Raw genomic sequence first — 144,179 nt, 5'->3', positions numbered from 1 at the left:
ATTATTTTAGCTGGTGACTTTAATTGTATACTACATGAAAGTGATACTACCACTATAGGAAAGAGAAGAATTACATCTAATGCAAAACATTTAAAGGAGTTTGCTAATTCTTATCATTTGAATGATATTAATAATCAGATAGATTCAAAATCATTACCATACACCTTTTTTTCGAACAGATACAAAACTTATTCAAAAATAGATAGGGTCTTTATTTCTAACCAGATGGTAACAGATTTAATTAATTCCAAAATAATTTCATGTCCTATATCTGATCATAATTCAATTGTTTTGAATTCATGATAAAAATACTCATAATGTTCAGATCAAAAGGATACCAGCATACTTAACTCAACTAAAAGACTATAAAGAATATATACTTTCAGAAGTAAAACATTTTTTAGACATAAATAACGCTCCTGAAGTCTCCATTGTTTATGTTTGGGATGCCTTAAAATCATATCTATATGGACAAAGTATCAGATGGTATAATAATAAAAAGAAATCTTGGGATAAGGAATTGTTAGATATTCAAAGTAAATTAGACTCTTATAAACATAATAATAAAGAAAATATTATGGACAAGAAAGTTATTGAAGAAATAAACAAACTAAATGAGAAATACAAAGAAATTTTAACTCATAAAGTTAAAATAACTTTAGAGAAATACAAGTTTTTGTCTTATTCAATAAGCCCCAAATACTTACATAGACTTAAAAATAAAACAAAAGGTTGAATAAACAAAACCATATCAAAGAAATCTTTTCTCTAAGGAAAAGAAGAATGTTTCTAGTATACCAGAAATACTAGATGAATTTAGAAATCACTTTCACAAAATTAACCATAATAATATTAACATGGAACCTAAAGATAAAATAAAGGAGTTTATAACCACAAATATGAATAAAAAGCTTAATAAACAACAGATTAAACTATTGGACAAGAGTATTTCATATACAGAAGTTATTACACAAATAAATAAGCTTAAATCAAACAAAGCACCGGGTAATGATGGTATTATACCAGAGATATATAAAATCCTTTCTAAAAATACATATTCATTAATACATAAGGTTTTTATTTTGGCCCAAACTGAGTTAATAACCCCCCCATCTTGGCAATATACATTTATTTCGCCAATTTTAAAACCTAATAAAGATCCAACTAGATGTTCTTCATATCGGGCCATCTAATTACTTAATGTTGATTATAAAATGTTTATGAATATCTTTGCTGATAGATTGAAGACAATCATTCCCGGCATTATAGATATAGATAAGACAGGCTTCATTGTACATAGAAATACTTTTGATAATATAAGAAGAACTTTAACATTAATAGATTTTGCAAATAGGAAAAAGAAAGATTTAACACTTATTAGTCTTGATATAAGTTCAGCATTTGATTCAGTAAGTTGGGACTATCTGTTTACCTTAATGAAGTGCACAAACTTCTCAGATGCATTTGTAAATCTAATTGAACATTTATACAAAGGAACGTTGGCTTATATTAAGGTAGGAACATACGTTTCACAAAAAATACCCATTCTTAAAGGTACAAAACAAGGATGTCCACTTTCTCCACTATTATTCACTTTAGTAATGGAGCCTTGGGCTAATTTGATCAGAAACAGTACTGACATAGAGGGTTTTGAAATAGATGAAAATATAACATCCAAAATTCAACTTTATGCAGATGATGTTCTAATTACATCGGCAGGATCTAATTCTTCTATACAGACTCTATTTGATAACATGATGAATTTTAAAAGTATTTCTGGTTTAATATTCAATGAAGAAAAAACTAAAATACTACCTATATATACACGAAAAAATATTCTCATTAGTGATTTTACTAAATATGTACCCAATTCAGGTCAGAAAACTTATTTAGGTATAATACTATCTAAAGATATTAAATCTATTATATATAATAATTATAATACCTGTTTTCTTAATATACAAAATCTTTTTAATACCTGGAATAATATGTTTTTTACTATGGAGGAGAGACTTACAATTATTAAAATGATAATATTCCCCAAGATTTTATACTTAATACAATCAATAATACTTCCACCTACAAAATAATTATCAAGAAACTGAACACACTAATGTTAAATTTCTTATGGGCACCTAATAGACCTAGGATTGCATTAAAGAAGCATACTAATAGCTGGTCTCAAGGGGGTATTTCTTTTCCAGACTTTAATTTATATACTATCTCTTCTATTGTAAAAGTTATTACTTTATTAATAGATCAGTCATATGTCACAAAATGGAAAGATTATTGGGAGCTAATTAGTATACACTTCATGAAAATCTCCTTAACACATAAAAATATGATTGTAAATAACTCCATGTTATGGTTACTAAAGGAATTTTGTACTTCACCTATTACACCTAAACATATGGTTTGTTACCCATTAAATATTATTATTAGTTATCGTAACTTTATATTCATGCACCCTAAGTATAGGGAATGGAATTTTATTGTATTTCCTATAATGTATACTCAGGGTATGCTTTTGTCATCTACTTCTGAAGGAACTCATTTAGCTATAGATAATGATCTAAAGTACTGGTATCAGTTGATATCTGATAATAAAGTTAAAAATCTAGATTTCTTAAAACAAGAATTTGATCTAAGAGAAACTTGCTGGTTAGAGGTTCAGACCTTTAGACAACATCTCATTAATAAAATAGATTTAATGTCTATAACTGTTAAAGAATCTATTCCAACACTGATTGATTACTTGATATTAAATTTACAACAAAGTTTCTGATAAAGGTAAACTTTCATACATACATAAAGTTATCAGACAAGAAACTTTTTACAGTGTAGATTCATACTGGAATTATTTCACTTCTATTAATGGGGACCCACCAAATCAACAAGATAAACAATATATATTGGAATCTGCTTATAGAACTACATCTTCCATTGTCTGGAGACTTTATACATGGAAATTTTTACATAGATCTTTTTATACACCTTTGATGATGAATAAAATAAATAATAAAGATAATCTATGTAAGAGATGTAATGTAGAAATTAATGCTGACTGGGCTCATATGTTTTATGACTGTATAAAACTGAAAGAATACTGGAAGTCAATTAATGATTTTTTGCAGGCTCTTTTTACAGATAATTTCATTATTTCTAAATCTCTTATATTATTCAACACACCTGTACCTCAAAGTGTTAAAAGGTTAAGCTTCCCTTGTTATGGTCTATTCTAGCAGTGGCTAGGAAAATAATAACTAGAAATTGGATTTCAGATACACCTCCTTCGTTCAATGAATTTAAAAATGTTATGAATATAGTGTGCCATATGGAAATAAACACAATTAGGACTAGAACAAACAGAAAAACATCTTATTTTATTGTATGGGATAATTTACAAAATTTGTTAAAAAAATTTTAATTTCAATAGCATGGTATTTTAGTTTAATTAATTGATCTGATTGTAGTGGATGTCTTTGTAAATACTTTAGTTGTTTTGTTGAATATTATAATAATACCTATTTTTAATTACTTGTATAAAATTGTTATGATATTTCTCTTATATGTTAAAACAATAAACCTGTTTTGAAAAAAAGAAAAATACAGCATACTGCATCATCAAAGTAAAACACAAAAGAGGTCACGTCACCAGTATTTAATTTTTTTTCACAGAAAGAACACTGACGCAGATTGTATCTGTTTTTGCTGACTAGGTAATTGACATTAGAGCAATGCCCTATTTAAAGGGGACACGAGGTGGTATTCATAAAGTTAGAGGAAAAGTTGATAAGGATAAGGACTCTGTAGACATTCCCCTATTCTGCAAGATGACACACTACTGAGTTCCTTCTTGGAAATGTGGAAAATCAGGTGATGGTGGTAGTTGTCAGAGACACAGAGGTGTAGATGAAGGATGTAGGTGTTTTTTGCAGTTGTATAGCTTGGGGAGGAGAAGAGGGATGTGAATAGCATATTAATTCATCTGGTAAATGATCCTGAATTACAAGAAAGTTAAAGTGATAATTTTTCTCTGTACGGTCTTGTTCAGAGTAATCTGAAGCAAAGGCAATTCCTACTGAAGTGTAGGAAATGTGAATTGGTACATTAACACAACTGTTTAACTTGTTTGCTGCCCAGAAAGGAGAAGCTGCTATTGGAGAGCCATGGAGTTAAATCTTTTCTGGATGCTTTCTAAAGCAAAAGATAGAATAATACCTTGCTTGAAAGATGTAATTCGGCAGGAGTGTCCTTACTGGAATGGGGGAGTTCTATGAACAAGCATGACTAATGCAAAAAAAAAAGTTTTTAAGCCCTTTAGGCATTTTTGGTTAGGATGGAAGGGCTTTATTTCATTTAGGTGTGAAAATTCAATATGCTATTTATTTTGAAACACTAGACTGTTTTGACAGGCTATTAAAGGCTTTTGAGGTGTAAAAGAAAACTTTGCTTTGGCCAGAATACCTTGTTTATAATTTGATATCAAAAAGAGAAAGAAATTACATTAGTGTAAGTAAATGTACCATAACAGTAGATGTTCAAATGATCATTGCTGCAGTAACCTAAGCTATATGGATTATATCCTGCAGGGGTATAACAAATGGCCAGCTTCCAAACTTCAAGGCACCTACCATGCACACAAACCATTAGCTCAAGCTGAGCTCACTAAAAAGACAGGTTTGGGTGCCAAGCCCTTCAGAGTTTTCATGCAAACAGAAAGGGGGAGGCTGAGTCCTGAAAGGACAAAGCTAAGAACAACAAAAAATAAAAGTCCATACCCTGGCAAAAACAATACACCAAGAAACAAGAGCAACGGAGGGAGGGAGCAGCTACTGCAGCAGTGGTTGTTCAAACATCAACACAACTGTACTATGTACTATGTTCTTCATACTGACCACTGCTGCAGTAGCCTAAGCTATATGGGTAGATTATCATAGCTTTCAAATTTGGAGAGGAGTCCAAGAGCCCCTGGAGAATGGTACTTGCAAAGCCTGATCTAGACATAGAGAAGGAATCAAGTTTATAGTGCCTTGTACAAAGGACCAAGTTGCTGCTTTTAGAATACTTGTAGAATCCAACCCTTTACAAAAATCCATAGCATAGATGAAGCCAAGGCCCTGGTAGAGTGGGCCTTGACTCTGTTGGAATCACTTTGATATGTTGAAAATAACAAAAGTTAGTAGCCTTAGACAACTATTTGGAAATAGTCTGTTTTGACACAGGTTATCCCTTAAAGGTTCATAGGTAAGCACTAGGCTAGCTGCCCTGGCAGGCCATTTTAAGCCTAGTCAGTTTTCCTTTTGCACTTAAAATAACCTATCCCATTTGGTTATAGACTGGCATTACCCATCCAATGGTCAGTAATCATATATTTCCCTTAATGAGAATAACTGGGATCATACCATAGATAATTTGAGGGGACCCATGCATGATATAAAGCATTTAAGAGCTGCATCTTTCCATTAGTAATATAGGGGCAGTCTTGGGGTAAATGTTTTGTTTCCCATCCATAGATCTAAGTTGTACTTGAAAATGGACTGGGATGAACTTTATTTTATATGAATTTATGTGTCTGTTACACAGCAGCAGTATTCTCTGCGAAATATACCTGTCCATCCCAACCATTCTGTTAATGTTGCAGAAGAGGTTTAAATCCCTAGACTTAGTATTTCTGATACCATTTGATTTGCTTATGTATAGTAAATCCATCAGTAATGCATCAGAGGATACCTTGTATGCAGTCTGTAAGATACCGAGTATAGTGGCAGGGCTTTGATTCGGTCCATGTAGGACAAGTTTAGGCTTTCTTCTTACCTTCACAAAAATGAACAACTGATTCAAATATCTGAAAGATTTAGTTCTGCCCAGATAGTACCTGACCTGTCCATGGATATCCAAGGTATGCAGTATCATTTCTCCCTCTTTTTTTAGGTTTAGGAAAGAAAATGGGGAGATGGATAGTTTGGCTTAAAGTAAACTCAAATGCCACGTTAGGCATAAAAGGATAAGTTTTCAAAGAAGCCCTATCCCTTTGGAAAATGAGGTAGGGTTGACTCACCATAAGAGCTTGCAACTCAGACACCCTTCTTCCATAGGTCAGAACAATCAGAAAACTGTCTTCTGTATTAAGAGCATCAAGTCAGTCAGGTTAGCTGGTTCAAATAGAGCAAGTGTTAGCTTCTCTAACACAAAATTAAAATACAAAATATCCAGGGAATTGTTATGGCTAGGCTTGCATAGGCCCTAGGGCTGATAGCCTAGTACCAGCCTATGAACCTATGAACCTATGAACCAAAAGGAGCAGACACCTGTTTTCCTGGAGACTCCTTTTGCAAAACCCCTTTCACAAACATTTTAACATGAGATTGCATTGAAAAAGGAGGATTTATGGACAGGCATGACAAAATAGTCAATAAATGAACCTTGATGGAGTAATAAGAAAGGCCATAACCACTTGCACAAATATTGTAAAACCAGAGAACAGCTAGCCCTGAATGACTGCAGGCTATATTGTTGGCACTGGCTAGAAAACCTTCCCCATTTGCTAATATAGGATTTTCTAGTAGCAGGCTTTCTTGTCTCCATTAATACCTGCTGCATGTCCTCAGTAAACAGGTGCCTAAAGGGAAATAAGACCTCATCATCCAAGCAGATAACTGAAGTTGTCTGGGGTCAAGGTATCAAACAACCCTAATCTTGAGTGAGTAGATCCAGTCTGTGATGAATCTTGAGGTACTTACTCCTGGCCATTTCCAAAAGAAGGGAAAACCACTGCTGCCTGGGCCAGAAGGGAGTAACCACAATGACCTTAATGGAATCCTTCTGAATTTTTACAAGTACCCTGGATATTAGAGGAATGGGTGGAAAAGCATACAGGAAAATTTTTCTCCAAGGAAAAGAAAATTCATCTGTCTTCCAGGTCTTCTTGCATGGCGTCTTGGAGCAGTATCTTGCCATCTGATTGTTCAAAGAGGAGGCAAATAGGCCTACTTGAGGAACCCCCCACAGATGGATCAAATCTTGGAAGAGCCCCTGTCCTAGTTTCCATTCATGAAGATCTACCTTTGTCTTGCTGAGCTTGTCTGCCACACAGTTTTGGTCTGATAGAATATAGATTGCCTACAGAAGTGAAAATGTGCCATTAAGCAATATCCCAAGCTAACATGGTTGATCTGCAGAGGGGGCACAACCTGGTTCCCTCTTGCCTGTTGATGAACCACATGACTGTGATATTGTCTTGAACCACTTGAAGAGGTCCCAGAGACTAAAGATAATTCAGAGAGTTGAGTGTCTTGATCAGGGCTAGCGTCTCTTTTAAACTTATGTGTTTGCATCTGTCCTTGGTGTCCCACACACATTGCACTTTTATCCCTTGAAACTGCTCCCCAAGTAATGTCTGAGGCATCTGGGGTGACTGACTGGTTAGGAAAAGGGAAGGGAAGACCTAGACATAAGGATATTTGTTGTTGCAACCAAGTAATTTCTCTTCTAGCAAACCCCAGTACTGGGATTTGAAAGGACAGACAATGTTAGAGCATGGACCAAAGAGGCTTCAGATATCATTGTATCTTTCTCATGTGGAGTCTTGCCAGGGGTATCATAAGAATCACAGAAGGCATGAGACCCAAAATCCTGAGGTATTCCCTCACAGTGGCTGAAGCTTGAATGGAAGAAACCTTACAAAAAGATCTAAATATAGATATATTTGTTTTTCCTTTGGAAGAAAAGTTCTTTGAACTGATGTATCTAGCTGACACCCTAGAAATACAATCCCGTGTGAAGGAGTCAAAAATATATTTGAATGTTCTCTTGGAATTCCAGCTTGTGTAAGAGATCTTGCACCCAAGTGAGAAATTTCTGCCCCTTTGGAAAAGACTCAAGCAAGTCATCTAAATATGGAAAAAGGTGGATACACTGTAGCCTACAATGAGCTATAATTGGAGCTAGATAATTGTGAGCACTCTTGATGCAGTGGATAGCCCAGAGGGGAAAACAGAGAGCTGATAATGCGATCCGGACAGACAAAACCTTAAGAAATGCTTGAAGTCTGGATGAATAGGAATGTGATGATAAGCATCTTTTACATCTAGAGTTATTAGGAAACTTGAATGAGAAAGAAGAGGTATCAGGTTGTGAACAGACAGCATTTGGAACTTGGGAACAATCTCAAATAGGTTTAGGAACAAACAATCCAAAACTTGTCTCCAAGCATTTTCTTCCTTTGGCACTAAAAACATCCTTGAATAAAAACCTTTTCCCACCTGGGAAGGAAGAACTAGTTCAATCACTCCTTGGCATAGCATGTGATAAAGGACAGGTGGAAATTTAAAAAAGAGTCTGGTCTGGTGGATGAGGGATTACCTCAAGGAAATGAGGAATTTCCTTCCATTGCCATCTGTAACATTGATGAATGACCTTCAGAACCCATTTCATAGGAAGTTACTAAGCTATTGGCCCTCAGGCCCTTACAAGCCTAGCCAAGAATTTAGCCCATGTTCCAACAAGTCAGCACCCGATGCCCATGTCCAGCAAGGACATAGGTGGAATCCCAGGGGTGTATTTTTTGTTTCCCATCCAGTTATCCAGGTTGTGCTAAAAAAAGGGTTAATGAGGTATTCTGCTTGACGTGGAGAGGGAGTCTATTTCACAGAAGGGGGAGTCTCTGGGATGCAAATGTGTCCTGCCAACAAGTCCTATTGATGTCACAGGTTGAGGTTGAGAGTGTGGGTTACTCAAGTGGAACTTGACATGCGGATATGCAGCAGTCCCATCAAGTCGGGGTCTGAGATTGCCTTGTATGTTAGACAGAGGTCACCTCTGAGGAGTCTGTATGATAAAGAGTAGAAGGACAGAGCTTTTAGCTTATCTATGTAGGGTAGATGTTTGACGCCATGGATTCTCCTGGTGAGGAACCTCTGTGGTCTCTCCAGCTGCTGCATGTGCTTTGTGAGGTACATGCCAAAAGAGGAATTGTACTCAATAAAGGTCTTATAACAGAAGAATACAGGGATGCTATGACTTCCTTGTCCCTGGATGAGATACTCTTACTAATGAGGTGGGCCATGTAGAAAGCTTTCTGTACAATGGAGGCAATATGGTGGTCAAAATTCAATTTGCTATCAACCTAGGTGCCCAAGTCCTTCACAACTGACTGTGTGCTTAGGACCTTGTTATTAATATGATAATTTGTGGGGATATCACTCTCCCAAAAAGGGGATTATGATGCATTTTCTGGCATTCAGTTTGAGGCCATGTTTCTTTCACCAGTCATTTGTTTGGGTGAGACCCTATTGTAGGATGACTACATCACTAGGGGAATTGATGACAGCACCCAACTTGCAGTCATCTGCAAATCTGGTCAACCATAGTCCACTGGTTTTTGCCTACACCTCAGAGAAAAGTATATCCCAAACAAAAGACCCCAGGATCGACCCCTGGGGTACACCTCTTGTTATGAGTCTACTGCTTGAGGTGGCTTCCCCTCTGGGTTCTATTAGCAAGCCAGTTTGCTACCCATCTGATAACATGCAGATTGATGTCTACCTGAGAGAGTTTATCTATTATACTCGAGTGGAGAATAGTATTGAAGCTTTTGGCCAGGTCAAGGTAGGCAGTGTGTAGCATCTTCCCTTCTCCATGGCTCTGGTGACTATCTCAGAGAAATCGACCACATTTAACAGGCATGACTTCCCCTTGATGAAACCAAACTGTGTGGAATTGAGTGTTTGGAGGTTGCCAGTGTCCTTGTTAATGAGATCCATGATAATCTGTTCCATGGCCTTGAAGATCAGGCTAGTTAGGCTGATGGATCTATAATTTCCTGGATCAGTGAACGCTCCACCTTTGTGCAAAGGGATGACAGTGGCTGTCGTCCACTCTACTGGGATGAAGCCATTACTCAGACTTTGGTTGAATAGGGTGCCTAATGGTGCTGCATGTTCCTGCCTGTGTTCATGTAGGATACAGCCTGGGATGTTATCGGGTCCCATGGAGGCTGCATTTTTTGCCTTTGAGAGGGCAGTGATGACTTGCTCTCTAAAAATAAGGGGAGGGGGGCAGGTGCTGGGGATGTCCTGATTTACTAATGGGGGGACAGATGGGTGAAGTTTTCACTGAACCTGTCTGCCAGTAGGTTGGTTATAGCTATGGTGTTTATGTATGTGGTGTCCTTAACCACCAGTTCTGAGCAGATCTGAGTGCTTCCTTTGAGACTGTGGACATATGTGAAGACGGGCTTATGACTGTCTTTAGTAGATGTGGCCAGTTTGGACTCGAAGTTTGCTTTGGAGAATTTCACTAGTGCTCTTATTTGCTTGTTCATGCTAAGGAGAGATCGCTTCCAATTAGGCACCTGTTCCTTCTTGGTCCTGATCAGCAATTTTTTCCTTTTTTTATTATAAAGTTTATTTTTTGCAAATGTTCACCAGACAGCTTTACTCTTCCTTGGGGAGGATGATTTTGTCCTGTCAGGTAGTCCTGATTCTATGCAGCTATATAAATGCTCGCATACACTTTGGTGTAGGTTTGGACATATGTGCCAGTTCCTATGGAAGAGGAGGAGGCTGTGAAACTGTTTATACCTTCCCCCTGGAGGTTGTAATCAGCTTTGAAGAAGTTTTTTTGTTAGACCCTAGCTGGGGGGGGGGGGGGATGATGACTTTGAATGTGACCGGTTTGTGGTCGGATCTTACTAGGGAGGATGACACTGTAGGGATGCTGCAGTAGTTACTCAAGTTGTTTAATACCAAGTCCAAGATATTATCACCAGCTGGTCCAAGGCATTTGCATTGACAAAATCAAGGAATCTCTGGGCATTTGTGTTTTGGCATGAGTAGTTCTTCCAATCTATGTCTAAATTGTTAAAGTTGCCCAGGATCAAGGTAAAGGGATAAATCTTGATAGATTTGAAGAGGTTCAGATAGGTAGAGTGGGCATCTTGAGTCAAAGCTGGGGGCCTTTAGCTAGCTATGATTTGAATAGGGGTCTTGTCAATGGTTAACTGCACCTGGAGTGACTCATGTGCGTCATACTGTTTGACCAGCCTGGAAGTGTGTATGTCTTTAATATAGATTGCAACTCCAGCTTCCTTTTGCTTTGCTGTCCATGGTTTGGGGTCTGAGTGTATGATAGGACAAGTAATCTGGTATGGCTGGGGTACTCTCTGCAGCTTTGAACCAGGTTTCTGTGACTGCACAAATGCCAACATCATCCAAGGTTAAGAATGCTTGCAATGAGTGTAGATTCATGTTTAGAATCCTAGCATTTAGCAGCATGACCTTTAATTTGCGTTTTGATGAATGTTCATGTTGGTAGTTTTGATCTCATTGTATTGCCTAAAAAAGGCAGTATGGGGGAGGTAAGAGCCTTTGGCAGAAGCCTGAAGCCCAAGGGAGACAGATGCAGGCCATCTCTGGCAAAGCATTGTGGTCTGTCGATCATGTCTTCCAAGGCTGTCAGCTACTGGATCCCCTTGAATTGACACCAGAAACTAAGCCAATTGTTAAAGTCAATCATTTTCTGTTTGTATTGAGGCATCATTCTGGGTGACGGTAGAATGCTGCTTAAGGCTAGGAACATATCTTCCTGGGACACATATTCAGCGAGCTCGATTATGTCACTCTTCATATAGTCCAGAGAGGTACAACTCAAGTCATTCACACCAACATGGATTATGACAGAGTCATAACAGTACCTGTTGTTGAGAGACTTGAGTGCATGGGTGATATGGTGGATTCTGGTACCTGACAAACAACTAACGGTGACTTTCTCCTTATCCAGTCTGGTGAGGGGCACATTTGTGTGTCTCACAATGGAGTCTCCTATGACTAATATGTCAGGTTTATGTATGGGCCTTAGTGGCTGTGCGACGCAGGTGTACGAACTATGCATGGTGTGTGGTATGTGGTGTGTGGTGTGTGGTATGATGGACAGTGAAGTTTGCATGTGTTTTTGCCTCTAAGGTCTTTTGTTTGAGTATGTTTATTTGAGGACCTCTGCATATTTGGGGGTGTGTGTTGTGTAGGTGTGGGTGGTGTTTGAGGTGTAGTGTTTGTGTTGACAACCTTCCCAGTGCCAGATATACAGGCTTGTGAGGGAGGGAGCATAGACTCTAGGTTCTTAATGTAATTGCATTTCTCACAAATTGTGTTCCTAGGTGGTAGTAGTAGAGGGTTCTCCATGTACATGAGGCAGTTGCTACACTGTATCAGGATGCCCATATCAACCAGACTGGCAGGAGAAACCATAGGAAATTTGTCAGAACCTGAGGGAGAGAGACCAGAGAGAGCTAAGGGGGGTAAATGGTGGAAGGTCTAAGATGAGTACTACTAGATGATCACACAAGTGCTACTAAGGGAAATTTTGTGGCTGGAATACCTTGCAATGGGTTAAAAACAGTGCAGCTGTGGTGTGTGATGTTCAAACAAACCAAAACTAGCTCAAACGCGGGGTTTAAACACAACAAAAAATAGAAGACTCCAGTAACACAGAAATCCAGCCAATCCTTCCAGCCCCCACCTTCTTTACCAAACAGCTTATGTCAGCCAAGGTCCAGGCAGCCCTGCCACTCTCACCAGCAGAGAAGCTAGGGCCCTACCAACACAAGATGGCTGCTAGAAACACAGAAGGAAAAAGCAAGATGGCTGTCAGAAACACAGAAGGCAAAAACAAACAGCTCTGGATGCAGCAATCCTGTATCCAGACAATGCTACTCAATTTAAGGGTTAAGAACACAGTAAACCTCACAAAAAACACAGATTAACCACTTACAGACAAAAACAGAACTTGTGAAAAAATACAGTTAAACAGTAATGAAATGCAGTTAAAAAGTAATGAATTGCAGTAAATAGTAATGAAATACAGTTGAACAGTAATGAAATGCAGTTAATCAGTAAACTGCTTTAAAACAGTGCAAATGTGATATATTAGCTCACAATCACAGCAGTAAAAACAGCTCAATAAAGCAGCAATTCAGTAGAATACTGTCATCAGTTTAATCAGGATATTGTCAAGCATTAAGAAATGCGGCAAACTGAATGTAGTTAAACACCTAAGCACAAGCAGCAAAATTAAGTAGGAAGAGGCACAATATCTTTTTTAAGTAGAAAGTGAAGAGACAGAAGATAATTCAAGGTTAAGAAGCTAAAGGGGTGGGCTGTCACAACTGTTCACACTGTACTCTGTAGAATGAGCTGATGCAATGGGACTGAGAGGAATGTCTGATGTCAAGTTTATAGTAGAGGTGGGCAACTCAAAAGCCACCAACCTTTAAGGCCATAGCACCAATTGGGCATGTGGGGATATAAGATCAGAACAGAGGTAAGCATTCAATTCCCTTAGCCTAAAACACAGTTGCACAGTTTAAACAGATATGCAACAAATATTGTTTTAGTTAATCAGAAGTGCAGAAAACAATTGAAAATAAGCACGTATCTTTTGTAGTCTCACAGCAGATTTTTGGAAAACAGCAGAGCAAGGGCAGAAGGCCTAGCTCACTGCGGATTTCAGCAAACAAGCACAAACTGGTTTAAACACTAGCTATTTATGGCAGAGAAACAGGAAGCAGCCAAAGTTCAAATTATCCAGTCAAAACACACTAAACAGAGCCCTGCAGCAGTAACTCTAGCTAGATCAGACTAAATTGAACCCCCCTCCCACGAAGCAATAGGTAGGCCTCTGTAGACAAACGATTAACTGTATTACAAGCTCCAAAGGTCATAAACAGTACTATATTCAGCTCTATGCTAGTGTTTCTCAAGCGTAGCAACAAGTAAAATGAGCAGAACAAGCAGACAAACAAAAAGGAGACAAAGATCAGAATAGATGTAAGGATTCAATTCACTAAGCCTAAAATACATTTGCACAGTTTAAACAGATATCCACTGCCAAACAGAAAAGTTGAGAGTCAGAATTTCTGGAAGGGAAAAGGGCTGTCAGGGTGGGAGGGGGGGGGGGGGCAAGATCCCTAAAATAGTCATTCTGGACTGTCTTGGTTTTGTGAGATTCCTGAATGCTTTTTGGAACCCTTTGCAATTTCTTCATAAATGTTTGTTTACCTGCATTTTGTTGAGAATGTTTTTTTTTGGCAAAACTGAGAAAATTTGAAAAAGGAGGGCTGAATCGACTTACTCCTCTCATCGCACTTTTTGATCACCTCTGCAGCGAAGAAGCCAAAAACCTAAATCCCTATCCAAAGAAGAATTTAGAATGTCATTTAACATCATCTGTCAGGTTCTGATAATGCAGCCAGGCAAACATCCTCAACACAGTACAAGTGGACAAAGCCTTTGAAGAAGTATCAACTGAATTATACACACACTGCAAACAATGAGTAGTGACTTGTACAATAGAAGAAACTCAATAATTTAGTGCAGATTGTCACTCACAAGAAACAACTGCAAACAAAACATTCCTCATATCTTCACAATTCGTCCGAACAAACCTTAACATCTGAGCCTGACAGTTCAAAATTCTGAAAATCAAAGTTGCAGAATCATATACTTCTTCCCCCATACTTATCAATAATCTTCCATCCTATAGGAATTACGTAAATGTTTAGCAGCAATAGGATTAACTATAGCTATAGCTGCTGGGTCAGGTTTTGGAATAGTGTATAAAAACATAAAAGACTGAGGAACTTTATACATTCTGTCTTTTTAGGGGTAGCTGAATGACAATCAGGAAAATTGCAGGCAGTGACACACAAATCCTTCAGAGCTGACAGAACTGGAGGAATAGGTGAAGGTTTTGGAAATTCCTTCCGTAACAGTTCATAGTGTTTTCTCCGGGACTGAGAAACCTCAGTGTTCTCCCATTGAAAACAATGGTCCATTCTGGAAGTAGTATCTGAGAAAGATACCCCCCCCCCAAAGGGAGAATCAGAAACTGAACTCTCCTCAGAGTCTGAATCAAAAATCTAAGAAGAAAAACCTGTATCTGCCCCTTCATCTCCTGTCCAGATTCATAATCTGGAATCTCTTCAGGAAAAGAGGCATCCTTCTTTCTTTTACCAGAAACTATTTTATAAGAAGGATTAATAAATAGTCTGAATTAAACCCTGAGCCAGGCCCAGTAAATTACTCCTGTTCAAGGAAATTTGAGGCGTGGGTACATGTTTAGTTTTCTGTTTCTTTTTCTCAGAAAAATTCCTAAACTGATGTGGTGGCAAAGGCTGTTTGCTTATTTTTTCTTTTTCTTTTTGTGGCTAGAAGAAGGACTGACTATCGGACAAACATTTTTTTCCATGGTCAAGCCGAAAGTGGAGGCTCTTTCCTGGGGAAAAGAAACGGCAAAAGCCTGTAAAAATTTTAAGTCTTTAAAATAATTTTTTTTCACAGAAAAAAAAACAATAAAAAGCATTTTAAAACACTGTCAGCTCCCAAAAAAATAAAATAAACACTATTTGTCTACAGAAAAACTGTTTATTAAATACTTTAAACAACTTTTAAACTATCAGGAAAAAGACAGCTTCCATTCAAAAGTACAATACTGTCTCATGACAGTCTATTAAAATACAAACTCAATTTTAAAATAACTGTCCTGTACAGGAAGGTGTTATCAAACAAACAATTCTTTAAATAGGAAGTTTTTACCCAAAGGGAACTTAGCTGCTCAGTAAAGGAATAGTAAAATCTGACAGTCAAGCCTCAGAAGAGGGTACATTTCAACAGCAGGTTAGCTCTGAAGGGCTTAGCAACCAGTTTTTTTCAGTCAACTCATCTCAAGTTGGCTAAGGTTTTGGGTGCTTGGAAGGTGATTTAGAAGCTGTCCAGCTGTTAAATCATTGCAGGATATAACACATATAGCTTAGGCTACTGCAGCAGTGATCCATATGAAGAGAATAATTGTTTGCATCTACGTACAGATGCAGAGGCAATGCAGGATATACATGTTGAACTAAAAAAAAACGTACTACAGTTCTGATATCAGGAAATGCTGGATCAGTGAGTACATGGGCTGGAGATGAGGAGAGTTTACCAAAGACTGTGAATTATAAACTAGTGCATCATTTCAATAGCTGTTCATTCAATCCTTCATTAATTTGTGCATTCATTTATTCATTTGTTCATCCTCTGATACCTGATTTATCCTGTTTAGGCTTACAGGCGAGCTTGGACCTATTACAGAATTCAGTTCAGAAAAAATAATCCTGGATTGGACACTATTTTATTGCAGGAAGCACACTCATAGCATGCACACATACTGGCATGAAGGATAATCAATTCCCCTATGGAATGTCTTTGAAATGTTGAAAGAAGTCAGAACCCCTAGCAAGAGCCACAAGGATACAAGGTAGATATGCAGAGTCCTCATAAAAGGAACCCCATCCAGGAACTAGGGTGGAGAACCAAGTGCTGTGAGATAGCAATGCTAACCACAGCACCACTGTTCCAACCACAGAATAAGTTTATCATTAACTACATGGTATAGCCAAAAAAAAAAAAAAAAAAAATATATATATATATATATATATATATATATATATATATTTGGATTATAAGGCTTTACTGGAAAAGCTCACCCAGACTCTGACACACTTTACTGCGAGGGAAAGGTTAGTTTGTTTTTGCTCTCTTGTATTTTCTATTGCTTCATTGCCTTCTTCTGTTTTGTATATTGTGATTTATTTTCTTTACACTGTGTTTTACTTGTATTCTACTTTTAATTGCATATTTAAAATAGGACAGCGTGCGTAGGCGCACAATCTGAAACGAAGAAGAAACAAGATGGTGAAGCTAGCGCTTCATCTAACGCTGGAAAAAAGTCTCAACAACTTACTATAAATTTTTCACACAAGCGCTTTCACCTAGAGCAACCAGAATCTGTCATGGAGAGGTCTCCATTATTGAGAAGACCGTCTATGGGACAAATGACAACCTCGAGCAAACGGAAAAGTGAGAGCCCTTTAGGACTGAACAAAATCAGCCGCAAATAGTAAAGGGTATGTTAAATCTTTCTAATTTTGCTCTACAGGAAGCCCACTATTCTTTTTTAAGTAAGGGATTTAACTTTATACCTACTAGTACTGACAATTTGGTAAATGTGCTGACAGATTTAATGCAGTTTTCCAGAAACATTAATTTGAAACTTTTGTTTGGTGATACTGTTTCTATGGAAGGACATTGTAAACGGCGCAGTACATTTATTCCTGTCAGTGTACCTATTGTGAAAGCCTTCCATGATGTCTGCGAACTATAGATTAGGGCGTTGTATTCTACTAATTTGAAAAAAAGAACTTATAATTTGACATTTGATGAATATAAGGTGCTTAGAAGTCTGCAGTTGGATAATGATATCATTGTCAAACAAGCAGATAAAGGTGGTGTAGTTTTCTTAATGGACCGAAATAATTATATGTCAGCAGTCTCTATGTTACTTGATGACAGCAGTGCATTTAAAAGCATTACATATTTAGATGTAAAAAAATGCATAGGTTATGCAAACATGGTTATTTATGAGTTACAGTTGAATGGAGATATAAGTCTAGATTTATTTTATTACTTCACTGTATCGTGTCCAGTAATTCCACATCTATATGGTATTCCCAAAATCCATAAATCTATTGTAAATCCACTGATGAGACCCATTGTTTCAGGTGCCGGTTGGATTACTGAACCAATTTCTTTGTATTTACAAAGACAATTGCAACCATATTTATCTAAATGTAATACTATTTTATGAGATACTTCGGATTTTCTATGTAAATTATGTTTGTGGCACAATAGTGTAAAAGGTATGCTAGAGCAGGGCAAATATTATTTTGTTACATTGGATATTGCCTCTTTATTTACTGTTATCCTTAATGATATTGGGGTTGAATTGTTAAGAGAATTTCTATTCTCGCAACCAACACCTAATAGTAAATATATTGAAAATATTTGTTGCCTTATGGACGTGGTTTTGAAAAATAATATGTTTTTATTCAATGAATCCTTGTTTCTTCAGCTCACTGGAGTAGTTATGGGTACCTCGGTGGCAAATACATATGCTAACCTGGTTTTATATCAATGGGAGAAAAACAAAATCTATAATGATAGAAACCAGTTTCTTGGCAAGATATGCTTTTACCAACGTTTTGTGGATGATTGTTTTATGATTTGGGATGGTAGCATGAATGACTTGAATGAATTTTTGAATTATTTGAACACAACTACAGATTTTCTGAAATTTAAAATGGAAACATCAGACAATACTTTAGTTTTTTTAGATGTTAAATTACAGTTATGTGAAGGTATTATTCACGCTAGTGTACATAGGAAAGAAGTACACTCAGGTAGATATATTCATTATAATAGTATGCATGCTCCACGTGTATTTAAAGGCATAACAATGTCCCAGTTTAGTAGAGTGAGTAGGTTAAATACCAATGATACTATTTTTTCTTTGCAGTTAAATGAGACAATAGAAGACTTTGTATCTAGTGGATATGATGTACATTTGCTATCTAATGTGAAAAATAAAGTCATAATTGATAGGAATATAAATTTGAAACCAATTTTTATAGAGGGTACAGATAACTTAATTACTAATAATAATGAAGTCACAAATGCAAATTAAGTCAAAAATAAAACAGAATCTAAGCTCAAAGACAGTCATTAGGTACGTTACCTCCTTTAATACAAGGACGAGTTATATCAAACAGATTATTCAGGAAAAACTGGACTATCCTTAGGGCATCAGATGAAGTAAAATGTATAGTAGGTGATAGTCCATCTTTTGCATATAGAAACATGAGAACTATAAAAAGTATGTTGTGTTACAAAGATTTTATTAGATCTATGCCCATGCCCATCTCAACAAACTTAGGCACCTTTAAGTGCTTTAATTGTGTTTGTTGTACGGATATTATGAATAGTGATAGTAGCATATTTGTACATCCCACCAGTGGTACAATATATAGGTTCAAGGTATTTGCGACTTGCATCTCATCTTTTGTGGTATATTTGGCTACCTGTGTCTCGTGTTCTTCCTTCTATGTAGGAAAGACCACTCGTAAATTAAAAGAGCGTATTACTGAACATAAATCAGAAATTAGGAGATGTTATGATAAGAATGCTCTATATAAACACATATGTACTTGTGGTAGTGAACATAGGTTTATGTTTACGGTTATTGATGCCATCTATCCTACACCTAGAGGTGGTGACATGAATAATTACCTGGAAATTAAGAAATATGAATGGATTTTGAGACTTGCTTCTGATTCTTTTCCAGGTCTAAACAGCATGGTTAGTCTTAAACCCATACTGGTTAAAATACAGCATACTAAATTATGAAATATGTTTTTAATGTTTTAATGTTGCTTGGAAGGTGTACTAATATGTCTTATGGTTTAGAATACTTTTGTATTTCAATTTTTGTATTGTTATTTGATTATGTTTTATAGTTTTATATTTTTGTACTAATTACTTAATGCTGTCACATGATTATATTGGGCTGCTAGTCATGTGACTGTTGACCTGTATTTAAACTGTGATAATGTGATGTCTATGTATTAGTATTGACAAAGGGTTCTACCCGAAAGCTTTGCTCTGTTATATAAAGTGGATTTTTCTACCAAGTGTTTTTATCTCTTTCCTGTGCTCTGCAGTTAGTGATCTTCAGTAGGAGATAGGGCAGAGTCAATTAAAAGAGGAAAACAGTAATAGAGTAAAGAGAAAGGCACTGGAATGCAATTTCAAGCAGGTATATGTAGCTATAAAAGGTAATGAAGCACAACTCTTGGAGTAGAATTCACAATACTGCCACTACTACAATACCACCACAGACTATAGCAACAGATTACTGGAATGCAACTTTAGGTTCATAGATTCATAGGTGTTTACTAGGATAACAACCACCAGAACCTTTACAAGCCTAGCTATGCAATCCAACTCAATTGTATCTCTATGTATCATGGGCATTCATTAGAAGGGGTATGTTAGTTAGGAAGTTTCTAGATATTATGAGGGTAATGTTAGTTTGGGCATTACTGTCAATCTCTGTCTATCAGACATATGGGGGCCAGACCCAGGGTGAATTTCTGATTTCCTATCTATTGATTAAGGTTATTCTTAAATGCTTAAACAGGTTTAGGGATGGACTCTGATTTACATGGATGGGGAGCCTGTTCCAGAGCATGGGGATCCTCTGAGACACATATCTGTCTTGCCAATATGTCTTGTTTATGCCACAAGCAAAATTTAAATCCTTGGATTTAACGGCTCTGATGCTGTTCATTTTGCAGATGTGCAAAAGGTCCATCAGGGCTGGATATGAGGAAGCCTTGTACACCAGGCATATATCAGCTCTCAGTAACCTGTAGAAAACGGGTCTATATTAGATGCTGGTGACTGGTCTCTTGATGTCTTGAACAATAAACCCTGGGTAGATGTAGCTCTGTGCTCAATATAGTATACTTGCTAGAGAGGGAGCCAATAAAATTAAGCAAGTATATACAGTTATAAAAAAACTGAAGTACAAATCCTGGAACAGAATTCTTAATACTACCACTACTACAATCCACAATGGACTATGACATTAAAAAAATTCTAGCAACACTGTAATAAATGACTGAATGGGGCTCAAATCTGGTAGTAGATCGCAGTCCTGCCACAATTATGAAAGAAGCTACATGACTGATTGAGGCCCCAAACTGGGTTCAAAATATAAAAAGCTACCTTTTACTGGTAATTCTAGTTATAAAAATAGAAGTGCAGTAGAATGTATAAACAATGCTAAAATATTGCAGTATTACACAATCTTCACACAACAAGGTCCCAAAACAAACTTAAAAGTGCAAGCAGATAAATTTTTAGATAATACATGTTCAAAAAAAGCAGAGAAGAATAAAAAGTATCACTACATAGGTCACTATAAGTGCAACTTAAAATATTTAAGCAGAATTTAAATAAAAGCCTTTTGTCTTCCCTTTTGATACAAGGCTTACATCTTCTTTAAGAGTCTTAAACAAAAGATCCTGGGTGAATGCAGCTCTGTGCTAAATATATCAGAGTTGCTAGAGATGGGTACAATCAAATGAAGCCAGTACTGGAGCTCTAGCCCTATGGTAAGGATTTCAGAAACTTTCAGCGTAATGCCTTGGTGTGGGGAGGGGGGGGGGACTCAAAGAACAGGGGAAAAACATTAGTACCATAAATAGAAAGGCACTGGAATGCAACATTAAGCAGATATATACAGCTATAAAAAGTACTGAAGCACAAATCTTGGAGCAGTTCAGTTAATGTTCATGATAGTGGAGAGACTATTTATGCATGTATTTATTTATTTATGTATGTTATTTTATAAGTTCATAGATGCGTACTAGGCTAATGGCCCTGGAGCCTTTACAAGCCTAGCCCATAGAATTATCCTGGCATCGTGCCACCCAACCTTAGTTCCCAGTGCCTCTGTCAAGTAGAGCCACTGGAGTGATCCCCAGGGAGAATTTTCTATTTCTCATCCACTCATCAAGATTTCTCTTGAAGAGGGCCAGTGAGGCGCTTTGCTGGACATGTATGAGAAGTCTATTCCATAGCATGGGCAGTCTCCGGGTTATGAACCTGTCCCTCCAGCTTGTTCTGTTGATTGTGGTAATGAGGTTGAGTTCTCTGGAGTGTATAGTACATAAGGACTGGGATTTCTTTAAATGTAGCATTTCTAACAGAGCTGGGTCAGACATGGCTTGTAAGTCAAGCAGAGATAGCCTCTAAGTAGGCGATATGAGACAAAGAATAGTTGGAGTTTTTTGAGTCTGTCCATATAGGACAAGTGTTTAAGGCCTAAGATCATCTTTGTGAGGTAATTTTGCAGCCTCTCCAGTTGTTGTAGGTGTCTAGTGAAGTACATGTCAAATGGGGCATTGTACTTGATTGGCCTAATGAGGGAGGAGTACAGGGAGACAATGACCTATTTCTTCCTGGATGCAAAACCCTTAGTACTGAGATGTGACATATAGAAGGATTTTCTGACCACAGTGGCAATGTGGTGGTCAAAAGACAGGTTGCTGTCAACCTGTGTTCCCAGATCTTTTATGATGCCTTCTGTGTTCAGTGGACTACCATCAAGATGGTAATTCATGGCAACTGGGTTTTTCCCAAAGAGGATGATGACACATTTTTTGGCATTGTGCTTAAGGCCGTGGTTCTGACACCAGTCATTGGTCTCAGTGATGCCTTTCTGTAAGACGTCAACATCACTTGAGGAGTTAATTATGGCTCCCAATGTGTAATCGTCTGCGAACTTTGCCAGCCAGAGTCCCTTCGTGTTGGTCTGAACTTCAGAGAAGTAGATACCAAACAAGAGAGAACCCAGGACCAAACCCTGTGGGACTCCACTCGTGACTGGTCGACAGTCTGACTTGGAGTCAGCTACTTTCACACTGTAGGCTCTATCTGTGAGCCAGTTTGCAACCCACCTAGTGATATAGGGGTTGATGCCTAGCTTAGTGAGTTTTTCTATGATTCCTGAGTGGGGAATGGTATCAAAGGCATTGACCAGAACAACGTAGCCTGTATGAACCACCTTCCCTTCATCCACAGCTCTGGTGACTGACTCAAAGATGTCGACCAGGTTGAGCAGGCATGATCTACTCTTCACAAAACCAAACTGTGTGGGATCCAGAGTTTGGAGCTTCTCTATACTGTTGTTTATTAGGTCCATGATGATGCGTTCCATAGCTTTGCGTATCAGACTTGTCAGGCTAATGGGGCAATAGTTCCCAGGGTCTGTAGTTGCTCCTCCTTTGTGAAGAGGATGACTGTAGCAGTGTGCCATTCAGTAGGGACAAAGCCTGAGGTGTGGCTGTGATTGAACAGGGCACACAGGTGAGGTGCCAGTTCACTCTGTAGTTCATGTAGAACACAGCCAGGGATATTGCAGGTCCCATAGAAGCTGTATTCCTGGCATTGGACAGTGCTGTTTTAACCTGTGCAGCAGTAATACTTGGTGCCAGGCAATCTACTGGTATTGTGATTGTTCCTTTGGTGGGGGAGAGAGGGGTAAAGCTGGCACTGAATCTGTTGGCCAGCATATTGGCAATATCTGTTGTCTCAGTTTATGAGGTGCCATTGTGCAACAGCTCCAAGCAAATCTTGGTATTGCCATGGAGATTCTTTACATAACTATAGAAGGCCTTGTTGTTGTCTTTACTAGCAATGTCTTTTGGCTTTTCCCGGTTAGGGGTCGCTACAGCGGAACTCCAGTCCGCTAATGATTGGCAGTGGATTTTTACAGTGCCGAGTTGCCAGCCCGATGCCCAACCTTCAAAGAAGGCACACCCATTCATGCATGCACCTACCTGCATGTCTTTAAACATCACTCAACCATGGGGAGGACATGCAGACTCCACACAGAAGGTGCTCCAGCCGAGAATCGAACGGGAGAACCTCTTGCTGTGAGGCGACAATGCTAACCACTGCACCGGTTGTCTTTACTATCTGTTGCAATTCTGTTTTCATAGCTAGCTTTAGAGGATTTGATGAGGGATCTCAACTTTTTGTTGAGGCTGATAAGGGTGTTTTTCCAGTCTTGGTACTTCACCTTATTTCTCATCAGTTTCCTCCTTCTGTTGTAGAGTTTGCTTATGGCAGGGGACTACCAGATTGGCTTCCATTTTTTTTGGAGGAGAGCATCTTGGTTCTATTGGGTATGGCGAGATCCATGCATTTGGGTACGCATTCGTAAAGGGCATTAGTGTATGATTTGGCAGTCATGCAGCTGTTCTCCAATTGCATGGCTGCCGTGAAGTTGGGGGGAGGATGCGGATTTCCAAGATGATTAGTTTATTTTCATTTAAAATGGTAATAACTAATATATTATGATTTTAGAATGACTACTTGAATGTTTTAAAAGTTCATGAACACTTTTATTGGATAATTGAATTATTTAAATAATTACTGTTAATTAATTCAAGAATAAAAGCACTTTGTGACTGGATGTTAACTGTTTTGATAAAGTCCTGTAGTGTGGCGGATGAAAGCGCTTCACTTATTTTGTGGCTGTGAATAAACTGAAACATTTTACTTTGGACTCTTCTTTTGGTATCAGGTCTGATTCCACAAGGTGTGTTGGTTTATACAGTTTTTGTTTCTCCTTGGAGAACACTTTTTTTCTGTGCATCTGATATAATTATTAAAAATGCAGATAAAGGTGGTGGCTTATTTGTCCTGGAGGCGGATTACCATGGTCAAACAATGCTTGAAATGTTGGAAACAGATAAATATATACAAATTTTAGGAAGAGATGTAATGAATATTATTAAAGAGGTTAATACTGATGTTTATACTATGCACTTGAATGGAGAAATAAGTTTGGAAATATTAAAATATTTATATACACCATCACCCAAAATACCGGTTATATACTGTATAACAAAAGTACACAAATCACCTATGTGGCCTATAGTATCGGCAATGTGGTGGGTAACCCCATTTCTAAATATTTAGAGAGCCAACTAAAGGCAGTTTTACAAACATCAGATCTTATTATTAAAGATACATCTGACGTTTTACAACAACTTTTTAAATGGTCATATTAAGTAGAGATAACTGATTGCTATTTTGTATTACTGGGTGTTGATTCATTATTTACATCTATTCCAAATGAAGAAGGAATTGAATATGTAAGAAAACACCATGGGTACCCCAGAGGCCAATACATATGCTAATGCTGTGATTAATGCATGGGAAAAGCAGTTTATTTTTTCGGAAGACCAAAATCAATACCACAATCAAATACTTTTTTATAAGAGATTTGTTGATGACTTGTTCCTAATATAGGGAGGTACATTATCTAGCCTAGTTTAATTTATTACATATATACATACTAGGACCATTTTTTTAAACATTTAAAAAGATAGTACATTCTTATCAAATTGATTTTTAGATACAACATTGATTAAAAATATGAAAGGTAAAAAATAAACAATTCTATATAAGAAAGAGGGTAAACAAAATACTTATTTACATCGGACCAGTATGCATCCACCTTTCGTTTTTGATAATATAATTAGAAACCAAATGTTATAGGTAGCTAGATTAAACACACAAGATAGTAATATGGATAATCAGACTGAAATAATGACCAATGAATTTGTACAAAGCAGATATAATTATCATAAGACAAAGAATACAGAGCAAGAAATAAAAAATAAGAGACAGTTTGATGCAAGACCTATATTTTCTGAGAGAAAAGATGAAAAATATAATGTTTACGTCAATAAGATGGATGACTGTAGATGTATGCTGACCTATAATAGGTATAGTAAGGATGCTAAAGATATAATAAGGAGACACTGGTCAATAACACAGCAGATACTTCAGTTAAAAGATATAGGACCGGATTCACGAAGGCTTGCACGGAGTCTAAGAGTAGAGTAAGACTCCAGACAGCCAATATGTCTGCCGAGCGATCCAGGAACAGCCTCCAGGGGCATGCATGAGAGCTCCTAAAACAACTCTTGCACGGACAGTGCTAGGATATGCAAATTACCTCATTTGCTGCTGAAAGCTATGCAAATGAGGTAAATTTGCGATCCAGGAAACACTAACCTGTCCGAGTAAGAGTAGTGTTATTTGCAGAAATGTACTCCATTGGTAACTGAGTACCATTCTGAAAATAGCAAAACGGAGCTATGACAGCTCCAAATAAAGGATGCATCCAGTTGCGGAAGCATGCCAAAGGCCAAATATAAGGCCATTGGCATTATTATGTGCTGAAAAATAATAAAAAACATTTTTTCCCCGATCTCTGATGTTTAAGCATAGTGCAGCGCAGACGTGCGGCGCTCTAAAAACCAGAAAAAAAAATCTAAAAATAGGCATTTTATTAAATATATTCATCTGCAATGTAGGTTAATGGCAGGCTGAAGACAACATGGCTACTGCGTAGTGGTTGCTAAGGGGGGAAGCTCAGTCTGAGAGATGTAACCAAGCATTAGTAGGCAATCCTATGCAAATGAGTATAAGGATAGTGAATCCCAATTTTCCCTGCCATGTGAACCATGTCCCTAGAGTGTAAAAGTAGGATTAGGGTAGTAACAGAGTAGAAGATAGGTGACATCATGAGGGGGGTATGTATCAAAGACTGTAAGCTTATTGGAGCAGTGTGGCATGTGTTTGCTGTGAGTTACTCAGGACTGGAAGAGGCGTGTCTACAATTGTCTGAACTGAAACCCAGAAACTGAAGGTGTACACTGTGGCTATCACTAAAGTTTCTTGCAAAGATGCTTACAGTGTGTGCACGCGTGTGTGCACCTGTAAACCTGTCTAAGCCTGTGTGCATGTGTGTGCACCCGTGTAAGCCTGTGTAAGGCTGTCTAAGCCTGTGTGTGTGCATGTGCACCCGCCTAAGCCTGTGTAAGCCTGTGTGCACGCGTGTGCGTGTGTTTGCACTTGTTTGCGCGGCGCTGCCCCCTGTGGAAACAGAAAGGTAAAAGGAAGGAAAAGAAGTAGTAGGAAGTTAACCAAGGAGAACTAGCAGAGCTGCCAGGTGAAATCAATCAGAATCAGCCAATTACACAGGCAGTACACTAGCCCAGCCCAGCACTTAAAACACTGCAAACAACATTCCCCCATGTTTTTCTCAAAAACACTGCAACACTGCAGTCTACAAAGAGAAGTGAAAACTTAAAAAGCTTAACTGAGACAAAAAAAATGCTAGAGGTTGCCATTGCTATTATAAGGCAACATGTGCAAGATGCTGAGGGTGGTGCCATTGCAAATGCTGCTGAGCAACTCACAGTGAGGAGACGGAGAAGAGTGTACAGACCTAGGGTAACCTACCAGGGGCTACATGAGCTGGAGATAGCGGAGAGCTATAGAGTGGACAGAGACCTCCTGCAGCAAAGTGTTGAGCTGTGCAGGCCACGCCTCACACACAGAACCAACAGAGGGGAACCCATCCCAGTGGGAACCAAGGTATGTGTTGGCCTAAGAATACTAGCAACAGGTACCTTCCAGAGACCAACTGGAGATATGATGGGGATTTCACAGGCATCAGCATCCAGGGTACTGCACCAGTTCCTGAATGCCATGTCAGCACGTCGGTGATCATGTATATTTCCCCAATTCCCGTGAGGTATTGGCCAGCAATATGCATCTCTTCCAGCAAATAGTGGAATACCCTGAGGTAGTGGGTGCAATTGACTGCACACATATACACATCAAAGCACCAGCCGGTGAGCGGGGTAGGGCCTGCATCAACCGCAAGGGCTTCCACTCCATCAACTGCCAGGTCGTGTGCAATACCCAGGGCATAATAATGAATGTAATGAAAAGACCAATGGTTCAGCTTCACAGTAGTGCCCTTTATAAAACCAAAAGTTGTAACTGAGATGTAGTAGTCAAGGTAGGTAACGGTTCACTTGCAGTTTCACACCACTTTATTAAAAATAAAGTGGTGTGAAACTGCAAGTGAACCGTTTCCTACCTTGACTACTACATCTCAGTTACAACTTTTGGTTTTATAAAGGGCACTACTGTGAAGCTGCAAGTGATTTATTTCCTGACGTGGATTATTCCATTTTTATCTTCAGCTGTGGTCTAACCATTGGTCTTTTCATTTTTTTCGCTTGAGGTGTATACCAGGCATTTATCCAGCTTTTGTTTTCTTTCACGTGTGTCATAATACTGAATGTGTGTGCTGGCTGCCCTGAAAGCTACCATGATTCCCATATCTGGCATCTGACGCAGCTGTACCAGACATTTGCCAATGGGGACATCCCTGACGGTCACCTAGTGGGGGATGCTGGATACGCACTGGAGCCATGGCTGATGACACCCATCAGAAATGTACACACACCTGAACAAGAACTCCATAATGAGGCACACGCACAAACACAAAATGTAATCGAGCGTGTGTTCGGGATGCTCAAGTCACAGTTTTCCGGTGCCTGGACACATCTGGTGGAGCCTTGCAGTACTCACCAACTACATGTACCCAAATTGTCATGGTATGTGCCATGCTACACAATATGATCCTGCGAAAACAGCTGCAGCAGGAACAGCATGGGGTAGGGCCACACAGCCCCCCACCATTGCCAAGGCCTGCACAAGCACAGTGTGACTCAGAGGAGGAACAACCTGAGCCTGCCCCAGTATGCCTTGGCCTTGGCAAAGAGGCAACTCATAGCACATACACTGGCTCAGTAGGAACCCTGGAAATGATACCTCTCTCTGACTCGCACATAAAATAAAAGGGATGCCTAACTTGACACTACCTGTTTCCAAACATGTATAGGGAGTGTAGTATGTGCATCCAACATAGGTAGACCTGCAGCACCACCTGAGGCATGATTGCCATGTTTTAAGCAATATAAGCAGTGCTAAGCAGCATTTACCAATATTTAGTATATGTAAACAAAATTGTCCGTGTTAACTAGCGCAATGTTGGGCAACACTGAACAATGTTGGGCAAGGTCTGGCAAAGTCGTACAAAGTCAGGTAAACATGCTCATATTTGCTTTACATGTTCCTTAAGCAATCTGGTCTGCCCAAAATGAATCAAACACAAAACACTGTGCACTATAGTCACAGTACTGAACCACTAAGCCATGATAGCATTTCAGTGGCATAGACACAGCAGGACAATTGTACACAAATGCAAACACAAAGAAATGCTGTATCATGCCCCTAAAGAGGTATATGGGTAACCTCCCCAACAGGCCTATGCAGACAGAGAACATCAGGCCAGGTGGTGTGATGTGGGTTGTGTAGGCTATGAAGTCGCAATCTAATATACGTGACACTGGATGCTAGGATCTGTAGCACAGTAGTATGCCTCAAGCCAGTACGATAGGCAACAGTACATAGCAGTGCAGACATAGCAAATGTGTATAAGTGTCAGGTGAAACCCTCATCCTATGTACACCCACAGTAACAATCAGGTGTGCCCCGGGTAGAAATGTACAAAGAATACCTGTCCCCCCTGTATGTAGAAATGTTGATAAGTCTATGCAAAGTGTCTCATGGAAGCCCTGCAGGCACAGCATGATCCCTGTTGATCTATGACACAAAGGTGAGCCCTGCTGTAAAAATACAACTTGATTTGCCATACACATATAGTATAAATGCCTATAGTGGGCGTGCTCACACACTCCAACAAATGTAGTGGATTTCATTCAGCATCACACTGAAAGGTCATACTGGGCATGCCCACACACTTTAATAAACGAAGCAAATGTCAGGCAGCAACATACTGAAAGGTCATATTGGGCATGTTCACACACAGGCTAAATACGGATGTGATAATAAGGGATCTATGGGGACAAATGTGGATAGTCATCTCTACTTCCAGAAACACATACACAAAGTGGTCAGAAAATCATGCTATGTGTTCACACAAACTGCCAAGGTGTGTGCATGTAGGTCAAAGGACGTTCCCACTACTCAGTGGTCATCAGAACCATCAGAGAGTACCACAATACACTTGTGATGAATCTGACTAGGCATGTTCAGCAGTCAGAAAGACCTCTGAAGTACCTTAACAAGAGGATTACTGGCCTCAAATAGTTGCCCCATGCAACAAGACGGAATGTAACCCAATCTGTACTCTGTTGCATACTGTCTACTCAGGAGATCTCTGCCCAACAAACAGGTCCATGTCATGGCTACACTCAGATCTTTTCTGCGTTACAGCTCAATGGCACTAAATATACAGACCCAACTGATATTGCCAACATCCTGGCAGATAGGATCTGTGTTAACTTTACCCCCCTCTCACCCATGAAACAGCACATCTCTATAATGGAAGACTGCAAAGTTGCTGTCATCACGGCAGCACAGGTAAATAACACTCGCCAAAACCAGTATCACAGCAGCCATAGGACCAGATAACATCCCAGGCTGTGCAACATCTACTTCCCTGAAGTAAAATGTAACATGGAAGGTCTGTGGCTACTGAAGTTTCCAGAGGACTGCAAACTAGGAGCCACAATTGTAAACACTAAAGATGTGGACATCCTACAAAAGGGCCTCACTGAGACAGATGGCTGTTGTCAAAGCCATGGGCTCTAGCTCAATGCCAAAAGATGCATTGTCCTCCCCTTTGTTAAAAACTCTGTAGCCAAGAACTACAACATAGGTGGTAGTATACTTCACACTGAAAGTGTGACAAGAGACCTTGGGTCCCAGGTGGACAGTGGACACAACTGTGATAATCACATTCCCACAGTAGTCAGGAAACCCTCCTATGTGGCAGACCTCATCACAAAATTTGTCTCATGCAGAATAGAAGAGGACATTGTTCCCCTTTACGCATCACTCACTAGAACTATAATAGAGTACAACACCACTTTTGCTATGTACCTCACAAGACCACCACAACAACTGGAAAGCCTGCAGCAATACCTCACAAAGAGCATTAGCAGCCTGAAATACATGCCATACACAGACCATCTCAAAATGCTCCATCCGTACTCCCTTGCATATCGCCTACTCAGAGATGTTCACTGCCTAACATACAAAGCTATGTCAAACACAGAGCTGTTGGACATGCTCCACGTAAAACACTCACAATCCCTCTGACCTTCGGACCCAAAACCATGAGTGAAATACAAAAGGAAGAGGTGTACCCATTTACCTTATGGATACCCACACCTTCAGGTTAGTGGCACTGCATGAGGCCTTGGAGACCATGCAAGTGCAACTAACATTGGGCAAAGCAGCTCATCAGATTGTAGCCTGCTACAACTCACGTACCTTGTCTCAGGAACCTCACTCAGTATTCCTGAGAACAGTGGAAAATACAAAGGACCTGTCAAACACCATTATATGAGGGGATTACAACTACCCAAACATTGAGTGGGAGAATTACTTGTGTACAACGTCCTTTGCCCAATATTTCCTAGAGTTTAAAAACTCTAACACCCTGGAACAGCTGGTCACCACTCCCACTAGAGATGACAACATACTGGACATGATCATCATCAACATGGGGTACCAGTGTTCCACAACAGAGATAAACCCCTCACTGGTAATATCAGATCATAAAGTAATCACACTGGACATCCACATCCTGCCCCCCCCCACCCAGTCAATGAAACCACTGTGAAGACATATTCCAAAGCAAACTGCACACTTCCCAAGACCAAAGTGGAACGTTCCAAAGACCTCTTGCTATAGGATAATGGTATACAATCTGCAGAATCATTTACAAGTGCATCCTATGAGCATCTACAGGGATGCATGGAATGAGACAACACAAATAAATCCAAGATGCACTCCCCCAAAAATAAGACAACAATCAGGTGATTGTTGCCCATAAATAAGCTAGACAACAGAAGGAGGAAACGAACACATGATAGAGCCAACTTCACTAAAGGAAAGGCATCACTGATCATTATTAGGAAGAAACAATGATCACTCATAAAATAATCCAAGGACTGTTTCTAAAGACAAATAGCCAAGGAATGTAAGAATAACAACCACAAAGCCTTCAGTAGCTATACCAGACATGTAGGTGTCAACTTCCAAATATGCTGTCAGCTACTGAAAAATGGAAAGAAATACACTGAACCAACTTTCATTGCCCACATCCAGGGGGACCCCCCATCACCCCCAAATGGCCCTGTGTCCATCACAGAAGGATGCTGAGCACCAGATGTCATGGACATGCAGGTAAAGACAGCCCTCTCCAAAGCTAAGAACAGAGCATCAATGGAACTAGATGGTGTCCCAGGCTGCGTCTTACACCAGGCCCAATCCCAGGCTGCATCTTACACTAGGCCCAAAAGGAACTACACCCTCACCTACATCCACTGTCCAGACTCAAGCATACCACAGGCTATGTACCCAAAGAATGGCATACACTAACAGTCATCCAGCTCCACAAAGGAGATGCCACAACAGAACCTGGAAACCATTGCCCTATATGTCTACTCAGCCTGGTCTACAAAGCTATTGAGCAAATTGTTATGGAACCCATAAACAGAGACATTGGAGACCTCCAGACATTGGACTCTACACATCTTAGCCTTGTTAAAGGCAGATCCTGTCTCCTTCACCTAGTTGACTTATTTCAAACAGTTACCAAGGACATAGATGGAGGGGAAAGTAGTCCACACAGCCCACCTGGACTTCATTAAGGACTTTCTGCACCATTCCCCACTCTGTCATCATGGACAAGCGTACCAGCTTGAACATTAACAGCTATGTCACAGGATGGGTGGCCAAGTGGCTCACAGATCAAACACACAAGTTCAGAGTTGCGGGTGCTATGTCTGACTCTAAGCCTGTCACAAATGACATCCCACAGTTCTTGGTCCTGGGACCCCACCTGTTCAGTAGATACTGCTCAGAGGTACAGGCAAACATGGGAGTTGTATGGCTGAACAGGTTTGCAGATGACTGCTAACTGTGGTCCATAATCGACTCTACGGCTGACACAGACAACCTCCAGAAGTGTCTTACAGAGACTGATACCTGGTGTGAAAACAATGCCCTCAAGCTGAATGCCAATGAATGCATAGTCATCCCCTTTGGGTAAAACAATGTGCACACAAATTACCACATAGGTGGTAATCCAGTATGTACGGAGAAAGTCATTATGGCCCTGGAGACACAGGTAGATAGCAAACTCCCCTTTGATGGTCACATGGCCAAAGTGTTTAGACATTCCTTCTATGTAGCCCATCTAATGTCATCTAATGTAACCCACTTTGTATAGTCTGATGATGTCATCTTCCTACAAATATATCTGTGGAAAGGAGAACTCACAGTAATATGCATAGCCCGTCGTGTAAATGCATACTCCTGTAGTATCATAAAGTAGTTAGGCAGGGGTTTGAATCCTGCACTTAACAACTGTGTGTTTGTGTGTAATCCCCTTGAAGAGGAGCAACCTTTTTGGAGAGGAGTAGAACACCTTAAAAGTGGCATACATATCTATGTAAAGTGTGATGATGTCACCATCCTACAAATATACCTGTGGAAAAGAGAACTCCCAGTAATGTGAATAGCTCATTGTGTTAATGCATACTCCTCTAGTATCATGAAGTAGTTAGGTAGGGGTTTGAATCCTGCACTTGACAACTGTGTGTGTAATTACCTTGGAGAGGAGCAACCTTTTTGTAGAGTAGTAGAACACCTTACAAGTGGTATACTTATCTTTGTCAAGTCTGATGATGTCACCATCCTACAAATATACCTGTGGAAAATAATCCTCCCAGTAATGTGTATAGCACGTCGTGTTAATGCGTACTCCTCTAGTATCATTAGGTAGGAGTTTGAATCCTGCACTTGGTGAGTGTGTGTGCTCTATGTGTTTGGCACTGTTGGTCAATGTGTTATGGGTTTTGCTTTTACTACTGTATGACATATCAGTATGTATTGCACATGTGAGGTAGCTGTGTGGCAAATACATATATGTTACCTCAATTATTGCATGTGTGGGAACCCTGCTTTATCCAAGAACACAGCTGTCATCTTTGCTAGACTGTGCTGCTGCTTCCCAGACCTTAGGTCACATCTGTATGCTTGTGACAAGGCCAGCCACTGCAGTGATCCCTGGCCTAGGTCATTCGTGTCACACACACTCATTACGGTTTCTATTGAATTGTGTGAGTGAGGGTTTATGGCCAAGGTATATGTCAGACCTGTTCAAACACAGCAAAGTCTGTCAATGATGACTATTCACTATAGGTGTACAACAACCTTTGTGGATATGCATGCAGACCCCTTATTGCTTATGTGATCCACCGAGGGATTTCAAAATACCTTAGGAAATGTGATTATCAAAGGAGAGATGACATAACACTAGGCTGCATGTACACATCGGTACCTGTTCATCATGTTGGTGGCTACTACCTATGTGGTACTGTGGGGATACTATGTTCCATAAAGGTGGATGACTATGCTTAGTTTGGCTTATAGATTTACAGCATGGGTTTGACAACAGGTATCTGTCTGTATGATACCCTTGTGGAGGATGTGTGTGTCACCTGGAAAATGCATTATAGGCCACAGTATACATTACCAGATGTGGACGGACATATCCCTACTGTGATTGCTTGTACCTAAGAGAACTATATGCCAAACAGGAGTGGTCTCAGTAATGGGTGCAGGTGAATACCACTGGTTACTGGCATAGTATAGTACCTGAAGGATCCAAATGTTGCCGTGTGTCCAACATCTGTGTGTCAGTTGTCAAGACATCATCTAACAAATGGTTATGGTCAGGCTGTTGAAGTTATGTATACTACCAGAATGCAAAACAATGACAGATAGTAACAGTATCCCCTACAGCACAGTGTCAAACCATGTCATACACACGTGTAGTCAGTTTCCGAAATGTGTGTAGTACAATGCATGCTGGCCACCAATAGAAACTATGGAGTGTTACTGTGTAATACAGAGCATGTCACCCTGCCCATGTGTCCACTATGCACGTACATGCAGACAGTGCACCTCCACCATGTTCACAACTGTACACCTGCAAATCTGTGCTACACACATCTCACACATACTGTCCACTCTCTAACACATGCTGCCAATACTGCACACATCAGCCAAGTGGCATGTGGGTGGACAATACACTATTGGAACTAACACTGGTGTAAACAACACTACAATGACAATCACAGCTTTAATAAATCATGCCTGCTCAGCTACACCTTCAAGCATATCATTACACTCTACTGCTGACAACATGCTAACATTGCTAAACTGCTATAAAGACACCCTGTGCATCAGCACCATGGTAGCCTGTTCCTGCATCGATGTTACAGATGACAGGAGATGGCACAGGTTTCATCATATGCACAGGGTGTGTTGTTGGTTTGCCAGAGGTCTACAGTGAGCCATCCAGTCGACATGTATGTGTGTGTGTGAGGGGCAAGAATACTGCTATGGGCCAATGTTGATGTAATGTGTGTGGTATGTGTTAGCCCTAGGTGTCTGGATTATGTGTGTGTGTGTGTGTGTGTGTGTGTCTGCATTCACACAGTTCCGCCATGTGGCTGCCATATATGGGTATTTGTGGGACAGCCACAGACTGTACCTGCGAGGCTTTACAGATCACCGGCTTTGGCCAAGGATACGGTACCTGTGCCTGGCAGGGGTGCTACTGACACTATCAGGTACTAAGCCACACTGGGTATTATCATTAGAGGTAGATGGATGTACAGTGGACTCAGGTCCCTGCTGGGACTGTCCCGAGCCATGAGCACGTGGTCTTCTAGGATGTTCTATGGAAAGCCAATCCCCAACATTGATGGGGCTGGTACTGGCACTACGGGAGCGGCTGTGGCTTGAGGGACATCCATGGCGAGGCTGATGTTGCTGGCATACGTCCACGTTGATGACTCAGCCATCCCACACTGTCCTGACACATGGACATGACATTGCGGAGGACATCTAATGTCTCTCCCCAACATCTATCAGTGACCTCAGTGTAATTACAGATGGCACCAGCTAGGTCACAGATACTGTCAATTACGGCAGTGTTATATGCCCTCTGTGCCCTTAGTCCCTTTCTGGTGTACCATTCCATACATGCCTGTGCCTCCATGACAGCCTGGAACATGTGTGAGGTTGTAAGACCTGTGGCACATCTGTCAGTGGCATGATGAGCAGCAGTGCTTCGACGAGAACCCCTGGACATCTGCCTATGTGGTACCCTTCCAGACATCTGGGTATGGCTGCTGTGTCGGGATGCATGTGCCATGGATACCACACTGTCCTGGCCAATGCCGACTGTCAGCTGTCCCTCAGCTAAGGGCATTTGTGATGGATGTATTGGCAGTATGACTGTGTGCATGGATGGGGTGGACACTTGTGTACTGTCGATTGGTGGCCCAATGACAGACCCTGGCAAACATGCCTGTGCCTCAACACACCTATCATCATTATCACTATTTTGCTCAGTGATATCAGTTTCCCTGCTGCAGTGGACCAGCCCAAAGTCAGCACCTGTGAGAGGAAGACAGGAAACACACTTTACAACCTGTACATGATGTCGGCACACATGAACACATGCACACATGAACACATGCACACAAATGCACTCCTCACTAAAACAGACACACACACACACACCACCAGCAATCCAGAACATACTCAATAGTGGGTGATGGTGGGGTACAGTATCACAAGGCAAACAATTATATCACACGTGTCAGCATGCAGAACGTGTGTTGCTCAACAGCATGCAGTGCAGGTGTAGACAGTCCTTGCTAATAACAGTATACATGGCTTTGATGCATGTGTGTTGTTGTTCAGTAATTGGCCTCACCCTGGAACGCAATGTGTACATGGACACAACATTGCTGTGTAAGTATTAAAAGCTCTGCAATGTTCTGTGCACCATCACTCACAGGTATACATACCATGGCTGGATGTGTATCTGTGTGTCACATAGATATCCATTTCTGATTAGAGCATCTGTGTCTTTAGCAGATAAATGTGGACACAGGTTTAGCACATGCAAGCTATGTATACACACAGGATGAGTGGTGCATGTATACCTGATGGAATACCATTGCTCAACATAGCCATTGTACAGTGGTTATGTTGAGTATAGGACATATTGTGGCCATGCCAGTGCCAGCCATGACATGGTATGCTACAACACAACTGCAACATTAAACATCACACATACACAGTGTGTGTCATGTGACCTATACACTCAATAGCATTACAAGACCTATATGTTTCACTTTGTACAAAAGGTAATTGCTATGCATAGTGTGTATCGGTCCATATGTTTGCACATACACAACACTGAGGTGCATAGAAGTTAATGCTATGTGTAGTACTGTGGTCACTGTAACTAGATGGGGTGTAGTACCATGAGCCATTATCATGCAGCATCATGTGGTCACTCAAGGCTACTAATGTGTGCCAGACTGGCACATACCATGCTGTACCAGAACTGCTGTACCATGGCTACATTCACCATTTCACAGCCAGTTGTTACATGGGTTTGTATGGTGCCCAGTAGGGGGCATTGCCTGACATGAATGTGTTATGTGTTGAAGAGTGTCGCACAGCTACATGAGAGGCATCTGCCCCTCAGGTATATTATGTGTGCTGTGTGGATGACATTTGGGATACTGAAGTGTGACCTTACAGCGGGTGTCTGACTACGCCATGTGTAGCATGTGAATGTGTACTGCATATGACAAAGTTGTGTATGTTGTGTGCATGTGTATTGCCTCTGCCTATCCAATGTCCACTACAGTGTTGCCACAATTGTGTGGGATGCTCTGTGTATTGTATGTGTTTTAAGCAGCTACCCACATTACTGGGATGTGCATAGTCTCACAGCAAACAAGCACAGCATGCATTATGCATAGGTGTATTACGTGTACATGGCCTACAGCTCACCTATGACATGCACATTTAATTAGCAATATTAAATGTAGAACATACTCACCAGCATGGGTCTGCTGCCTTGCTGTCACACCAGAGGGACCTACAAGGATATGAGACAGTTTGTCAGTGGCAACAACTGTGGCATTGCTACTGTGTGTATGCAATCTTACAGTAGTACAATGGTTGACAGTCACAGGCCTACAGATTACATTCCTAATTATTAGTATTGCACAACATTAGGCACGACATCCTCTCACTACACAGTACACATCTCACATGAGCATGCTCTACCAATAGAGGTAACAGTAGTCTACAGCTATGCCATATTACCTGCATGCTCCATGTCAACTTGCTGGGTGGCTCCGGCCTCCATGATGATACATGTTGCTTGTTGTTGTTGTTGGCCAGGAGCCACCTGGCTCAGGAGCAGCTCCTTCACTCTGGTGAGGGGGTGATGGATAGCTACCCCACCCCCTGTGGCAAGCTGTTGTCTACGGATATCTGACGCACGCTGACGGACATGTCTAATTAAATCACTGCAGTGATGGCATACCTGCTCATATGTCCAGTTATGCATGCCTATGTCATTTACCCTACAGACAAGATCTTGCCACAGTGCAGTCTGCTCATGCTGGTCCTGGCTGGTTCTGGAGAACAGCAGGGCATAGTGCTGCACCAGGCTTGTTGTTATCTGTTCCTCCTCTTCCATGCTGTAGGTGTGGTTACGATGGTGGGCCATTACCCTGGAAGACAAAGAAACAATATGTGTGAGCAAATCATGTGGCACACTTAACATTCTAAAGTACAGACATCAATTAACTCCCATATATAGCAACCTATTGGCTGTCAGAGGATACACAATTTCAATACCACATATCAGTGCTCAGCCCACAACTGCCTGACAGTGCCAGGCACACTTTATATATCAAACCATGTTTTGCACAGCAACAAATATAAACCAATATGTAAGACTATACAACAGTACATGGCACACTGTATGCGACACAATGCACCACCTAGCCACAGGAGGTATATATCAAGCTAATGCATCAGGAAATATGTATTCCATTGCAATGATTGTAAAGTCCAGTTACAGTATTACCAGTATACCACACTAGTCGTTGATGGCAAACCCCTGCCTAACATATGTGCAAATTCATTAATATAAGTGGCATATTGCTGTAATAGACTATACATGTTGCTAGATACGCACTTATATCCTGTAACACACATATGACCGAGGCCATGGTACAGGCATACCCACACACACATCAGACATACACACCAGATACAAATGTATGGCAACCCAGATGACCTTTACCTGTGTACCATACAGTACTGTGTGTCAGTAGTTACAAAGCCTTATGCCTGAGGTATGTAATCTGTGAGGACTACAGGGAACACACAAAACAGTGGTTCCAAGAAATGTAGACATACACCATACTGTGCTGTGTAGGCATACAGCTTCAGGTAGTACTACAGTTCAAACATGAGTTGGATTCACCAGCAGTAACACTCAATAAGCATACATGTACTGCTTTAGCCTACAATGGGACACCCCAGTTGACACCAAGGGACTACGTCAGACCATATGGCATACTGCTTTTTCTGCCTAGTAATTGCATACACATCTTTTGTTGGGATCACAGCTAGGACACATAATACCATGATAGAAACAGTTTCCCACTAAGCTATCACACATATACAGAACTCTGACACATTCACCAATACATTCACCATCACACTCAGTCAACCTCACATAGCAATTATTGCAATAAGTACATGTGGGTGTGTATCGCTTCATGGGTAGGTAATAGGCTATTGGCCATAGGGCCTATAGAAGTCTAGCCATATGCTACCCTGGCCTTTGACACACAGGTAAGTACGTTTCACATGGCCCTGTCAAGCAGAGGCACAGAGGTGATTCCCGGGGTGTATTTCCTGTCTCCCATACACTAATCACAATTATTTATGACGACTGCTAATTAGGAGCTTTGTTTGCTATTGATAGGTGGTTTGTTCCAGAGTATGGGATTTCTCTGAGATAGGAATCTATCCCTCCAGCATGTGCTGTTTATTGAGGTCACAAGGTTTAGGTCCCTAGAGCGTGTAGCTCATAGGGACTGTGATCTGTCTATGTGGAGCATGTCCAACAGCTCTGGGTTTGACATAGCTTAGTATGTTAGGCAGAGGTCACCTCTGTGTAGACGGTATGCGACACAGTCTAGCTGTGGGTTTGTGAGATGGTCTGAATAGGGCATCTGTTTGAGGCTGGTATTACTCTTTGTGAGGTATGTCTGTGTCGTTTCCAGTTACTGTAGATGTCTTGTGAGGTACATACCGCATGGGGCATTGTACTCTATAATGGGCTTTATGTGTGATGAGTAGAGGGGAACACTGACCTATATTTCCCTGGATGACACACCTTTTGTGATGACATGTGCCACGTAGACAGATGACATGACTAGTGTGGCACTGTGATTATCAAAGGGGTGACTACTGTCCACCTGTGTCCCATGGTCTCTTATCACACCTTCAGTGTTAAGTAGACTACCACCTATGTGGTAGTTCATGGGTACAGAGTTTTTGCAAGAAGGTATGCCAATGCAGTGTCAACATTAAGCTTGAGTCCATGGCTTTGTCACCAGGCATCTGTTGTAGTAAATATGACCCTCTCTCTCTCTCTCTCTCTAAATAAATATATTTATTTTTATATATATATATATATATATATATATATATATACACACACACACACACACACACACACATATATATATATATATATATATATATATATATATATACACACACACACACACACACACACACACACACACATATATATATATATATGGACACCCACACTTCAAGACTGGTGGCAACGCACGATGCATCGGAGACCATCCAGGTGCAATTAACCATAGGCAAGACGGCTCTGCAAATTGTAGCATGTTACAGGCCACCCTCACAAACTCAGGAACCTCACATGGCCTTCCTGAAAACACTAGAGGGGATAAATGTATCACCAAACACCATCATACTAGGTGACTTCAATTACCCTAATATAGACTGGGAACACTACTCAAGCCCAAACACCCTAGCCCAAAAGTTCCTGGATTTCATAAACTCAAATGCCATGGAACAACTAGTCACCATCCCCACAAGAGGAGAAAACATACTTGATCTCATCATCACAAACATGGGAGCACAATGTTCAACACCGAGTATACCCCTCACTGGTGAGATCAGATCACAAACTAATCTCGCTGGAGGTCCTCATCCCACCCCACCTGAAATAAAAAGACCACAGTAAAGAACTTCTCGAAGCCGACTTCACACTTCTAAAGACTAGTGTGATCTCCTTTAAGGCCCCGAGCGGCGGAAAACAGTACTCAAGCCACTGAATCACTTACAAATGCCTTCTACCAGCACCTGCAGGACTGCATGGATAAGGCAATCCCAAGCAAAACAAAGACTCTTTGTACCAAAGGCAAGCGTCAGTCTGGTGGACCCCAGCCATAAACAAACTCTACAACAAAGGAGGAAGCTACTACAAGATAGAGCAAAAACCTTAAAAGGTAAGACACCCTTGATCACTATAAATAAAAATCTAAGAGCTCTCATAAAATCATCCAAAGCAAATTTTGAGAGAAAAATAGCTAAAGACTCAAAAGACAATCATAAGGCCTTCTTTAGCTATGTTAGAATCCTGGGAGGAAACTCCCAGATATGCTCAGAACTAGTTCAAAATGATGTGAAGATTACTGATCCTACAGACATTGCCAACATACTGGCTGACAGGTTCAGTGCAAACTTCTCCACTCCCAAAAGGAGAGATATCTATACCAAGCGATTGCAGCCCCCCAAACATCTCCAACGCCCAAGTGAGAACTGCTCTCTCCAAAGCAAAATACACAGCATCCATGGGACCTAATGGTGTCCCCGGCTGTGTGCTCCACGAACTCAACGAGGAATTAAACCCACAGCTAGGACAGCTGTTTAATCATAGTCTTACCTCTGGATACGTACCCAGGGAGTGGTGCACTGCAACTGTGGTCCCACTTCACAAAGGCGGTGCCTCCACCGACCCTGGAAATTACCGGCCCATTAGCTTGGCAAGCCTTATCTGCAAAGCCATGGAGAGGATCATAATGGACCTCATAAATAAAGACATAGGGAATTTGCAGACTTTGGATCCATCCCAGTTTGGCTTTGTCAAAGGCAGATCATGCCTTCTAAACTTGGTTGACTTTTTGAAACAGTCACCAAAGCCATTGATGAGGAAAGGCAGTCCATACAGCCTACCTCGATCTGGCAGGCCTTCGATACAATACCCCACTCGGGTATCATTGAAAACTCATCAGCTTAAATGTTAACCCATACATCACAAGATGGGTTGCAAACTGGCTGAGTGACAGAACCCACAGGGTCAGAGTTGCTGGCGCCATGTCAGACTCAAAGCCTGTCACAAGTGGTGTACCACAGGGCTCAGTCCTGGGCCCACTCTTGTTTGGCATCTACTTTTCCGAAGTACAAGCAAACACAGGAGGGTTATGGCTGACAAAGTTTGCAGATGACTGCAAACTGGCCATAGTAGAAAACACATCTGACACAGATATCCTTCAGAAGGGTCTCACAGAAACGGATAACTGGTGCCAGAGCCATGGCCTAAAGTTAAATGCCTAAAAATGCATAGTCATACCCTTCGGAAAAACAAGGTTACCCCTAGCTACCAAATAGGTGGCAATCCACTGAGCACAGAAGAAGTTATCAGGGACCTGGGGACCCAGGTTGATAGTAGTCTGTCATTCGACACCCATGTAGCTAAAGTAGTTAGGAAGACCTTCTACATTGCCCACCTTATCATGAAGGGATTCTCATCTAGATCAACGGAGGTCATAGTCTCCCTATACTCATCACTCATCAGACCAATGATTGAGTACAATTCCCCATTCGGAATGTATCTGACCCGACACTTGCAGCAGCTGGAGAGGCCACAAAAGTTCCTCACCAAAAGGATAAAGGGTCTCAAACATCTGTCCTATGCTGCCCGACTGAAAGAACTCCAGCTCTATTCAGTCGCCACCGCTTGCTCAGAGGTGAGCTTTGCCTAATATACGAGGCCATGTCAAACCCAGGTTTGATGAGTGTGCTTCACCTCAAAAGATCTAGATCCGACAGAGCCACAAGGCGGGAGACTTAAACCTTGACACGGCTATTAATAGGACATGCTGGAGGGATAGATTCATCACCCAAAGACTCCTATGCTGTGGAATAAAATCGGTATATGTGAGGTAGAGCACCTCGCTGGCCTTGTTCAAGAGAAATCTTGACCAATGGATGGGAGATCGCAGATATACCCCAGGGATTACCTCAGTGTCACTGCTCGACAGAGGCACAGCAAAATAATGGGTATAGTTCCCCATACTAAAGGGGTGGCGTAAGCCACAAAACTATGGGCTAGGCTTGTAAATGCCCTCGGGCAGATAGCCTAGTATGAACCTATGAACCTATATATATATATATATATATATATATATATATATATATATATATATATATATACACACACACACACACAAACATATAAACATCCATTGGTGTACATGTAGATATACATATAGGCACGTATACAGTCCACCTTTCATGGTGGGGATATAAATTATGCAAAGGTTGTGAGGTATACAGTTATGTCATAATATTGCACAGTGTTGTGCGGAATGCATTGAAGGTGTTCTCAGCCCATGTAGCTTTAGCAGGCCTCACTGGCTGCAACACTGCAAACGTGACGAATCATACCCACAGCATTTAACCACCACATGTCATATAACAGCACTGTATGCTGTCTTGTTTGCCACACACTACAACCTATATAGAAATATGCACATAACAACCTTCAACAACATATATATGTCCACCCTTCACAAAAAGTTGCAGTATGTCCCTTGCTCTATGCACATGTACAGATGCTAATATATCTGACACAGACAGATCTCTCCGTATGTGTGTGCCATACACACACAAGGTCCACACTGTTGTAAGTTCGTGTACCTCACGGCTGACCTGTTGGGCCTTGCTGCAACATGAACGGGTGTCACATGTGAGCACACAGTAATATTAGAGGGTCTATATATAGCTGCAAATGCTAGATAAGCATACTAGCCTGGTACAACTGTTGCCAATGCTAAGCTACACATTAATATGACTATCATGCATTTGTTACTCTGTCACATCCATGTTTATATAACCATATGTGCTACTCCCACAAACAGACATTGTACACACTACTGTACAGAACACAGATAACATGGATCAGATGTTTGACATTTAATGCTGAACTACATATGTCACAGTCATATCCCACTGCACACAGCTACACACTGATTTCTCCATGCCAGTAGTTATGCAGAGCATCTGTGCATAGATGCATACTGCTGCCACATATGGATGATTCAAACTATGTAGAGTACTCTTCATAAACATCTACTACATGCCAGTAAATACATAGCTGTTATATACCTTTCCTTTGTATGTGTTCGTATTTGTCAGTTTTGTGTGTTTTGTAATAACTTTTATTTGTATAGCTTATGATTTTTTTTCAAGATATATATTTTTTCAATATAATTATTTTTTCTTTTCAATATATTATTTATTTTTCAATATTATTTTTTTTCAATATATTTTTCTTTTTAATATATTTTTTTTCAGTATTTTTTTCAATATATTATTTATTTTTCAATATGATATATATATTTTTTCAATATATTTTTCTTTTCAGTATATTTTTTTCAATATATATTTTTTCAATATATTCTTTTAGTTTTTCTTTTTTTTTCAATATATTACTTTTTCTTTCAATATACTTTTGTTGATCTTTTTTCTTTTTTCCTGCTGCTGTTGTCTGCAGCCGTCCGTCTCTCTCTCTCTCTCTCTCTCTCTCCGTACTTGCAATGAAATGATTGCATGTGTGGACAGCAAGCACAGCCTGCTTTTATAGGTATCTGCACATGTGCATGTGATGGCCTCTGCACCAGTTAGTGGCCACCATTTGGCAATTGCATGCAGCCTGCTGTGTGGTACTTGCAGTACTCACTGTCATAGCAACCCAATGCTATAAATTGCGAAGTCAGGTAGGCATAGCCCTTTCAGCTTTCCAAAGTGGGGACCATGCTTGTTTGCTGTGGACACCATTGTGTAAGTCAGAAGGTTGGTATACTTCTCATAACTGATGCTAGTGGTGTAGCCAGTGATTTGAATGTTGTACTCAGACCTGAATGTTGCCACTTCCAGTACACAGTTGACAGTGTAGAATTGTACTCACCACTACAAATGCTAACACAAGATACATGGGAGTATGTAGTTTCTTTTCTACTCATGTCAATTAGCTGCCATACATACGTAGTTATTGAGATGTTTTCATTTGGCACATGAACTTTTTGGGAACTGCTGTACTGTGGATATTAATGTACTCACTTCTGCACAGTTTGTGCTTTTTCTTTTGTTGACATTATCACAGGATGCTCATGAAAACTGGACAATTCCAGTACTGAGTATGCCTACCTACATCCTTGCTGTACCTTGAACACACAGGTATTTTGTACATTGGGTGGGGATTGTCCTGCTATGATACTGTGTGCTGGTTGTTAAGTGCTGCTGTAACATTATTTACTGCTAGAATGTCTGCTTCAGTTATCACAGTCATGTAATGCAATTCCACAACAACTGCTGGTAAAGTTCCACAGAACAGGTTTTGTGTTATGGCATTCCTATCTTTCCTTTACATTCACTCATTCTGATGCTTGATATATATATTTCAGCAACAACCTGCTGTATATCTACTGTGGCTTAGTGGTACTTCATGCAGTCTAGTGTGTCCAAGGTCCGGGGTTCGAGACTGGCAGTGGTGTTTTATTTTGCTGCTGAGCAGAACAAGGCCCCTCATATGCAGGGTGACTAAGGCACTTTTAAGCAGTTGTAAGCGGGTTCGCGCAATGCTTAGCAATACTTAGCTAAGCGCACACAAGCGCACACTGGCGCAAACCCGCTAACTACTGCTTAAAAGTGCTTAACCCAAGTGCTCATTTCTTTGGAAGAAAAGAAAATGGGGAGATAGGAAAGTGGTGAAAAAGGGGCACAAAGAGGGAAAGACAGTAGGGAAAACAGCTCGGGATGTGCAGGATGGGTGTAGGGAAGGTCCATAGCTTCTCATTTCTTTAACAGCAACAGCTGTGCATATACTAGTAATTTGGAGGGAAATTTGAAACCTTCCACCCCTGAGAGAGGGGTGAGGACAACAAAGTATGTTGTACTGCCAATTGAATTTCAGTTTATGTGTCCAGCGGACATTTGGGAAAAATGGGCAGCTATGTATGCGGTGTAATTTTTTTTGTGGGAGCAGATTGCCCTTTTTTTTTCAGCTGAGAGTAGAATGTGGGGTAGGGGAACTAGGTATATTTTGGGAGGTAGGTTGGGTAGGTAAACAGACAAGACAAACAAGATGCATACAGGGGCGGAATATGACACATGGGGTGGGTGAACACCATTGACGGGGAAGGATGTTTGGAAATCACAAGCCCATGAGCCCACAGATGGCAACAGTGGAACTGAGATCCCCACCCATGGGCAGTCACCACTGCACCTTCACAGCCCAGAGGGTGGCTGTGCTGGGGGCTGTGTAGGAGGGGCAGGCTCACCCATGAGTCGCGCCACTCTTGCCTCGAGCTGGTATAGAGGATCAGCGGCTGAATGCTCAATCTCCCTACGCACCACAGCCTGGACCGTTCAGAGGGTGATAGGTGGCCCTCCTCCAGCCATGCTTGCACAGGGGGACAAACCCCATCCCCTGCAGCACTTCCACCCGAAGGTGGCACAGGACCAGTGGAGGAGGAGGTCCCGGGCTGGGCACCGGACCTGCTGGTGCCAGGTGCCATCGCCAGCTGAGGTGGGGCAGGTGGGTCCACTGGGACCGGCCTTCCAATACATTCTATGTTTAGGAGGATTTAATGACAATATGGGTTAGTAATAGCCACCAGCATTCCAATTTAGTTGTAACAGCATACAGTAGTATTCCCATTAACCCAACACACCAGAGTTCCAACAGTTGAACAGCAAGCATAACACATGCATATATAGAACAACAGTGGACATTCCAACAGCATGCAGGATTGATTGGTGGCACCAGGCCACCAAGATTGTGGTATGTGAACAGGGCACATGCATCATAGCAAGTGCAGATATTTATGAACCAATAGGACATGTGTCCCAACAAATGTTATGAGATTAGACATACATATTGAGGTGTAGAATTGCATTATTTATGCACATACAGTAGGGTGTAAAAAGATACCTCCATTAACAACTTATATATACTTATAAGTTTACACTACATTCTTACTGACTGCAGTTATATATCCCCTACATGTATTATTACACTAGGCAATGTCCGTTAAATTGTGAAATGGGTTTTGCTAGTTCTTGATATACCTGACCTGTATCTGACATACAAACTGTCCTGGATGCAGATGTTACTGCTACATATTTATATATTTCATTTATATTTATATATCCACATATCTGGATGTGTTCAGGTGACATTATCAGGTATATGCTGACAGCCCCCTACATTTCTAGCAGCACACTGACATTTCTGGGGAACACAATGACAAGCTACTCATGTGCCAGATTAATCTGTACATGCCGGCCATGAACCGACAGTTGAGGAATGTATATATGCTTAACAGCTACTGCCACTCCCTTCATCCACTTTATATGGGCCTACCCATGTGTGGGTTGACTGCGCTTAATACAACAGTACTATTTCTATAACATCATATCGAAGAAAGTGACACGGACACACTCCAGGAATTATACCTTTATTAATTACAGTACACACTTTTCTAGTGGCGCTCTCATTTATTTGATATATCAGTGCATGCAGAGGTCTTTTATTCAAGACATATTATACCTTTATTAATGGGTTACACCACCTTTTCACACCATCTCACTTAACAGTACATGCAGAGAAGTTATTCAACACTTATTATACCTTCATTAATGGGTTACAACACTCTTTTTCAGGCTCTCTCACTTCTTTTATATGACAACACATGCAGAATAATTACTAACCTGCCTGGTGGCGCAGCCTTAGCACCCTATGTGCATAGGCTTGCTGATTCGCAGCATGGACACCTGCAGCTGTGAAGTAAATGAAGGGATATTGAGACATACCTACCCATAATATAGACTACAATAGCAATTCTTACATACTTCATTCCATGGCTACATACTCAATAGTGGGGCATTTTCCATTTCACGGGCCTCCTGTATCCACTGGTTCAGTCGGTCCTCCTTGCGTCTCTTCAGGTCTGAGTAGTGGTGTCTGTCCTGCTCACCAGTCCGAGGGACGCCTGTGGCACTGGTGAGATCATGTGCTACACGGTTCCAGGCTTCTGCTTTGTACTCAGTGCCCTGAAACTGACCCTGCAGGAGTCTTGCATCATGATGATGGACAAGGAGCCAAACCATTACTTTTGACTCCTCAATGCCCCACTGTTGCACTTGAAAATGAGAGTCCTCTCCGACACCAGCCATACTGTCTGCAGATGGGAGCTACAACCAGTTATGGCAATTATTCCTACCTATGAAGCTTAAATATGCCTCATTTCCCACACTTATTTGTGATTGGCCAGTTTTGAAAATTCTTTGCTAAAAGCAAACCTGCTTAGCAATGGATAAACTTCCACTGATATATATGAGTGTGTTGGAAATGCATCAATATGTAAAGCTGTCATGGCTTAGTGGTTTAGTACTGTGATTATGGTGCATAGTATCCCAGGTTCGAGGCCTGTCATTGCTTTTTATTTTACTACTAGCCAGACCAGCTAGGAGGTGTGGCTGTGTTTAGCCAACTTTGCTCAACTTTGCCCAACATTGCTTGACGTTTCTCTACATTGCCCGACGTTGTGCTAGTTAGCGCGGTGCGCAGCTCCGCGCAAACATGTTTTGTTTGTGCTAGTTAGCACGATGCGCAGCTCTGTGCAAAGCCATTGCACTAGTTAAAGCAGTGCTAAGCTATGAGCAATTATATTTAACTGTGCTTAATACTAGTAAACTTTGCTTAGCAGTGCTTCACATTGCTTAAGATATGTTACTTATGCATTTATCAGTATGCATGACCATTCCACCTTCTTATAAATATATATATATATATATATATATATATATATATATATATATATATATATATATAAAATATCGTTCACTACTACATAGGCCATTTCAATGCACTTTACTAACATTTAAAAGGTAAATGCCAGGAGTTATTTTTATGCACATATTTCCGACAGAAAATGGGAAGGGGAGTGGTGGGGCTCGAACCAGGAATGCCTCCTCTTTTTGCAAAGGCTCTACCACTACGCTATTGCTATTTGGCTTAATTTGCATATAAGTAGTTTATTATCCTCTTCGATGTCTACAATGCTAACTGTAGCTAAGCAATGGGCAAATCCACGCATACATGCGCAAATACGGGCAGCTATATCGGGAATAAAAAATAAATAAAATGGAAAGCTTTACATTTTAAATTTGTACAGTGATTTAGAATGTGGGGGAGTGTAGTGTTGGGTATGTAGACATTTGAGCAGACTTGCTCATTTCTCTTGACATTTGCAGTTTAGGCACTTGCAGGGGCGTGGATATTTGGACTGCTCACCAGTCTGACACTACCCCTGCAGTCATTCACACTCCGTGTTAGCCTTAGAGTGGAGTCAGCGTACCCTCATGAATATGCATGATGCGCTGACATCATACTCTTTGACTGCCATTTGCAAGTAAGACTTAGTTACTCTTATACGGAGGATTAGTGAATCCCAGCTACAGTGAGCAAAGGACCAAATTTTGGATATAAAAGATCCAGAAATATGAAGGATAGGCTATGTTACAAGGAACAAATTAAGTCAACTGATGTGCAAAGAAGTAATAAACAATGGACATGTTTATAATAGATGTGTTTATTGTAAATATATATATATATATATATATATATATATATATATATTTTTTTTTTTTTTTTTTTACATTTGTTTTACCGGGATAGTCCATCTGGGTGGAAGCCTATCTTCACTGGAGGCCCTGGGGAGAAAAGCTCCGAAGTGAAAATATACATTGAAAATTGTGTTACAAAACATGGTTACGTATATCCATTGACAATTATTGGATCATATCATAGGCACGGTTACAAAGTTTACAGTAGCAACGTGAGAAGATTAGAACCCCCCCCCCTTTTTTTTTTACAAAGCAGGTATGGATTTACATAGAAATGGATTTATACATGTACATTTTCAGAAGATAGATACACTGATTTTATGGATTTGTATTATGAGGATAATACTTGTATTGCCTTAGATTCTGTAGCAGGCTTTTGCTGTTAGCTCTGTTAACCTAGATTGATGGAGGAGAGGTTTAGAGATAGGAGAATGGTGAAGAGGAGATTGATATGTAGTTAAGGGATCTCTGATGGTGACTATTTCAGAAGAAGAGAGTATGCAGGGGAGAAGCATACAAATGCAAATTAGCCTGGACTGATACAGGAGCAAATCCATTTGCTAGACAGTTGGTCTTTTAGCAGTTTTTTGAATTGTATTGGGTTAGTAGTGTTCAGAATATGTTGGGGGATTGTGTTCCAGATTTTAGAAATGTGGTGGGAGTAAAGGGCATCCCCAGCTTTGTTGTTACTTTTGGACACTTGAAGGAATGTTTTATGTGAGGATCAGAGTTGCCGAGTGTTTGCATATGACTGGAGTATTTGGTGTAAGGTTGGGGTTCTATTTGGCTGGTATACTAGGTGATGGGTGAGAGTGAGTTGGGTGTAGGTTCATTGCTGGGGAAGTTCTAACCATTTTAGTTGTTGTAAAGCATCACAGTGGTGGGATCTGTGTGGGCAGCTAGTGTCAAACTTTGCTATTTTGTTGTAGCAGGACTCGAGTTTGGTAAGGTCAGTTTTGCTAAGGTCAGTGAGGATGAAGGAGGCATGGATTAGAATGGATAAGAGGTGAGTTCTGGCAATGTCTAGTCTGGAATGGTTAGTAAGGAAAGATTTAAGGTGGTATAGAGAGAGCCAAATTTGATATGTGTTTCTTTAATGGTTTGAGATAGGTGTAGGTCACATTTCAGTTTGCTATCGACTGTAACTCCTAACAGTTTAGTTTGTGAGATGGGGGTTATAAGTAGTACTGTTGGAAGAGTGTATCAGAAAGGTGGCTGGGAGGTTGGGAATTTTGATGAGGCGAAAGAAGATCAGTTTGGCCTTATCTGGGTTCAGTATGAGGTTTGCTTTAGTTAGCCAGGATTCTAATTCAAGGAAGGATTGTTATGTGGTAACCTCTAGCTGTTTGAGGGAAGGTGCAGTACATATGAGGGTTTAATCGTCCGCGTATTAGATGACTGAGGCAAGGAGGGGGGATTTTTGCAGTTGGTTAGTGAAGATATTGAAGAGTAGGGGAACTAGTATGAAACTTTGTGGCACTTCTATGTTGGCAGGGAGTAGAGATGATAGTTCCTATTGCCATCATATGGCTTACTGGCATTTGGTTAGGTAGCTATGAAAGCATAATAGGGAAGAATGGCTAAGATTTAAAGTGGCTAGTTCTAACAACAGTTTCTAGTGTGAAACTGTGTGAAAGGCCTTGCAGAGGTCTAGAAAGATGGAGGAGGCATATTTTTTATGATTTCTGTGTTGATTTATTGTGTTGGTAAAACTGAGGAGGGCAGTTTCTGTATATATATATATATATATATATATATATATATATATATATATATATATACAGAAAAGAGTATAGTACATCCTGTTAATAGGAAACATTTTATACTACATGCATATGGCAGCTGTGAAACTAGAAATCTAATTTACTTAGCAAAATGCCAAATGTGTGAGGCATTCTATATAGGGAAAATGAATTGCAAGTTAAAAGAATGAATAGGTAATCATTTATCAGAAATAAGAAATGTGGATGAATTGTTCAAGCATATAAATTAAACTAATAACATGCATTGTTTTAAATTTATGATACTACAAGCTATATATGAACTTCCAAGAGGAGATGATATTGTTAATACAACAGAAAAAGAAAGTAAATGGATAATTAGATTTAGAGTACAGCAACATCCAGGTTTAATTGGAATGTTTAGTATCAAACCAGTGCTGAATGAACTACATAATCAAGTAAAATAATTAATTGAATTTTATGTCATATGATATTAGTGAATATATAAGTAATGAATGTGTTTAGCATTTGTTATGCCCAATGAAGCATTTCTATGTGAAAGTGTAATACTTGCAATAATAAATGTTTTTTAATTTCATTTTGACCACTACTGGCTCCAGATAACCTTTTTTGTTTATTTCATGTGTTAGTATATCTGGACTTATCACCTAGAATGTTATGTGTGTATATATATATATATATATATATATATATATATATATATATATATATATATATATATATATATGTGTGTGTGTGTGTGTATATATATATATATATATATATATATATTTTTTTTTTTTGGACCTTAAGCAAAGATGCCAGAAGTTCCTCCACATTCATCAAGTGGTTCTACCAATTGCCTGCCTCCCATTGTGCTACTCTCCCCTACAAGGCAGACTTGATTTTCAGCATCACATATACTGCTGGTGGCCTTGCATCTGCCCTGCTTGTAGTTGCAGTCTTGGCCACTGACAACATTAATATCTGCTCCAATATCTTGCCAATTACTGTCACAATAAGGCTAGTCAGCATTCTCCTACTCAAGTAGCCATGGACCATGGAGACTGATGATCTGCACTAACAATTCATTCTGCACATGGAAGAATTTGATCTACTTTGCTTTTGTTTTGCCATACATATTGCTGTGTGGAGAAAGAACACACTGTGTGAATATGCCTGTAAGAACTGCTTGTGAAACTAGACTGTCTACAGTATTTCACCCATTTTATACACTCAGTTGGGAATGCTACTACATAAACATATGAGTCAGCTGTACAACCTTACCCTACTACCTGACACAGGACACCACCCTCTTAACACACGCACACACACATGTGTGTACTCTCCTAACCTATGGAGTTACCCACACCTCCACAGTCAACCATATCGTTCCCTCACACAAGGCAGATTACAGTGGAGTATGCAGTCTGCAGCATGTACCTTTTCATAGTTACACTCCAGTGTTACATCTGATATAATCCCATCCCAAGCAGGTACAGCTGCCCACAGCCGCAATGAGGATGTAAGTTGAAGCTGTAGTGGTATACAATTTGTCAGTGAGTAATCTGACTTGACACATAGGGTATCTCAACCTGTGCAAGTACAATTGACTTCCTTTTCCTGTGTGCATGAATATAAACCCATAGTAGAACTGAGCAGTTGACACATGAGGGCTAATATGCAAAAGGTTTCCCAGTATGACTGTTTAACTGAGGTCTGTGTGCTGGGCAACAGTAAGAAAACAGCAGCTGGCTCCACATATGTTACAATGCCAAGATAATGCATTAAACAGGTTGTGATAATAGGAGGTACTGCCGTCTATGCCAGGAGAAGTAGGGCAGTGGGTATGTAACATATGCCAGCACAGCTAGCTGGAATTTAGTAAAGAATTATATGTTATTTGAATATCAAACTGATTTTTACATATACTTGTGTTGAAAATGTATTTGTAAAGTTGCTTTTGTTAAAAATATATCAACAGTGTGCCCTGTTGGAAAGAAAAGAAATGTATGTGCATCATTGTAACTGTTTAAATGTAGATATTGTAACAGAGGATACTGGAAGAGAAGAGGTTAATCTCAATCCACCTGACTTTGAAAAATACTAAGAAAATTAAATTACTGGGCCTAGGCCATAAAGATGCTATCTCACAGTTTTGAATTCAGCCAGAGACAAAAAGTCCGCATTAGGAAGCTTCTTGCATCGTCACTGGGATGAAATAATTGCTTCTCTGAAAGGGTAGAGGTTTGAAATTGTTTTATGACTTCTAGGAGCTGCAGCAGATCTGAGCAAGGCTCTCTGTGTGTGCATTATTGACACCTATGTGATAAATCCTGACAGCTTCTAGGAATGGGGGGTTGCATGGGAACCAGAATTCAAATGACCAGATGTATGTGATGTTCGCTGCAGAAATAATGTTTTAATACTAGATGAGATTGAAGTCTCAGGAGCAGACTGTTTCTTGGAACCTGACATAGAAGGATCCCTCACCTACTTCATCTTGCCTTGCTCTTGTAAGTGACCAGAGATAGTAATTCTCTAAATCAGTTAGGAAACTATAGTGAGAATAGTTAAGTATTATTTTCTAACTATAGTGAATCTTTCCAGCTGTGTTATTTTTAATATTTCCTGTGATTGAAACTCTGGTGTTTTTACTATAAATAGATATGTGGTATTTCCATGTTCTTTTCTTATTTATTATTAAATATATCTAAACCTTTCATTGTGGCTGGTCCTTTTACAGAATATTTTAACCTTTGAGGGTACTTATATCTATTGGTGACACTGTGGCCACTCCTGAAAGTCTTACTGCTTGGTCAACATTAGCATTGGTATTAGTATTAACTTCACACAGTATAACTGGTTACCTTTTAAGAGCTTTATAGTAACTGACTAGTGGCAGTAAATCTACCTCACAGTCTGGGCAAAGTTATTAGAGCTGGTAATCTGTGCCAGCCTTTCCAGGTGTGTGTGTGTGTGTGTGTGTGTGTGTGTGTGTGTGTGTATGTGTCATGCCTCTCAACCTCTTAGAGCAAAAAATCTGGATGAAGCCAAAAACGATGGGGGACAAATAGGGACAGATTTTAAATATTGCTCTTACAAACTTAAGAAGTTGATAGAAGAATAGATTTTGCATTAGCATGAATTTTCTGAAGGATGTGGAGTCTTAAACTCAAATGTTTATCATTATTTAATGGCTTCAATCCTCAGCTATTTTCCAGAAAGGTACATATTTTAGGAGGAACACACGAAAAATATGAGGTGAAAATCTGTACAGTTGAGAGGTTGCGCGTGTGTGTGTGTGTGTGTGTGTGTGTGTGTGTGTGTGTGTGTGTGTGTGTGTGAAAATTAAATCTCAAATAGTGTGTGTATCAGCTACTTGGGACACAATGCACTGGTTTCACAGAGAGAGTGATGGAGAACTTGGCTTGGACACTTGGCTGGGGACTTAACTCTGCAGCTGTACCAGTGGGGAGCCTTATTGGGTACTTCGGTGAGACAGAGAGAGAGAGAGAGATACCCAGACTTGGACTGAGTGTGTTCCCTGAGTGGTCTTAACGGAAATTGTGCTTGATGCAGAGAGTTCTGAATCTGGAAATACTGAGTATATCTATTTGTATTCCAAGTGAATGTCCCTCTCCAGTGTCAGTAGTGAGGATTCAGGCTTCTTGATTACTGGCTCAGAGTGCAGACATCACACAGATATCCATACCTCTCAACCTCTTACAACAAGAAATTTGGCCATAAATAATGGGGAGACAAAGACCCAAAATAGGGACAATTTTTAAATATTGCTCTTGCAAACATAAAAAGTTGATAAAATATCAGGTTTTGCATTAGTATGAATTTTATAAAGGATATGAAGTCTAAAAATAAAATTTCTGTCATTATTTTCTGACTTCAGTCCTCATTGATTTGCCAATTATTTGGCAGAAAACCACAATTTTTAAAGAAACACACCAAAAATATGAGACAAAAATCTGGACAGTTGAGAGGTATGTAGGTATCTGTGTCCCAGTATATCACAAGGCAGTGTCGATCTACCACCCTTAAATGCTGAATTTCAAAATTGCTTTAGGGTGTGCCTCCAATTAACAAGTACAATAGTTGTGTACAAGCTCTTTGTGCTGCCACTGAGCACTTTAATCTTTTTTAAAAAATTAGCATTCATTGCTAAGTATCCTGCATCCACCATTAACACAAAGCAACATTAGTTCACTGCAAACATGGAAGTGTAAGGAAATGTTGCATATAGCTTCAGCAAGTAATAATTATGCTTTCTTCAGAGTAAATGTCTACCACAGGTGAATATCATTTCCAAATCAAAGCTCTCCATTTTCTTTCATAGTGTGATAAATCTCTCTGCAGCCACCAGGGTTTATATCATGCTGACGTGGACCACTGAACACAATGATTATGTGAATAATAAGTGCTCAGCTTATGCATGTCTCTGAATTGTTCATTCTATATATAAGGCATAGTTTTTTGTAAAGGCCTACACAGCATCCCACACATGCCTGAGCACCTCTGAAGTTCATTGCACGTGTGTGCATCTTCATGCCAAAAGGAGGTTCACTTCCCTTGTTAAACCTTCTTGGAATGCAGTCACTAAGGAGACTGCTGTATTTCACATCTCACATTCTCTTTTTCAGATATTCATTTTGGCATGATCTATGCTGAACTCTACCATTAGTTGTTCTACTAAGTTGCTGTATGTTGTGCAGCAATTCTTGGAATGGGAGTGACCATGAGATGACAGTTCCGAGAGCTAGAGTATGGGCATGGCTTCTAATGACACTGTTAGCTGCAAGGTCCCCCACTGCTGCTCACAGAAGAGTAAGATCTTCCTATTCCTGCTTCATAGAGGCCACTAGGACTATTTGTTCTGGGACTCTTATGAGCGTACCAGTATGAGATGGATGTCTGGCACTGTCTCACCAGGGGAGTTTCTGATGCCACCAACATTCCTTGAACTGGAAAGCAGTGCAGGAGGTACTACAGGGACCTGCAGAGGTGTCATCCACATCTTTTTAACTGATGGAAAGAAGAGGTCAGAGTATTTTTTTATGGATGCTATCCTACCAGTGTGGACTGTACAATAATGATATATCTCAATGTGTTGCAGAGCCCAATAGGCTATAACAAAAGAAACCTGCAGTATTGGAGGAGATTGTCCTGCTTTTCCAAGCACTTGAGTGAGTGCACCTGCTTTTATACTACACTTAGAAGTGCAGTTATCCCTTCCTTACTATAATTGTTGAAAAACATTACCTATTAAACAATACAGACTTATTAGACTTTTAGTTCTATTCCCACTCCAGGTGCTTTAGATTCTTTTCCATTTCTGGCACTAAAGTTCAACTTAAGGGGTAGGGGCTACATTCATGAGCATGCTGTCTTTTGGATGAGACTTTCAACCAGGTCCCCATCTACCTAAACTGGTGGTAGTTCAAGTGGCTATACACGATCACATGACACCTATCAAAAAGAGTACTGTAAATTGATCTATGCCCTGGGCAATTTCCAATAGTCAGTAGACATTTCACCTCAGTCTCCCCTGAAAAGAGGCAACTGGCCTAATGAAATGGAACCAGTCATGCACAACAAATACAGAATAACTTCTGTAGTGCATGGGGGAAGACTGAGCATTCCCATGCAGTGATGTTAATGTAGTTCATCCTACTTATAGCACAAGCCTTTACTGGACAATCACAGGCAGTGCATTTAGCATAGAGGTCATATAAATATGGGGACATTCCTTAAGATTGGAGACATGCACTTATTAAACCTGTTTTTAAGGGAAAGGAGAGTAGGACAAACCCAGAATCATATAGACCCTTAAGTCTACTTTCATGTTGTCTAAAAATAATAGAGAAGGTAATGCTGGATAAGTTATTGGCAGAACTGGATAGGTTGGGTCTTGAAACCATATATCAGCATGCATATGTTGAAAATAGATCTATTACCACCTGTAACATGATGTTCTATAACAATATAATAATAGCTATGAATGACAAATTATGCTGTGATGTGTTTTATATAGATTTAACTTCAGCATTTGACACGGTCATACACAAAACACTGATCAATAAATTAGTACAACTAGGTATTGATGTACTGTTGATAAGATGGATAGCTGCATGGCTTACAAATAGGACATGGCAAGTATCACACACCAACTGGACAGGTGAAATCCTTGGTTGCAGTCAAGGTGTCCCACAGGGCTCTGTCCTAGGCCCTTACTTGTTTAGATTGTATCTTTCAGACCTTACTTTTTCATCTGAGGTGTTCTACAGTCTATATGCTGGCAACCTGAAATTGGGTAAACTGATTACAAGTGTTACAGATAAGGCATGTTTGCAAAATAATTTGACTAAATTGACCATTTCAGCACAGGAGAATAACCTGTTGATAAATACATCAAAAACTAAGCATAGGAGATTTGGGAGACATAAACTGAAAGGTGAATGTTTGATACAGCACACAGTGATAGAAACTGTAGACTCGTTTAAGGACCTGGGTATATGGGTAGATTCAGCTATGAGTTTTTTCTAATCATATCAACCAACTGGCTAATGATAGTTATAGAACTATAGGTTGTATAAAAAGATTTATAAAGTCTAGGAAATCAAACATAATTAAGTCATTGTTTGTTAGTTACATTAGACCCAAACTTGAGTATGGAATAACAATATAGAAACTCTATAGGAAAGCAAGCATGAATAAACTGGAAATAGTACAACAGAAATATACCAAGGGCATCCATGGATGTGAAAATCTAAGTTATTATGAAAGACTAAAATATCTGAACTTGTACAGTGTCTCTTACAGATATTTAAGAGGAGATCTTATTCAGGTATATAGAGCATTTAGGGACAACTACCTCTGGGAATGTTTAGGGTTATCAAAAGGTACTACAGAATCATCAGATAACCTATGTAGAAAATTCTATAGGAATGAGAAGTGTACTAATTGGTTCTCTGACAGAGTAGCTGATGCTTGGAACAGACTACCAAATTACATTAAAGCAAGTACTAGTTTAGATATTTTTAAGAACAGCCTGGACATTTATTATGGGAACACGTATTTTGGTATATTGGCAAGCTAGAAGGGCATTAATGCCCATGCTTGAAACATTTGTATGTATGTATGTATAATTGCACATATAACTGATTTAGTAAGTATAGCTCATACATATTGTCTCTGGTCTGGTCAAGATAAAACAAACAGTTGTGGGTTCGGTTCAAGCAGCTTTATTATATACAAACACATCAGGATTGAGGCTTAGTAAATTAGACTTAAATAAACTTATAAACAGACTGACTACTGCACTCATACATGTTAACACTCTGGCTATTCTCTCAAAATGGCACTGCTGCCTGCATGTGCTCTCTATTTATTTGCACATGCTCTCACATTGAAATGCTTCTTAAAGTTACAGCACACTCTGTTCTACATCCTCCCTCTTTGAGAAATAGGTCATGCACTGAAAATGACAACATTCATTGACATGCAATTATACATAAAAGATCCTTTGACATGCAGTTATACAGAACTAGTTATTTGACATGCAATCATACAAAACTAAATACAAATAAAACAATCATGTCCAGGTTGCTATGTATTTTACGCTAGGTCTAGAAATACGACCTGATCATGTGACATAAAAATTAGACCTGGGTCTAGCAACAGAGACTGTCTTTAATGAATGTTCAACTTCAGGGACATCTGGGACATCATCAGGAATGGAAAAAGTACTGAGACATGTCCTTCAACAGGAACATCATCTGGGTTGCCCTGAGATCTAGAGTCTGTATCACGGGTACGATCCTGCAATATAGATTCAAACTCAGGAAAAAGTTGCCTGCAATTTTTCCTGTATTCTATACCGTCAGATTCTACTAAGTAGGATCTCGGCTTGGCACATATACCTCTCACTTGACCAATTCGATCAAAACCTTTCACCATTTACATCCTCACTATCTCTCCTTCTTTTAATTGATGAAAAAATTTGCTCATTTTATCATAGCTGGACTTCTGAAAGGAACACTTTTTACTAGTTGGGCTTTGATTGCTCTGGTGTTTTTAGCATTAGGCACCAACAAACTGGAACTGATAGGCAAGGTTCTTATAGTTTGCCTAGATAGAAGTCTCTTAGCAGGTGAGCCAAGTAAGTTGTCACGGGGTATATTTCTGAGATTAAACAAATTCAAGAAGATATCGGTATTGTCACGCTTCGACCTTTCTAGTAATTGTTTTACACTTTGTACTGCATGCTCAGCCAGGCCATTTGACCGTGGTTATTCCGGACTGCTAGTAATATGATAAAGTCCCACTGTTTGCAAATTTCTGAAATAACTGACTGGTAAACTGGGCACCGTTGTCAGAAATAACTTTGTGTGGGCTACCATGGACTGAGAAGTGACGTTTTAACTTAGTATTAACAATACTGGATGTTAGGTTAGGTACCAGATCGATCTCAAACCAGTTTGAATAAAAGTCTACCAACACTAAGTAATTCTGATTGTTCCACTCAAATATGTCGGTGGCTACTGTTGACCAAGGTAGTTCAGGAATCTGACTTAGCTGAAGTGGCTCTTTTTGTAAATGCGGTTTAGTACTACTGCATACTGAACAAAATGAAAGTACTTTATCAATATCTTTCAACACAGAAGGTCAAAATACTAGCCTTCTTGGCCTTCGTTTGGTAGCTTTGGAACCTGGATGACCACAATGTAAAATCTCCATGTACTCATGTTGTAATGAAGTAGGAACAATAACTTTAGGACCTTTGAAAATTATACCATCTTCCATCAACATCTCATCTCTGTAAGGAAAATAAGGTTGCACTTCTGTTGGTGTACAAGATTGCTTTGATGGCCATCCAACATTAATGGTTGAGCTTTTGCAAAACTGGATCAGTCTTTGCATGATCTCTTAGCTCATCGAGTCTTGTGGTAGAAAGATTTCGCACCTCCATGAGATTGAAGTCAAAATTCTCTGCATCAAGCTTTTCTGTGGTATTTCTGGGTGATCTGGATAAGATATCAGCCAGATAAAGAAGTTTGCCTTTTGTATAGACCATTTTGAAGTTGTACTTTTGTAATCTGAGCATCATTCTTTGTAGTCTTGCTGGAGCTATATACATAGGCTTCTTTAAAATAGTAACTAGGAGCTGATGATCAGTCTTGATCTGGATAGCTCAGCCATAAATATAATCATGGAACTTTGAGCATGCAAACACAAGTGCCAAAAGTTCCTTCTCGATCTGAGTATACTGCATCTCAGTTTGAGTAAGAGTTCTAGATGCTTAGGCTACTTTTCTGCCCTCTTGAAGAATAACTGCACCAAGACCAAACTTTGACATCACAGGAAAGATTGACTAGTTTGTGGACATCATAATATCTCAATGTAGGTGGACTGGCAATTTTCTGTTTCAGGTCATTAAATGCTATCTGGTGCTGTTCCAACCATAACCAGACAATATGTTTGTATGTCAGCTCTCTTAAAAGTGTTGATAATTCACTGAATTCTGGTATAAACTTGCCCAAATAGTTAACCATACCAAGGAAATGCTGTGAGGCTTGGACATTGTCTGGAGTTGGCATCTCAAGAATGGCTGTTTGTTTGGAAGACTCTGGTCGTAAGCCTGTAATGGTAAATAAATGACCTACATAAGTAACTTCTGGTAGCCTGAATTTACATTTCAGATGATTGAGCTTTAGATTCACTTCACACGCTCTGTCCAGAACTTTCCTGAGGTTTCTGTCATGCTCTGCTTCACCATTACCTCCAACTAGTAAATCACCTACTATTATACCACACGGATAACCTGAACAAAATTTGCTCCATCGCATGCTGAAAGACTTCACTAGCAGAATTTATTCCAAAACGCATTCTCAGAAATCTTTTATCTACCAAATGGAGTACTGAAGTTAGTCAGTAGTGAAGATCTGCGATCAAGCATTACTTACCAAAATGAACTCTTTGCATCTAAGACAGAAAAAAATAGTGGTATTCGGCATGAGGCTGCAACCTCCTCAACTGTACGCATAGGATGATGAGGTCTCTTTAATGCTTTGTTTAAGTCTCTTGGGTCAGTACATATTCTGATTTCATCTAAGCTTTTCTTATGAGCAACTACTATGGAAGATACCCATTCAGTTGGTTCTGTGACTGGATAAATCACACCTTGTTGCACCATTTTATCTAACTGGACCTTGACCTTTTCCTGCATAGCTATCGGAATTTTCTCACTGGTCTGACCACTGGACTGACCTCTGGGTCTAATTTCATGGAGTACACAACAGGAAGTTTGCCTAGCTTGTCTTCGAAAATATCAGCATACTCTGAGAAAATAGCATTGGTGAAACTGAAACTAGGACATGTGCTTACATGATAGACTTCTTTGGTAAAAGTAAGTAGTTTAATTCTTAAACTGTCTCTGAAACATAATAATGACTGTACAGGTCTTCTGACTACATAAAATTGCAAGCTGTAACTGTTCCCAGCTGAATAGCATAAAAGCACTACTGAGCCTTCTGTTTGAATCTTTTCACCTCCACAAGCAACAAGCTTTGCACAACTGGCCAAATTAAGTTGTTCATCATCTCTTACGCTAGCAAATGTTTCTGCTGACATAACATTGCACTTTCAACCAGTGTCTACTTTGGGCTCCATGGGTTTACCATTGATCAGGACAGTACAAAACACTTTGTTCTTTGCCAACAAATCTACTGCATTAACCTTTTCACTGATCACTGATACACCATCTAAATAGAAAGTAGAGCTGCAGCTTTCTATATGATTAACTTGCTTTTCTGAGTGACCTTTCTTAATAAATGAATGAGGCTTGCTTGATTTATGAAACTTTTGAAAGTGGTTCCATTTTTTACACTTGTGGCATTGCTGACCAAATACTAAGCACTTCTCCCTTTTAGACTCATGACTGGCAACACAATTACGACAGTTAACAATAAGACTGGACTTGGGTTTTGCTGACTCAGCCTTATGCTGCACTGAGCATGTCCATTTTGCTGAGCTAGTCTTAGAACTTGCTGGAAAGATATGGGCTCTCCCTGGAAATCCTGCAGGGGTACAGCTACCATGTGCTTAGGCCTGTTTCTGCTATCCATGTATTGCAAGCTGTCTACGTTTGCTGTAGAAGCTGCTGAAACCATGCTCTTATCACTTGCAAGCATATTTGTGTGCATTTCTGTAAGCTCATATATTTGACAAATCTCTATATGTTTGCTCAACATTAAATCACTGTCACAAAGGAAAATCTTTCTCACTGCAGCATTATTAACATCACATACAAACCTGTCTTTTATCAACTTGAATTTCAAATCAACAAACCTGCACATTTTAGCCTTGTTTCTCAAGTCAGTAATATAAGCTGCCAAAGTTTCTCCTGGCTTTTGGTCTCTTGTATCAAATAGGTGCCTGTCCAATGTAAAATTTGTCTGGGGGTTATACATTTCTCTAAATTTACGTTTCAAGCACTCAGGGTCCCCCCTTGATTCAGCTTGTACAACAATATGGCCATTCTCCCCTTCTACCGAATATACTGCTGGTGTATACACAAATGAATGCCCTCTTTCAGTGACTTCTGACCCCACTAATTTAAGCAAAATAAATGTCCACGTACATGCATGTTTTACAGAAAAAGCTGCTTGCATGAAAATATCATATTCCTGCTCAAATACTCTCCAGTTCTCTGAAATATTATGATCAAACACAAGTGGACTGGGTCTGTGAAATGCCTCTGCCATATCAACACAGAGTAATAAAGACCCTTGGAATTATGTATGAACATACAAACACACATATGCCAGAAATTTATGCCAAAACTTGTAATTATGCCCAATAGCACAACCGACTCTTCAAAATAACTGCACTTTTTAAAATAAGTTTCTGTAGCACAAGAACACTTTGAAAACAATATACTTTGGGAAACCACTCCTTATCAGTATAATAAACATTTCTAAATGAGTGCCCTTTGCAAATGAACTGTACACAGCACAAGAAACTTCTTGGAATGGCTGTACTTTGAGAAATAACTCTGTACAGTGTTTATTAATACTTTGAAATGACTGTACTCTGTGAATAAAACGTACACAGCACAAGAAACCTTTTGAAATGACTGTATTCTGACCGCACTTTGTGAAATAACTGTACTTTGTACACAGAAAACTCTAAAATAATTGTACTGTAATAAAGCACACACTGAAAATACTTTGCACACTCTCAGATACTTCAAACAACTTTAGTTATACTTTGAATAGCTTTGGTTAATGCGAAATAGTAGCTCATGTCAAATCATGGTCATTTACTAAAAAATATGCAGTTGCCTTGCTTTTTTATGTTTTTCCCCCCTTTATTGTATTTATTATGCACATTTGACCTCTTATCATGTTCTTTATACTTTTCTTGTGCTCGTTTTACTTTTAACCTGCTCGTTATGCAAATCGGAAGTAATTCTGAAACCCTAATAAGTATTTCTGATAATTCTATCAAATATTTCGTTTAATCAATAATGTGTTTTGTGCCTTTAGTTTTATTAATAATGTGTTTGTCCTACTCGTTCGAGTAATAATGCATTTTGTGCTTTGTGAATGCTTAATATCATTTTCTTTACCAAATAAATCATTTATACGAGTTTTGGTTACCTGAAGTTTGTTTCTGGCCTTTTTTAATCATTTGAGCACTGTATCACCCAACCTGCTCAATGTATATTCACCGTTAATTGAGCACCTCATGGCTTGAAGAAGCTGCACTCTCAACCCTGGTTCTGACACCATGTCGCTCATCCAGTCACAATAAAACAAACAGTCATGGGTTTGGTTCAAGCAGATTTATTATATACAAACACATCAGGATTGAGGCTTAGTAACTTAAATTTAAATAAACTTATAAACAGACTGACTACTGCACTCATACATGTTAACACTCTGGCACTGCTGCCTGCACGTTCTCTATTTATATGCACATGCCCTTACTTTGAAATGCTTCTTAAAGTTACAGCACACCCTCTTTTCTACACATACCAAGTCATACTTCAGCATTTGTAGCACACCTTGTTAATCTCAGTTATGTTGTAGTCGTACTTGACCTACCATATTATTATAACTATGTTGTACTATATTTCATAGTATCTCTGCTTTTATCTTCTCCTCCCTTTGTCACTGTCCATTCTTTAGAATACTATTTTTTGTGGGCTGTTGTGTTGTTTCTCTCCATTTATTTTACTTTCATAAAGAGCAGCACACAAAGCAGTGTCTTTGGCTTCACCTCAGACTACCAGCCCCCATCAGCCAACATCACCAGAGACACCTGTAGCAGAGGCTGCAAGGGCTGCCTCCCCATTACTGTTAGCAGTAGAGACTGATAAGCCTTCTATCCCTGGACACATTGGCCATATTGAAAGACTTCCCTTGTGGCTTACAGAAATACATCCCTGCCCACCACTGGCCACTCCAGCAGAGCCAGAACCCAGTGGCGAGAATGCAAAAGTTAATGTCTAGATTCCCACTGAATCAGATATGGGAAGAGCAGTATGGGGGTCATTCCCTCCCTCCCTACCTCCTTCCTGATATTACCCTCCCTTTTGTGTCTATGCCCTCCCTTCCTTATTGTCCAATCATCCCCATCACTATTGTCTTCCCACTGTTTATCTAATGCCTCGTAATCCACTGTGCCCCCCTCAATGTGTCAGCATCTCCCCTGTCAGTCTTGTCTGTCTTTGATATGTGTGTGTGTGTGTGTGTGTTTGTGTGTGTGTGTGTGTGCACCCTAACCCTCTTACTATTCCTTCAACTTTCCTTACTTCCTTCTCTACTTTACCTTCTTGGTATATTGAAAATGAGCAACTGACATATGAAGAAAAAAAAAATACCATACATTTCCCTCCTCCACCCCACTCGTTTAACAGCTTACCTTATTGTGCTTCCTTTTGTTTCCTTTCCCCTTTTTCACACTGTGCTATACTCCCATTTGTACCCTTTAATCTGGTTGAAAATAGATTTAAAAAGTACAGTTAGCCCTTTAAGGGTCATAGCTTCATTTCATGTCTTGCTACTTGTTTATGCATATGAATGCACTGAGCCATGTCAATATGTGTACATTCATTATGTTCCCAGGATTTCTTTGTCACATTACTCAGCCACTACTGAAGAATAAGTTCCTTCACCAAAGGCCCTGCTCTAGCCATGAGCTATTTTCTTTATCAGCTGCAGTTTCACTGTATTAATGAGCTTAGATCCATGTCACACCCAAAAGATAAGCAGATGACGATTCAGCTTGTTCAAGGAGAGCATGTGCCTGAATCCCAGTGTCTGTCTGTTATTTTTGAAAATTTGTCTTCAAGCAGTTGCATACTCGATGTTTTATCAGTAGAACTGCAGGTTATTTTTTTTAAATGCCAGGGTAAATCAAATTAGAATCATTTTATGTGCAGCAAATACACTTGCTCTAGATCACAAGCAGAATATTCCATAATACTTTTATATTACCAGAGTAAATTAAATTAAAATTGCTTTTTCTGAGAAACCTAACAAACAGGTACATCTGCCTACCCAGCTAAAACATGAAACAGAGATATGACCACATCCCCTCAGGCAAAAATATTCATGTCCATATAATCCTTGTATTTGTTAGATAATGCTCCCAGACACTGTCTGCAACATTGTTAAACTCTGCTCTTTTGTAATATCTTACAAGAATTATGTGCTTTTTAAAGTATACTATACAGTCTTAGCAACATGATAAGTTTTGATTGCAGTGCTTTAGTTTTAATACTTAGCGTCAAGTTCACCACATTTCTTTTTGTAATTATTTGATTTTAAATACATTTTGTATCTATATTTTTGTATCACTGCATTCCATTCTAAACAGTGAATGAAATAGGGCTTTGTGAATTACGAGGGATTTCCACAGTTTTTAGAGGCATAACTAAGATTATTGAAAGTATACGCTAACTTTCAGAACATAATGGTACAGCTTGGCATACTTAATGTACTCAGATTAGTACATTTTTTCACTGTCTGTCAGACTTTACGGACGAAAGAGTACAGAATATTTAGAACTGCCTAAACTGCTGTCAGTTGTATACAGCAATACAAAATATGCTTATGTGATAGGAATACATCTTTAAAAATGCAATTTTATAAGTTAAAAGTGGAAACAGTTGTGTCACTTTCTGAAGTGCATAAGGGCAACATTTTGAGGACTGTACATTTTTTCAAATATATGTGGGTGGTGGAAACAACAATATAAAGGTGTGAGTACAAAATGAACATTTGTGGCTACACCTTGGATATCTCCTCTCTTTCCAAGTGTATCCCCCATCCCCACCTCAGACAGTACACATTTTTGGGCAGCATAAATTTTCAATACTGAAGAAACAGCTGAACTACTGAAATGACAGGCTTAAAAAGAAAAAAAATATTTTAACCAGCCTCTCTTTTTAAACAACATAGGCCATTTAACAAAATTTGTCCATCCATCTTCAACCTCTTTTTCCCATTTTGCACATGGGGTCAGAGTGTCACTTTGACAGTGACAATCATCTCAAGCCAAGGTTTACACTGACAGGTGGTTAGCCCTGCCACAACAGTTTATTTATACCACTCACTCACACATTCTCACCTATGACCAATTTAGAGTGTCCACTCTACCTACTGCATCTTTGGAATATGGGAAGAAACCCACATGACTGCAGGGAGGACGTGCAGACTCCACAGAGAAGGCACCTAAGCCAAGAATCAAACCAGAGAACCTCTTTCTGTGAGGTGACAATGCTAACCACTGCACCACTACAGCCACCCATTTAAAAAAAATTGTGACTTAGTAAAATAAAAGTATGCCCTTAACACTTATCAAACATGCATACATACATACAGAAAATCATGTGAAGACCACTCATGTGAATTGCTATTTTAATAATTTAATACAACACATATGAAACAGCAATTGTAATTGCACCTAAAGAAGTATTTGTTGGAAACATGCAAAACTTAATAATGTTCTTTCATTTTTATTGTTGTTGTGGTCTTTATTTGAATGCTTTTATGGATTTTTCAGATTTTTTTTATAGATAGTACTTTTATTATTAATTTTCATGCTCCATTCTGCTTCTCATTATTAGATAAGAATTTATGGGCATCGGGCTGGCAACTCTGCACCATAAAAATCTACTGCCAATCATTAGTGGACCGGAGTTCCACTGTGGCGACCTCTAACCGAGAAAAGCCGAAAAGACAAGCTTGTACCAAAATAACTAAAACTGGTCAGTATGTTATTTGCCTCCTCTATTGTACATTTTTAAACTGCAAAAAATCAAGTACTTATTACTAGATCTAATAACCATCATGTATATACTCTGTATGCTCAGAACATGTAGCAAACTGATGGAACTTAATTCCGCTGGTACTAGAAGTGAAACTAACTAAGCTTTCTTACAGAAACTAAGAAAATACCTAAGCACTGCATGGCACTGTTCAAGGTCTAAACTAATATAAGTGAAAAACATACAACATAACATTACCTTAACTGATATAAAGGAAACGCATACTATACACTATTAAACTGTTTTCATGGAACTATTCTTACAATAAATTCAGAACCAACTTAACTGCAAATTATACAAAATAATTATAATTTCATTTCCCTAATCAAGGCCAAATTATTATTCTCTTCAACGTATATGAAATACATTAATCTTCCCTCTCCACCCTCCTTCACATATACCTTTGTCTCTCTCTCTCTCCCTATCTCACATGATATCCTTTAAGCCTATTGCTCTTCTCTCTCTCTCTTGCAACCCCTTTTCTTTTTCTCTACTACCCCTCCTGTCTTACTCCCATTTGTAATACTATACATAAAGAGTTTATATTAACCTGCAATATGATATTACATGATTATTATTCTTGAAAATCATTTTCAAAACATTTTATTTACTTATTTTATTTAGTTTCTTTACTAGAGTAGTACACTGATCACAATAGGCCATTTGCAGGCACAACCAGGGTGAAGAAATTCACAAAAAAATAAAGCAGAACAAATTCACACATGTGGAGTAATCACAGAAGGTAGAGAATACAACAGATAATTGAAACAGTATGTAAATGTTATTAACAGAGTAGAAAAACAAATGTGAATTAATTTTAGTAATAAATATGAGAGGGAAGCAACAGGTGAGAAAAGAGTGTTGAACTATAAGTGATACAGGTAACAAAGGAATTAGGTGATGTGTCCGACGGAAAAGCATTTGCTGTCAGATTTTTGATGGAAGTATATTTTAAGTTATGCTCTGAAAATAGGGAAAGAGGAGATTTCTTTTAGGTGTGGGGGGTGGGGACTGCCAACGTTTGGGTGCAAGAATGGAGTTTAAGAGCGAGGAGGTGGTACTGTTGAATATAAGTGGACAGTGTGTTGTAGATTAGTTTTTCAAGTATTTCCCAAGTGTAGACAGGATGGAAGTAGGGTGGAGGTAAGAAGAATTTTGTTTTGGGTTAAACATTGGTTGTATATACGGAGAAGATGTGTGGTAAAGACATCTTCGCAGAGTGATATAAACCAAAGGAGTAAGTTGTTGGCACCAGTGGGTGCATAGAAGGGTATGTTTTCTAGTAGGGGGTCAAGGTCTTTGTCAGTAATTTATATTTATAGAATAAATTGTACAAATATTTTATTCACTACTTTCATTGTATGACTTTCTTCTACATAGCTGACAGCATCAATTCTAATTGCAAATATAGTTTATATACTTTGAGCTTTTTTCCTCAGGACTTCTGAAAAGGGAATATTCAAGTCAGTTAGATTATCATGGTGAACAAATGGAAACAAATAAATACATACATATGTAAATAAACAAAATATTGAGAGGTATGCTAAATGTAGAAAACTTCTCTAGTAAAATTATTCTGGAAATAATATGCAGTTATATGCAATACTCAACATGCAAGTGAAAGATTACTAACTAGGCACTCATCTTATATGTTCGAACATTGGCTACTATATTCTGGTACAAAAAAGCACAGAAAAAGAAATAGTGTTGAAAGGTGTTATATGTAAGTGACACTGTTTTATCCAAGACAATTGTTTGAGGTAAGAGTCTATATGAAGGGATAGTGATGGCTCACGGAAATCAGTTTCACATATAACTTAGAAGGAATCTTCAAGAAAGTAATGCATGCCTGCCCTTTGCACCATTCTTATTCATAATTTTGTGTCATCATTTACCACTTATTAATGCAAAATTATCTGTATTTTTGCTGCATATTCATTCAAATGGTTCAGTTATGTCACATTATTTAGTGTATCTATTTATCTTTCTTTTCCAAAAGGTATTTGAGTTGTCTCAAGCTTGTTTTTGAAACAAGGGCTTGTGTTTTACTGTTTCACTTTTACACAGATCAGACGTCATAAGAATGCAAGAACTGAAGTAGAAGTTTGATATAAATATGTTACAATGTTTTCTAGGCTTAGACAGGTCTAGAAGAGAAATATTTTTCTGTTGTCTTTTTCTAATTAGTATTTACAAGTTACACTGACACCATGAGATGTTTACGGCAAGGCTGTTTGTTGCTAAAAATAGCACTAGCTTGCATCTCCTTAATAAATTATAGTATGAACAAACTTGCATCAACAAGCCTTGATGCTGCGGCTAGAATGACAGCCACTTGCCTCAGATTTCCTGGTTTCATATTCTATTAGGTATGGATAAATTGTAATACTTCTTAATCTTCAGGTGAATGTGCTCAAAGAATACATTACATTTTATTAAAAATACATTTGAAGTACTGCATTTAGCTGTTAAATAAATGGTGGACACAAATATATTTTTGAAATGTGATTTGAGTGTGTGTGTGTGTGTGTGTGTGTGTTTGCAGATATTAAGTGCTCTCTCACGAATTAAAATAAAACCAACACACTTTCCAAGAGCCTCTGAGAAAAAATATCACATTGAAGTAGCCAGCACTATTGCAAGGGAAAGAGAGTTAAATTTCAATCTTGTCTTTTCTGTTTTATTTATTTATTTATTTTTTTTTGCTTTTGCTTTGTAGTACATGAACTTGGAATGACATTTATGTACTTGAATTTCTGGAGCTATATACTTCCGAAAGGGTAATCAAGTAGCACTAGGTAAACTTTTTTTTTTTTAATGACATTTTTTTAGCTCCCCACACCTGACCATTTGCTACTCCCAGGGGCCTCCCCATCCGCCGAGTGTACCAAGCCTAACTAGATTTTAACAAATTTATTCAGACCCATGCTTGGGAACAGTGAGGAGACTGAAGCACCACCATGGGGCAGCATCACATTGCTGCTGATGAGGGTATTCCCAAGGGCCCTCCACCTACACACACACACACACACACACACACACACACACACACACACACACACACACACACACACACACACACACGTGTCTCATCCCAGAGTATACTGGCATATTATCCACACCTCCATATCTAACAAAAAAACAAAGCCCTGCCCCCCTCCATAGAAAATAATGCTCATGCATCCCCAGATTCCACTATGGAGCAACAAAAAAGGAATGACCAGGTACATACACCCATCCTCCAGGATATGTATGCCCAGCTGCATACATCCATCCTCCAGGATAGGTATGCCCAGGTACATATACCCATCCTCCAGGATAGGTATGCCCAGGTGTATACATCCATCTTCCAGGACAGGTATGCCCAGGTGCATACACCCCTACTCCAGGATATGTATGCTCAAGTGCATACACCCATCCTCCAGGACAGGTAGGCCTGTCCTTGCCTGCACTTTCAAGCACCCAGCAGCTATTTGAACTTAGATTATCTGGGCTATTGTTGGCTGTTCATCCTTCTATGCCTTCAGCACAGACTTTTAGCACTGGAAATACTTGCAGATATTTTATGACAGTACTGCCTAAATACACATAAGTATGCTTGCATAAAAGGGCTTTCAGAGTTTGGGAAAACAGTATGTGGGGCTGGTTAAGCTGCCTTCCCTTTCTCACAGCACAGTGAAATTGGAAATGCAACTAATGCCCTATCACAGTTTGAATTGTCAGCAGCAGATAGCTACACTGGAAAGGCACATAACCTCCACTTGTAAAAATGAATAACATTAGCATGTCAGATATATTATAGAGGCCTGTTCTAAGAAGTCTGAGACTTACTATAATTTCTGTTTGTCCATCATTACCAATTACCATATGAATTGCTGGAAACAGTACAAATAATTCAGAGCTAATGTGTAAAGCAATAACAGTGAATTCATACCTCCCAACTGTCCAGATTTTGGCAAATTGTCCAGATTTTTGTCTCATATTATTTGGTCAGTTCCTCATAAAATTTATGGTTTTCCAGCAAATCATTGAGGATTGAAGTCACTAAATAATGACAAACATTTGAGTTTCATACTTCATATTTACCAGAACATCCATGCTAACATAACCCCTGAGATTCAATAATGGCTTTTTTCCATGCAAGAATAGTGCAGCAGCTCCTGCATTGAATATGGTCGCCGAGCGATCCAGTAAACAAGGCTGGGGGGGGTGCACGAACCTGATAGCACTATTCCGGCATGGACACCACTGAATAATGCCAATTACCTCATTTGCTGGTGAAAACCATGCAAATGAGGTGAATTAGTGATTCAGTAAGCAGGCAGGCAGGCATCCATGCCAGAACAGTGTCTGTTGCAGAAATGTCTTCTTTTACTGACCATGTACATTTCTGCAAAAATTAAAATGGGGCATGACAGCTCAAAGTAAAGCATGTATTATAATCATTAGGCATGCCAATGGTCAAAAATATGGCCAATGGCACGGAAAAGTGTTGCAAAAATATAAAAATCAAAGTTTTTTTGAGGGGGACCTGATTTTGGACGTTTAAGCATACCACAGCGGCATGCAAACAGGATTGTGCCAAAAATAAAAAAAATGTGAAAAGACAATTTTAAGTGAAATCTGCATTTTGCCATTATAGTGTATGGCATGCAGAATCAAAACAATAACAGGTAACACTGTTTGCTAAGGAGGAAGGCTCTGGTGTAGTGGTGTAACAAGGGACTAAGGCAGTGGGGTATGCAAATGAGCAAATTTCACTGAATCACTAAATGGGAGACCATTCTCTAGCTGCACCTTACCGTTTAGGAGCTATAAGGCAGTGGTGTAAGCAGGAGAAGCAGCTGACATGAAAAGGGGGTGTGTCATGCTTGGTGTAAGCACATTGAATTGCCACAGATCCCATTTGAGCTTAGCTAAGCACAGCTAAGCAAGGGTGTGTGTGTCTGAGGCTGTATTGACTTATTCCATGAAATGAAGAGCGTGTTCGTGTCCAGGGGAGGACCATTTCAAAGTGTTTACTTTAGCTAAATGGGTTTGTGTGGCATGCACTGGGTCTAAAACAAACAAACAAAAAAAAAATGGAAATAGCAGAACTGTTTACATTTGGGCTCCGGGTTTGCGCAGCGCACCTCAGGAATTAAAAGGGGCAGAAATGGGAAGGAAAATAGCAGAATAAAAGCAATCAAGTACAAATAATATAGCTGGCAAGTGGAATGTATCATAGCCAGCCAATCATACAGGCAGCATCTGCAGCACAACAGTATAAACTGTGAAAACACCTTTCAGTCATTTTTTTCCCACAAACTCTGCACCATTGGTGTACACACTCTGGGGAATTTTAACCGACAAAATGTTAGGGGCTGTTGTCACTTTGATACATCAGTGTGTGCTAGAGGCTAAGGGTGGTGAGGAGGATAATGCTGTAAACCGCTGCAGACTGAGGAGGAGGAGGAGGAGAAGAGTGTTCAGACCCAGGGTAACCTACCAGGGGCTACATGATCTGGAGATAGTAGAGAGCTACAGGGTGGAGAGGGACATACTTCAGCAACTCATCAAGCTGTACCGGCCTCACTTCAAACCCACAGCCAACAGAGGGGAACCCATCCCAGTGGATACCAAGGTATGTGTAGCTTTACGAATACAAGCTACAGGTACTTTCCAAAGACCTAGTGGGGACATCATGGGGGTCTCACAGACATCTGCATCCAGGGTACTCCATCAGTTCCTGGATGCCATGCTACCACATACCGGTGAGCACGTTTACTTCCCCAGCACCGTGAAGAGAGGACCAGCAATATGCGCCTCTTCCACCATGTAGCAGACTACCAGGAGAAACTAGGTGCCATAGGCTGCACGCACATCCACATCAAAGCACCACCCGGTTAGCAGGGTAGGGTCTACCTAAACCGCAAGTGCTTCCACTCCTCAACTGCCAGATCGTGTGCAATATCCAGGGCATTATCATGAATGTGTCTGCTGTCAGCCCTGGAAGCTATCACAACTCCCAAATCTGGCATGCCTCACAGCTGTAGCAGGGATTTGCCGGGGGGGACATCCTATATGGCCATCTGGTGGGGGATGCTGGCAATGCACACACATCCACTCAATAATGCCATAATGAGGCACATGCACAAACTAGGATCATTATAGAGCATGTGTTTGGGATGCTCAAGTCACGGTTCTGCTGCCTTGACATATCTGGTGAAGCCTTGCAGTACTCTCCAGCCACATCTGCACAAATGTTCATACTATGTGCCATGCTACACAATATGATCTTATGGAAACAGCTGCAGCAGGAACAGCACAGAGAAGGTCCACACTGCCCTCCACCATTGCCAAGGTCCCCAAAGACACTGAGCCAGCCCCTGTAGGCAGACGGAGGCGTGCCCAGTATGCCCTGGCCTTGGAAAGAGGCAACACACAGCGCACACACTGACACTGTAGGGTCCCAGGGACTGACACCTCTCTCTGACTCACACACACAGTAAAATGGATGACACCCACATCACACTACCTGTAACTTACCATGTATAGGCAGTGTACTGTGTGCATCCGACATATGCAGCCCTCAACTACCGTCCAAACAACTGCTGCAGGCACAAGGTAAGTCAGTCTTCTTAACAATAAATGAATGGATTAGTATGTTCTGGTAGCATATCTATGGTATCGCTGCATGCATGCAAGGGAATAGGGTGACCTACTGGAATAGCAGCAGACAAATGACAGCTATGTGGGACACCAGGACATTTTTGTCCAGTACTGGCTTCCCCATGCTATGCAGTAGTACCCAAGGTGATGAATACCACTGTAGTATATGTGGGGGGCCAACTAACTGGGGGGGTCATAGGTCACAGGTATAGATGTCAGTGTGGGGATCCCATACCCACCCCTCAGCCTCACCCAGCAAGTCAGCTGTAGAAAACCATAAAGAAATGTCTGGCAAAGGCCCACAAATGGCAACAATGATGAAATACCCCCTACAGACTTACACAGTGATAGCACAGCAGTTGCAGTAAAGCTCTGAAGGGGAAGAAGTCTGAAACTCAAATGTATGCTATTACAATCTGACCTGTGGTCCTTTGTAATATGCCTCTGGTCTCCAAGACAGGGCACAATACTATGCTAAATGGAACCAAAATGTAAAGCAAATATCAACACAGTCTGTGCAAATGTGTACAGTTTACAGGTGTGCCCCCCACACCCATATTCCATAGAAATGCAGTAACATGTATGTTTGCAGGGAAATGGCAGCATAGCACACATTGCCAGGGCTGTCCCAATCAACATGATAACTTGTTGCATGTCCACAATATGCAGGGGTCAACTTACTCCCAGCTGTTGTGTCATAGTGGCTTAGGTGCAGTGTTGTCTTTGATAGGCCATGTTCCAAGAACTGCAGTGCCAAGTATTCTGCATGTCAGCTTCACCTATGGTAGGAGTTGTACACACTGTCCAGATGTCAATAGCTGTTAATGCAGGAAAGCTGCACAGGTCATGGACAGGGGGCCACACATATGGACAGTACACAGTCTGGAGTAACCTACACAGTGCCTACCGTACCTCTCAACTGTACAGACCTATTGTAGAATGTCCAGAGGTTTGCATTATAATTATGGTCTGTATAACATAAAATAGTGGTTGTCTGGCAATTCATTGGCAAATTACGTAAGACTAAAGTCAGAAAATAATGACAAACTGTAGTGTCAGACTTCATACCCTATAGAAGCATGCATGCCAATGCAAAACCTATTATTGAATCACCTTCCTAGGTTTGTAAGGGCAATACTTAAAAATGGTCCCTATATTTAGGCCTCTGTCCTCCAATCACTTATGGCTTTGTCCAGATGTCTGGCTCTCAGAAGTTGAGAGGTATGGTGCCTAGTAGGACAGCAGGTACCTGAAGGTCAGTGTACTGCCAGTGTACAAATGTCTGACACCTTTCTGTGTCAACTCTGACAACATGTTACTGGCCAGCAGCCACACCCCTGGAATGACACAGGTTGTCAGAGAAGGAGCACAAGTAAGCCTTGTATATCTGTTCTGCTTGTTCTAACATTGCATTTGCCTGCCAACTATTTGCAAAACAAGAAAGTGTTATGTCAAAACAGCAATGGCTGACAGTGGGGAAGCAGACATCAAACCCATAAGAGCAAACAAGTAATTACCAAACCGGTCTCCCAACTGTTTGGCAGAACATTATTAACATCCTGTCCCCATGTGTGGGCCGTAGTCTGACTGTCATATTTGGGTCTGTGCGGATGTCAGTCTGTGATGGTATGACAGCTAGGCTTACATGTAGCCTCATAATAACATATAGCAACACAAACCATCTAAGGACCACAGCAATGCTAAATAGGTACACTCAGAAGTGTGAAGTCCACAACACTGTGTGTGATGTAACAGCATGTATCCTGCTCACATCAGAATTACAAATACATAACAGCAGCCACTGTGGCTAAAGCCTGTGACTGGACTACAGAAGGACAAAGAGACGCACATAAGGGGTGGGGAACCACTGGCCAGAAAAATGGAGAATGTGCACACCAGAACAGATTGTGCAGTAACATAGGTGCCATGCAGTGTAAGAAGTCAGTAAACATCACCTGCAAATAAACAACACACACCCATGTAAGTGGAGGTTCACAATAAAACAAAACCCAAACAATGGACACCACAGAGGCAAAATCACATGAGAACTCCACAAACCTACACACCACAGACCATGTAGACTCCACACACCACGGTCTTGAAAACACTAACCCCAAACACCTACCCTACACAGATAGACTAACAGAACTGCCTCTTTACCCCATTCCATATAGACTCTGCTGAGGTGACCCCTGTCTGCCATACAAAGCAATCCAGACCTTGCCTTGATGGGACTGTTGCACATCTGCAACTCAAGGCCCACTCCATCAACCTGTAGGCGCAGCATCAACCTGGGCTGTGATATAAGTACGGCTTGTTTGTGTGACAGATATGTGTACCATACACTCCCCCATCTGTGGAATACACTCCCTGTCAACAGCAAGCCAAGTGCCTCAATACCACTAGTGATATGCTCCCTGTATAACTGCATGGGAAATTCAAAATACAGTCCTGTGATCCCACCTGTGTCCCTGCTGGACAGGGGCTCTGTGTGCTGACATGTCGTAATATGGCCAAACTCTCATCTGCGTGGGTTATAATGGCTTCAGGGCCAATACCCTACTAACATCATAGCAACCTATCAACTTATACACAACTGTCTGTCAGTGGTTCACCACATTACTCTGTACAGTTCGGCCACTGACATACCTGGAAGTCATAGTGCTATGTTGAATATACTACACATACAATGGACATTTCTGCACAGCAGAGTGCACTCTGTACCCACACCCATACCCCCAACCTCTGACAGCAAGACATCTGAACAAGGTCATAAATATAAGTGAGACAAAGAAACAATGATAGGCACATGTTGTAAATATTGCCCTTACATACTGAGAAAGTTGGTAGGATAAGGGGTTTTGCTTTAGCAGGAATTATCCGAAGGTTCTGAAGTCTGAAACACTAATGTCTGTTATTATTTGTTAATGTCAGTCTTCAATTATATGTAACTAACTTGCCATAAAAACACAAGTTTATGTATTCTGGATGAAACTTCTAGACAAACACCTGGACAATCTTCCAATAAATGTACAGTTGAGGGGTATGGTCAAACCAGGATATGACTTTTCAGGTAAGACGAATACCACACAAACAGGAGATCCCCAGCCAGTATGTCACTAAGTTGCTGGACTGTTTGCACAGCTTCAACCAGCTGTAGCCACACCTCTCAACTGGCAGTTTTGGTCAAAAATGTCTATAGTCAGGCTCATAATATTGGTCTGTGCATCATACATCTTGTATTCCTCTGGTAAAGCACTGTGATGATCTGAGGATGTCTGTTACTAGGTAGTGACACAATACATTGCAGTGTCAGACTTCAGATATGTCAGAAAATGTCTGCTAATGCAAACCTGTATGGCTGTAGCACACAAAACCCCGAACTGGAGTGCACCTATCTCTGGAATGGAGTCACACTCTCACTATAGAAGGTCACGATGGGCATCCTCCTACACTTAGAGAATCACAGGCCATGTGGGAACCCATATCAGACTATATAACTGTATTGTGCATATATGTCTTTGCATACAGACAGCTATGTACACCTTAACTGTCCCTACACACACCCATCAGACAGGATTACCCTCAACTAGCTGTAGGTGACCCATATGTGATATATCTGCACCTGTTGCATGTGATACACAGACATATATATGGCACCAGATAACAATATGTCAAGTATACACACAAAGAGACGTGGGAAAACAGAGACAGACAGTGACAGAGAGACACAGGGGGACACACAGAGAGTGAGTCACACACACAGATACCCTGAATGGCATAGAGTGATGTCCTGCTGCAGACAGTGGCATACCAGTTGTAACCAGTCACACATGCCAGCATGAAGGTGAGCCCCATTGTGTAATAGTACTGAGGTGGGGTAATAGTATCACATCACCTGTGTGTGTGTGTGTGTGTGTGTGTGTGTGTGTGTGTAGGTCTAAATATTAGGAGGCTGTTCCCACTCAGTACACTTCCCATTGCCCTACTTCACAAGATCTGCTGTGATCATTCACATTAGAAGTACCATTGGACACCTGTCAGCCCTATAAGCTCTGTAGTGCATGCAATAACTGCATAACAGTATAATACAAATAACTAAATAGGTAGGGGTTCTAATCTCAGTCCTGGCAAAGGTAAGTGTGTGTGTGTGTGTGTGTGTGTGTGTGTGTGTAGGTGAAGCAGTTTTCGACCATTTCCACACAGTACACTTCCCAGTGCCCCACTTTAACAGTCCTGCTGATGCCATTCCCCTTAGAAGTACCTTTGCACAGCCCCGGCCCTATAAGCTCTGTGGTGTGTGCAATAACCATGTAACAAATAAGTAGATAGATAGGGGTTCCATTCCCAGTTCTTGCAAATGTGTGTGTGTGTGTGTGTGTGTGTGTGTGTGTGTGTGTGTGTGTGTGTGTATACAAGTGTGTATTTTTATAGGATGACATATTTTGAGGACTTCCTCACCCACAACACTTCCCAGTGCCCTACTTTAGCAGTCCTGCTGATGTCATTCCTCTTAGAAGTACCTTTGCACATCCCCAGCCCTATAAGCTCTGTGGCACATGCAATAACTATGTAACAGTATAGTACAAATAACCAGATAGGCAGAGATTCTATTCCCAGTTCTGGCAAGTGTGTGTGTGTGTGTGTGTGTGTGTGTGTGTGTGTGTGTGTGGGTATAAATGCACTTATTTGTAGGCTGAAGTATTTTGAGGACGTCCCCATCCACAACACTCCTCAGTGCCCTACTTTAGCAGTTCTGCTGATGTCAGTCACCTTAGAAATACCTTTGTGTACTTATCAGCCCTGCAAGCTCTGTAGCACATGCGATAACTGCATAACACTATAGTACAAATAATTAGATAAGCAGCAGTTCTAGTCTCAGGTCTGGCAAGTGTGTGTGTGTGTGTGTGTGTGTGTGTGTGTGTGTGTGTGTGTGTGTGTGTGTGTGTGTAAGTATATGCACAAGAGTTTGTAAGTGTATGTTTGTAGGCTGAAGTATTTTGAGGACTTTCCCACCCACAACACTTCCCAGTGCCCTATTTTAGCAGTCCTGATGATGTCATTGCCCTTAGAAGTACCTTTGGATAGCACTCAGCCCTGTAAGCTCCATGGCACTTCTAATAACTAACAGTATAGTGCACATAACTAGGTAGGCAGGGGTTCTACACTCAATTGTGCCAAGTGTGTGCGTGTGTGTGTGTGTGTGTGTGTGTGTGAAGGTGTTTGTAAGTGTGCATATTTGTAGGGTAATGTATTTTGATGCCCTTCCCACCCAGTACATTTCCCAATGCCATACTTTACAAGGGCTCTTGATGCTTGATGTAATCACCTTAGACATACGTTGCAACACTGTTAAATGCTATAAGCTCAGTGGTGCATGTGATAACTGCGTAACACTGTAGTACACATAACTAGATAGGTAGGGGTTCTAAACTCAATACTGGCAACTGTGATACTGTGTGTGTGCGCGTGTGTGTTTAAGTGAGAATCATATCCTCTGGGGGTGTGGGTTATACCATTTTGAGACATGTACCACCCAGTACACGTCCCATAACCCTACTTTACAAGGCCTGCTGATGTCATTCACCTTGGATATACCTGTATACACTTGTTAGCCCTCTAAGCTCTATGGCATGTGCAATAACTGTGTAATACTATAGTGGAAATACTTACATAGGCAGGAGTTCTAATCTCAATACCGAAAACTATAGTAGTGTGTGTGTGTGAAGCATATCCCCTGTGGCTGTTGTGTGTGTATATTATACCATTTTATGGCCTGTAGACCCCCTACCCATGACATCACTTTAAAGACCCTGTTAATAGCATCTGCCTCGCATGCACCACATAACACTATACAGTCAATATCAGTCATCTGTACAGCTGTACATGGGATATCCACGTTTGCAAACTATATGTGGTCTGTATCCCCTGGCAATGAGCATTCCTGTGAATCATTGCCAAATATGTCACAGTTACCATACTGACAAACCTGCCAGCATCAGACATCATACCTGACTGACACATCATGCTGATACAAAGTCTGTCACTCTTATCACTTGTGCAGGTAGGAGTAGTAGATGAGACCAGTCACTATGTCTGGAAAGTTATCCCACCATCCATGAAGGCATTCACAAGATTACCTGTTGTAAGAGGTTGTGTTATGTACCAGGCATATGATCTATGTAGAGCATGTCATGTGTACGCAGCACTATAGTACATACAAGTGGATATGTAGAGTTACTAATATGTCTACTGGCAACTATGTATGTGTTTCTGTATGCACAGCCCCTGTGACTGTCTTCAGTGTGTGTATGTGATGGCTATACCATTTTGTGTGCCTCTTCCACCCTGTGAACTCCCCCATTGCCAACCTAGTGTCATCCCATACAGATGCCATCCACCGTACAAGCACAGTTACACAGTTTCTAACACTAAGCCACTGTGGTGCTATGGTCATATCAGTGTGTACTGTACATTAATAGATGGGTAGGTCATCTACTATGATAAGTGTCACCTCCATCTGCTTGTGTTTCTCAATGCATGTCCCCATGCAGCAGTGTGTGTGTGTGTGTGTGTGTGTGTGTGTGTGTGTGTGTCAGATGGCTGTAATGTGTTAAGGGCCTCTGAACCCACCATTGGCAATCCTAACAGCCCCTGCAAATGTCACCCACTTCAACAGTAGTGGCAGACACTACCACACTACAGTACCGCTGTGCTAACTGTATTATGTATCTAGCACTATTGTTTGTAAGACTGTGCAGGTAGGGGCTGTGCTCAGCCCTTTGTCAGCTGCCCCATGTGTGGGACTATGACACTGTGTGCACTACCAGCACGAGAGGCCAGACATGCAAATGAGATGGCAGACAAACATGCTGGTAATTGTCAGGTTAGACTAACACAAGCTGACCTGTGTCAGGAATACATACCCCAAACATGTCATACACAGTACCAGCCATACCCTCATCAACTGCATGATGGTCGAGTGGATGTGACAGAAATGTCAGAGGGCAACAGGTGCTGACAGCTGAATCTGTTGCTAAGCTTGTGAGGGACCTAGTGCCAGTACTCAAGTAACCTCCTCTGTATGTGTGAGCCTGTGGTGCTACAGAACACCCAGGTAACATGTATGAAGGCTAGGTGGCTGTGAAAGGGTATGCATGCAAGGTCACACTGTCTGCCACAATTGTCCCTCACAAATTGTTGCATGTAAACACTTTTGGTAAACATGTACATATACAGCTGTACCTTGGCTATGAAAAAAATCACTGTGTTTCCACTCCACCTTATTCATCATTGCTGCTGTCAGCAGCCCACATCCTGCAGACACACAGACATCTGGGACACAAGCAGAATGCAGTACTTGACACTACAGTCAGTCAGCAGAACTAACAGCAATAGTGCATCATAGCTAATAAGGTACATACACCTCGATGTGTGCCCATAACTACTGCTAGCAGACAGTGCCTTACACAGCATGACATTGCTACACTGTACTATTGTCACCCTGTGCATCAGACACATATGAGCATGTATGTGCATCAATGGTATGGATAAGAGAGTTGTGGCACAAGTATCATCACATGCGCAGGGTGTGGTGTTGGATTGCCAGAGGCCTAAGCTGGGCCAAAAGGCTGACATTGTGTGTGTGTGTGTGTGTGTGTGTGTGTGTGTGTGTGTGTGTGTGTGTGTGTGAAGAGGTGATGTTCAACTGGGTCATGCAGAGGAGCTGTGCATGTCTGGTGGTGACTCGCCTGTGATAGGGATGTGTGACTGTTTGCACACCGTCAAGCGATGTGGATGCCTGACACAGGGCTATGTTGGACAGCCATGGACTGTACATGGCAGGATGCATGGTTCACCATCTCCTGGCAGGGATGCGGTAAATGGTTCTGCCAGGAGTATCACTGGTGCTGCCAGGCCCAAGGACAGATGCAGTACTACTCCCTGATGGTGACTGCTGTCTGCTGGATCTGTGTCACTGATGGGACTGGCCAGGTCAATGTGCCTATGGCCTGCTCCAGTGTGGTGTGAACAGCACCCTCCCTTTGGTAGTGCTGTTGGTGTTGCCACTATGAGACTGTGAATGTGCACAGCCACGTGGGCTCACAGCTGATCATGTTGCTGACCTACGTCCACCTGGCCAATGCCCTACTCCCACCACATGCTCAAGCAAAGACATTGCATGGTCAAGCAGTGACAATGTCTCACCCCACTGTCTATCCACGACATCGTCAAGATAATGTATGGCATCACAAATGCCGTGGAGGTCGTCATGCATGGCAGGGAGTGCTGCAGTCATGACCTTGAGCATCTGTCTGGTGTTGCAGTCAGTACATGTATGTGCTTCCATGACGGACCATAACATGTGTCTGGTGACACCTGCTGTGGCACTTGCGACAGGGGCTTGATGGGCAGCAGTCCTCTGTTGAGCACCCCTGTCCATCTACCTGTGTGTGACCTTGCCTGCTCTCTGCCTATGGCTGGTGTCTACACTCACACTCACCATACTCAACACACTAGCCTGTTCCATGCCACTACCCTTAAACTGTCCATTATCCATGGCTGCTGGGACTGGGTATGTGTGGGCATACTGACTGTGTGTGGGGACATGGTGGGTGAAAGTGGAATACCAAACAATGGCACAGATTCAGGCACCACCATGACCACCATCATCATGGGAGTCCACTAAGACACTGACATCAGGTTGTGAGGGGGAGAGACACCAACCCCTGTGTTTACTTGTGAGTGGAAGACAACATATGTAAATTAATACCCTGCAGTATTATGTTTGCTGACACACACACACACACACACACACACACACACACACACACACACACACACACACACACACACACAAACACACACACAGTTTGGCACAACTGTGACACCTGTGGCCCCTTCACGGCAGACCTTATGGTAGTTCTGCCAGACACAATCCATCTCTTTCACTGCTACTGTAGGCCCACAACAAAAGATGACAAATCCTACTGTGTGATGGGCCTAGTAGCAGAATGGTAATTGTGGCTAAGACCAAGGCTACTGAAGTGAGCTATACAGTGTTACCAAGTGCATATGCATGTACTGTAAGAGCTGACTTACTGCTATACAGACCACATACAAAGACAAGGTGTAACAATATGTGATGATAATGGATGAAGGGACAAGACTATACACTGTCAAGTGTTGTACCTACGCAGTTCAGACTCAACATACAGTAAACATGTAAAGTACTAGGTGCATAGCCTTGTAAGATAATACCAGGCTATTGGCTCTGATGTCCTCATAAGCCTGGCCAAGACTTTTGCACATGTCCTTTGCAAGCCAGCACCTGTTTCCCTGTCCAGCTGGGACACACACGGGATCCCAGGGGTGTCCTATCCATTTCACATACAGTTGTCCAGCTTCTTCTTTAAGAGGGCTATACATGTACTCTGCTAGACATGGGGAGGGAGTATATTTTACAGACAGTGTATTGTGTGGGACCCTACACTATCCTGCCAACAAGTACTATACATGTCACAGACCAGGTGAGGGGCTTGTGTGCATGATGCATGAGTGGGGTTTGTCTTACAGTTATGCAGACACGCCATCAAAGTGTTGTATGCCAGACACAGGTCACCTATTATCAGTCTGTATGAGACAGGAACAGGGCTTTCAGCATATCTGTATTGGATAGGTGTTACAGATCCTGGTTTTGCCTGGTCAGGAACCCCTGTGGTCTCAGCAACTGCTGCATTTGCTTGGCAAGGTACATGCCAAAGGAGCCATTGTACTTGGCAATGCATCTAATAAGGGTGGAGTACAGGGATGTTGTGGCCTCCTGGTTCCTGGATGACATATCCATATTTGTGAGGTTGACCATGTAAACAGCCTTCTGTACAATGGTGCCCACATGGTGAGAAACTGTCAGGTTGCTACCACCCTTGGTGCACAAGTCACTTCACACCTGATTGCATGCTCAGTACATTATATCTGTCATAATTAGTGTGGATGACATCTACCACAGCAGGAAGAATGATGCCTCTCCTGGCATTCAGTTTGTGCAAATGCTTTTTGCACCAGTCATTAATTGGGTGAGGGCCTCTGGGGGGATGCTCACATCAGTAGGGGGAAGTAAGACAGTGGCCAGCTTGCAAGTATCTGAACACCTGGTCAGCCACAGACTACTGCTTTTGTCCTTTACCTCAGATATGTATATCTCAAACAGTAGAGACCCCCAGATCAATCCTTGAGGTACACCACTTTGGAAGGCCCTACTACTAGAGGTGGGTTCCACTACTTTGACCGAGTGGGTACTATCATTGGGCCCGTTAGCTACCAATCTGGTAGCATACAGGTTGATGGCTAGCTGTGTTGGCATATGTATCCTGGCGCCTGGGCATTATTGTGAGAGAATTGGGCTAGGTGAAGTTAGGCATTGTTCATCATCTTCCCCTCATCCTTGTGTTTGTTGACCACTTCAGAGAGGTCGACCTAGTTTAACACGCCTGATCTCCCTTTGACAATACCACACTGTGTGGGCCCAGGCATTTTGAGGTTGCTGATGTCCCTGTTCATAATGTCCTTGATATTGCCTTCCATGCCCTTGCAGAGCAGGCTAGTTAGGCTGATGTGCATATGATTGGCTGGGTTGGTGGATTGCTCCGCCTTTGTGTATGGGGATGACAGTGGCTGTCCTCTATGTAGACAAGATGACACCGGTGCTCATGCTTTGGTTGACTACAGTGTGTAATGGATCTGAGACTTCATGCCTGTGTTAATGTATGATGCAGCCAGGGATAGTATCAGGCCTAAGGAGACTTCTGTGTGTTGCCTTTGAGAGGGCATTACAGACCTGCTTCCTGATGATGAGGGGAGGGGGCCAGGTGCTGTGCATGCACATGTGTACCGATGATGGGACAGGGGTGGTGATGTTTACACTTCACCTGTTTGCAGCCGGTCTCCTATATCTATGCCATATGTGTATATGGTGTTATTGACTAACACTACAGAGCAGATTTGTGTGTTGCCTCTGGGATAGTAGACACATGTGTGGAAGGCCTAGTGATTGGTCTTGGTAGATGTGTCCAATTTGCACTCAAAGATAGCCTTAGGGTAATTCACCTGTGACATTATTTGCTTGTGCAGACCAAGGTGACATTGCTTCCAATAAGGCATTTGTTCCTTCTTGGCCCTGTCCAGTAATTATTTCCACCTATTATGGTATTTGTGTATTGCTACTGTCCACCACATATGTTTACCCTACCTTGAGGGAGATGATATTGTCCTATCAGGTATTGCTGAGTCTATAAAGCTATGTAGGTGCCCACATAGTACTGTGGTGTGGGCCTGGGCACTACTGCTAGTTCCAACTGATGGGATGTTGGCTGTAAAGCTATTTCTACCTGCTCTGAGGAGATTTATAGTCAGTTGTGCAAAGTTAGTAAAGTTAACAAGGGGGGCAGGGGAGATGGTGACCTGAACAGTGATGGCTATGTAGTCAGATCTTACCAAGGAGGATGACACTGTAGGAGTGCTACAGTGGCTACTCATGTTGGTTAGGACCAGGTACTGCATATTTCAACCTGTCGTAGGAGTGTTGACTGGCTGATCCACTGCATTGCCATTGACGAAGCCAAGGAATCTCTGTGCATTCATGTTCAGGTGACATAGGTCATGCACACTATGGTTGGGTAGTTGACATCACCCAGGAGCAGAGTAGATGACCGAATCCTGACAGATTCCAGCAAGCCCCAATAGGTATGGTGGGTGTCCCTAGTCATGGTTGGAGGCCTGTAGCTAGCTATGATTTGAGTAGGTGTTTTGTCAACTGTTAACTGCACTCAGGATGTCTCCCTGCGTCATACTGTTTGGCCAGCCTGGAGGTGTATATGTGTATGATAATGTTCAACAGTCCACCTCCTGTGGCTTTGAAAACCTCCATATGGAGTCTAAATGTATGATGGGATGAGTACCCTGGCAAGGTCAGTGTGCTCTCCACAGCTACAAAGCAGGTGTCAGTGACTGCACAAATGTTGGCATCCTGTAGGACAAGGTATGCTTGCATTGATATGTATTTCATGCTAAGACACCTAGCTCCTGTTACAGCAAGACATCTGCACAAAAGCATACATCACTGGTGGGCAAAGTCCGGGAAATAGTATCACTTTATAAATCTAGCTGAAACACACTTAGTTGCCAGCAAAGACGGTGTTGCAGTCATGGGTCTACTCCACAAGATATGACATCTGACAATCAAATGTATGCTATTATGTTATGACTACAGTCTATAATGGGTTGCCAGTGATGTGCCAGACAATACACAACTGTATGAGACATTGATTAAAAATATGAGGCAGACATGTGGTCAGTCTGCAAAACTCTGGACAGTTGTTAGGTATGGGCTCAGTATATGACATACAGTTCAACACACACTTCTCCGCCTGTTGTGTACTATGCACATACCCTATATAAGTCTCTTACATTTGTAAGACAAGCATATGTATCATAGTAGCATTCACAGGTGACATATGAATATTAACAGCATCCCAGGTAGCTGGCCTAGCAGTGTTACACTCAGTACTGGACAAAAGACACTACAGTAGCAGTCATACATGAGCTGACCTTTGCTGGGTTGACTCAGGGGCCAGAGATGTGATCCATGTCAATGCAGACAAGGCAAGCAGGAATGGCCATAGGTGCCAGACAGCAGCATGTGAGTCCATCAGGTCTTGTTGCAACCTAGTGTTTAACTTCCTATTTGATATTATTGCATCCCCCTTCTGCATTCAATTACAAGCTTATGTGACTGACATGCCTGTTATAGTGCTGAAGAGTTTCCTGAGAATAATGGAAATGGTTAAATTTGTGTAGTCGCAGTCTGTCTTTGCGTAGATGGGTTCAGACCTGTGTTGCATAAGCAGCTTGCCTTTTGTAGGTAATGCTCATGAGTAGGTGATGGCCTGTGCACCAATCAGTGTCTCCCACTTGCTACTTATATCCAGAGCAGCTGTGTTGTCTTTCCATTCGCCAATGCCATAGCAACACAGTGCTATAATTAAGTCCTTCATGTGGGCCTTGCCCCTTTTCCTTGCCTGTGTGAAGGACATTATGGAGGTGTGGGGGCTACAGCTTCACATACGGTAGGTGGAAATACCTCTCAGGACAAGACATGTGGAGACAGCTCAACAACATAGGGGGCAAAGCTCCAGAATTGGGTACAGATTGTAAGTAAGTATTGCTGTTATACAGATAGAGAATTGCTGGATTAACGAGGTTTGTATGGACAAGCATTTTCTGTGCAACTTGATGTCTGACAGTTATATGTCTCTGACATACCTCTCAACTGTCCAGATGTCCATAGACTGCCCAGAGGTTTGCCTGTTATGTTTGGTCTGTTCCTCAGACAATATCTGTTTTTGAGAAATCAGAAAAAGAATGTGAGGATTGTAGTCAGTAAATGTTGACATCTTTTAGTATTTCAGACATCATATCCTTCAGGGATGTTATCTTACAACAAACCCTGTAACACCAGCAACTGTTTCAGTTTGTAACACCATTATGTGAGATATGTCCCTCTTTTCAGCCCCCTGTCCTCCAAGTATGTTATGCTTTGTCCAGATGTCTTGCAGTAAGAGGTTCAGAGGTATGGTATATCATTATTTAGTGACTGCACACCTGATATCATCCCAGTGACTTAGCAGACTCCTGGAAGTGGTATGCAGCAGTGGCCATAAATATGGTCCCACAACCTGGACATTCTGTGGACATCTGTACAGCTGAGAGTTACATATGTCTGGCCACTGTTAACAGACTGCTAAGATTGTGTAGCAGTGTTATGTGTAAATGTTTGTTGGACTGAGTAGGGAGAGTAGCAGATGTGAGTGTCATAGATCCTTTTCTATCTGACTGTGCATGCTGCTACAATTGCTGGTGGTCTATCAGGTGCATATGTTTGTAGGGGCAGACTGAGAAATGTCCTGTGACACCTCAGGATTCCCAGTAGACTGTGAGTTGGCCCAGTGTATGTCAGTGTAGTGTGTGACTGGCAATTAGGATATGTTTGTTCAAACAGTCGTTCTACTCTAGAGTTAATTTGGGGTACTGGTATGTTGTTGTGACTGTGGTGCAAATGGTTGTGGGTGGACATTTCCACACCAATATCTGTTTTTCCCTACAGTTCCATCCCTGTAGTGCATGATATATTTGGAAATACATGAGTAATTCCCCAGAGTTGACTAGACACTGTCCAGATGTGTGGTTCTTATGTTTGGTCTGTTCCCCCATAACAGTTGTGGGTTTCTGACAAATCATTGGAATGATGTCAGCATTGACATCAGTAAATGATGACATTCATTTGTGTTTCAGACATGGACTCTATCAGGGATTATATGTTAAATCAAACCATGATATTCTAGCAGACTTCTACATGTATAACAGCCATATTTTAAAGATGTCACTATTGTTTGCCCTTTATCCCCCCACTTTGTCAGGCTTTTTGCAGATGTCTTGCAGTAAGAGGTTTTATATATATATATATATATATATATATATATATATATGTGTGTGTGTGTGTGTGTGTGTCTATATAAGAGTACTACAGATCTATAGTTTTCCCTTATGTTAAATGACTGTAGTGCATGATATGTTTGTAAAAACATTACAAATTCCTACAGCTCCTGGGTTCAAGACTTGGAAGTGATGACTTTTTTCATTAATGTTAATGACTAGAATGCATGATATGTTTGTAAAAGCATTACAAATTCCCACAGCTCAAATGGTGCAGTGGTACATTGCTGTGATTGTACTGCCAGTGTCCTGGGTTACAGACTTGGCAGGGCTGATTATTTTGTTGCTGGGCAGAACAAGAGCTGATGGAGACAGAGTGATTAAGGCACTTTTAAGCAGTTGTAAGTGGGTTTGTGTGGTTTTGCGTGAAGCTAAGTGATGCTAACAGATGGTTAAGCCCTCTTAGCTTCACTTAGCACTGCTTACTCCCACTTACATCCACACTAATTTTAACTAAAGATAAAAGGGTGATAGGAAAGTGGTGAAATGGGAGAAAGCAGGGGGTAAAACATTAGGAAAAGCAGCTAGGAATGTGCAGGGTGGGTGTAGGAAAGAACCATAGCTGTACATTTCTTCTGCAGCAACAGCTGTGAATAATGTGTAGAATTTGGAATTTACAGCCTCACAGCCAGCAAAGGGGGGGGTGTTGGCAACAGACATGTGTAGAATAATTTGTGGGTAGACTGATTAATTTCACTGTTCATGGGAGCGATGTAGAGCTATGTATGGGACAATGATTTTTTTGTGGGTCAGATGCCCTTTTTTTTAGGTGAGAGTGGGATGCTGGGGAAGGGCTGTAGGTATGTTTGGGAATGTAGGTTTGGTAGGATAGGTAGCATATGCAGACAGACAAGACACACAAGATGGCAGACAGGGGCAGTATATGACACATGAGGGAGGTAAACACCTTTGACAGGGATGGTGGCTGGGAATCAGAGGCCCATGAGCTCCCAAATGGATACAGTGGGACTGAAGTCCCCACCCATGGGCAGTCACCACTGCACCTTCATGGCCACAAGGGTGGCTGTGCTGGGGGCTGGAGAAGAGGGGCAGCCTGCCCTTGAGGTGCACCAGGTGGCCCTCCATCTGGCACAGCTGCCCACCCAACTCAGAGCAGATGACGCTGCACACCATACCCTGGAACATTCTGCGGGTGATGGGCTCCTCTCCATGCCAGTGCCCAAGGGGTGACAGATCCTATCCAATGAGTGAGGTGGTTCCACCTGAAGATGGTGCAGGACCAGTGGAGAAGGATGTTTTGGGTTGGGACCCAGACGTGCTGGGGCCCAGTGCCATGGCCAGATGTGGTGGTACAGGTACATCTGCCAGGATCTGCCTTACCATGCTATGGTGTTGTGGTTTTCCCAGACATATTGGTTAGTCATGAACAACACATTGCAAAATTAGTTATAACATCATGTATGGGTGTTCTCATTAACCTAAACCAACAGATCTGAAACAGCTGCATAGCAAACAGAACACATGCATAAATGGAACAGTAAGCATTTTTAACAGCATGCAAGTTACACTGACGGCAATATGCCACCAATAATGGTATTTCAACAAGGTATGTTAATATGCAACCAATTAAATATATGAACAATAATAGAACACATGTCCCAACAATAGGTTTTGAGAACAGCATACCCATAGTATATGATTAATAATCATTGATGCAAATGATGGCTGGGGGGAGAGAATAAAAAGTCCATTACCAACTATATCGGCTTCTATTTTGCACAACAGTACTGCTCAATACTCTACAGGTCTGCCCTCACTTTACATCTACCTATGGCCCATAGTGTCTGTGGCACATACATGTGTGTTAGACTGTCAACCTGTAATGGTATGGGGCAGACTGAGTGAACTATGTCTACTTTACTGGAGGGAGATTTTACATGTCAGGGTTACATACTTGACAAAGAAGGGTTACCCTGCAATGATGTTGTGTGAGTCTGCTACTAGCGTAGTTCACCTGGTTTCGTATATGTGTTCAAGGTGATTGTCAGCAGTGACCACTAGCCATGACAGCATGATACTTGAGAGACGTGCATTGGGAATAGGGTGTGGTGTATGTACCTATCCTGATGTCATTTGCAGGCATGTGTTTGGACAGTGGGACAGTTGTACATGGTGTATTGTTATTCCCTTGAAACAGCTACTACAAACATTTCATTACCTGTAAGACCTGTGGAGAAAATATTGGTTACCACTATCTGACTGTTTCTACAAATATTAAAGATTTCTTGAATGTATATATGCACATATCTCAGTACCACTCCCTGGATTCAAACTGTGTTTGGGTATACTAAAATGAACTACAAGGCTGTTTCTCATCACACTGGGCTAATGGGGAACTGCTGTCTCTTGTTTGACTGTTTTCTGCCTTATACTCTGTGGGTTAGACAGCCTGACCTTGTAATCCTGAGATTCATGCATGACAGATAGTTACTGTACTGTGTAGTAATCTTTTGAAATTATATAATCTGGAAAGCAAAGGTTAACACAATGCACTGCACCAGGAGACACACTATAATACATTTGCCATTAGTATTCATGGTTCGGATCTTAGTGCATAACATATGTCATATTTCATGTATATCTTGATTTACAGCTCCACAAGCTACTGTTTTGCATACTAGCTGATTCTCAGAATAACCTCTGTTAGTTCATGCTGTCAAAGCCATATTTTCTGTGGAGAACCTGTACTTATTCTATTTCTACAACAACATACCAGAATAAACACAACAGTTGGAGGTTTAGGTTTTTATTGTTGTTATATGACACAGTGCTCTATTACTGCATATGTTGTAGCTGACTATTAGTCTAGCAAACTTTTATTTAATCATTAAACACAGAACACAGTAAACAATTTACTCCTTCTTATTTATTTCACTGTATACTGCAAGATAGATCTGCACTTACCAGCCTGTTAGCGCAGCCTTGTCAGTCTGTTAGCATGGGCCTCAGCATTGCTAGAAGGGGGAGAAAACAAACAAACATTATGCATACCTGTCTATCACATACTCAGGTTAGAATTTGGTACAGCTATATCTGGGATACTTACAAACTGCTGGCGCATGGTTGTCCCAAGCGTCTTGGATCCATTGGGCCAAGAGCACCCCTTCCTCCACTTTAGGTTGGCATAGTGATGCTATACCTGCTCACCAGTTTGGGGGATGCCAGTGGCACTGGTGAGATCACATAGCAGATGGTCCCAAGCCTCCACTTTATACTGTGAGCCCTGGAACTGGCCCTGCAGCAGTCTGTTGTCATGGTTTGCTATGAGGAGCCCAGCCATGACATTGAACTCCAAAATGCCCCAGCCCTGCACCCGAAAGCACTAGCCTTCACCAACACCTGACATAGTTCCTACTCAGAGAAAGCTACAACAGAGTCTGGCTATATTCCCACCTAAACCATTTAAATAAGCCTACATTCTCACCCTTTGCCATCATTGGACCATTTTAAAAATGCTAATCTCAGCTAAGCAGTGTGCAAATCTGCTAAGCTGAGTTGAACAGTGCTTGAAGGGGTAATTGCTGAGCACTGCTTAACAGTGTGCAAATCTGGTTAGCTGAGCTGAATGCTGCTTAGCATTTGCATTTTAGTAATGCTTACATTGGCTGAGCATGGCCGAGCACTGCTAACCATTGCTCACTTTTCATTTAAAAAAAAAATCAGGACAATGACTTAATTAATCATTACTGATATAGTAGTAAATGTATATGATTTACTTAACATGATGTCCTTTTATGTGCTTTCATTACATTACCATGGGGTGTGACTATACTTTATGGGACATGTGTGTATACATGGGTGATTTCACATGTTATATGCATTCACACTTACATTTTAGGCCAGCTACACTACCCTGGTTGACAAATATCAATTACTACATAATTTAAAATAAAAATAATAATTTTAACATGACTTTCCCATGTAAAAATAAAGTGCTTGTCTTGGTACTAGAACCATGAATGCCTGCATGCAAAGCCAGGACTCTAACTATTATGCTATCTCAGCATGAGGATATTAGCTGTATATTTTTATTTATCTCCTATGGGATGTTTAAGCAATGCTGAGCAGAGGGCCATAATGCGCACACCCCACCCAGCTATGCTTAAACATATCTTAGGATGGTAAAAAAAAAAAAATTAATAAACCCACTTTATTTACATGTATCTGTACTCTTTGTCATTCACAGTAAGGGAAATTAGGGACAGATTTTAATTATTGCTCTTACAAACTTAGGAAGTGAAACTATTATTTTCTAGCACATCACTGTTAAATCACTTGGGGTTTATGTCAGTACATACTGACAGACATTTGGGTTTCAGACTTCATACCCTTCAGGAAGTCCGTGCTAATGCAAATCTTTTATTTTATCAATATTCCGGGTTTGTAAGTGCAATATTTAAAAAGTGTCCCTATTTTTGTGCCTTTGTCCCCCCATTATTTATGGCTTTGTACAGCTTTCTTGCTCTAAGAGGTTGAGAGGTATGTGAGGCAGGCATCTGGGCATTCTGCAGAAACCTGTACAGTTGAGGGGTATGGCCGTACGGCATTTTTACAATGCAGGGGGTATGTGATAGAACCTGTCACACACCACCTGCATTGATGTCTTTCTCCCCTATCCATTTCAGCGTCCACAGACACTGAAATACTCATTTTATTTGATTTCAGTGTCTGCGGACACTGAAATGCTTTTTAACAGTGCCATACGGCACTTTCTGAGTGCAGGGGCCATGTTAGATGTACGTGCACTACTTAAATATGCCCCCTGCACTTAGTAGTGTTCGTGTCCATTTAGCCTTAGCAGCAGCGAGCCTTCATGAATATGCAAGGCGCGCTGCTGTTAAAGCTAAGGGTAAATGGACACGGTTCACTCCATGCAGGAATAGCACTATTCCTGCATGGAGTTTATTGAATCCAGGGGAACATCTTTTATTCTAGCAAATTTCTAAGTTTATAAGAGCATTATTTAAAATTTGCCCCTGTTTTTGGGCCTTTGTCCCCACATTATTTTTGGCTTAGTCCAGATTTGATGTGCCAAGAGGCTGAGAGGTATGGTGGTGATTTTTTATGCTTCATGAAGAAGAAAGATAACTGTAACAATTGGTGAGCAGAAAATAGATTATGCATCTCAATGTCCTGGGCCAATGCAATTGAGTAGACATGAATATCTTCAATACACTGACCCAGAGGTTATGGGCAGCAAGCTAATTATTGTTTGTATGATGACTGCATAGGTCTTCTGAATCCAGGAAGACAGAAGGAGTGAAAGAAAGAGAACAAAGTGAAGAGCTGATTTCTGCCTTTTTTTATTTTCTCCAAATGTTTTGGCTTTCTAATACCATGACGGGAATGGAACACATTCCTAAGTCAGGGTATGTTTACAGTTTAAGAAACTACTATTGCTTCAGTCTTTGATGTTAGCCAATATTGCTCTTCTCAGCACCCACAATATACCCAGAATTGCCTCCTTCTGCAGTTCATAAGGAAGCTGTAATATCCTTTCAGTCTAGTTGCAGTCCTAACATTCTCCAGTTTTAATGGAATTGAATAGGGCTGCACATCTCAGCTCTGCAATCCTCATACATACACACACACACACACACACACACACATGCATACATGCATGCACACACACACACACACACACACACACACACACACACACACACACACACACACACACACACGAGCACTTATAATACATGCAAATATGGAGACAAAACACATTGGGCCAGATACCAAAAGAGTTGCTCTCAGTGTAAGTCTGATTTGGTGTAAGGCCTGTCTATAAACAAGCTTACACCAAGGGCCTGATTCCAAAAGATCTGCTCTCTGTGTAAGTGGTCAATTACACTGAGAGCAAATATTGTGGAATTAGGCCCGTTGTGTATGCTTGATGTGTGCTGTTCTTGTTTTTTGTTTGTTTCTAATCAAATATGTATAGCATTTAATTTGAGGGCTATGATCATATCAGTCTTTTGCTTCATATCAGATTTATTTACTGCACCATTCAAAGAAGATGTTTTGTTTCAATGACTTTGTTTTCTAGAATGCATCATTTTACACTCCTTACCTCAAAAGTCAATTCACCACCCAGACAATAAGCATCTCAAGGTTATCCTGAATACTCATTTTTGTCTCATGCATGCCATCAGGAAAAACATTACAGCAGGCATGAATATCCTAAAAAAACAGGAAAACCTACAAAAACATAAATAAAACAATAGACAATGCAGACATACTAAAGAACGGCAACACATATATTATTTTCATTTGTTTGATGACAATAATCAAGCCCATGCTAAGCATGGTAGTGATGCCTACAAAGAAGTGATAAAAATAAAAGTTGTGCTTATACATACAGTTATGTTCAGTTATATGTAGTAAGAGAAAAAAATGTGAAAAATAAGGATGTATGCATGTATGTTATTTATTTATTTATTAATATTTGTTAACCAGAGTCCAGCTATTATCCTCTTGGAACCTTTTTTAGACTCAGAGCAAAAACTTAAGAAACATATGATCGCATAACAAGCAATCAATAATGCTCAATAGGGTGGGCGGTGCAGGGGAAATAACTGAACACTGAGTGTGTTCTGAGGCCTAACACCACAGATGGTTAATTTTGTGACTATATTAGCTGTGCATAAATCAAACTTGAACAATTTACAATCTGTCAACAAACTAAACTGTTTCATCAGATGATGTGTTTCTGAAACTACCAGATGGTAAGAAGAACTTTTTTTTTTTTTTTTTTGCAAGGGACAGGTCACACCTCAATCACAGTGGCAATAAAATACTGTATCAAAAATTGGTTTTGATTATTAAGGCTTTTTAGGTTTCATCCGTACTAGAGGATACAACCACAAGAATTTGGAACTACATATTTTGTAATGCCAGCAGTCTAAACAAGAAAGTTGCTAATCTGAAAGCATTCCTAAAGAGTGAACACATAGATGTGGACATTTTCACAGAGATAGAAGGTGGCAGTCATTGTCAGATGCACATGTGCACAGTGTGCATTTACAGAAACTGTGAACGTACATAATGCATTTCAGAGTGCAGTGTTGCACATGTCTGCAAGCCTCCAGAATTTACAAGAAAAGTTGTATGTAAATGAGTGCATAATGGCATGTAAATGAGGGAAAGTATGCAAGTGATATTCCAATGATATGGAAATGGAGCACCTTTTTCACCTTTTGCAATTCTGAATCACAGAATGCTACACAGGTATGCATTGCACACATAGGTTATAAAAAGGCAAGCATGGCCATTTCTATACACTTTGAAAATTACTAAAAATGCTTTGAGGAATAGTTAACTTTGTGATTTCTCAGTCAAACTCTTATTAATGTGATACCACCACCTGTTACAGCCAGCAGCACTCAACACCCACGGAGTAGGTGTTATCATCAACATATAACATATTACAGCTCTGAACAGCAGGAGATTGTTGACCATTTTTATGTGCATATGGATATCATATGGGCTTTGATGAGCTTCTATGGCCTGCAAACTGGAACTGGGAGAATGCATGGCCTGCCTATCCCTTTGGATACCAATGTATGTATAGATTTTTACTATAGTTGCCACGGGGACCTTCCAGAGACACACTGGAGACATGTTTTATATCTCACAGCTATCACCATGTGTGCTTTTTATGATTTGACACACTTACCTGAGGTTCTTCGTACAACAGATTGCATTCATGTGAGTATTACAGCCCTACCTTGCCCACAGGAAGAAAGATATAACAGAAAAGGTTACCATTCCATCAACCGATAGGTAATACATTATGCATATGGCTCTATGACCAATGTCTTGGCCTAGCATCCTGTCAATAGCCACAATCCCATATATAGCATTTAGGTTCACTCTACTACCATTTCCTGATTGAACAGATACCACATGGGCACCTAGTAGGTAAGTGTATCACAAGTCATCATCAAATACTGCATAGGTAATTGTATAACAATGAGAAAGGTATAATGCATAATCACCCTACTTCTATGTACCCCTCCCTCCTTGTGTTTTTCAAGTTATACAGGGTATGCACTTGAACCTTGGCTTATGACATTGGTACAGAACCCACAGGTAGATGTGGAGGAATGGTACAATACCACTTTTTCAAAGACCATAATATCACTGAGCAAGTTTTCAGCCCACATAAAGCCCACTTTGGTTGCCTGGATAAGTCTGGGGAGGCTCTTCAATATGACCCAGCTACTGCATGCAGAATGTTTGCTGCATGCTGCTAACTGCATGATATGATGATACATCAGTCAAGCCCACCAGTACAACCACTACCAACACCACCACTGCCACCAGTGAGTCCTTCGACCACTTGTGCAGCTTCCATGCATATACAATCTGCATCTGTCAGCATTGAGGACAGCGAAGACAACCAACTGATGTTAGTAGCATGAAAGCCCCTTTCACAGGCTTGTTTATGGTCCATGGCAGTGCAGGTGAAGCAGTGGTGTCTTATGCACAACTATGGGCCATGATGAATGCAATGTTACAGTGTGAAGTTACAAATATGAAACTTGCTGCTCCAATATAAACTGTAGGCTATGCTGTTAAGTGCATGGTTGACTCACAGTGTACATCAGATATTTCCCCACATACCATACAAAAATGTAGAATAGATACAGTCATAGCCATTATCATTTGCACAGTCGTCATTGAACTGAGACCAGTTGGCATAATGGTTGAAGCCTTTGCTTCCCATGCACAAGGTACAAGGTTTGATCCTGACCACCAACCAATGCCTGTTTGGAGTTTGCATGTTCTCCCTGTGTTTCTGTGTGGTTCCTCCCACCTGGCACCTCTGAAAAAAAACAAGCTAAGTGTCTCCATCTCAATCTCAGCAATGAATGGAGCTGTGGGCAGCACAGGCTCTTCCTGGTGCCCTATAGGGGGAAGAGTTGTACAGACCAGCTGCTTTGGGCATCTACTGTGGTGTGCAGTATCGTCAAGATAAGAGAACATGGATCACAGACTGCATGCCGTGGCAAGGATAGCCACTCAGTTGTGTAAAATGCGACTGTAGATGATTCAGTTATGTTGACTAATGTCACCAAAATGGGCATGGGTAGTTACTGGTGATAAGTGGGTTGAGGACCTGGCCTACGCCAGGGACCCATGCTAACAGTGGGAGAGGGTGTATGTGTCCCTACTGGCCAGTGTGTGCCCACCATAAAGCCCAGTAGCCCTGGGTCAATAAGCTACTGGCTGGCTGGTGTCTAGTTGCCCAGCAAGGGCCTTGGTTACCTGAGATAGCTCTGTTAAGCAAAAGCTGGACATAAAAGCAATTAACCTGCCAAACATGAACTGAGAATTGCTAAACTTAATGTAGGTTTACTGACAGGATGCATTTTGGTATTGAATGACATGACGATACAGAGGAGGCTGGACATCGTATGTATCCAAGAGACAAGATGGAAGGGCAGTGCAGTGAAAGTCACTTGGCTTGGGAGGGACCCACAGAGCATATCTAAACAATCCTACCTTGGTTTGTGATTTACTGTGTAGTTGACTGGTAAGAGAAGTTTTATTTGAATTTGTATTTAATTTATCACTGTTTTTCACTGTTTGTAGGTAGGAAGGGATAGCTTGTTAACAAGATTTACTTTGATTCATATTTTGTTATTTTACCTTTAATTTCACTGTTGGTTGTTAGAAAGGGATTGGTTTTAGATAGGCAAGCTCTAGCCATCCCAAGAGGCCTAGACAGATATAAATTCACATAGACTGCAGAGAGGAAAATCTAGAGCATAGCTAAACAATCCTACCATGGTTTGTGATTTATTGATCTTTGCTGTCAAAAAGAAGTGCGACTATGAACACTTGCGAGGAATTACAGCTTTTGTCTGGCTTGCAGAACTTGTACTGTCAGAACAACTTTACTATACTTACTTTAGTATTTAGTTGTATATTGCTTGTGTAATTTTTGTCATCGAAGTTGATTTAAGTTCTCTCTGAATTCTGTGGTTACTGATTTTGATTATTCTCTTCTTTTACAATATTTTATTAGTTTGAAGCTGAATACGGATTCCTTAAATGAGTATACAATTAATGATTTGCTAATGCACAAATATCTTGTACAGTGTAATAAATGCTATGCATATTTAAAGGTAATAGCTGATAACACTGGTGATCTGTGTTGCTCGTGTCAAAGGTTGGATGATTTGCTTACCACTGATTGAAGTAAATCTAAACTTGATGATGATGATGATTGCATTTGTGCAATTGGCATGGCTTTGAGAACTGTTGTTTCATATATTAATGACTGGACTGGTGAGATAAATAATGTAAGGCAAAGAACAAATAGAGCACATTTGGGAAATTATGTGGCTATTGTCTGTAAAGATCATTCAATCTCTAGGAGACAAGATGATGTCTCTGACAACTCTGGAATTCTGGATGCAAGTATTTAGCAATCTGAGGATCCAGATCATTTAGAAGGAAACAAAAAAGAAAGGAAAGAATAAAGGAAGAAGTTCACAACAAATAATAAGAAAGAAAAATAAACTGATTAAAGTCTGTAAAGTAGAGAATATGTACTAAAAAAGACACTGCTTTGTTATGATAATATTTTTCTATCAGAAAACCTTCAGTCTACAGAGAAAGGCATCATTTTTCCAAAATAGATGGTAGAAGGAGGCGGCAAAGGGCAAGTGAAAAGAAATAAATCAAAATTGAACACAGAAGGACTGAAGAACATTACTGTAAGAAAAAAGAAGAGAATGACAGATGCTGACTACACGGTTGAAACTGTGGATTTACAATACCAGCTGGATGAGAATGTAATACACAATGAAAATAGTGGGATTAATAAGACTAATGGTGATGAAGATCTAGCCTATGTAACAATTGATAGAGCAGATATTAGTGTATTAAAAGTTGAAGATTCTTCACAGCTGGTCAGCAAAGATATTCTTGTAATTGGAGATTCAGTTATTAGAGGAATTTATACTTATATTTGCAGAGAGGTAATGAACATCGAATAGTGTTATGCTTGCCAAGAGCAAAAATAGAAGATCTGAGACAAGCCTTGGAATGCCTTAATGTAAGGAAGTATAGATCTACTGATGTGGAATTTAACAAGGAATAATGGTCCTCACACATATCTTTCTGTGTCCTTAATGTACAGAAACATGTATGGGTCTGGTCTCAGAAGCTTTATGCTACATGACACTTTCACACTGTATAAGGAATGTATGCTCTGCTTTACAATTACTGTATCTGAACACAGTGATAACCTGAATGTTTTTTTTTCAAATGTTTAGCTATATGAGCTGCATATGTTCATACTTTGCAATCCTAAGACATGAGCATTATTAGTAGACCATCCCCATCAAGATAATGTCATAACATAAAAGTTTTTCACTGCCTGCAAAACATGCTTTTTTCATTTAAGATGTATTAGGTAGACAGGTAGTTCTCAGGATTGGAGTTTGGATGTAGATTGTGGTAGCAGGTTTGAATCTCATGTTCTCCTATCTGTGTTCAAAGATGTTAACACCTGAATGCAAAAATGTCAACTGTGTATTGTGCTTATCTAATGTTCTTTTGAAAGAAATGTCTACAAACTGTGTTCAGAAATGTATATCAGTGTTATTTGAGTAATACATTTTTCATACATTCTATTTTTAATGTTCTTTTGAAAGAATTGTCTACAAACTGTGTTGAGAAATGTATATCAGTGTTATGAGGAATACATTTTTCATACATTCTATTTTTTTTTGTTTCAGGCAACAAGGAGTGCAGTCAGAACAAAACTATGTGCATCGAGTGGACGCACAGGCTTGAGGATTACAGGAAGGAGTGATGTATGTTGATTTTTTTAATGTATTTTTAGGAAATGAAATGCCTTTTCTCCTGTTTTCAGGCCTGTACTTTTCACATTAACATGTTTATTGATTAGAATACAAGAATGCCCATCATGCATCAGTAAGGTATGTGAAATCATCACATGGTAGCTGTGCTTATAACTGTGGATAAATTCTTACAATGTTGATGTTTTATGTATCTTTGAATTTGTTCAGCACACATTTTTTTTAAATTTACTCCGCAACAGAAATAACAGCTGATTTTTTGTATCTGTCACACATCTTGCTTGCTATATGTTTTACATGCAAGTGTAAGTGCTTTGATTAGTGCTTATTTTGTATGGTTTGGTATAACTGTATGTCCGGCTGTGTTTTTTGATGATTGGTTTGTTGTATATACTCTGCCTAAACATATAGTGAATGGTTCCCTGTCATATCAGTGTTTGCAGAGTATGTGGTAGGCTCTTCAATTCAGCATTGGTATTGTATTTAGGCATTGCAGCAGTTCATGTCCACCACACCCTGCAGGTCAACATTGGTATTGTATCTGCTTCAGACACTTTGGGTGTTTTTGTAGAAACATAGTTATAGGCTAAGTTGACTGATGTTTGAGCGGATACCCATTTGATTGCAACAGCTCATATCCAGCACACCCTACAGATTAACAATGGTACTGCATCTGCCTCAGACATCTTGGGTGTTTTTGTAGAAAGACATTTATAGGCTAGGTTGACTGACATTTGACCAAATAGCAATGTGATTTTTGATTATAGCAGTTCATATTCAGCAAACCCTGCATGTCAACATTGGCATTACATCTGTCTCTAACACCTTGGGTGTTTCTTTAAACGCCATGCTACAGCCTAGGTTGACTGACAAACAATCAGCATCCAGTCTGAGCTCTGCTTAGAAGTGCAATCTACCTTCAGAGTCCATAAGTACAACAGTATCTCTCTTAGAAGTTGGTTTCTTTCTCTACTTAAAAAAATCCAGATATTTACAAGTAATGGCACTCATTTAAAAAACAAAAGTCAGTACAAATGATCTCATCTGCAAGGATTCTTTGACTGTTAGTAGGGAACTGACAGCCCTCTTAGATAGTATAGTTTGTACTAGTATAAGGACGTATTTTTCACAAATCACCTACAGAAAGGATAGTCAGGTCAGTGAATGAAAATATTTTTGGGTAAATATCTACATAGAAAAAATGTCCTGTTTTTAAAAATGGAAGTGTGTAGAGAATCCAAGCCTAGTTTTGGGTACACATGTTCAGGCAGCATAGCATGCATTTGTCAAGATCAGGGAACAGAATTTCTGCAGCAGATATTTTGCAATATTTGAAAAAAACACTAGGCAGGATTTTTCCCAGGTCAAAAATTTAACAGTTCACAGACATCAACATTTGATGCTTCTCTAATGGTCGTTAATGCTAGGAGCATTACTAATAAAGTTTTCTTATTGATAATTTGCTATGTTCCCTCAAGATTGATGTTATTGTTTGTGAAACACAGTTAAAGAACAATGACTGGAAACCAGTTCTGTCGGGGTATAAATGTTTTTACTGAAACAGACATTATAACAAAAAATCAGAAGTGTTATGATAGGGATTGAAGATAGTTATGAGACCTGTGATTATTACATGTTCATTGATAACACCAATACTACAGACTGTGTAACTGTGACAATAAAGACAAACCTGGAACATATAACAATTGTTGGAATGTACAGACCACCAAAGTCAAGTGCAGATTACCTAGAGGAATTCATACATTTCTTGCATGAAACACAGGAGGGAAGAATATTATTAGCTGCAGACTTAAATTTACGAGAAACAAACTGGAATAATATTGATTCAACATTAGTAAGTAAATTATTCACAATGTATATTCAGGAACAGCAATTGCTTCAGATTGTAAAAAAAAACCCCTACCAAGGTACAAAACATACTATATGTTGTTTGTGTTCCTAAAGAAATTGCTGTTATTTCAAGTTAAGTTTTACCACCATTGATGTACAGTGATCATGAGGGTATAAAGGTTAATTTGTTACTAGATAATTCTGCCAAACTGAAACCTAAACCAATGAATAGAAAGTTAATTCCAGATTATATGGAACAAAACAGTCACTATGTAAAACTAACTGTAGTGAGGTGTTCAGTGGAAAAACTGCAGATGGCATGTGGAAAGCTTTGAAAGAGAAATTGTTTTTGAGAGCAAAAAAATCAAACAAAAATTGTTTAACATCAGAATCTAGGGATACAACATCAGGAGGATATATTTCCATAAGAATTAAGGTGAGAGACAAAAAATATAAGAAATGGAAGAGAGGTCAAACTACAACTTTGAAAACTAAAATAAACAAGCTGGACAAACAGATTAAGCATAGTATGAGACAAGATCAAGAAAAAATTGAAGAAAATGCATATAAAGATATTGAGCATAATAGGAAATCTTGTTATAAATACATAAGATGTGGGAGGAGTAAAGACATGCAAATTGATAAACTGTGTGCAGATTCTAACATTTATTCTCAGACACAACATATTATAGATACATTTACAAAATCTTGTATAAAACAGTTTGGCTCCGCAAAAGGGGTGATAAGTTGTCCTAATGACATCCATGTAACCTCAGATACTGAAATCAAATTAGATTATACTGAAAAAGAACTGTGCAAACTGGATGCAAACAAACCACAGGGAGGAGATGAAATTAGTAACAATGGCCTAAGAACACTTCAGCAAGAACTTACAGTTCCATTATATCTATTATTCACTAGGTCATATAAATATGGGGAGATTCCTCATGATTGGAGACATGCACTTATTAAACCTGTCTTTAAGGGAAAGGGGAGTAGGACAAACGCAGAGTCATACAGAACCTTAAGTCTACTTTCATGTTGTGGAAAAACAATAGAGAAGGTAATATTGCATAGGTTATTGTCAGAAATGGATAGGTTGGGGCTTGAAAACATATAGCAGCATGCATAAATCTATTACCACCTGTAACATGATGTTCTATAACAATATAATAACAGCTATGAATGAAAAAAGTGTGCTGTGATGTACTTTATATAGCTTTAACTTCAACATTTGATAAGGTTATACACAAAGCACTGATCAATAAATTAGAACAACTAGGTACTGATGTATTCTTGATAAGTTGGATAGCTGCATGGCTTACAAATAGGACATGGCAAGTATCATGCAGCAACAGGACAGGTGAAATCCTTGGTTACAGTCAGGGTGTCCCAAAGGGCTCTGTCCTAGGCCCTTACATGTTTAGATTGTATCTTTCAGACGTAACTTTTTCATCTGCAGTGTTCTATAGTCTGTATGCAGGCAACCTGAAATTGAGTAAACTGATTACATGTGTTATAGATAAGGCATGTCTGCAAAATAACTTGGCTAAATTGACTATTTGGGCACAGGAGAATAATATGCTGATAAATATATCAAAAACTAAGCATACGAGACTTGGGAAACATAAATTGAAAGGCAAATATTTAATACAACAAACAGTGATTGAACTGTAGACTCATTTAAGGACCTGGGCATATGGGCAGATCCAGCTATGAGTTTTTCTAATTATATCAACCAATTTGTTAATGATGGTTATAGAACTATAGGTTGTATAAAAAGATTTATAAAGTCTAGGAAATCAAAAATGATGAAGTTAATGTTTGTTAGTTACATTAGACCCAAACATGAGTATGGAATAACAATATGAAAATCCTATAAGAAAACAAGCATGAGTAAACTGGAAAGAGTATAGCAGAAATATACCAAGGGCATCCATGGATGTGAAAATTTAAGTTATTATGAAAGACTAAAATATCTGAACTTCTACTGTGTCTCTTACAGATATCTAAGAGGAGATCTTATTCAGGTATGTAGGGTATTTAGAGACAGCTACCACTGGGAATATTTGGGGCTATCAAAAAGTACTAGAGAATCATCAGACAACCTATATAGAAGATTCTGTAGGAATGAGAAGTGTACTAATTGGTTCTGTGACAGAGTAGCTGATGCATGGCACAGACTACCAAATTACATTAAAGCAAGTACTAGTTTAGATATTTTTAAGAACAGCCAGGACATTTATTATGGGAACAAGTGTTGTTGGTATATTGGCAAGCTAGAAGTGCATTAATGCCTGTGCTTGAAATATTTGTTACGTATGTATATATGTATGTTTCCTCATCTAAGAATGGTGGAGCTGACTGGGCCACTCATACTGCATGGACAGCATGGCATTCACACATGCAGACTCGACCTCTACCACCTTCAACTGTGTCTACTATGTGTGCCTGGTAAGTCCTCAAAAATAGGTCCAGACAGGCTATCATAAATGTTGTGTGAGCAACCATGATCTGGAGGTGAATCATCATGACACTATATCTGGCCTCCATTATTTCCATATATTCATGAATATCTATGCATATGCCATGCAGCACTCTCCTTGACTCTCCATAGCAGTAGCCTATGCTTGTACAATGTCCTGACACATGTCTTGCTTTACAGACCTAAACTGAAAGGTATTAAGTTATGATTAACATGATAAGTGTATCTTTCTTGCATGACTACTTGTTTGTTGAAATAAATCAATACATTTTAGTTGCAGAATATGATAATATCTGAGGTGTAGATTTTCAAAAATGTTACCAAACTGCTGCTTGAAACACAGAGTGTTCTGTATGCATTGTAATGGCTGTAAAATTTGATGTCATTGCCTATAAGTAAGCAAATGAAAGTTCATATTCATATGATACTGTAACAGACCTACATTTTGTAGTTTTGCAAACAAGTCTCTAAATACCATAACAGGAATGACAAAAAAATATCATCTGCACTCTTTTTGGACCTATCAAAGGCCTTTGATATGGTCAACCACCAACTACTTCATAACACTCTAAAAACTCTCTATCTAGATAACAAAACACTGGATTGGTTTCATGCCTATCTCTCTGATAGGCAACAAGCGGTACTCTGGCATAACAAGCTCTCCACCCTCTTACCTAATTCCATAGGGGTCCCCCAAGGTTCCATACTGGGACCTCTTCTCTTTTCTATTTTCATTAATGATCTCTACAAAATTATTCCTGAGACCTCTTGTATTCAATATGCAGACGACTCGACATTAATTTGCTCAGACAAATCGCCAGTTAATCTACTATCCAAAACCCAAGACTGTTTCACTGCAGTAGAAGACTGGTTGTCAGGTCGCCATTTGATCCTCAAGCCAAAGAAAACCAAACTATTACTCTTTCATCCTACCCATAAACCTACCCCTATACCCTTTTCTGTACAATCCAAAAACGGGACTATTATCTCCCCGGACTTCAATACCAAGCTACTAGGCGTTACCATTGACAATAAACTTAGATTTGACTTACACATCAACCAAACTATTAAAACAGTTAATAAGAAACTGGGGTCCCTATATAGAATAAAATCCTTTCTGACTCCCATGGCAAAAGTGGCCCTTGCCCGGTCACATCTCCTCTCCTCCCTCTTATATGTCTTCCCCATACTCACTAACCTTTACAAATCAGACCTAAACAAACTCACATGTTGCTATAATCATATTGCTAGATTTGCTACTGGCATGCCCTACAAAACCCATCACTGTATTAATCTACATAACCTTGGTTGGATAGAGCTACCAAACCTACTCCAGCAGAACCAACTAATAGTAGCATTTAAAATACTCAATCAACCTGACACCATTCCTGCACTGAGTAAGTTAATTACCCCCTACTCAAATCTAAATAGTCTCCGCTCATCAAACAGGCTACTTGTTCAAATGGTCAAATCCTGTAATTTAGGGGGTGACTCTCTGTTTGCCAATGCCGTTGGTAAAATATGGAACTCCTTCCTCCTCAACTCACCAATGCCACCTCCCAAAGCAAATTCAAGAAAAGTCTATTCTACCATTTTAAAACCCAATGGCTCTGCCAATGTCCTAAACCAGACTAACCCCTCACTTCCTCAATCTCTATTTCAATAATGGAATACCTAAGGTTAAACAAGATCCTCATTCTCTGAGACTATCATTAATAAGAAGTTTTCCTAAATGTTATTGCATATATTTGTATGTTTTTCTTTCCTTTATGTATTAATTATCAAAAGAAGAGATACGTAGTCTGTTTAATATGAATGTAACTTACAGTCAATGTGGAGCTTTTCTCCCCGGGCCTCCGCTGAAAATGGACATGCATCCAGACGGACTATCCCGGTCAACAAATGTAAAATAAAATAAATAAAATAAAAGTCATAGCTAACCATATCAGAATTACCAAAGATGTGGTTGTATATGACATTAACATACAATTCTCTACTGACTGCATCCACTACTTTATTATAGAAATATGGTGTACAATTAATATTGTATGTTAATTAACTTGACACTCTGCAATGGAAATGAATTCTGACATTGTCCAAACATTCCTGTACATGAGTTTTCGTAGTCTCCGATGATGGTTTTACTAAAAAAAATCTACATTAAAATTACTAAAATACATATCATTATTTTATATTATTTTATTTCATTTCTGTGATCTAAAACATGCAATAGAGGTACACTAAACCAAAGAAACAAGCTGAAGAAAAACAACAAAAAGATGAATCAAAAGAAATCTGGAACAATGAAGCCAGTTTAATGAGAATGACATTAACAAATATTTCTTTAAAACCCAAAATAAACCTCTACATTTCACCCCAAACATCCCACTAAATTAATAGAAAAACCTTAATGTTTAATACCTTAATAATTAATGAATAACTGTAACAGCAGCATACAAGTTGAGTCCAGATTCACCAATCTGTCTAAGACACACAGTAGAGGTAGACTAAACTAAAGAAACAGTAATCAAAGTGGAACACCTGAAGTCATAAAATCACAAACCAATAAGTCCAAAAAACTCCAGTTGTTGTCCAAGGTCAATGAAGGCCACCTCCGATATATATCATACACTTTTATTGTACAAAAACGCACACTAACACCATAAAATATACTTCTCCAACGGACTTAGCGCTTTCATTTCCTAACCTGGAAACATCATCAGAGTCAACTTTCTCATCCCACCTTACAATTTAAATAGACCCAACACCTTTCCCATTGGTCATAAATTAATTGAGACTCATTTTTTAAAAATAACTTCACACTGCTTAAAAACAATTGTGCTTATTTAATTTTATATAACTTTTTATAAAAAAACTTTTTATAAAAATACTTGCATAAACACACCATGTTAAATAAATAATGCACAAACCATATATATAAAAAAATATAAAAACACATTACACATATTTAATCACATTTTTTACATAGTATAAAATAGCTAATACATCAGTATCTTTGTATTACTGAATATTATATATTTATTGTTTAATGTTTAATATCTGTTTGCTCTAATTCTAAGTGCTGGCACAAGTGAAATAAGATCATTAAGGCCCGGAGGGTTACAAGCATCCAACAGTAATTGCAATATTAACTCCCTTAATTCCAGTTGGGCTTCCCAATCCCCACCCCTTTCATTTCTTTTGACCTGTTCAATGACCCAAAACTTAAAATCAGACTGAGGACATGTTACTGTATGTCTAAAAAGGGCATTAGTTTCTCTCTTTCTATTAATGTTCTACATTTAGTCAAACTAAAGAAACAGCTGAAGAAAAACAACAAAAAGACGAATCGAAAGAAATCTGGAATAGTGAAGCCAGTCTAATGGGAATGACATTGACAAATATTTGTTTAAAACCCAAAATAAACCTCTACATTTCACCCAAAACACCACACTCAGTTAATAGACAGACCTTAATACTTATTACACATGCTTCCGCCATATCATGCACGCACTCAAGTATCTTAATAATAGTACTGCTATGCCTCACTCATAGTCCATGTTGGTGTGAATGACTTGAGACGTACCTCTCTGGACTGTATGAAGAGAGACATGATTGAGCTCGCTGAATATGTGTCCCAGGCAGGTATGAAGGAAACCACACTCACTACAATTCCAGTCTCACATAGACCTACCACGACAGCAAACCAAACACATAATCACACAAAAACATACTCGGAGGCTCTAAATAAAGATCCGCCTAAGCAGCAGAGACCTCCAAAGCAGACACCCAAGCAACCGCTACCCCAAAACAAATCACGTGCAACACATATCTCACAAAGCCAGTGTGCCAAACAGTCACAGCCCTTAAGACTAAACAACACACCTGATACACTTGTAATAGGTGACTCTATCATCAGGCACACTAATGTCCCGCTCACCAGGCTGAACAAGGAGAGGGTCACAGTGAGCAGCCTGTCGGGCGCTAGGATCCGCCACATAACACAAGCACTCAGGTCACTCCAAGGCAAGTACAAATATGACTCCGTCATTGTCCATGCTGGTGTGAATGACCTGAGACGTACCTCCCTGGACTACATGAAAAGAGACATAAAGGAGCTCTCTGAGCATGTAGCCCAGGCCGGTATGACCCTGACCTTGAGTAGCATCTTACCCTCACCAAGAATGATGCCACAATATGAAGACAAGATGATCAATTTCAACAATTGGCTTAAGTACTGGTGTCATTCAAAGGGGATCCAATGCCTGTCAGCTTGGGATGATATGCTCGACAAGCCACGATACTTTGCTAGAGACGGCTTGCACCTGTCACCCCTGGGCTTTCGGATATTGGCAAAGGCTCTTGCTACCCCCATAGTGCCTTTTTTAGGCAAGGCTCAAAAGACAAACCCACCTCCATAGGTATCACAAGGAATAAGAAACTAAGAGTAATGCTACTCAACGCCAGAAGTCTAAACCTCAAGATGCACGCACTCTAAACTCTCCTTAGCATGGAGAACATCGATATCTGTGCAGTAACAGAAACCTGGTTCAGGGCTCCCGAGAGCACCCCAGCACTACCAGGTTATACCTCATACCATGCTTTTCAGCCCCAAAACTTGGACCGAACCACAAAAGGAGGGGGAGTATCGATATTCATCAAAGATACCCACACCTCCAGGTTGGTGGCAAAGCACGAAGCATCAGAGACTATTCATGTGCAACTAACAGTGGGTAAAACTGCCTTCCAGTTTATAGCCTGCTACAGACCACCCTCCCAAACCCAGGAACCCCACTCGGCCTTTCTGAGAACACTGGAAAATATGAAGGTCTCTCCAAACACCATTATATTGGGTGACTTCAACTACACAAACATAGACTGGGAGCATTAATCTAGCTCCAACACCCTAGCCCAAAGGTTCCTAGAATTTATAAACTCAAATGCTATGGAACAACTTGTTACCACTCCCACAAGAGGGGAAAACATACTGGACCTGATCATCACCAACATGGGGACTCTATGCTCCAGACCAGAAGTGTATCCCTCACTGGTAAGATCAGACCATAAACTAATCTCACTGGATATTCACATCCCGACCCCACCCCCTGCCCAGAAAACCACAGTGAAAAACTTCTCTAAAGCAAATTTCACACTCCTCAAAACCGAGGTGGAATCATTCAAAGTCCCCGGGCCTGTGGAAAATACGGCCCAGACCGCAGAATCCTTTATAAACGCATTCTATGAACACCTTTAGGAATGCATGGATCATGCGATCCCAAATAAAACCAAGACCCAATCCTTCAAAGGCAGACGTCCTGTCTGGTGGACCCCAGCCATAAACAAACTATACAATAGAAGGTGGAAGCTACTAAATGATAGAGCAAAATCCCAAAAAGGGAAGGCATCACTGATCAGTATTAGCAAAAAACTACGGGCACTCATAAAATTGTCTAAGGCCAGCTTCGAGAGAAAAATTGCACAGGACACTAAGGATAATCACAAGGCTTTCTTTAGTTATGTTAGGAACCTGGGTAGTAATTCCCAGATATGCTCAGAATTAGTCCAAAATGACAAAAAATACACTGAATCCACAGACATTGCCAACATCCTAGCTGACAGGTTCAGCACAAACTCCCCCCCCCTCCCCACCAAAAGGGCAAATATCTATCCCAGCAGAGTGCTGCCCCCCTGACATCTCAGATGCTCAGGTAAGAGCCGCCCTCTCCAAAGCAAAAAACACAGCATCAATGGGACCAGACGGTGTCCCAGGCTGCGTCCTACATGAACTCCAAGAAGAGCTAAACCCAAACATAAAACTACTGTCAATCTCAGCCTTACTACAGGATATGTGCCCAAAGAGTGGCGTACAGCAACAGTGGTCCCTCTCCATAAAGGTGGTGTCTCAATGGATCCTGGAAACTATCGCCCCATAAGCCTGACTAGCTTGGTCTGCAAAGCTATGGAAAGGATCATCATGGACCTCATAAATAAAGATATTGGGGACCTACAGACACTGGATCCTACCCAGTTCGGCTTTGTTATGGGCAGATCCTGCCTCTTAAACCTGGTTGATTTCTTTGAAACAGTCACCAAGGCCATTGACAAGGGGAAGGTGGTCCACACAGCCTACCTGGACCTCGCAAAAGCCTTCGATACAATACCCCACTCGGGCATTATAGATAAGCTCACCAGCTTAAATATAAACCCCTATGTCACTAGATGGATTGCAAACTGGCTGAAGGACAGAACCCACATGGTTAGAATTGCTGGAGCCATGTCAGACTCCAAACCAGTTACAAGTGGTGTCCCACAAGGCTCAGTCCTGGGACCTCTCTTGTTCGGTATATATTTCTTGGAAGTACAGGCCAACACGGAAGGACTGTGGCTGACCAAGTTCACAGATGACTGCAAACTGGGTGCCATAATCGACTCTCCAGCCGATACAAGCATCCTCCAAAAGGGCCTCATAGAAACAGACAACTGGTGCCAGAGCCATGGCCTCAAGCTAAATGCCAAAAAGTGTATAGTCATCCCCTTTGGCAAAAACAAAGTGCCCACAAATTACCACATAGGTAGTAATCCATTAAGTAAAGAAGAAGTAATTAGGGACCTGGGGACCCAAGTTGATAGCAATCTCTCATTTGACAACCACGTGGCCAAAGTGGTTAGAAAAACATTTTATATAGCCCACCTAATCATGAAGGGATTCACATCTAGATCAGGGGACGTCATCGTGCCTCTTTACTCATCCCTCATCAGGCCCATAATTGAGTACAATGCCCCTTTTGGGATGTACCTTACCAGACACCTGCAGCAACTGGAAAGACCCCAAAAGTACCTCACCAAGAGGATCAAAGGGCTCAAACAGATGCCATATGCTGCCCGGTTAAAGAAACTCCAGCTCTACTCAGTGGCATACCACCTGTTCAGAGGCGATCTGTGCCTGACGTATAAAGCCATGTCCAACCTGGAAATAATGGACATGCTGCACCTCAGAAAATCCAAATCCCATTGAGCTACGCGCTCGAGAGACTTGAACCTCAGCACTGAAATAAATAGGACATGCTGGAGGGACAGATTCATAACCCAGAGGCTCCCTTCACTCTGGAATAAAATCCCAGTCCAGGTTAGGCAGAGTCCCTCATTGACTCTCTTCAAGAGGAATCTTGATGAGTGGATGGGAGATCGTAGGTTTACCCCGGGTATCACTTCTGTGTCACTGTTAGAGGCACAGTATACTAACCTCGAAAAAGGGCATAGCAAAATAAATTTAAAATGGGTGGCGAAAGCCAAACACATTCTGGCTAGGCTTATAAATGCCCTAGGGCAGACAGCCTAGTATGAATCTATGAACCTATGTCCCTAGCCTTAATCAGCATCCTATCATCACCCAGAATGATACCTGAATACAAACAGAAAATGAATGACTTTAACAATTGACTTAGTTTCTGGTGTCATTCCAAGGGGATCCAGTACCTGACAGCCTGGGAGGACACAACTGACAGAGCACGATGCTTTGCCAGAGATGACCTTCATCTGTTTCCAATGGACCTTAGGCTTCTGGCAAAGGCTCTTGCTGCCACCATAGTGCCTTTTTTAGGCAAAGTCATGAGCACAAAATTACCAACATGAAAAATTCTTATAAACTAAATTTAAAGGTCATGCTGCTAAACGCTAGAAGTCTTAGCATGAAACTGCACTCATTGCAAGCATTCTTTGCCCTGGAGGATACTGACATTTGTGCAGTCACTGAAACCTGGTTGAAAGCTGTGGAGAGCACCCAAACCTTACCAGGTTACTCATCCTACCATACTTTCAGACCCCAAATGGAGGGCTACAAAGCCAAAGGAGGTGGAGTTTCAATATTTATCAAAGACATACACACCTCCAGGCTGGTCAAATGGTATGACGCACAGGAGACACTTCAAGTGCAGTTAACTGTTGACAAAACACCTACTCAAATAATAGCTAGCTACCGACCCCCAACCATGACTCAGGACACTCACTCCACCTATCTAGACTTACTTGAATCCATCAAGATTCAACCGTCTACCCTGATCCTGGGTGACTTTAACTACCCAACTATAGAGTGGAAGACCTATTCTAGTCCAAACATGAATGTTCAGAAATTCCACGATTTCGTCAATGCCAATGCACTGGATCAGCTGGTCGACACCCCTACAAGAGGTGAAAATATCCTTGACCTGATCCTAACCAACATGAGTAGCTACTGTAGCAGTCCTCCTACAGTGTCATCCTCCTTGATAAGATCCGACCATAAAGTGATCACTTTTGAAGTCACCATTTCCCCTTATCCACCCCCCCACCCCCGGTCACGATCAAACGAAAAAACTTTTCCAAAGCTGACTACAATCTCCTCAGAGCAGGTATAAGCAGTTTTACAGCCACCGTCCCTTCAGTTGGAACTAGCAATAATGTCCAAGCCTACACCAAAAAACTATATGAGCACCTACATAGCTGTATGGACTCAGTAATACCTGACAGAACCAAATCATCTTCCTCAAGGAAGAGTAAACCTGTCTGGCAGACAGCAGTAATAAACAAACTCTATAATAAAAGGAAAAAAATTCTGTCCAGGGCTAAGAAGGAGCAGGTGCCAAGTTGGAAGCAATCTCTCTTTTGTCTGAACAAGCAAATAAGGTCACTGGTAAAATCCTCTAAGACTAACTTCGAGTCCAAATTGGCCACATCCACCAAGGACAATCACAAGGCCTTCTTCACATATGTCCACAATCTCAAAGGCAACACCCAAATCTGCTCTGAACTGGTAGTCAATAACACTGCATACACAAACGCCATAGATATAGCCAACCTGCTGGCAGATAGGTTCAGTGAAAACTTCACTCCCCCTTTCCCCCCATCAGTAAACCAGGAGATCCCCAGCACCCGCCCCCTCCCCAAATCACCAGGGAGGAGGTCCTTAATACCCTCTCAAAGGCAAAAAATGCAGTCTCCATGGGGCTCGATAATATCCCTGGCTGTATCCTACATGAACTCAGGCATGAGCTCTGAGCTCCATTAGACACCCTTATTCAACCAAAGCCTGAGCATTGGCTTCATCCCAGCTGAATGGAGGACAGCCACTGTCATCCCTCTACACAAAGGTGGCGCATCCACTGACCCAGGAAATTAAAGGCACATCAGCCTAACTAGCCTGATCTGCAAGGCCATGGAACACATTATCATGGACCTTATAAACAAGGACATTGGCAACATCCAAAAGCTTGACCCCACACCGTTTGGTTTTGTCAAAGGGAGATCATGCCTATTAAACTTGGTTGACTTCTTTGAAACAATCACCAAAGCCATGGACGAGGGGAAGAAGGTGCACACTGTCTACCTTGACCTAGTCAAAGCCTTTGACACTATTCCCCACTCAGGCATAATAGATAAACTTTCCCAGCTAGGCATCAACCCATATGTTACCAGATGGGAAGCTAACTGGTTCACTGATAGAACCCACTCAGTCAAAGTAGGAGAAGCAACCTCTAGTAGTAGACCCATAATGAGTGGTGTACCCCAAGGATCGGTCTTGGGGCCTCTGCTGTTTGGGATATATTTTTCTGAGGTGCAAGCCAAAACCAGTGGTCTGTGGCAGACTAAGTTTACAGATGACTGCAAGCTGGGCACTGTCTTAAATTCCCCTAGTGATGTGAACATCCTCCAAGAGGTCCTTACCCAAACTAATGACTGGTGCCAGAAGCATGGCCTCAAACTGAATGCCAAGAAATGCATCATTATCCCCTTTATGGAAAATGTTATCCCCACTAACTATCATATTAATAACAACGTACTAAGCATGCAATCAGTCGTGAGGGACTTGGGCACCCAGGTTGATAGCAACCTGAATTTTGACCACCACGTTGCCTCCATTGTACGAAAGGCTTTCTACATGGCCCACCTTATAAATAAGGGTATTTCATCCAGGAACAAAAAGGTTATAACATCTTTGTACTCCTCCCTTATCAGACCCATTATCAAGTACAATGCCCCCTTCGGCATGTGCCTTGCCAAGCACATGCAGCAGTTGTAGAGACCACAGAGGTTCCTGACCAGGAAAATCCACGGTCTCAAACACCTATCCTATATAGATAGGCTAAAAGCCATGTCCCTCTAGTCAGTCTCATACAGACTGCTCAGAGGTGATCTGTGTCTGGCATACAAGGCCATTTCAGACCCAGCCTTGATGGAGTTGCTGCATATCCATAAGACAAACTCCACTCATGCAACCCACATGCAAGGCCTTAACCTGGTCTGTGAGATTAACAGAACTTGTTGGCAGGATAGATTTGTGTCCCAAAGACTAGCCCATCTGTGGAACAGACTCCCTTTCCATGCAAGCAGAGTACCTCTCTAGCCCTCTTTAAGAGGAACCTGGACGACTGGATGGGAAACAGAAAATACACCCCTGGGATCCTATCTGTGTCCCTGATGGACAGGGAAAACAGGTGCTGACTTTAAGGGAACATAGGCAAAATTATTAGGTAGGCTTATAAGGGCCTCTGGGCCAATAGTCTAGTATCATCCTATGAACCTATGAACCTACAATACCTTAATAATTAATGAATAACTGGAACAGAAGCATTCAAGTTGAGTCCAGATTTACCAATCTGTTAATGATCTGACTTCACTTTGTCTGCAAGCAAGTCCACAAATTTTAACACACAGTGTATGGTGATAACTGAGACTGCAAGAAAGAAAAAGTTGTTGTCAACACCTCTGTTCCATCTTTGAATAATTCAGATTTGTTACCAATCACTCGTCTGATTCTTATCTTCAAAAACTCAAGAAATCCCCATTAGCACTTTTCTTGAAGTTGGAGAACATGACACAGGAGAGTGGTGCTACTTACATTTCTTACTCATGTATGTTGCTAGTGTGTGATAATACCCACATCCTACTTTAACAAAAATCTGTTCTACACATCAGTGAAATCCAAAGACAGATGTTAAATGTATTTATTTTCTTCTCATATGCCTTGAGCTCTGCTCATTGCAGACAGCTGAGACACATGTATTCATGTTCTGTTACACTAAATTCCTGTATAAGATTAAAATTTGCACTTACTTCTGCTTCTCTACAGTACATTACTGAGTAAGGCTCCTGAGCTAGTTAGGAAGAGAATCCCCATTTCAATAATTAAACTGACATTTATAAATTGAGAGATGCACTTTATTTGCTCTATAGTGGATTGTAATACTTTTTAAACTGCATTCAATATATTCATCTTTATTATGTCTGCAAAATAATCAGAATTTGATGTGCTGCATCTTGAAGAAGCACATGACTTGAGCTAAACAACTTTAAATGCTGTTATCCATGTAGCATAAGCCATCTCAGTCATTACAATTACATCTTATCCATAAAGCTCTGCTAAGCATAATTCCATTTTTCTATCCATATTTTGACATTGTTAACTATTTCTCAAACTAAATGCAGAAGCCCAAACCAGTTTACTGCAGATTGCTTATAGAAAAAAAAGGCAGGGTGGATTCTGTCATGTTTGAGAACTTGATTGTCAGACAGAAGGATCTTGAATATCACCAGTACCTACCAACATAATATGGGATCTACTTCATGGACACCAAATAGGTTTAATGGCCACCACAGAGATGATCTCATACCACTATCACCCAATAGATTAAAGTAACTAAGATGGACACAAGTCTGATTCACTGAACAGCTCGCCAAATATAACACAGCCTTAAAAGCCTACAGAAAACATGAATTACTGCCCTTGGTTATGAGTATCCAACATCTACACCCAGATTAGGACTCCACACTGACCACTTATCAAGCTAGTCTTTAGCCTAGCACTCAATGTCCTTGTCTCATTATTGTCTCTATGAACTTTAGTGTCTTCCAGTGCCCTTATCCATAGTAACCACTTTTCAATCAAACTATTAGTTACACGCACACAAACAATTCCCAGAGAAGACTGATGGAATTCTCCAGTTCAGCACAGCTTTCACCCTGGCAAGATGATATAGCCACCATGCTAGATTATGTGAATAGAGACTCAGCAGCTAACATGCCTTTCTCGGTCAGTTGCTAGGTATAAATTATAAACACAAATTGTGATGTGCAGAATGGACTGGACAGTTATAAACAAAGTCTGTAGCTTGACAACCTAAATTGCTAAATAATACACTCTCATCTGATAATAACTAATACACAAGAAATTGCCAGGCACAAGACTATAAAAATAATTAATGCCATTATTCAGTAATTGTGCCAACTCACCACTGGACCAGTAATCAAGGACCCCAATCCTCACCATTGGCAACAGTGGGGGATGTACAATGGGAGGATAACAAGTACACAAACAGTATTTCCAGGTGCAGCTTTCTGCATCAAGTGCAATTTCCCTTAAGAGCACACAGAGACCAAAGTCAGTTCGGGGCTGGTTTCTCCCTCTTTCTCCTGATCCCCAATAAGACATTCCACTGGCACACCCATAGGGTTGAGATCTTAGCTGAGTGGCCAAGCCAAGACCTACAGCACTCTCTCTGTCCAACCAGTGCTTAGTGTCCCTGCCTAAGTAGCTGACACACACACTCTTTGAGGTTTGATTTACACACACACACACACCTAGGAAAGGCTGACACAGGTTTACTAGCTATGCCCCCTTTTGCCCAGACTATAAGGTAGTTATCACTGCCACCAACAAGCTCCTTATCAGCTACTTTAAGGCCCTTGACAAAGGGTGTCCAATCTTACTGTGTAATGTTACTATTAATACAAATGGTAGTTTGACCAAGAACAAGGCTATGAGGAGTGGCCCATAGTGTTAACAAATAAGTATGCAAGTACTCTCAGAACTTAAATATCTCTAGACAGACCAGCCACAATGAAATGCTTAAATATATTTAATAATAAATAATAAAAAAACAAGACAATACTAAATATATATTTACGGTGACAGAGTTCAAAATCACAGGAAGTATTTAAAACAACATTGCAGGACAGTCTCAGATAAATGAATAAAAATATCTAAACTAAGCTTTGCTATATTCCTGACTATATTTGAGAGAGTTACTATTCCCCAGAAACTTACTTACAGAGCAAGGCAGACGTGAATGGATCTTCTCTAGTTATTGTCAGGTCAAAGACAGAATACAGAATGCTGTGTTTCTCTAAGAAAATTCTCAGATTAGTATCTCAAATATTACTGCTGGGGTAGCTTGAAGAATTACATCATTTTCTGTCATCTGACTACTAGTCCCAGGCCGAAAACAACCAGTGATGGCAGCTGGTAGCATTTAGCATCTACCTGTGAAAATACATACCCCCGGATTTACTAATCTGCCACGCAGGACTAAACTAGTCCTGCATATAAGCGGCAGTTTAAGAAGAAGACAGCAGCACGCCATGCATAATAATGAAGGCAAGCTGCCAGAGCTCCAAATCCTACATTGAGCATGGATGACTGCAGGGGGCATGTCTGAGAGCAGAGCTCTCAGAATAAACACACCCCTGCAAAGTAGAACAGAAGAAAGTATAAATAAATGAGCGAAACTGCTCATAGGTGTCCGCATATCTCCACCAACAGTCCCCATGTGTTCAACAGCAACAGTACATTGAAATAAAACGAAGTAACCCTTGTATTAAATTTTTTTAAAACCCAGAGTACAGCTAACCGTAGGTGCGTGGGTTTGCCCATCGCTTAGCTACAGTTAAAGCAGCTGAAAAGGCAGAAGAGGATAACAAGGAATATATATATGCAAATAACGGAGAACAGCAATAGTGGAGTGGTTAGAGCATCTGCCTAATGAACAGGCATTCCCGGTTCGAGTCCCACTGCAGCACAGACCATTTTCCATGGGAAATCTGTATATGAACATAATTTTACATCATTTGGCCATATAACCTACATAATAACATTTAAACTGGAGTACTGCATGAAATGCACATGTGAAGTATCAGTGTCATAATGAATAAGGCACAAGTAAGCAGGTCTAAGCACAAATAAGCAGCGGTAAGTGTGTCAAAGTGTGTTTGTGTGGGGATAAGCATTGCCCACCCAGATTAAGCAAAGTAGAAGCTAAGTGAGTGCAAGAAACTGTAACCGGAGGTTAGCCGTGCTTACGTGCTTACCGTCATGCAAACCCACTTACAACCGCTTTAAAGTGCCTTATTCACTCTGGATCCAATAGCTCATATTCTGCCCAGCAGCAAAATAAACTGCCTCTGCAAGGCTCAAACCCAGGATCCTGTACACTATAGTCACAGTAGTTAACCACTAAGCCATTATAGCAAAAGATCTGCATGAGGTATCAGTAAACTAATTCTCACCACAGGAAATCAAACCAGACATGTGAACCGAATCTATGTACAGTGTGAAGTGGTATAACCTGCAACATAACATAAATATGAGAACTGGAGTACTGCAGTAAGGCTAGATGTGAGGTGTTACTGCAATAAATTGTGGAAGTTCCCAGGACAGCATACAGAGTATGTACATATGAATCAAGGATACAAGACACATATAGAACATGTAATGAGGAAGACATCAATGCCAAAAGGCAAATACCATGCAAATCGAATATTAAGCACTGCTAAGTATTGCACAGCACTGCTACCCAGACTACTGGCAGGATACTACCAGTGGGAGAAACAGTGTCAACCTACAAAGTCAAATCCTAAACAAATGCATGTTCGTCCCTAGCGTGACGACCCCAAACATACTGCTAAAAAGAGTCATCGGGGTAACATACCATGCCTTACAGGTAAGCAAAGAAGGATATGTATGTATGTTCGCAGACTGAATGTGTGGGAACCCTGAAGAACCATGGGGTGAGACAACTTACATGATGGGTCCCGAGAAGTGGAGAGTGGGCAATGTGTAGTGGTGTGGTGAGATTCGGATGGAACCTGTAGGAAGGATGATTGATGTGGTGGAGGAAATGATGGGTAAGACACTATGGGCCGAAGCGTGCCAGGGTTGGATGGACCCATTCTAATGGGACAGCCCCATGGATGTAAATGAAAAAGAAGGGGAGGGAAAGAGGAAGGTAACTGAGACATACCATTTTCCATGGGAAAGCACATAATAAGTAATATGTAAGTTGCATTACCCATGGAATAACATATATATATATATATATATATAGATATAGATATATATATATATATATAGATATAGATATATATATATATATAGATATAGATATATATATATATATATATATATATATATATATAGATATATATATCTATATCTATATCTATATATATATATATATATATATATATAGATATAATATATATATATATATATATATATATACCTGGAGTACTGCTGCCATGAAAGAACATATATATATATATATATATATATATATATATATATATATATATATATATAAAACCTAGAGTACTGCAGGAAATGCACATGTGAGGTGTCAGTATCATTATGCATAAAGCATTAGTTAGGTTAAGCAGCAAGAAGCAGTAGTAAGCATATGTCAGCACTAGTAAGCGAGATTAAGGCCATACATCCACATGGTTTTAGATATATATATACAGCAATATGTATATGTATGCAGACATATACATATATATATAAGTGTATATACACATATATATATATATATATATATATATGTGTGTGTGTGTGTGTGTGCTTAGATATACACAGATATATAGCTATGATAGGAAACAGCACACAAGAATGACATATGTTCACAGGCTATGCCAATGGAAGTGAGGGGCCCAAGCAAGAAACATGTAACATGTAGCATGACCTCCCCCCTTCCCAGCCGGAGAGAGGAAACATACACACAAACCAACAAACAATGTAAATAGTCCACTGATCCCCAGACCACAGGTAGGATACAACCGGGGGGGGGGAGAGACACAGTGGGCCAGTGAAATCTAATCTTGGGGCACCCCATAAATTGTCATAATATGGGAGGAAGCCAGTGCGACGACTTTTCAAAGTGGGGTGTGTACATACCCGAAATCCAAGGGTGGGAAAGCCTGATGACCCATGGGTCGAGACAAAGTACGAGATGGGTCCCGTGAAATGGAGAGTGGGCAGTGTGTTCAGACCTGACCTACACCCAAAGTAAGGATGAGTGCTGTAGAGGAGGTGCGGGTGGGGGAACTATGGGTAGCTAGTTATGGCTCTAGGCATGCAGGAGTTGGCTGTAGTGGGTCTATACGGACAGCCCCAGGGATGTAAGCAAAAGTGTCCAATGGGCAGAGGCGTTGCCCAACGAGCAGCCACATGCGCTATGAGTCCCACTGCAGCAAAGTCTAAGCTACATGGCAAAGAACAGAATAACCAGATGTAGATGTATATATGTAGAGGTATGTGTGTGCATGTATATCTACCCATAGCTACATGGAGATATACCTCTCCCTCTCCGTAGTACAAATGTATACATACAGAGACAGAATACATTTAAATACCCACATATAGATATATACATATGCAGACACCCATACACCCATATGTCGTTAGATATATATATATACAGCAATATATAAATATATACATGTATGCATACATATACAGATATATCTGTATATATATATATATATATATATATATATATATATATATATATATGTGTGTGTGTGTGTGTGTGTGTCTGTATACACATGTATATAGCTAGGATATGATACAGCAGTTACGAATTACATATGTTCACAGCCCGTGCAAATGGGGGTGAGGGGTCCAGTCAACAAACGTGTAACACATAACTTCAACCCCCCCCCCCCCACAGCTAGACCAGTGAAACATACAGACACACAATAAAAGTAAACACACCACTACTTCCCAGACTACAGGCAGGATACTACCAGTGGGAGAGACCCGCCAAGTCTAATCTTGAAACAAAGACATGTATGTCCCTTGTGGGACACCCAAAACTTCAAACATTTTTGTGCTTCCTGCTTTTACACCGATGTCAAATGGCAGGCCACGCATGTTCCCAGTGTACAAGGCAGGGGAGATGTGATGATCCATGGGGCGAGACAACATACATGATGGGTCGTAGGGAGTGAGTACAGTGTACTGGTGTAGCCAGACCTGACCTGCAAACGGATTAAGGAAGAGTGCCGAGAAGGAAGTGCAGTTTGGGAACTATGGGTATGAAATTATGGGCCTAGCTGAGCAGGTATTGGCTGGAGTGGGTCTATGTGGACAGTCCTATGGATGTAAGCAATAATGTGCATTGGGCAGGGCCACCACCCAACAGACAGTCATTCCCGCTATGAGTCCCACTGCAGCACTGTCTATTGTACATGGCAAAGAATGGAATAACCAGATGTAGATGTACAACTGTAGAGGTGTGTGTGTGTATATATACCCATACCTACATGGAGTGAGACCTCCCCCTCTTCGTAGTACAAATGTGTAGATATAGAGACAGAATATAATTAAACACCCACATATAGATATATACATATGCAGACACCCATACATCCACGTCGTTAGACATGTATATACAGTAATCCATACATCCACATGTTGTTAGACATGTATATACAGTAATACATATATATATATATATATATATATATATATATATATTTATATATATATATATATATATATATATATTATATATGGGTCTACCTGATAACGCCGAAAGTCCACAAAGCCGACGACGAGAACACCAACACCGGAAGATTGACAACGGAGATAATCGACAGTTGAAAATCCCGATGCTAAGTACACCGACATGTTATGGTAAGTGTGCGATAGTGACGGACTGTAGGGTTAGGGGCGGATTAAGTGAGTTAGGGTTAGGGCGTGCATCAGGTGAGTGTGCGATAGTGACAGATGGGCGGGTTAAGTGAGTTAGGGTTAGGGAGCGGGTTAGGTGAGTGTGCGATAGTGGCGGACCTTAGGGTTAGGGTTAGGGTTAAGGTTAGGGCATAGATAGTTGTGTATGTAAGGTTTAGTGTAGGTTTGTAAGGTTTTTGGTGTGCTTATGTTGTGTGTGTGTGCTTTTTGGACAGGGGATTTGTTTTGTTTGTTGATTGCCGGGATTGTGGTTTGTCGGGCATGTGAAGCTTCATGTTTTTGAACTTTCGGTCTTGTGGTATCGGTGTTTTAGCATATCGGTGTTATCAGGTAGACCCATATATATGTATGCATACAAATACAAATATATATATATATATATGGGTTCATATGAGATAAACGACACGTTGTTCCATTGACAGCCGGTAGATGGACGTCAATTAACCGAAACGTCAAAACAACGAAAACTAACAAACGAAACTCACTCAACCGACAAGTCTAAACTACATACTAGCACTAAACAACACATACCTGCAAAGTACAATCACAACCACAGACACACATACACAACTACAAGTTGCTCGCGCTGCTACCTACGATATACACCTCATACACTCCACACCACAACAACAATAATTAAAAAAACAAAACGAATCCCCACTCCAAACACCACACACACAACACAAGCAAACCAAACTCCTACCAAAGCAACACTAAACCTGACATACACACCTATCAACAACCCTGACCCAAACCCTAACCCTAAGGTCCGTCACTCTGCACACTCACCTAACCCCTAACCCTAACTCACCTAACCCGCGCCCTAACCCAAAAGATATCACTACTACACACTTACCCGAGCCCTAACCCTAACTCACTTAACCCACCCCATCCCCACAGACCGTGAACATCGCACACTTACCTTACTCGCACCCTAACGTCCGTCACTACTGCATACATACACATCCCTTACACATTTCGCTTGCCTCCGCGTCGATGTCGGTTGACTGACTTTCGTTGATTTCAGTTTTCGTTCCTTTGACGTTTCCGCGTCGGTGTCGGTTAACTGACGTTCGTTTCTTTCAGTTTTCATTCCTTTGACGTTTCGGTTAATTGACGTCCATCTACCGGCTGTAGATGGAACAACGTGTCGTTTATCTCATAGGAACCCATATATATATATATATATATATACATATATATATATATATATATATATATATATATATATATATATATATATACATACATATATATATATATGTATATAGGTATGTAGAAATATATATGTGTGTAAACATACACACACACACACACACATATATATATATATATATATATATATATATATATATATATATATAGCTAGGGTATTAATTGAATTATGTATTTAAATTAAATCTGTTAACTGGGTAAGTCTGGCTGAGCTTTTGTCCCATTTACAGCAGAGACCCAGGGAGGAAAAGCTCCTTAGGACTAGAAAACAATTTATCAAACAGTAGTATACAGCAGATATATATATATATATATATATACACACACACATACACACATATATATATATATATATATATATATATATATATATATATACATATACATATACATATATCTACATCTCTCTCTCTCTCTATATATAGATATATATATATAGATATAGATATGATACACCAGTTAAGGATTACATATGTTCACAGGCCATGCCAATGGGGGTGAGGGTCCAATCAATAAACATGTAACATGTAGCATCAACCCCCCCACCCACCTAGACAGGTGAAACATACAAACACACGATACAAGCAAACACACCACTGCTTCCCAGACCACAGGAAGGATACTACCAGTGGAAGAGACCTGCCACGTCTAATCTTGAAACAAAGAAATCAATGTCCTTTGTGGGACACCCCAAAAATTAATGATCATCGGAGTCAGTTCCTGTAACGATTTATCCAACCAGGCTGTGTATGTACACGGACCAGTAGGTTGGGCAAGCCTGATGACCCATGGGTCGAGACAACGTACGACATGAGTCCCGACATGTGGAGAGTGGGCAGTGTGTAGTGGTGTGGTTAGACCCCACCTGCACCCACAGTAAGGATGAGTGCTGTAGAGGAGGGGTAGGTAGGGGAACTATGGGTATGCAATTATGGGCCTAGGCATGCAGGAGTTGGCTGGTGCAGTTGTATTCGGACCGCCCTGGGGATGTAAGTAATATTGCGAATTGGGCAGAGCTTCCGCCCATACCTCTCAACCTCTAAAAGCAAAACCACTGGACAGAACCTAAACCGTTGGGGGGACAAATAGGGACAGAAAGCACATATTCCACTTACAACCTTAGAAAGCTGATAGAATAATAGGTTATGCATTAGCATGACTCGTCTGAAGGATGTGGAGTCTTAAACCCAAATACTTGTCTGTATTTAATGATGACAGTTACCAGGTATTTGCCAGACAGGTGCAGATTGTAAGAGGAACACACCAATATTATGAAGCAAACTCTGGACAGGCTGTGGATTCTGTACAGTCGACAGGCATGCTTTCGTGTAACGGGCAGCCATTCCCCATATGGGTCCCACCGCAGCACAGTCCAGTTTACATGGCAAAGTACGGTATAACCATATGTGTTGTTGCATAACCCACAACACAACACCTATGAACACATGGTCGCAACACCCCACTGTAGGCATGTAAGCCGATGTAATAGGCATCACAAGGTATTATTGTAGTCCTCACCCTCACCCAGTTGTGTGAGTGTCCAACGCAAACACCAAATGCAGTGCATATGCACAGCTGTTGTCGTACACAACATGGCCAGCTGTGGACCTTCCCTGCAGCCATCCTGCACATCCCTGGATAATTCCCCTACTAACACCCCCCCCCCCATTTGTGCCCCATGCACACCATGTACCTATCAGCCCCTGTTCCATTTCTATTAATGTCTATGGTCACATGTAGGTGACACCCTCTTCCCCCACTATATTGCCAGTATCTGGAACCCCAACCCACATGTAGTATCACAGCTGTCCTACAGGACACATGTAACTAACACATGATAGAACACCACAAGCACACTTGGAGCAGCACAGGCTCACCATCTTGCGAACCCCCCCCCCACCTCACACCCTATACCACTACATCAACTAGTGATACCGACACCTCTGCCCTGCCTCACATACAAATCCCAACATCCAATACACCTTCCCTATTGCTCCCCATCCAATTATACCTACAGGCTACTATACACTTACAATGTCACCCCCACTACCTACCTACCTACTCCTTAGCTATTCCCCTCTACTGTACCACACAGTTATGGAATAACTACACCTACCCCCAAATACCTGCATGTAACCTATCCAGACCTGTGAAACAGGAATCCAACCTCACCTTAAACTGACCTTTGTCAACAGTCATACCTGACATGTAAACCTGACCCAAGCGTGGATAATACTGACATTTTAACCTAAACTAAGCATGATGAATGGGGGACGTAGCTATGTTATGTCTGTTACCCTCTATGAATGTGAACACACCAGTATTAATTGGAATAAGTAGCTGAGGTCAATGTGGAGCTCTACACCCCGGGCCACCGCTGACAATGGACAAGCATACCGTCCGATTGTCCCAGTTGACAGATGTGAACAAAATGCATGATGTTGCGCGTGTGTATGCGGGAGCAAGCAGGTGTAGGCCTGTTTGGCCGCCAGTATGCGAGTACCACACTGGTGAAGCAATGTAGAGGCTAACTCAGTGCAAGATACCAAAACCAGAGGTCAGTAATGCTGTGCTTCGCGCAAACCATCACATACCCGCCTACAAATGTTCTATAGTGCCTTAGTCACTCTGTAGCCAACAGCTGTTGTTGTAGCCATTAACAAAATAATCTGCACTGCCAGGTTGCAAACCCCCAACCCTGCACACTATAGTCGACTGAGTTTCACTACGCCATGGCGGATACATATTCAGCTGCTGTGATCACAAACACATCATCCAGCACAAGCATCCAACAGTACAGGAAATGTATATAGGTGTGTAGATTAATACCAGAACACGTGTCCATAGCTCAACCACAGTATTATGAGCAGTCTATGTGCAGCACAGAACAGTGCCTATCCAATCATACTGTGAGAACAGTAGTCCTGCATAATACTGAAGGAAATAATGATATACAGTGCACACTGTGGGGGGCGTGTAAGCGTGCTTCATGCACAGAATGTCACACCTGGGGCGTTGGTTCCGTGGAACCGGGAGATGAGGCTGGCCAGGTGTGTGAACAAACCGCTGCTACACAATACCCTGGCAGGATGCTACCAGTGGGAGAAACACTGTAGAGCAGCTAGGTCTACTCTTGACACAACAACAGGTCCATTGCTGGCGGGATGAAGCAACAGTTGTGGGTCACATCAATGTCACCACCACTATCAGAGGATCATGGGAAGGCTTGTACATATGTGTACTAAATGGATGAAGAGCCTGCAGATGCTTGGGTGGGGACAGTATACTGGAGATGTACTGAGACGTGCAGAGAGGGAAATTTGTGGAGGTGTGGTATGGCAGGGCTAGCAACCGGGAAATGGATGGATGCTGTGTACGTGGAGCTCGGGGGCCGGGGGAAGGGAACATGGGTATGTCATTATGGTAGACATATGCAAATTAAGCATAACAGGAATAGTGTAGTGGCCAGAGCATCTGCCTAACACGCACGCATTCCCGGTCGAGTCCCACTGCAGCACATCCTATTTTTCCATGTGATATCCGTATGTTAACATCATTGTGCTGTATAACCTACTAAGTAACATTTATATTTGCACAGGAGTACTGCCTTAAACGCACATGTGAAGTGTCATAATGACTAACGCACTAGTAAGCATGTGTAAGCTCATAATAGCAGTAGTATGGATCAGCTGTTGTGTACGTGTATTTGCGCGGGGATAAGCATTGCCTACATAGACTGAGCTAAGTTGATGCTAGCTGAGTGTAAGGAAATGCAACCCGAGGTTAGAATTGCTTAGCTCTGAAATGTCGGCTATATCAAGTAGACCCATATATATATATATATATATATATTTTATATATATATATATATATATATATATATATAGATATATATATATATATATATATATAAAATTTATACAGTGAATTTTAGAAAAATGATGTATCTAAAGGCACTTCAACAAGCTTGCGTAACAAATAAGTGGCTTATTTTTTTTTTTTTTTTATAAGAGAACAATTCAGTGTAATTTTTCCAAAAAAACTATAATGCAGAGGTACTGTGGCAAAAAGGATAAATACCAACAGTGGATAATGGTATAACTGAGTGTCTATGAACATGAAAACGAACAAACATTGGAGTTCCTGGCACTAATACAATTATATAGTGACTTTTAAAACCCCTTGCATCCCTAATGTGGGAGTAAGCCCCTCAAACTCCACAAAGTTTTATTTATATATATCTATATGGGTCTACCTGAAAACGCTAAAAGTCCACAACGCCGACAACGAGAACACTGACACCAGAAGATTGACAACGGAGATGATCGAAAGTTGAGAATCCCGACGCTGAGAACACTGACATGTTAAGATAAGCGTGCGATAGGGACGGATGTTAGGGTCAGGGTGTGGGTAAGGTAAGTGTGTGACAGTGACGGATGTTAGGGTAGGAAGTGGGTCAGGTAAGTGTGCGATAGTGACAGACTTTAGGTTTATGGGCGGGTTAAGTGAGTTAGGGTTAGGGTGCGGGTAAGGTATGTGTGCGATAGTGACGGACCTTAGGGTTAGGATTTGGGTTAAGGTTAGTGCATAGATAGTTGTGTACGTAAGGTTTAGTGTAGGTTTGTAAGGTTTTTGGTGTGCTTGTGTTGTGTGTGTGTTTTTCGGGAAAGGTATTTGTTTTGTTAATTGTCGGGATTGTGGTTTGTCGGGCATGTGAAGTTTCGTGTTTTTGAACTTTCAGTTTCTTTCGGTTTTGTCGTGTCGGTTATTTCATTGTTGGTGTTTTGGAGTGTCGGTGTTATCAGGTAGACCCATATATATATATATATATATATATATATATATATACAGAGAGAGGTGTGTTAGTGCATGTGCGCACGTGTGTGTGTGTGTGTGTGTGTGTGTGTGTATATCTATCTATCTATATATATATATACACTGTCAGTGATTTCCTATTGAAAGCAGTTATCAGTGAGTTCAGCATCTGTGAGGTGGGGTTCAGAGAATAAGTCATCAAGGAGCCAGGGCTTGGGCAGTATAGGAAAGCCAGTCTGTATACTATGAGTTTAATAATAAGTATGATAAAAGGATCACACAGTGAAAACAAACACAAAATTATAAACAATGCAGGAAAGATGAGTCCTTTTGAAGTTTTTGTGGTAAAATGGTATGCATATAAGGAAACAGTGAACAGCAATAACCATGAAAAGTAGATCTCAGTCCTGCTTAGTGTAAAGAATCCCAAAATATATAAGCTATTGTACAGTTCACTGGCACAAAAGTCTTGTTCTGAAACAATTTAAGATCACTGCAGAGACAGAACAGAATGATTTTAACCCAAAACCAGTAGTGAATTCTGAACGATTCAGATTCTATGAAAGAAAGAAAGCTTAGAAATGACAGTATTTCTCAGTATATTAGAGAAGTGCACAAACTAGCAAAGCATTGTCAGTTTGGAGATGGATTATTTCTGTGTGTTAAGGGACAGATATGTGTAAACTTCCAAGATGGCTACACACTATTCAACAGCATAATTTCAGCTCTCACAGTGTAAAAACATTAATGGAGAAATAATACCAAGTGATATTGTCAGCTTGGGTAAAATTCAGTTACTGGCTAGTAAGTACATTGTCTGGAAGCCAGCAAAGAAGAGATTTAGAGAACCAGAAAGAAACTCAACCAGAAAAGATGAAGAGAAATCACTGGTTGTGAAGAATCTTGCAGCTGTTTAGCAAAAAGAAGTTCAAGCTTCAGCTTTGGTACAAGAGGTGGATGCCAGTAATTCAGAGGACAAACTAACTCGGATGTACTAAGCAGTGATTAAAATAAATAAAACATTGAAGAAATGTATCCATTGAAATAACAAAATGCTGGAAAAATAGACAAAGCTTAAACTGGGTATTCAGATGAACTGATAAAGCTGCAAAAATCACAGGTAGAAAGGAAGAAAAGGCTGGGTGAGTATGAGGATTCTCAAGAAGACCCGTTTCCAAAAATGGTAGTTAGCAGACAGCATGTGCAGAGAAGTCCGGAGATTCTTTGCTGTATCAGAGAAACTGGAAGAAACACACTGCATTAACTTTATGAAAGCACAAATAAACAACTGAACTGGTATTCAACAGCAGGATTTGTTAATTGAAAGAATGCATCAAGTGTATACTCCAAATCTGGCCATAAGAAAACAGCCAAGATCTATATTAGTAAAGATGCAATCATACCATCAGAAAGAGTTGATCCTGACAAACCTGTGGCAGAAGGGAAAAGTATTAAAATTGGAAACAACAGATTGTTTGTGGAAAATGAGTATTCATTGTACACAAGGCAGAAGAGAAACAAATTCTTCCAGCAATCAGGGAATGCTGAGAGGCTGGTTTGAGATTCAAGCTGCTGTATCCTGCTGTCTTCAGAATATTTTTTGGAGGCTCAGACATTTTTGGAAGTAGAACAGGCTAAAGAGGAAGTAAAAAGCCAGCAAACAGAAGGGGACTATGCTTCTCATTTTTCTGAGAATAAAGTTCATAAAGATTCTTTGCCAGTGAAATCTTTTCCAGTGTTTCAATGGAATATGTTTGAGAGACAGAAAAAAACGGAGGAGCTAACTGGAAGAATCAGGAGTACCTTGGAGTTGAACCAGAGTCTGGTGCTGGAAGACAGAGATACACACGAAAAAAATCAGCAACACTAAAATTAAAGAATAAATGAGAAACTATAAAGCATCGATCACATTTGTAAAACATGGTTGAGAAAGGTTGGGTTTTTGTTGACTTTGTTAAACTTGTGGGTAGACTGCAAAGCATGTACCGTACTTAATGTCATTAATGTTTAGAAGGACACTAAATAGGGAAAAAAGTAAAAAAATAAGTAAAACAATTTTTGTTCTTATTAGTATTTGTATAAAACATTTCATGACATAAAATGCATGCTATATAGTAAATCAGTATTGTATAGTGTGTAGTCAGGGGTATTTTAAATACTGGGGAATCTTTTCATTGACCATTGTGTGCTGTTATCTTTACCTATCACTACCAGCCCCTCCCTTCCACCATCCCTACAGTTCTTCTTCATTACCCCTCCTAATTTTCACTAAACACCTTCTAAACATTTTCCCTACCTTTCTCTATTCCTCCTCCCTCTCTCTTATACTCACTTAGCATTTCTATAATTCACATTCCTTTTCCATTCTTTCTTTCTCTCTCAAACAATCCTAAAACCACCAACATGGTCTTCACCGTTTCCTCATCTTCCTTTCACTCTATCATCATATCCTCCCTACGTTTCTCTTCTCTTATTTAACCTCATACCATACCCACCTATTTCCACACTCCATCTCTCCAACAGCCACTCACTACACTACACATTCCAACACTCACTTCAGCTTTCCTGTAGTATTCTCACTCTTCTCATTTACTAAATTTAATCTCCCTAAAATAAAACTACCTTCCAAAGCATACTCACTTCATAAAACAAAACAAAAATACTTCACCCCCTACTCACACATATCACTTCTCCACCATGTGAACACCCTCCAACTCGCTGGTGATATTCACCCCAACCTCGGCCCACAGCATGTGCAAACTGCCCCTTCTACTACCCCACACACTTCCCCATGCACACCTTACCAAACTCCCAAACACCTCTCCTTCTACTCTATCAACATCCACAGCATCCTTAATAAGATAACTGAACTCCACTCTTGGATTGCTCAGTACTCCCCAAACATAGTTGCTCTCCCTGAAACCTGGCTTAAACCACACAATACTGATAATGAATTCCTTCCCCCGGGTTAGAACATACTATGCCTTGATAGAACCCACAAGATAGGATGTGGAGTAGCTATCCTGTACTCTGACTTCCTAACCTTAACCCTACTTCCAAACCCTGTTCCCATATTTCACTCTGCTGAGTTCCTTATAGACAATTTTAAACCTAACAATCACAAAACAATAACAACAGCTGCCATCTACATTCCACCAGGGAATAACATTCTCCTACTAGAGCAGATACTAAACTGGATCTCTGACCATATCCCTAATGAGACCATTACACTAGGAGATGTTAATACCAACTGGCTTACCCTTATAGCCAACTCTCCTACCACCTGTTTTAACCTTTATGGCTATACCCAACTCATCTCCTCCCCCACTTTTCACAACAAATCTAGCAATTCCAGTTCTATCACTGACCAGATTCTTGTTTCCAATCCCAACCACTATACTCAGCCTGAAACACTACCCGACTCCATCAGTGACCATTGCCCAATATGAATTCTTCAATTTTCCCCCCACTTTCCCATACCTCACAAATTAAAAAAATGTCATTAACTTACTTTAACTCTGAGACTTTCAGCAATTCTCTCTCCTCTCTCAGCAATTGACTGGTCCACTCTTCTCACATTAACTCTCAGTGAAGCAGTATCATACTTTAACTCCAGCTTCCTTAATATACTCAACTCCCTTGCTCCTCTATGCACTATTAGAGTTACGTCCCACATCTGCCCTTGGCTCTCCAACATATCTCGGTCTCTAATTCAAGAAAGATATGCAGCTTGAAAACTTTGGTCCAAGATAAAATCTCTCTCACACTACCACACTTATAGAGAACTCAGAAATCTCACTAAAAAGCACATAAATAATGATAAAAATAATTGTTACCTTCAACCCCAGAGTACACACTACAGAAACCCCAAGAATTTCTGGAACAGCATGAACCAAACACTCCACCCTGGTAATCCTTCAACACCCAACCCCTGCCCTAACAACAAACCCCTTGAAACTGCATCCATCTTCAACTCTTTTTTTATTGACACCATAAGCAAACTTATGCAGTCCTCTGACCAGCCTTACCCCTCACAACCCACAACCACCCATTGAGAATCTTCCCCCTTTTCTCCAAGGACCATTCCCAAAAGCTACATTAAAAACTCCTCCTAAAACTTAAACCCTGCCCCCCTTCAGCTGATAAACTGTCAGCACTCTTCCTAAAAACTGCTGCTATATCTATAGCATATCCAGTCTCCATGCTAATTAATTGCTCTATCGCTGAATCAACAGTTCCTATCTTATGGAAAAAAATCTTTACCATACCCAAACACAAAGATGGTAATTCCACTGAACATTCAAACTTTCGACCAATTGCTATACTTTCTCATCTCTCCAAAATGCTCGAACATTGTTTGCACAAACAAATCTTGGCCCACCTCATTCAAGACAACCTGATTACCCCTTCTCCACATGGCTTCCACCCACATCACAGCACCTCCACTGCTCTCATCTCCTTCTCCAATACCATCGCCCTAGCCAGAGATAACAATAAACTCATCTCCTGACTATTCTTAGATCTGTCCAAAGCCTTTGACACTGTGTCCCACCCTATCCTTCTCTCTAAACTCTCCCAGCTCAACCTTTCCTCTGCAATGATATCCTGGTTTAACAGCTATCTCTCTGAATGGCAACAATCTGTTAAATGACTTTCAGCTCTCTCTCTCCCTTTCTACCCATCAAAACTGGAGTCCCATAAGGGTCCATTGTTGGACCCCTTCTCTTTATCATCTTTACCAATGAACTCCATAAATCCTGTCCCCAGTCATCCCACGTACAGTACGTGGATGACTCCACAATAATTTCGATAGTAGACAGCCCAACTGAACTGCTCACCCTTACATAAGCATAATTTAATCTCACAGAATCCTGACTTACAAAAAAACAACTCATGCTCAATCTCAAAAATACAAAACTCCTACTCTTCCTCCAAAAACTAATCTACCATCTTAAACCCTCATTTAACATTTCTTCACTTAACACCATAATCTCTCCTGATAATGACACAAAGCTACTAGGACTAATCATAGACGATCAACTGAAATTTGACCTACACATTCATTACTGCATCAAGAAAACCCATCAAAAGCTCGGCCTCCTTTACAGAAACAAAAGATATCTCACCTCTGACTCTAGGATCACACTTGCCAATGCTTACCTCCTTCCCACCCTTTTCTGCAGTTCACAACTTTTTACTAGCTTTCAGTCACCTCTACTGTCCAAACTTGAAACTACCTATAACAAAGTTGCAATATTTGCTGCTAATTTGCCTTCCAAATCTCATCACTGTCTGACCCTTAGATCACTCAACTGGCTTGAGTTCTCCAACCACCTCAAATGTACCCAACTACTTATCATCCACTCCATCATCAATAAACCCTCATCCTGTCCAAGAATTTCCTCTCTACTCTTACTCTATAACTCCTCCCATCCCCTTAAGAGCTCTGATCAATGTTTACTATAAACCAAAAAAATCTGCAGGACATAGCCTGCATAGTTACTTACCTGCTATCCTTTGGAACAAGCTTCCCCTGGCCCTAAGAAGCATATCCCACACACACAAATTTAAGAAATCCCTCAAACATTATCTAAAGCACATCTGGACGTGTTCCTATAACCCACCTCCACATATCCTGTCTAATTGTATCTATTACCACAATCCCTTATTCTCCTCCTACTCCTTCTACCTAATACCCAGTACCATTCTTCTACATCTCAACAACCTCTACAGCCCAACCTTTTTCTACCTTTTTGATTCTGACTCTCAACTGCCACCCTCACTTATCTATTCTGGAATTCTGCTGTACTACTACTTCTACTAACAGCTATTATCATTCCAATTCTACTGGACTCACTAGGTATTCACTACTACTAACATCCCCCATAGAATACTACTACTAACCTGCTGATCTTATTCACTGTTTCCTGTCCCTTAACTATGTGTCACTCTTATAACAACCTGTTTTAAACACAATTGTATAATGTGCCACTTTTGCTTTCATTTTTGTTAATGTATTTGTAAAAAATCACACTGTATTTTACATTCACTGTAATTTGAAATATTATACAATATTACTTTGGAGCTTTTCTCCCAGGGCCTCTGCTGAAAATGGGCATTTGCCCAGTTGGACTGTTCTGGTCAACAAATGTCAAATAAACAAATAAATAAACAAGCTAGAAATATAGGCTTTTCAGTATAACACAAGAAGAAAAATTGAACAAAAGCAAGTGGAAGTTAATATGCTGTGATCTGCTGAGGTGGTGGTGGTGTGTAAAAGTAGACTGATTAAAGTAAATGCAGAATTAAGATAAGTTCTCTTACTTTTACAAATATGGATTTCTAGACTAATGCCTTTGGCTTAATCTATAAATAAGTGTATTTGTAAACATATAGGTTGAAGCCTAAAATGCCAAGTTACTTGGACATGCAAAAATATTAGCTTGAGTCTTCCACTGACAAATATTCTCAGTGGGAGTCAAGAGATCTGCAGCTGACAGCAGTTGTTCACTCTGTTCTGAGTAAAACTTATAAAGATTCCTTCAAGTATCTGCAGAGTTGTCAGGTGTTTTTTTCTCATTACTGACTTCTTTTGTATGGTAATGAACTGCTTGCAGATGCAATAAATTAATCTTGAGTTCTGAGCATTTTTGCTGAGGGAAATCCAAACTCTAAAGATACAATAGCAAGCAGTTCACTGATAAATACAGTTGGGAATTACAGAAAGTGAATATGAGATAGCAGAGTCTCTTGTGGCCTTAATGCTTTTAATATAACAGTGTACAAATTAGTTTATTTAAGGATGGCCAGTGCACTTTTTCTTAGTGTAAAAAATTATGTTTTCTGAAAGCATACAAACTGTTTTTCACATCTGAGAGGGGAATCAAGATAAGAAAAAGAACAGACAGCAATCAGTGTAAGTGTAACCTTAATTTTAGGTTAGTAATGCCTGTGGGTGCAGCTGTTTATGTGGGGAACCATTCCTATCTACATAGTTTCACTTCATTTTTTGAAGATGTACCTAGTTTTGTGAGTTTGTTCTAGGTTAATAATGTGTTCTGAAAATGTATTTAGATTTTTGCTTGAGGGGTTTTATTAAAACAAAAAGGTCTTGAAAATGTGACATAGGCTCAATTGGGTATAAGAAGAAAGAGCTGTATACAAATCAGCCTGCCAAACATTAATGTGTACATGTAAGACAAAAGTTGTTAATACACATTCAAAAAACTGCCTTGTATAATAGGTGGGAGCAATATTTTTTTATCATAATGGCTATGCTATCCATATTATCTTAGAATGTAAATATAGGTACAAACAAAAAGGAAAGAGTATTTGAATATATAAATGCAGAGTGCAAATAGTAATGCTGTAGGAGAACATTTTGGAAATAAATGAGTGTGCAAATTTGACAATGAAAGGATTTCAGGATGGATATTGAGCAGAATATCAGGGAAAAAAGGAAATGAGGAGCAATAATACTGACTGCCAGAGGGCTTCATGTAGTGATAGAAGAGGGAAGAAAAGCCAATAATGGTACATTTGTGGTAGCAAGGGGAAATTGGCCAGGTATGAGGATTACACTGGCATGTATTTATATTCTAACAAAAAATGCTGTTTTGTAGATTAAGAAAACACTGGGAGAAAAGATTAGCGTTCAGCAGGGAATATTACTTATATATGGGGACTGGAACCTGATTTGCAATAGTGGGGATGTATCAGGGTGACCTCTATGGGAAATATAACAAAAGGGGGTAGATTTGCAAAGACATTTATGAAAATATTTGGTATGGAAGAAGGGAATTCAGTAGTAGAAACTCGGACATAATTTATAAATTATTCCCTAAGGAATAATTGACTGGATAGAAATTACATTTCACAGGAGCATATGCATTTAATTGAAAGTTATTAACACATTCAATAATTATTTCAGATCATGTACCAATAAAGGCATGGCAATGAAGTAAAAATGAGACACTGCTGTTTTCCTACATACAATTTATAAAGAGAAGAATTTAAGAAATGGGTAGTAGAAATTATTCAAGAGTTAGGATAGACAGAATTTTCTTCAGAAGTGATAGCTAGTGAGTGGGATAAAATGACAATGGAGTTTAAAAATAGGGTAGAAATAAATGAGAAAGCGATATGGTTAAGAAGTAATAGGAATTACTTTGAGGGTCTGATGAATGATAAAGTAATGAAGAATAAGGAGAATCTGATGATGAAGTTGAGAAGGTTCTTGACGGAAATGCTTATCTATTTATTTTGGTTTAATAAAAAGTGTTTTTACTGCTCCCAAAGTGCTTTGCGGACATTTACTACAAGGATTTACTTGAGCTGCTGAAGTGTGTGGTTCCAGGAGTGCTGACTTTGTTTTTCTACAGTTTGTGAACTTTTGTACTTTTGTAATAAGGAGAATCTCACAAAACAAGAAGAGGCACAACTGTAGACTGCTAAAGGGAAAATATGGGAGAATTTGGATAATTTGCATGAGTTTAGAAAGACTGATATTAAGCAAGTAATTTTTTTGGAAATAAGTACATGCATAATAATGCTCAGGAGGAGGAGTGAGGTTTAAGGGAAGGCAGGAATTCAGCAGTTTATATAATGGTGGACTACGGAAGTTATAAAGGAAGATACATATGTGATGTGTAATGTATGTAAATGGGGAAAGTGTTAATATGATTTGTTTTCTTTTCCATTGATGTATGTTTGCCTATGTCTTAAGTGATAATTTAATAAAGGTGTTTAAAAAGTGACAGAGGTATGTGACATGTATGTTAAGCACATATAAAAGAGACTATCATTAGACAAAGATTGTATGTAATACACAATGTAAAGCAGCTAGCAGGAAAGCATCTGAATTTCAACCAAAGATGACTGAGTGCACAGTGAATAAGGTATCTACAGGGTGTACTAAAAGACATACATATTTTTATTATGTTAGTAAATCACACAGGCCAAATACTTATTTTTAAAGGAAAAGATTGAAGGAAATGTCATAAGAGGCGGCATTCTGAATGTGTTTTACAAATAGAATAGTGACAAAGAAGGTGCCAGGACAGAGCTGTGGCTAAGGCAGAGCAAAATGGTTGACTGCCACAGCACAAAACATTAGGGGGCATGATTAACACTGTAAAAGATGTAGTGATTAGTTCCCACAAATTAGTGGCACTTGAACAACTGGATGTGAGTGCAATGTTGGAAGTCATTTAAACAGCCATAATGTAAAACCAGGACAACTTAAATGATTTGGTTTGAGTGTGTGTACATGTGCTAAGAACTGTTTCAGTGATCAAGTATTTTTCTAATCTTCAGCTTTGGATGATGGGGCATCAACTGGGGGATTGCCAGAGTATCAAATGGCATATCTACAGCTCTGCACCAGGGGGTAAGAAAAGGGTATATAAAAACAAGTGCCAAATGTCAAATATGCACAAGATGCATGATACAGATATTGATACTCATGAAACAAGTCAAATGCATTTAAGCGTTTAAGAAGCTAAGCTCTGCACATTAAACTGCATAAAAATATCAGAAACTGTGTTTTTCTTAAATTGACCATTTTATTATATATGCTGTATAATTTTTTTTTTAATTCAAGAGAAAAATAAACACAAACAGCAAGTTAACATTTTAACTGTCACTGTAATTACAGAATAGCCATAAAGGGGTCATAAGGAGGAAATGTTCTACTGTGAGCATACAACTAAATAACAAAGATTAACTATATTGTAGTTGAGTCTAGAACAGAAGCTGCTGCTACAAAAGGGCTAATTGGCAGGGCATATCAAATAATGCATGATAACCATAATAATCAATCAGAAGAGGTTAGAAAAGATTGGGAAGAAAGAATGGAAAGTCAGTAAACGAAAACTGAGAAGGCATATGCATGGCTATCCCAAGTATGCAACAAAGACCAGAAGGTTTAGGCATTTTGAATGGAAGTATTGACATAGGTGTTTGTATACACCAAGTTACTAAGAAAATTATTCTTTTCAGCTGGTATATAGGAACTGAATTGTCTAGAAGTAGTAAGGCCTTACCAATTTTACTATAATTGGCTGCAAAAAAATAACAAACTTTACTGGAAAATGGAAATTAAAATCTAAACCAACCACAACTGAAGTACTGAACGTTGTAAAGGAGATAAAATAATTTGAGGTGGGAACTTCAGAAAATGGAAGGAACAAATTCCATGGAAATAAATGGAATTTGTGGGAACAATACATGCTGAGTAACGTTCAGAAGGAGGAGTAAAATTTAAAAGAAGGCAATACTTGAACAATTTATATAATGTTAGATTGAATGATTATTAGAGAATAAAACACGTATGTATAATTGGCAGTACAGTGGTGCACAGGTTAATGCTGTTACTTCACAGTAAAATGTTCTGTGGTTCGATTCTCAGCTGGGGTGCCTTTTGTGTACAGTGTACAATTCTTCCTTGCATTCCCATGACTTTCCTCCAGCTACTCCGGTTTCCTCCCACATTCCAAAGACATGTGTCTGGAGGATTTCTCCCCTGGCTTCTGCTGAAAATCGGCTCTGTCCTAGTCAGACTTTCCCAGTCAACAAATGTTAAATAAATAAATAATGCGTGAAAATAATGAAAAAGATTTACAATGTATTGCTTTCTTTTCTGTTAATGCATGTACACCCATGCCATTATTCAAAGTGTGTGAATTTAATAAAAGTGTTAAAAATAAGAATTAACTACAAAGATCACCAAATAAATTGTCAAAGGTACCAAGGCATAAAAACACCACAGCAGTGGAAATATAAAGGACTTGTAAAATACTGCCACAGATTTTACCAAACATCTGAATAGCTACTGTATATATCCACTTCATATAGTGATGCAAAATGGGTCTACCAAAAATGGATAGAGAGCTAAAGGAGATTTTCATGGCATCCAAGAAAATGGTCATATCAAATGAAGTACTTACCCACTTAGATACTTCCACGCCCAAATATCAGGTATCTGATGACTCACCTTTTGACACTGACATATTGCTATCACTCAATATCCTTGATTGTACAGAGGCACCCTCTACAGTTGCTACAAGATCATTGACAAGAGATGAGTTAAATTATGCTCAAAATGACAGTGAAGCCTTTAGCCTGGTCTGTAGAATAAAGGAGCTTTTTTATGCCCTCCCTGGGACCTTGCCCAGTTATTCCCATACCTGTGCCTGATTAGCCCATTTGTTCTCCTAGATGTGAGACTCAGTCAGTCATTAGGAAGCACGTCAGTTTATTGATCCTATGTAGGACCCTGTCCAATTCCTACTAACTCCTACCTGTTGACAGATAACTGGCATGCAATAGGTTCATAGTTATATGCTAGGCTAATGACCACCAGGGCCTCAACAAGAATATCTGAGCAATTCAACCCAATTGTGTCCTTATGCATCATGGGCATTTATTAGGAGGGGGTATGTTAGTTAGAAAGTTTCTAGAAGTTATGTATGGGGGGGTATGTTAGATTGTGAATTACTGTCTGCCTCAGAGAAATGGGGGCCAAATACTGGTGAATTTCTAATTTCCTTTTCATTGGTCAACATTACACTTATAAGGTTAGGGATGGACTTTGCTTCACATGGACAGGGCACCTGTTCCAGAGCATGGGGATCCTCTAAGACACATATCTATCTCGTCAACATATTTTATTTATGTCACAAGCAAAATTTAATCCTTGGATCTAGTGGTTCTGATGCTATTCATTTTTAGGATGTGCAAAAGAAACATCAGAGCTGGATCCGAGGATGCCTTATATGCCAGGCATAGATCACCTCTCAGTAACCTGTGGGAGACAGATTAAAGTGATAGGACTTTAAGGTGATCCAAAAAGGACAAAGTACTTATACTCTGGATTCTCTTGATAAGAAACCTTTGTGAGCTATATTTGAAAAGTTACTCAGGTGATCCTGATAGGTCATGTTTCCAGGTATTTAGGTGGCATGCCAGGATATTGTCGGGGCCCAATGAGGCTGTATTTTTGGCCTTAGTGAACACCACCAGGACCTGCTCCCTGTTAATAGTTGGGTGAGTTATGCTAGTAGGTATTTAATGGAGGGAGGTAGGACGGGGGTGGTGAAGCTTGAGCTGAATTTGTCAGCCAGCAAATTTGCTATGTCACTCTGCTTAGTGAACGTAGCACCTTTGACTATCAGCTCTTCTTTGAGGTTTCGGACATAGCTGTAAAAGGTCTTGTGGTTGTCTGTAGTCTGTGAGGCTATCTTGACCTTGTAATAGACCTTGTTGGACTTAATTAGTCCTCATATTTTCTTGCTTAGTTTAGAGAGCTCAGACAGGAATGAACCAAGCCCACACAGGGTAGACCAAGTGCACGAATCAAACCAAGACCAATAGTGCATCCAAAAACTAATGATCCAGCATAAAGGAGGATAAAATATTTGGCTTTTATTGTGGCAACTCCATCATGCAAACTGGTTTCGGCTAGAACATAAGCCTTCTTCAGTGCAACAGAAAATTCAGTTAGAGCACATCCTAGTGTCTGCTTATATATCACAAAATTTAAAGAGATATATACCCTGGATACAAATCAAATAGAACCACGAAAACAAAATTTAACTTAGTTCATTTAGACCAGGGCTGAATAGAGCACCCAGCCTGGTAATCCAAGAGGACTCCATATTGTCTAATATTTCATGCCAACCTGCTTTGGAGGTTCTGTACATCTAAATTTTGTCAATTATTGTGAATTTAAAATTAGCAGTTTTGTGTGTAGTAATGTGTTTATATACAGCATTGGAAACTCTGTTATTTCTAATCTCACTTAGATGTTCACTTATGCAGTGTCTAAAGGGTCTGGATGTTTGTCCTACATAGAAAGAAGAGCACGTGCATGTGGCTAAATAAATTACCCAGTCACTGCTGCAATTCCCAAAAAATTTTATCTGATACACTTTAGAAGTGTTAGAATTAGTAAATTCTTTACTTTTGAAAATATGTTTACATGCACTGCAGTGACCACAAGGAACGCAGCCTACCAACGAGTCACCAAGTAATGTTTTCTGCATTGGGATGGGTGGGTTATATCTTTTGTAATGTGTGAAGTGTGAATTGATTGTTCTACCCCTGTGGTAAGAAAAAGCACATCTAACTGGTAGTATCCCATTAAGATGTTCATGTGCCAGCAAAATATCCCAATGATTGTTGATAATATCCCTAAATTTAGATGTGTTACTACCGAATGTGGTGACTAGTCTGATAGGTTAGGGTGTCTGTGTATTGTGTCCAGTTGTTCCATGCTGATATTCCAAAAGATGTGATCTTGGAATATCACTGACCTGGGTTACAGTTTGGGTAATGCAATGTTTATTGTATCCTCTGGTTATCAGCCTGTTTGTAAGATCTTGTTGACACTCCTGGAGGGATTCTTCCGAAGAGCAAATCAGCTTAATGCGTAAAAATTGAGACTTGGGTATGTTGTTGTTGATATGGCGTGGATGATGACTGGAAGCATGAAGTAGTGTATTATATTTTGGGAATTTTCTGTGTACCCGAGTATTCAATGTATGATCCTTCTGATGAGTGACTAAGACATCCAAAAAAATAATTTCTTGATGTTCAATGGTTACAGTAAACTGAATATCCCATCTGTTGCTGTTAAGGTATCTGATACATTCATGTACCAGTGTCGCATCACCCTGCTATACCATCCAACAATCGTCCAGATAGAGTCTCCAAATATCCAACTCATCCAAAAAAAATGTTATTGTTGGAGCCATAGATAAATTGTTCCTCGAAAAACCCCATGAACAAGTCTGCATAAATGGGAGCAAAGGATGCTCCCATGGCTGTGCCTCTAACCTGCCAGTAGGACTGGCCCTCAAAGTAGAAAATGTTCTTAGTTAGGACATATTCAGTTAACTTGACAAGAAAATTGTTGAAACTGGGAGTGTATAATTGAGATTTATCTAACCAGTGTTTGATAGCTTGTAGACCAGCACCGTGTGGTATGCTAGTATAAAGGGAGGTGACATCTAGTGTACAAAGAAACCAGTCCAATTCCAATTGTGTATCGCGAACAATGTTCAAAAATTCAGTGGTGTCTTTTAATCTGGATCTGACCAGGGGTAATAATGGTTTTAAATAACGTGTCAAAAAAGCTGACAGTGGTTCAGTGAGGGAGCCCTTACCAGAAACAAGTGGTCTACCTGGTGGGCATGTTGGATGTTTGTGTATCTTGGGGAGTAAATATAAGTACTGGGGAATGGGGTCTGAAACCTTAAGTTGTTTGCGTGTATGTTGGTTAATGATGCCCTCTTCCATGGCTAGGTCAAGAAATGAATCGATGTGTTTTTTAAAGTTGGGTGTAGGATCCACCACCATGTGTATGTAAAAGCGGGCATCTGATAGTTGTTTATGTGCTTCCGCCTGGTACATCTTCCAATCCATTATTACAATGCCTCCTCCCTTTTCAGCTGGTAGAATAACTATATTATGACTGGAACAAAGTTCCTTCAGTGCTTGCTGTTCCTGTTTGGTTAGATTATGTTGAATAGGCTGGTAACCCTGGGAAAAATGTAGATCGTTGAGGACACATTCCTTGAATATGGCTACATGTTTATCCATGATAGGTTGAAAATCAGATCTCCCAAACTGAAACCCAGTAGATCTTTGAGAATTATCTGAATCTGAAAAAAATATTTTCAGGTTAATAAGTCTGCAGAAATCATTCAGTTCATTGACCAAAACATGTTCTGAAAGAAAAGATGTAGGTACAAAATTAAGACCCTTATTCAATAGTTTATTATGTACAGATGACAATTCGTATGAAGAGATGTTGTGTACATTATTTATTGACTCACAATCTTCCATAATAGTTGTTGTAAATTCTGTGTGCTTCTTTGTACCAGGAGGAAGCACATAAACATCAGATGCCCGCTTTTACATACACATGGTGGTGGATCCTACACCCAACTTTAAAAAACACATCGATTCATTTCTTGACCTAGCCATGGAAGAGGGCATCATTAACCAACATACAAGCAAACAACTTAAGGTTTCAGACCCTATTCCCCAGTACTTATATTTACTCCCCAAGATACACAAACATCCAACATGCCCACCAGGTAGACCATTTGTTTCTGGTAAGGGGTCCATCACTGAACCGCTGTCAGCTTTTTTGACACATTATTTAAAACCATTATTACCCCTGGTCAGATCCAGATTAAAAGACACCACTGAATTTTTGAACATCATTCGCGATACACAATTAGAATTGGACTGGTTTCTTTGTACACTAAATGTCACCTCCCTTTATACCAGCATACCACATGGTGCTGGTCTACAAGCTATCAAACATTGATTAGATAAATCTCAATTTTACACTCCCAGTTTCAACAATTTTCTTGCCAAGTTAACTGAATATGTCCTAACTAAGAACATTTTCTACTTTGAGGGCCAGTCCTACTGGCAGGTTAGAGGCACAGCCATGGGAGCATCCTTTGCTCCCATTTATGCAGACTTGTTCATGGGGTTTTTCAAGGAACAATTTATCTATGACTCCAACAATAACATTTTTTTGGATGAGCTGGACA

This window comes from Protopterus annectens, chromosome 11.part0 (assembly GCF_019279795.1).
Source record: "Protopterus annectens isolate FY-2018-M chromosome 11.part0, PAN1.0, whole genome shotgun sequence".
Taxonomy (NCBI): domain Eukaryota; kingdom Metazoa; phylum Chordata; order Ceratodontiformes; family Protopteridae; genus Protopterus; species Protopterus annectens.
This window is presented reverse-complemented; position numbering follows the sequence as displayed.